The sequence below is a fragment of the Aythya marila genome (assembly GCF_965140915.1).
Source record: "Aythya marila genome assembly, chromosome: 1".
Classification (NCBI taxonomy): domain Eukaryota; kingdom Metazoa; phylum Chordata; class Aves; order Anseriformes; family Anatidae; genus Aythya; species Aythya marila.
The window spans coordinates 163,842,336-163,953,099 of NC_139042.1; the positions used below are offsets into that span (position 1 = coordinate 163,842,336).

General features: G+C 38.6%; 1 protein-coding gene across 10 annotated transcripts; it reads left to right on the forward strand.

Annotated features, from left to right (window-relative positions):
• Positions 1-1,762: 1,762 nt before the first annotated feature.
• On the forward strand, positions 1,763-104,523 carry ATF7IP (activating transcription factor 7 interacting protein). 10 transcript variants are annotated; one of them, XM_082761758.1, is made up of 15 exons: positions 19,214-19,552; positions 55,045-56,093; positions 66,745-66,831; positions 68,900-69,048; positions 70,269-70,406; positions 70,815-70,880; positions 71,542-71,615; positions 72,150-72,238; positions 73,786-74,421; positions 76,043-76,110; positions 94,352-94,430; positions 97,082-97,240; positions 98,372-98,557; positions 101,609-101,721; positions 102,642-104,523. In XM_082761758.1, the coding sequence occupies exons 2-15, from the start codon at positions 55,052-55,054 to the stop codon at positions 103,056-103,058; spliced, it is 3,303 nt and encodes a 1,100-aa protein (XP_082617884.1). In that variant the 5' UTR covers positions 19,214-19,552; positions 55,045-55,051; the 3' UTR covers positions 103,059-104,523. The 10 variants fall into 10 exon arrangements, with proteins under 10 accessions (XP_082617878.1, XP_082617883.1, XP_082617882.1 ...); XM_082761759.1 differs by having other exon boundaries at positions 19,215-19,552; positions 97,085-97,240; XM_082761752.1 differs by lacking the exons at positions 19,214-19,552; positions 94,352-94,430; positions 97,082-97,240; ... (1 more) ...; positions 101,609-101,721; positions 102,642-104,523 and adding exons at positions 1,763-1,884; positions 77,468-89,096.
• The last annotated feature ends 6,241 nt before the right edge of the window (positions 104,524-110,764 follow it).

Sequence of the window (110,764 nt, forward strand, 5' to 3'; positions counted from 1 at the left end):
ATCCAAAGAGATTATTATATTAATACCTAGTCTTCTGAAGACATGCATCTTTTAGCCAAAAAGCTTTCACTCCTGATTGACTCTCAAAGGATGTATATGCATGGACCTGCTAAAGTGCTCACCAGCAGCAACATTTCAAGTTGAACAATAGGCAGGGTTAGTAACTACCCACTTCTGGATAGTTCTAGCCTTTTCTTTCTGAAGTGCATGCCTCTGTCTGCATGTAAAAGCACAGAAGATTCAACATTTTTCAAAGACTAGCTGTGACAGTTTAAGAAATTACTGTTTCAGGTGTCTGCCACACTTTTTGTTAGAAATTGCTGTGTCTGTACCAGAGATGGCAGACTAAGATGTACATTCACACTTCTGTGGTTCAAGTTCCAGGGTTAGTATACCTGAATAAAGCACTGCTGCAGATGTGTTTACACAAATTTATGGGCACGTGGATACATTTCTTTCTGCCATCTTGGCACTGTCAGTGGAAGCACTTAGCAGGGAGGTTAGGCAAACCACCAGGAATGACAGCATCTTAAAATACTATCACTTAAACTGTCAAGCACAGCTGACGAACATTTATAATGGCTGTGCCATAGATACTGTTTCACAACATAGAGGAACGCGGAACTGTGTTGGTCAGCCTTTTTTGTATATTACTGACAAAAATGTACCTCATATTTAGCATTCTCTTGAAACAGATGAAGTGAGATGCCATTTTCCACTGTTTTGTGCCTTCAGTAGGAAGAATGGGAGCTTTAGTGACATTAACAGAGAGGGAATGGGACTCTCCATTACAGGGTTGGTAGATGACTGGTACTTGAGCCTCCACACTACCACTCAGGCAGTACGTAAACACTTTTTCTGAAAACACTACAAGTTTTTCTACACCCTTGTACTAACCTAGGGATATAGCCACCATTCTCTCCGCTAGAACTGACTAGTGACATGGAGTACAGACTAGCTCTTCACAAGTCACTTCTGCCTTTGGTTGAGAACAAAGCGTTGTAAGTCATGGCTGAAACTAAAGCATGTACTGAGCTCTGCCATCCTCTCCTGAGGTAGAAATGGAGGGCAGGTGGGAAATGGCTGCTTATGGCTTTGGCCTGCAGGTCACCTGGGATAATCCACGTGCCTTAGATGGAGAGCAGCGCTTCTTGGTTGCTCAACACTCTCGATACTCAAAGCTAGCTATTAAAAACCAACCAACCAACCCTCTATGTTTTGGCCAGGCACTGCCTGTAGTAGACAAAACTTGAAGTTACATCCCAGAGAACCAAGGAACTGGACCACGGCCCCCATAAGGATGCTCCAGTACAGATGCTGCCACTAGCGCCACACCAAGTGGGTAACGCCAGTTACTTTCAGGGTAGCCCAGCGGACCTCGGCCTGGCTTTGGGAGGTGCTGGCAACCCACGGCCGCTGTGGGGGGAAGCCAAGGGAGAGAGGGCCAAGTGTGGGGTGTGCGGGTGGGCTGCCTCTGGGCCCCACAAGAGCGCCCCCTGGCAGCGGCGGTTGCAGGGCGCCCCCAGGCCCCTGCGCGTTACCGCCGATAACCACACGCCAAGGGGCGGAGCCACGCGCTCATTTAAATACTGCCGGGACTCATTTGCATGCCGCCAAGATGGCCGGCCCGGCGATTGGCCGGCTCCGAGGCAGCCCTCGCGGCCGGCCCCCGTGCCCGCGGAGGGGGCGGGGCCTGAAGGGAGAGGGGAGGGGACACGGGCCTTATTTGCATAACGGCCCGGCGCGTGCGACGGGGGGAGGCGGTGTTGGTGCCCGGAGCGGGTTCCGATTTTGAATCTACGGCGGCAGCAGCGGAGGAGGCGGGCGCGGCGTTAGCGGCCGGGCGCAGCGGCAGGGGGACTTCCGCAGAACGCGGCGGCACAGGTACTGCGCGGCCCCGGCGGGCGGCGGGGCGCGTTCCCGCGGCGGCCGGGCAGCGGCAGCACTTGGCGCGGAACGCTGCCCCGCGCTGTGGCGGCGGCGGCGGCAGGAGTGCGCATGCTCCGGGGCTGCAGGTCTGCACAGGCGCCGCGCGGCGCAGCCGCTCGCCAGCGCAGCGCAGCTCCGCGCAGACTGCATGGGAGCACGTGACGCGGCTCCAGTGCAGGCGGCGGCGCGCATGCGCGTTGCTGTTTTCGCCCCGAGGTGGCAGCAGGTGGGGAGCGTGGCGCGGGGGCGCGCCTGCCGCCCTGCCCTGCGCGTCGGGGGCTCCCGCGGCGGCCGCTGCGGCTCGCAGGTAGGTCTGGCGTGGGGCAGGGCGAGCGTGGGGCGCTGTGCTCGGTCGTGAGGTGCGGAGGAGAGCTGGGTGACACCCGGCAGGAGCCCGAGCGCTGTCTGGGACGCGCCTTGGCGAGGCGTGGTGAGGTGAGGTAGGGGTGCTGCGGTCCGCCCGCAGCAGGTAGGTGTTGGGGTGGGACGGCAGCACGCCCTGCGCCTCGAAAGCACCTCCTGGCTCGCTGTGGGAATGGGGAGTGGCCGCCTGCACATGCCAAATGGCCTCGAAAGACATTGGCATCGATGCTGAGCGCTGCAGCGGAAGCGCTGCTGTGGAAGCAGCGAGGAGGAAAACACATCTGGTGTTACTGTGCGCGGTGTGCGCGGGTGAGGTTTCAGTTTGAAGTTCCTGCAGCAAATGGCCTTGCTCGTTTTCTGGAAATGCGCATGTTTCAGTGAGGAAACTTAAAAAACAGGCCCAGTTGTGTATTAGTTATTTCTGTTGTATTCTCAGTGAACTTGGCCAGAGTTACCGCTTAAGGCTGCCATGTGGAAAATAGTGGAAGCGTAAATTGTATACTGATGTAAAGAACGCACGCTTGAACTTCTAACTTTCTTTGAACTTAAACACTTAGAATATTGAAACTATTGATAGTCACTGTTGTGGTATTGGTGCCTGTTTGAGGTATGGCATTCTTGATTGCTTAACCTTGAGAAATATCCAATGGAAATGCTTCCATTAGAATATTTTGTTGCATAGTAGTAATGGTGAAACGACTACAAAATAATGATCACGCTGACGTTAAAATATCGCAGATAGGCTTGTTGGACAGAAAAATTAGATGGAATTGCTGATGGGGAAAAATATTCTCTTAAAATGAAGAGGTGAGATGCACATTGCACAGCTCAAATGTTTTACACAAAAAAATTTGAGCTTAAAACAGCAGTTTTAATCAATCGTAGAAAAATAACACTTGCACATTTGGATGTCTTATTTAACGTTAGTCCAAATTGCAGAAATAAGAGTATGTTAGTAGATATTATACTTGGTCAATATCCTTGATTGTACAAATAAATGCAGTATTATTATGAATAAATCTATTGGAATTTGCATCTGCAAGATCACAGCCAAACAGTGGGCTTCTACAATATTTTCCCTTAAAAGTTTGAATGTATTTGGGGATATTCGTTGTTATACCAGTTTCTTCTATTTAAAATTATTCCAATTATAAATATTTTGTATATATATAAAAATACAGAAAACGTACTTAATGTCCATTTAAATCTGAAATTTAGAAGTTAAATATGAACTTGATACAGAGGTAAACTTAAAAGAATGTAAGAAATATGTAAGATTTTATGATTGGGTATTGTTTTGTGCAGTCCCAGGGGAAGGTATGAAAGAGGATATTGCCTTGAACATTAAGAATTTTTTCGAGGAGGAAAAATAAGCAGAGAACTGCTATTTGATATGTGATCATGGATAGGCAATTTCTCACTTTTCAAATCAGTGAAATGGGGCTAATGGTGATTGTCAGGACCATCATAAAATAAAATCACTACTGCTTTCACGTGGACTTGTGCTATTCATGAATCATGGCAATTAAACCCACTATTTATTACTCAAGATTGGCGGTTATGTTACTATTTTATATGCTTCAGAAGCATCAAATTAAATTCTTACATATATGTAATACAGAAAAGAATGGTATTGCTTATTTTGGATAGCAGTAAATTTTTAGATAAACAACAAATATTTAAACTACTGAAAATTTTGTTCCTGTTTATAAGTAACTGCTCATTCTGTGTTCTTTTTTCAAAGAATATCAAAAGGTCTTTATGTTCTCTTAATTGTATTTTTATTTTAGCAGACTTATTATCTTGCTTAGAATAAAAGTATTTTCATCAGTTGCAACCTTGCCATCAAGTGTAGCAGTGCTGAACTGATGCTTCTGATAACGTAGCACAGTTCTGTGTTTTGCTGTATGAATTCATTTGACAGGACTATCTTGGATGTTGTATAGGCTTGAAACTGGTTGTGCTTAACAACTGTTTCATAGTAGGATGCACTACTTATATAGATCAATTAAAACAGACATTTTTATGCTGTTACTGAGGGACCTCTTACATCTCATTTCCCATCCGTTAAGTCTGTTTCCAGTAAGATACTAATCCCAATAGACATTCATACATGCCATGTTTTGTTGAAACCTCCTGCTTTAGCTTGCATTGTTATGCCCATTTCACATATGTAGAAGCTCAGCACAGCATCAATTATAGTATGTTATTTTTCTTGTAAAGGGTCTGTTGGTAATGCTTCCAGAACTTGGGATGCAAGGACAGGAAACATAGCCTCCTATAGACGAATGCATTCCCTCCCCCCACCAGGGAAGGTGATTTTGCTAGCCAAGAGCCTGAACAACCTAGGAATAAAAATAATTTAATTCTAAATACTGATTTTTGCAGAATCTCTATAAAACAAACAGCTTAAAATGTTAAATGACTTTTAAAATCCTATTTTAGTAAGCAATTTTAATTGGTAACTAAATCATAATTTTCAGTGTGCTTCATTCTGATTTTTGGAAGAATACTTTTTTTTGGTAGCAAATAGAAGATACTTCCAAGATGAAAAATGGTTAATTAAGCCTGATGATATATTTTCCTTCCAAAACAAGAAAACATAAATTTCCCCGAATCTAAAATTTTTATAATAGCTAAAATATTAATGAGGTTCATCTGTACTTACTGTTGGGAATCTTATTTATGCCAAAAATCTCTTAGTTATGAAAAGTAGACAGTAAGACCAAAAGATATTTGATTAGTATGTTGGTGTTAGCTTGCAACAATGTATTTTTTCCTATTTGCTCTCCACTTTGTGTTTTTGTATATTGTGTGCTAGTCATGTTTATATCATGAGGTCACTTCCACAATGAATTCAGTGATACAGATGTGAATCACAATTTTTCTGAGAGATATTAGCTGAGGAAAATGAGTTGTGAGTTTTACAACCATTAAGGTTTGAATTTTTTTTTTTTCTTTTTCCCAATATATTTTTATATGTTTCTCTTAAATGCAGTGAAATCTAAGATTGTTAATGTTTCTCAGCTACAACTGTGCCTGGACTATTTTATTACTCCTACTCAGTATGTGACATTACTGTGAGAGACTTATCTACACATACACAGTAACTGATAACTGCCCAACACAAATGATGCGTTCAGAATGTGTGTTTTTAAGTCAGGAATTTTAGTTATACTTGGTGCACCATATCCATATGAAAAAAATGCTCATTTGTTTCTATCATACCTCAGGAAACAATGTTTATCAAGCTTCAGTGACTTACCTTACTGTTCAGCTGATATTTGGATAAGGTGATGGTGGTTTTTTTTTTTTATGTATAATTTTGATTTACTCATTTTTTGACAGCTCAGTAAGAAGCAGAGAGAGAGGTTCTTCTCTAAAGCAATCTCTGTATACAAGTAGTTCTTGTTAAATTGGACAGTTATGGAGTGTCTTAATCTCTGCATAAAGTTCAGAAGAGAATTGTGTAATACTTCATATTTAAAATTCCTGCAGCTCAGTCCTTGCTTTGGATGTTAAAGCCTGGTGGGTGATTGCAAAGAAAGTAATTGTATAGTATTTTAGCTTTAAGTTTTTCAGTCAGGAGCATATATTTTTGTCACTCTTTGAGTTCTGAGTATCTTTTCAAAATACAAATTTTCTGTAATATTCTGGAATCTTAATTCTCATTCTTAGAGGTTTTATTTAGTGATTATAGTGTGTTCAGGTGTCTTACCTTTCTTGTTATGTGTTTTTTTTTTCTTTTTTTTCTTTTTTTTTTTCCTTTCTTTGCCTTCCTTTGCCACAGCAGCAAAGGGAATTAGGAAATCCTTGACTTTGTATAGGATGTTTTAGGTTTCTGGAAACATCTTATTATTCAAGCTCATTTTTAATCTACAGATCAGATAATAAAATGGAGTGTCATGAATTTTAGAGATCCAGTTTCTGTATTGGTACTTGTATCTACAGAATACGTTAATAATTTATCTTAGAATGATAAGGACTGAGCTAAACCAATTATTTATTTTTTTTTTTTACTTGACAGGGTATAAACAATTGAATTGTGATTCGGAAATGTGAGTCTAGTTTTGTGTTTACTTCTGTTGCATATTCTGGCTGTAGTTAATATTGTAGTTTTTATTTCTGATTGCTACTAATGGTCTATTTTGACTATTCGTGTACATACAGTAAAACTATAAAATCCAAAAATAGACAGTAAAATTGCAGTTACACTTGAGTTTTACGTGGCTTTATTTATGTTTTCATCTAAGGCTACGTTAGCCACTAAAACCAGAATGTTGTTAGTGAAAAATGAATGCTTGCATGAAATTTTTGTAAGTGCATAAAGGCTATTAAATGGTACTTGTGCCGTGCCACTAATAAAATACGTATTTAACAAATATATGTTTCTTAACCAAAAAATTGCAAAAAGCACATGACAAAAAATATTTTAATTGTCACAGTCCACAGGTTTTAGTTGAAACCTGCTCACTTCTAGTATGTTAGCCCAACTTCATGTGATTGTTGTCTGTCAATTGATCTATCCTCAAAAATTCTTGAAAGACTTGACTGCTGTCAATAAATCTGACAGTAGTAGGTCTCCAAGGTAATTAATTCCACCGAGTTTGTGAAAATAAGCAGCTGAGGTTAGGAGAGACTATCCCCAGTGATGTAAAAGGCATGAAGAACCTCACAGGAACACATTGTTTTGGGGTGATAAGTAGTTGGTCAGCCGGAACATAGGTACTGTCTGTGAAAGCAGTATGGAGGCTGTTGCATTAACATACAACTTCAGGCTGTATGGTACAGATGGTTGCCTGGTGTGGTAAGGCACCAATAATAACCTGGGGTTACTCTGATAAAAAGTAACAAGATAGTGTTTACAAATTTGCAGGAAATGTGGTTTTGTTTTTTTTTTCTGTTGCGTGCTCATTATCTTGTTTAGTATTACCAATATGTACTTTAAAAAATTGCCCGTGTTTGCAACAGCAGGTCGTCCCCCCTCATCTCTCCCCCTCCCCTTTTTTTAGTAATGATTCCTTGGTGTTGTAGCTAAAGGCATCATAGTAACTGTGGTATTAAATAAATGCGTGATCCTCAGTTGTTTGAAAGCTTTCATCATGTCATTGTGGAGCAATTCAGAATACAGTATATACATATGTGTTCATATAAATGCCCTTGATGTTCCTTTGTGATTTATGAGCAACTTCAACAACAACATTTAAAATAAATAAATAAACACCCACTAGCTTTGCCCTTTACAATGTTTGATTTTGAGATGTTATAAATGACTGAAAACTGTACTGATGAGTATCAGCTCTTATTTCTTCCAGGAACAAACATCAAATCACAGGAGATCTTAAGTAAATTAGGTGGCTGTGTGCAGGGTAATTCTTAATAACTTATTTATTAAGATACTTAGGTGTACCAGTACAGTTTACTTCTTGTGTTTAACCTTATGTTTTTAATACAGAAAAAAGTTTTTCTCTTCTAGATCCAGTTTCTGAAGATAATTTTAAGTGAACTCACACAGTTAATGCAGAGGTATATGAATGACATGAACAGAAGTATTTCATCTAGCTGTTAAAATAACCAGTGTATTTGCAGTGCATTTTGTGCCATAGAGAAACAATATGTTTAATAATAACAAAAAAAAGACACTTGCCATGACAGGAAGTTCCTTCCACAGTTGACTCCAACCTATTAAGAAGCAGTGTGGCCAGCAGGTCTAGGGAAGTGATTGTCCCCCTGTACTCGGCTCTGGTGAGGCCGCACCTCGAGTACTGTGTTCAGTTTTGGGCCCCTCGCTACAAGAAGGACATCGAGGTGCTTGAGCAAGCCTAAAGAAGGGCAATGAAGCTGGTGAGGGGTCTGAAGAACAAGCCTTACAAGGAGTGGCTGAGGGAGCTGGGATTGTTCAGCCTGGAGAAGAGGAGGCTCAGGGGAGACCTTATTGCTCTCTATAGGTACATTAAAGGAGACTGTAGCGAGGTCGGGGTTGGTCTATTCTCCCACGTGCCTGGTGACAGGATGAGGGGGAATGGGCTAAAGTTGCAACAGGCATGTTTTAGGTTGGATATTAGGAAGAACTTCTTTACTGAGAGGGTTGTGAGGCATTGGAACAGGCTGCCCAGGGAAGTGGTTGAGTCACCATCCCTGGAGGTCTTTAAAAGACATTTAGATGTAGAGCTTAGTGATACAGTTTAGTGGAGGACTTGTTAGTATTGGGTCAGAGGTTGGACTAGGTGATCTTAGAGGTCTCTTCCAACCTAGATGATTCTGTGATTTTATTGCAGTTTCCACGAGGCACTTTTACATAAATGTTGCGCACTGATTTTTTATTTTTTTTTGAAGAGCATTTCAAAGTGTTTTTAGAAAACTAGCACATTGGCATACACACTTGCTGACTACATTAACAGTTTCCTTCATCGGTCCTACCATCAAGTGGTTTGGACTTGCAGGAAGAACATGGGTGTCATGCAAACTTTGACTTTTCCTGACTCTAGTGTTCCTTGTCTTATGGTTGTCATGGATTTTGCCCCTCTCCCCCAGGCAAACAGTAGTTAAAGTAAGTTTAATCTACCAAGTTCTTTCAGTTATGTGTGTTTTTTTTCTTGTGTTAGTCTTCTTGAGTGTGTAAATACAGGCATAAGGGAGGGTTTCAGTAGATGGTCCACTGAAACGTTAAATCAGATGCATACTTCATTAAGTGGAGGAATTGTTTTGTTCACTTAATAAAGATACTACTCAAAAGAAGAAGGTAAATAATATGGATTAGGTGTGTTTTGTGCCCAGAGAAGTGTGGATTATATGTAGTAGACTGATCTTTAGATCTACGACGTCAGCAAAACAAATGTTTTTGTGCTTTGGCTTTTTTTTTTTTGCTGACATTATAATGTGAAAACTTAAAACCGTGTCTGAAAATCTGTAATTTTCTGCCTTGTCTATTGATTCTTTAGGGTCGGAGCCATAGTATAAAATCTGACCCTACATAATGGCATTTGGGGGAGGGACGTGTCTGCTTGTATTACTTCCGTGTAAGGAAGGAAACAGGGAAATGACAGGCTACAGTTCTGAGTTTCCTGTTTGATGTTCATGAGAAGGTTGGAAAAGAGAAGCTCCATTTTAGAAATTAACCTGTGACTAGAATAATTGAACTTGCTGGAATAGTACTTTAGTGGGTTGGCTTGTCATTAAAAGAGGGCAGAGTTAAGGGTGTTAGGAGTTTTTATTGTGTGTGTAAGAGAAATGTAAACGTATGAGGTAACTTAAGTTAAAATTCCATTTTGAATCCATTTTTAAAAATGCCTGATTTCCACATTTATTTCTGAGTATTGGAGAACCTGTATAAATGCTACCCTAAGTAGCAATAAGAAGTGGCAATCTCACACTTACATAGCAGTTCTGCATTACTATAGGTTCACTTCATGGTTCCTCAACCAAAATATTCACAAATGAGTTATTCAGATCTCAATTTGACATTTAATTAAATATCTGGTTTTACTTTACTATTCAATTTGGCTAGTATTTTTAAATAAATAGCACACCTGTGCAGTTAAGTATGCTGAAATGAAGTCTGAGTATATGCTTATGGTTCCTTAGTATTTGGTTAGATTTCTTGAGACTGGGTGTCTGTATTAACTTGTCAGCACCTCTGTGTTCATGAAGTTTTCTGATGAGGTGATTGACTGCATGCAGCATGTGATGTGAGCTCTGTTTTCTATGGGTCAGAGGAAGTGTTCTCTCACTCCTTATTTTTATCTTTTTCAAATAGGCCAAAGGAGTTTTGCCTATACAAACCTATTTAAGTTACTGAGTTTCCATATAGAGAGCTCCAGGACCAAATGTCAGAGTACTGTACAAGTGTAGCTCTTGGGTTCCAGTGGAGACCCCCGTTAGGTTTACGTTGAACTTGTAGGAGTGGAGATCAGAACTCAAATTTTGATCTAGGAGTGTTATGGATGTGCTCATTGTAGAATTCTATTTAAAACACTTGTTACTGTGGAAATCAAAATGAATGTATTTGTCATAAATGAAATACTAAGTTTGAGTTTCGAAATGTTAGAACTTACTGCAAATCATTGTAAGGTAAAGACATTTTATGTATAAAGTTCAGAGTAAACAACTTGGGGTTATAACTGGTTATTCAAAAATATTTGTTTTTCGAATTTGTTGTGAAGTTCATTTTGATGTTGTAATGAATCTTGACTAAAAAAAGCTTCAGTGTAGTAGGCAATTTTCAAGTGTCTGGTGTGTAATGGAATTGTACCCCAGTCCTCAAAATTTTGCTTAAGAGACTTGTCTTTTGGGCACTTGAACTTAAAGCATACTTTAATTTAATCCTTTGAATATAATAATTAATTTATCTTGCTATAGTTATTAGATGTTCTCTCCCTTGTGTTGCAAACCATGCTTTTTCTTTTGTCCTTGTATTAGCCAGGTGGTGCATTCAAACATATTAAGTTTGAAATACTAGTGCAGATGAGCACATCAGACAACTACTGCTGGCATGATTAATCAGTCCTGAAATAACCAGCTACAACTGGCAACAGATACATGCACACTTACATAAGTTTAGATATTTTAATAGAATGGATGGAGGGCATGTTCTATTTTTCTTAACCTTTACAAAAAAAAATAATAATCAACATTCATTTCCTTCAAGATAGCCCCGTCTGCTCTTGCAGTTGTTTTAAAATAGCTGTATTTGCATTTTCTAGAGGACAGGTTACATGATGCAGCAAGGCAGATACGGCAGTGCTCCCTCCAGATCTGATGCACTGTTGTTGCCTGTATGACAGCAGATGATTGGCATTAATGAACAAAACCTAAAGGGGAACCTTATTAGCTTAACTTCAGCTTGCATTCAAATTGTGTTTTCATCTGGCATTCCACTTCCCACTCCTATGCCCACCCCCCACCAGGTTCCCAAATCAGTTCTTTAAGGACAAACTTCTTAGCATTTAAAAAACAGAAACGTTAAAAAATATAGTAAAAATTGCTGAAGGGATTCTAGATCTTTGGGGAGGGTGAACTTGTATACTGTATGACTTAAAAAAATTAGATATGTGGTTTCTGTGGTGACTGAAGTTCCTGAGTGTTCTTGAGTTACGGGGTTTTCTAGCTTCCTTATTTCTAAAGCAAACTGCCTTTAATTGGGAAAAACAAAAACAAACAACAAAAAAAAACTTTTATTGGACAACTAATATTTCAAATTTAATACTTTCCCTTTTGAAACAGAGGTACGGATATGGTTTAGTATTTGTTGTTGCTTTTGTTTTATTTAAAGGATTGAAATGAGGCTGCTCTTGAGAAGTATGCCATAGTGTTTGTCAGTTCTAGGCATGAAGTGGCTCTATCTATGGCTGTTAATATGTGAAGTGGAATCCAAGCTGCCTGGAGTTAGGGAGGATTTGAAGTATGTGATACAAATCCTAACTGCAGGCCTAGCAAGGCTGCCTCTCTTAATATCTAGTGGGTTTTGGTTTATTTTCTGTTCTCTTTGCCAGTGGTGCTCTGAGTAGCTGCAATGTTGCATCCATGCGTTAACCATTTTCTGCCTAAAAACCCATTTCTCTGGCCCTCCTCTCCCTATGCTGTTTGTGTGGCAAAGAGGGAGGTGCTCTGCTGTATAAATGTTTTATCCACTGCTGAGTTGTCACTGAATGGCTGGTCTTGAGTGCACAGTGCAGCCATCTTAATCATGTTTTCAGTGCAGCTGAGACAGTGCAGTTTCAAAATGGCTGCCGAGGTGTTCTTCATTGCAGCAGTTTAGCTTGACTGTATGCAAATGAGCAGAGCTGTTGGCACCACACGCTTCAGAACTTGGAGGTAAGCACTAGCTCTGCTTTGCTGAGAAACAATTACAAATTTTAAACAATTACAAATTTTGTTCAATCAAAATGCTAGAATTCTAACCTGTATAAAATACCTTAAAGTATTGGTGTGTTTGTTTTTTTTTTTTTGTTTTTTTGTTTTTTTTGGCAGCAGGAGGGTGTGGTTTCCCCCCCCATCCCCCCCTCCCTTCCCTGAATTAATTCACAGACCTCTATCCTTTCTCAGTTACAGGGTAGATTGGGTGGGACAGGAGGGGTCAGAGGTCATACCCCCATGTCTTGTTAAACAAATGATTTAATTTTGGCTCCCTTCCTTACCAGGCCAGCTCTTACTTCATGCTGCCGTTTCTCAAAAACTTGCCTCGTGGTTTAACTAACACCTAAAATAAATTCTTTATGAACTTAATTACACTCTTGTAATTGAGTGGCTAAATTTACGTTTGATATCATATTTTCAACATGTTATTTTTTTCCCCCAATGTTAAATGAGAACTACAAAACCTGAGTAAATACATTTGAATAGTGATGATAATGTAAATGTTAACCATTTTGCAGGTACCAGTTATTTGCTATTCAACAATTATAGTACCATAAATCCTGTAGAAGTACTGCAAAAGATAAAGTGAAATTGTTCTTTTATTTCTTAGGTGAAATCTGAGTTTCAAAATGCTGGTGGCTTCATGTGACTTAGGCATTTCCTGTGCATGTTACTGGTTAAAGGCAGCCTAGCTATTTGTCATGCTTGATGCCCATTAAAAGGTTGTTGGTAGGTGGTGTTGTCCAGGGGCATGAAGTTGGGAGAAAAGCAGTGCTCAGATTTTTTTCCATTGGGGAAGGGGAGAACAATACAGGAGGAAGAGGTTAAGACATTTTTCCTCATGACTTATCTTCTTTTTTGGAGTTTGTCTTAAATACCTAACTAAGATCTCAATGGGGTCTTAAGCTAGACGCATGTTAATTCTACAGTAATTATATAAGGAGTTATTTGAAGTTCTCCACAAACATATTAGGAGCAGCAGAAGAGCTGGGTAACTCATCAGTATATAGTTAATAATATTTTCCTGTCTGAAGTTGAACTTAGTGCAAAGGTTGTGGAAGTCTATATTAAATGCCTGAAAGTTTACTTCTTCCTCAGTATTTTTGCACATTGACCTGGTGTTTTTAGCATATTCTGTAACAAAACACTTGGTGGTTAAATTAGTCTTTAAATATTTGCTTGTATAAATCTTCTAGTGGTAATGGCAGTACGCTCTTCTGAAGAAACAAAGTATTTTGAGCAGATAGTGCACATCAAGTTCTCAGGAGATGATGTTGCATGTTTACCTGTGTATTTGGTGTAAGAAATAATAAAGAACTCAGTGAAAATCAGTAATTTAAGGCTAGGTAGATTGTTGACTTCAGCTAACTGTAAATCTGGAAGTGGTCACAGGCTCTCCATGCATTAGGGTAACAAGTCAGTGATAGAAATAATGGAGATGTACAATCACAGGTGATGCTGAAATGCAGTTAGGTGGGTAGTCTATTACTTATTTATTGCTAGTGGAATTTTGTTCAGTGGTCTTAACTTAAGGCAGGTTTTACTTCATAGTCTTTTTCTTGGTTAAGAAGGTAGGTAGGTAAGATACTGCAATCAGTTAGGCACTTCCAAATGTCTGAAAAGTTGGACAACAAATTCTACTTATTTTGCTAAAGTGTGCCTCATTTAATAAATGTATACTCATAATGTAAGGAGATATTCTGCTTCCCATCCCCCAAACAATCTTTCTGATTTCTTACAAGATACTGAGTCAAGTCATCCTGACCCCTGTCTTAAAAATGATTACAGAGGTTTGTTTATATGGTTTTAGTCAGTTATTGTTGCTGATTAATTCCAGATGTTAATAAACCATTGTTTGAAGCAAGAAAAAATAATTCATTCTGTATCATAAGACAGCTGAAGTCCTACTTGGTAGTCACTGAAGGGAATGAAATTTTGTCTAAAACATATGTTAGCATACATACACATGAAAACTGTCAAACATTATTGATTCTGCTGATTTTTGTTAACCCCTCTTTCATGGGAACATGAAAAGGGAAAGTGGCATATTTTTTGACATTCACTGTAAGGAGTAGTTCTTCAGATGTATTAGATTTGAGTACAGTAACTTACATGTATGCTGTGTCTTTCTTTTACACAATTCTTTTTGTACCTTTTTTGGTACCAAAAAAAAAAAAAAAACCAACAACCTTTCTATGAGCTAAGTAAGCTTATTCCCATTTTAGAGAAAGCATGATGCCCAGAGAGATTGGCAGGGTTCAGAGGAAAGCTCCCCTTGGCTCTACAGTGTTTGCCTTTTTCCTTTGTTCTTTGGTTTACTTTATAACAGGCCATTTTGAAAAACATCATTCTTGGAAGTCCTGTAGGATATGAGTGGGAGGCATAGAGTGTTTCTGTTGTAGTGAGATGTGTGGAGGTGTGATGCGATTGGGGTTTTTTGTTTGGATGATTTTCTTTTTTTTCCCTTCCCTAAAGTGGGCATTGGAATGCATAAAGTATGGTGGGTTTTGAAACCTGTGTTAACGTGGAACACATTCGTGTTCCAGAAGTCCAAGTATACAGTAATGGTTGGTGTGCAGAATACACTAGTAGCTGTCACTATGACTTTCCCTCTCTCCAATGTTGTTAATAGTTGCCTTTTTGACTACTGAAGAACAAACAAAAAACATTTGATTTACTTGCATGTGAATGCTGCACTCTAAAGAATACAAAGATGCACATTTATTAAATATATGAATTATATGTGCATGACCTAAATTAGAAACAGTTGTGTGTAATGAATTATCAACTTAACTAAATTGATTGCTGTGCATTTTAAATGTGAGATGCGTCATCAGATTCTCCACTTCGGAGACCTGCTGCATTCTAGAATAATTAGTTTTGCAGTGCTGATACCTGAAGGGTAGGCTTTCAGAAATAAACTCCAAATAGGGTAGCAGTGTCAAATACACGTGAATTTCCAAGAGAAATGTGCAACACTGAAGGAGTTTAATTTTTTTTTCCTAGTGGTATATTCAAGAAAACTATTCTACTTTTCCATTTGTGTTTCATATAGCAAATAAACATACGATTGCTTCCTAAATTGTAGCAGTTTGGAACCATGTTAACATGGCTTGATTATTTTCTGTGTTCTTAAAACTCAAAATTGTCTGAATTTGCACAGCTGCGTCTTCTATTTGAGAAGATATTCTGGGGGAAAACAATCTCAGGCAGGATTCAAACCAAACTGGAATGGATTGCTGAATTAATGCAATACTCTTTAATCTATGCAAATCACTTTCAAACAGCAGACTTGATTGGTTCTTTTAGTAGTAGAACTAAATGGTTGTGGAGCACTAAAAACTGTTTTGAATCTTAAATACTTAATCACATCATGATTATTCTGCAACAGTTAAAATTCAAGTTTATTTTTAGCTGTAAAATTTACTATGGTTTTCTCCAGATTTTAGTGTCTTTAAAGGATTTATGAGTTAAACAAGTATGTATTTTCTTTTTTCCTGCATCATCTTGCACACTTAGGCCTTTAGGTTTTTCAGTATTCAGTAAATAAATAAATAAATAATTCATGTAAATTTGAGTAAAATTGACTTTTTTTCTTCTCTGTGGTTGCTAAGGAGTCAACCAGTATTTTACTTTTCTGAAGCAAAGGGAGCACATCTTACTGTGGTGCAGCCTGGATGTTTCTTGTTTTAAGTGTTTTCTAACCCCTTTTATATAGTAGAAAAACAGATACAACTAGTGTTAGTCCTGCCTTTCCTGCTCCTTCTATTGCTACAGGTTTCTGCTGTAAAATATCTTGAAGTAAAACCATGCTGGCTAAGATAAGCATGTGATTTGACAGACTGTTCTGTATTACAGCAATGAGTATGATTTGCTGTGCTGTCCAAAGACTAACTCAAGAAAGGCTAGGGAACTACCAAGTTTCTGGCTGTTACAGGAATGACTTGTTCAGTTTCATACTTCGGGGGAAAAAAGGCAAAGTCAGAGAGAAAAGCGATGTTTTGGGCTGTATATATACTGCCTAAAGAGTTTTCCCTTGTTCTGTGACTTTTCCCACTTACTTTTCTTTTGAGCTACTAAAGACAGGTTTCATCATTATATTTTTTTTTTTTTACTATTTTTAAGACAAATTTTGCTTATGAAATGCTTGCACAAATCATTTTGTAGCAGATTTTTTTCTGTACCTTTCTATTCTGAGATTTATCAACTATGACATTTAAAACGAGGATATTATCTACCTATCTATCTATCTATAAAATGGATATTGTCTACCATATTTACCAACTGAAAGCATACAGCTAATAATAATTACTTTGAAGACAATTGGCCTTAATACTTTTGCCTGTAACATCTGCTCTTTGAGAACACAAAGTAGTGGAAACTTTTTAATATACTGTATTGAATGTAGGAAAAAGTCTTTTATTAGTTATTTATTTTGTAATGGCAATCCATGGAGAATGGAAGGGACTATGATAATGCTTTTTCTCCAGTGTTACTCTGACACTCGAAACCAGCAGCACCACCAAAGCCACCCTCTGTCTTTGGAAGGCCCTAAGATGGCGGCCGTGCAGCCTCTGTGGCCCATGAGGCACAGCAGGGCCCTGCAAGCCCTATGCCCTGTCAGTGGGCCCGTGACAAGCAGGCCGCCTGCCCTGCTCCTGGCAGACTGCCTGCGCACTTCTGGACGATGACCCCGCTGTGTGGAAACGCGCTGCGTCTGAAAATTGCCTCTGCCCTAGCTGGCCGCGCAACAAGGCGCAGGGAAGAGGCAGAGCAGCGGGAGTGGGTGTGACGTCACTCGGAAGGTTCTGGAAGCGGGGTGGTGCCGCCTCCAGGCAGCAGCTGGAGAACCCGGCCGCGGGGCTGCCTGTAAGCTCCGGCCCGGATTTCCCTGAGTGGATTGGAGTGGAGACAAACGCTCTGAGTCAAGGATCTGGCTTTATACTGTCTCTTTCGGTGTTGAGGATGGTAGTGTTGTGCTGGAATATGTGCATAAGGCAGTAGAGCTGGTATGTGTGTGTAACGGCATGTAGGCAACGCGAGGCTCGGGTTTTGCCTGTGTGTTTTTTAAGGCAGCATTGGTGCCTTTTATTTCCAAGTACTGAGCCTGTTCAGCTGATGACTCATTCTGCAAATAACAAAAGCATCACTGAAAGATGTATTCTGCACAATGCTTAAATGTGCTAATGGACACAAATCTGTCTGAAAGTAATATAAATCAAAAGATGCATGTGAAATAATAGATGAGAAACACCAGATCACTTACATGGTTAATGGTTGTTACTGTAATGTGACAGTAATTGTGGGAAAATAAAAGTTGTTCCTTTGCACATCTCTTCAGGTTTTTGGATACAACATCTAAGCCTGAACTGTAACAACCAAAGAATAATAATTTGCATTACTAAATACTTTGACATGAAGTTGGAGTGTTTGTGATGTTATGATAAGCAAACTGCATTATGCTGAAATAACCTAGAACCAGCCATACAGCAAATTGTAATTCCACAGTGGAAAAGGGACATCCAAAGTAATTGGATTATGTATATATCCCTGGCACTGTTAGCATCCTGAAGAGAAGCAATGTGGGCAACAAAAGAGGCCAGGAGCACAAAGAAGGCTTTCCTGGTCCTGAGGTGGCTCTGCCTTTGTCCTACTCAAATTGTCAGGCATTTGTCTCCATCGTTTCCCTCTTCCCTGTATATGCCACTGAATGGTGCAATGCTGCAAGTACAGCAGTGTTGCTAGATGCTAGCCCAACATTATTGTGGTTTAACATAATTTTTTTTTCAGGGTTTGCAAATTCATATTTATAAGCAATATAATAAATGGTATATTTATTTGCCTTGAGTTGTGTTACATGCTAGGAGTTTCTCATAAGGCTACACATGTGGAGGGGAAGGTATCGGAGAATGATTCGTCTTTTTACATAAACACATTTAATAGTAAGGAAAGCCTGGTTAATTTTTTATTTTTTTTTTCCCAGTAAGTAAGGTGAGTTTTAGAGTAGGCATTTGTAAAATATAACTTATTTGTTAAAGTAAAAGGGTTTATGACTGGAAGTGAAAAAGGCAATAATTAAGAAATTAACTATTTGAAGTTGGAGCAACGCTGAAATCCAAGCTGCTCTCTCTACCTGTCACTATACCCTCTTAGGTAGTTGGAGAGAGAGCCCACAGCTCCACCTGCCTGGGGAAGGGGGGTGGGCCGGGGGTGAGTGAAGTATTAACAGTAAATTAAATGAAATGGCCAGGCACGTTACCTGTTGTCAGTAGGTTAAAACCGAATTGCTCTACTTTGGAGGCTACAGTTCCTTGTTATTGGTAGGCTGTGAATTATTGGAAATACCAGTTACAGAGAAGCTGATTGCATATGCATAGCCATTTATTCAGCGTTATGCAAATCACTATAAAACACTTACCAAAACCTTCCTGACCAGTGCAGCATTTTGCAGTTCTGCTAGGAACCTGTTTTCAAGGGGGCATTTCTTTTGCAGAGACCACAGACAGTTTTTATAAACACTGAGATTACCACTTGACTTTTGGTGTGGCTCTGGACTGTTAGTAAGCAGATAGGGTAGCCTCCATATTCTAGAACTCGTGGCTGTCTCTGGGGGCCCTGGGGGGAGCGGGGGAGGGGGGGGGCGAGCCTTGCCTGGCAGCATCTTGCTGCAGCTCCCTCTTGAACTGGGGCCCCCTTTATGTAAATTTTCACTGGCGCCAGCTAGCTGTAACTGCAGTCTGTCTCTGCCTCGGCAGCAAGGAACATGTGTCCTGGAGTTTCCTTTGCAGGGATTGCAGGAGCAGTCTGGTTTCTGGGCAAAGCAAGCCACACCGATGAATTTGGAAAGGCATACAAGGGAATCTCGGTGTGGTTAGATTGCTAGTGTGTCAAAACACGGCGGAGATTTTCAGCTTGCTTCTTGGTTTTAGTGTGCTGTCTTATGCTGAGCTGTAATAAATTTATGCTTGTTGGTACTACCGTGTGGTATGTGGGAGGTACCTCGCTGCACATAGTTGCTGCAGTGCTAAATAGTTGGCAGCACAGAAGGCAGCACAAAGAGTTCCGATTGTGGACACTTGCAGTTGCAATGTTCCCTTGGAGGCTGTGGCATGCTCAGTGAGCTGCAGTGACACTCCTGACACCTTCATTCACTTGTGTGTGGGAGTGGGAGTTCCTGTGTGCTGCAACAAGCTGCTGTAGGCTACTGGCTGGGAGGTACAACAGCATAGCTCAGGCTGGATGGAAAATAGTACTTATGCTGCTGTGTAAACAAAACAAGATCTGAGTATCAAGATGGCCGACCTGGAAGCCTACTTGTAGCTCATGCTACTTATGCAAATGAGCTGCATGTCAGTGGCTTTCCCACAGGAGGAAGTTCATTTGGCACGTGTCAAGTTCTCGTCAGGTAAGAGAAGCAACTCATTTTCTGCATTAATGTTTCCAAGGCCTTTGAAGTTATTTTTTTCCACTTAGGTGCCCAGCCCCCACCTTGGCAATGTACCAGTTGTATTACATTCAAATTGAAGAGGCATTTTTTGGGAAGCCTGGAAGTCACTTCTTGATGTAATTATTTGGGGTCACTGTCATTGGAGGGAATGTTAACTAACAACTATTGTAAAATGTTTGCATAGGTTAAACTGAAGACTTTAAAAATACTAGTGTTCTAGTATTAGTGTTCTTTTTGCTGTTGTTGATATTTTTTTATTATTATTTTGATTGTAACCCCCCACTCTTCTGCTACTGTGTTTTTGTGTCTCTGTAGCAACACCAGTTGATGCAAATGGGGGCATAGCACTACTGTGAGCCCACCCCTAAAAGGGTACAAAATTAAGGTATACCAGTGGTGTGGGTTTCTTTTGGTTTGTGTGGGTTTGGATTTTTTTTTTTTGGCTTCACAGTATTGTAAAGGAACTTAATTATCCTGGTTGTGGTTTAAACAATCATTTTTTTGAGGTGGTAAAGCTGTTCAAAATACTGGATGGTGAACTGTTAACCATGTATCTTTTAGTATAAATGCGCATTCACAAGTGCTTTTATATGAATTTTTAAAAGGTGTTATTTGTAAATAGGAAGCAAATGAGAATATATCTATCTGATCTGACCCCTCAGATAAATCTCAGAAGATACTAAGCTTGTTAAAATAGCAAATTTTAACAAAATGACAGTATTGCTAATTTCATAACATACTGTGCTGTAGTTATGCATGCAGTAACATGAAAGGAATGTGTTGAGCAGATGTGCTGGTTCTGCACTAGTGTATTTGCATTGTTGCCATTTTATAGCCCCAAAAATTTGGGACAGAGTGGGAGACAGGAAAGTGGAGACAGTAAAAGAAAATGACTGGATTGGGGATGTCTCTAAGCTAAACAAAATAAAGACTTGGAGATGCATGAACAGGCCAAGCAATACATGGAAAGAGTGATCTCCTGTAAAGGTAAATGGCAGCTAAAGATAGGGATATACAAGTGGCAGTAGACAGGAGGTGGGTCAAGATGGAAAACTGAGATTAATCAAAGTGAAACTAAAAAGGTAGGGGGTCAAAGTCGGCAGGTAGACTACTTGAACTTAAAATGAGGAACTGATAGAGACTATAAATACGAAAGCTGCTCTGAAATGGCCTTTGAATTAAGGCCAAGAGAAAAGGTATAAATATGCTAGGAAAGAGCTACAGCTGGTTGATATTGAGGAGAGGGAAAGTCAATGATAATAGACAAAGGTATTGATACAACAGCGTAAAACACTGCATGCCAACAACTTGGGCCAAAATTTTTCCTTGTATCTAATTACACATTTCCTTTGAAATGTGTAATAACTGTTTTCTTTAGTGGTAACTTAAGATTTGATATGGGATGCAGTTTTGCTTGTTTGCATGCATATCCAGACTAAAACAAAAATGCAATAAAATGGTGTGTCTATGTGCACGCAGACATATGTATCAGAAAGTACATAAATAGGTATGTGGTGGATTTCTCCGAGTAAATTACACTAGCAATCACGGTTAACTGTTTTAGAGGTTGTACATAAAAGGCAATTTCTGTTAAAAATATCTTTTCCTTTTATTGCGGTCTGACAGAAGCAATTCAGGACCCTTCCCTCATTTTCTGTATAGAGCACAAGTGTGAGGATGGTAGAGGGGAAAAATGGCATTGTGGGCCATGAAGAATCTAGAAAACTGATTATCGAAGAAGAAAATCTTGACTAATATGGCAAATGATAACAAAGGTGAGGTTGCTAGGATTCTTTCTTCACTTCTATTAGTTATGTTGGTGACAATAGTACCATGGTTTTTAGTGAAGTGGAAAGGACAGGATATTACAGTGACTACTTTTGTTTGTTCTTTAGGTAGAAGTGGGGTGGGTGAGTATCTTGCAGGTGACTAAGGTACTTAATCTAGAAGTTACAACAGAAGAGTCCATGACAGACATTTCTAAGCAGAAGCTATTAACAGGTCTTTGTAACTTGCACCCAGGAGGTCTATTAAATAATTAAAAAATGGCTGAAAATATTTTTTCATCTGAGGTGTGTTGTCCCACACCAAGAACTCTTAAAATACAAAAGAAATTCCTGAAGTCCTGGAAGACTGCTTGCTTAAAAAAGCTCAGGAAGGATGACCTAAATAAAAAATTCAGGAAATGAAGAGGAAAAAAAAATGCCAAAAAAAGCTTAATGGAAATATATATTTTTAAAAGAAAAATACTAAATATGGAAGTAAAATTATATCTAGAATAATACTACATTTGTTTTAGAACACAGTTGTTTGGCATAAGCACTCAGTGTGTAATGCAGTTATGCCTTCTTAGGGAAAACAAAAAAGCACCTGTACCATGTAAATTGAATACCTTCTTAAAAGCTTGAAGGGGTGGAAGACTGACAAAGGTGTTACTGAAGGAAGCATGTTCCAAGTCAAGCTTCTTTATGAAGGGTACTGCAAAGAAGTTCTTTTAATTTGTATATGGCAAAAAAAGAATGGAATCACCTGGGTCACTTGTTCAGTGGGACATGTTCAGTCTACAGTTGCACAGCAAAATCTGAAATTGTACTTCAGTGGACAGTTTCTAAATGTACATACCTGCTTAAGAAGAAGCTGGACCCTGGGATCATAGAGCCAAAAAGTTGAACCAAAGTCCCAAGGGTAGAGTAAATGTAAAGGGACTGAAATTCTGATGAATATAGAGCAAGATTAAGGAAGTCACTTACTTTACTTAATTAAACTCCTCCAGTTGTACTGATGATATGAAATCTGTATCACTACAGGTTATGGTCTTGTCCGTAGGTTTTAACAATGTCAACAAATTAGGAAGGGTCCTGGGGAAAAGCAAAAAAGTGACTCTGGCTGAAGAACGTAGAATCGCAGAATAATTTAATCTAATCTGACATCTTCAAAGGAGTGTTGCTTCAAATTTATTCTAGGTTACTCCAGGGTTCCTCCATGTGAGGCCTGAAAGTCTGAAAGGGTGGAGGTTCCACAGCCTCTCCAGATAAGCTGTTTCAGTGTTTAATCACACTTAGAGCAAGAATTGTTCTCTACATCTATCTGGAATTTCCACTGTAGCAAGGTGTTCCTTGTCAGTATATTGTGCATTTCTGGAAAGAGTTTCTCTTTGCCTTCTCAATAAATGCCAATTAGGTCATTGAAGACAGCAATTAGTTCCCACTTAGCAATCTATTCTTTATACTACACAAATTCAGCTTACTAGTTTAACCTCACCTGCCACATTCTCCATCCTTAACCATCTCGGTGGTTCTTCAGTGGACTATCTCCTGTTTATCAGTATTTCCGTTGCATTAGGGGTGGCAAAAGTGGATGTGCTGTAATTCAGATGTAGTTTCACAGGTGCCAAACAGAGTGGCATAATAACTTCCTTTGTCTTGTAGAATGTTTCTGCTTATGCAGTCTAATCTTGTGTCTGTAAGACAGAATGGATCTCTTTTAGCTTATTAAAGAGATAATCGGGATAAAGCAGTAATTCCAGTGTATAAGTTGTTTCAGAAAGCAAAAATATCTACTTAAATAGGATGTCCAGTCTAGAGACAAAAGAGAAGTAATGGGAGACTGGAAGAAGACCAACTAATGTTTAAAAGTGGTGATTCTTTTCTTTAATTATATTGTAAGTGAATAAAAATGTAGCAAGTCTTTGTGTTTTGTCATCCTCCAGAAAGACATCCAGTCTTCATGTGGAGACAGGCTTTACTTGGAAGGATGGCCAACCTATGACACTAAGATGGTGTATGGCTTTGGAACAGCTAATGTATGACTTAACAACTGTGGCAACTCTGCAGCTGGGTTACATGGGATAGCGTTGGCATGAAGTCTTCCATATAATCTAAATCTTTGATTATTTGATAAAGTTCTCTGGTTGGAACCATTACAATTAGTATCACTAGTTTGACTCAGACCTGGCTACATATTTAGCCAAACCTTCCCCTGCTAATGTGGTGCCTTTCACTTACTACAGTGGTGAGACCTCACAAAAGGTGTCAAAATCATCAGCCCAATAATAATTTTCGAACTGTTCCATGCTGTGACTCTTAGCCAAATAATATACTTGCATGAAAAGGTCAAGAAAATTGTCCAAGTGTGCAGTAGCCATGTGCCTTTTTGGTTTCAGGAAATGGATGGCTAAGGGCATTTAATGGTCAAGGCTTAATCTCCATGCTGCAAAACTATTGCATCTATTGGATGAAATCATGAAAGGTCAACAGAACTAAAATTCTTAATAATATTCAGTCATTGTAGTGGCATGTAGTCAGTTACCTTTTTAAATTTTAATTTATCTTTTGTTCTGGACCTTTTTCATAACTTAAAGTGAAATTTTAGGGCAGATCTCACCATAAGTGATGTTTTTCTTCTGCATTTGAGTGTTTGTTTTTAAATCAAAGACAATAATAAAGCTGTGAATAGTGTGACTTTTATACTGCCTTGATTTAGAACTTAAATGGTATTTTCATCTTGTCTATGAGCAGTCACAAGCATAGCTATCAGTTGCAGTATAGGCCTGCACTGTATGTGGGAGTGAAGCTGGAGGGACAGGATGATGCCTTGTTTAGCTACTCTGAGTAGATCTGAACTCTGCTTAGGAAATATCAGCTGATCTATGCTGCAGACAATGCATGTATTACATTTACTGAAGATAGTTACGCTCATGCAGTTCTTCAACTTTCAGTCAGAGCATCATCTTCTACTGTGTGCAGTTATTTCTTTTTATGGGACAAGGAAGGGGAAATTATGAAGCTCTGCTGTGCCTTCTGGATTTGTTATCACACAATGTGATGGAAAGAGAGTTCCAAATGTGCTGTAGCCAGAGATTTCCTATTAACTGTCTTAATCCATTTATTACAAGGTTGACAGCAGCACGGAGAATTAAACCAATGTCTCATAAGCTAATTGCAAAGGAAGAAAGTTGTAGTATTACAGCTGCTTTCTTTTGTTGGATAGGATAAGTCAAGTATGATATGCACCAGCACAATAGCTGCCTGTGTATTCCAGGAAACCTTGCTGATGGTAATATGGCAAATTTTGTAGATAACTCATTCTCCAACCTAGGAGTGAGCTCCATAATGGAGGAGGCATTACAGAACCACATCTAAGGCTGTTCATTTGTCATAGAAAATCCAGCTATCATAGGAATTGTCAGAGTTAAAAGGTTAAAACTTAACTCTAGTGCCACTTAAAGCAGATGATGCAGGTTCTCAGTTGGTTTGGACATTCCATGATTATTTCTAATTTAGTAAGGGAGATGAGCTTCCTCTAGGGTGAGGCTTTGCTTCCACCTTCTAAAGAAAAATGATCGTCTCTAACACAGCTAGCATTCATTTAACAAGGTGTTAGAAAAACAGATTGCAGAATAAAGAAAGTGCTTTAATGTGTACAAACCTGATAAAATACTGGCTGATACTTGAGCAGTCAAAAGCTAAGATTATTTTTCTTAGTAGGTACAGTGCTGTTTGCTTATATGCAGAGTTGGAGAGGTTTTTGATCTTTAAGCACAATGATTTATTTACTTCTGAATATTAGGTCTGCTAATGAACAGTGTGCATCTGTGACATTAACCCATGTTTGCTGTTGACGTTCCCTAGAGGGAGGTAGAACTTCAGTGATCACTACTCTAGTTATGGTAAAATGGAAGAATTTTTTTCTTCCTAAATAGCTGTAGTAGTTAATTATAAGGCAGTGCATGTAGTAATTTGAGAATTGTTGGTAGGATTTTATTTCTACTGACTGAAGGCCTTCTGTGGTAGTGTTGTAACCCCTGTATCACTCAGGGAAGGCCCCAATACTGTTAGCTGCAGCCTTGTTCTCAAGGTGAAAAATTCTCAAGAAGAAGATGGAAATTCTCTGGATTTGTTGACTATTTAAAAAAAAAAAAAGTTAGGACTTATGCTTAAACTTGAAGCTTCAGCTGGTTCTGAATAACAAAGTCATCTTACAATTATTTGAGTTTTGAGAAGAAACCATTTGGGTGTCCCCTGCATGTGTCGTGATGGTAAAGAAGGCTGATCCAGACAAGATGTCTGCACAAGCACTGAGGTCAGAGTATTGTGAAGCTGAATCAATACTATGAACCTGAACCCACAATACTAGGATGGTAAGATGTGGAGCAGTACTTTGAAATTTTTGCATAACGACAAGGTCCACAAAAAAAAAAAAATAAAAAAAAAAATTACAAGAACACAAAAACACAAAAGACCATATATATACATATACAAAATGACAGCATCTGCTTCCCTGACCTCTTTTACACTCTGCTGTGCCATATGAATAGTCAATTATATGCAAATGTGCTGTGGTCTTGATAGAATGCAAAGAGATTTCATTAAAATTCTGCAACTGGATATCAGTTGTGGTTAGTGAGAAGGTTCCTGTGGACACCAAACTGAGATGCTTTCTAAGCTTATAGTTTGATTGTAGAATTGCATTTTGATTTGCAGTGCAGTTTAGAGATTATTTTTTTTAATATAAAGTAATTTCAAGTTGACATTAACTTATAGCTGGATTTTAGTTCCCTTCTTGCATTCATTAACAGATTGTCATGTTATGACAAATAATGATAATGTTATGTATTTTGTAAAAGGTGAAAAGGAGAAGCTTGTTTTCTGACATCTATCATGCAGATGTTTTATTTTGTGAATCATCTTTGTTATTGTGCATAAAATCACTTCTTTAGGAGATCAATCACCAGGTGAAAAGCGTTAGGTAATTAGAGTTAGAAGTACGGTGTTGTAGATGAGTGGTTTCTGTTATGTTGGTTTTTTTTTCTTCTGTTTTGGAAAGGTAGGGGATACTGACACTGACACCTTCAAAAACTTTTAATACAAAGTCGTTTTCTAAGCTCTTGATGCCTATCATTGTGGAAGTTAAATGGAAAAATGTAATGTAAGTTACATTAAAAAAGTTAAATGTAATGGTGATTGATGTTTCCCATCTACATAATCTGAGCTTTTCATACGAGATTCAGTCCCAATTTTGCAAGAAGACTCTAATGAACATGGACTTCTTATTTGAGTCAAAATTGAGAAGTGGTATTGATTTGGTTTAGAGCTCTTCTTTACCTGTCCTTTTTAGAGGTTTAAGAAACCTTCCTTTATATACAACATGAAATATTCATTAATTTGCTACTGTTATTGAGCTAGTACGGCCCATGTTAATGATGTCCTTTTGTTGAAGGCCAAGGATCATTTTGAATTGGACTTTGGTTTTGATGTGTAAAAACATGAATAAAATGATGTTTCAGGGCCTTGGGTCCTTCAAAATATGCTGCAAAATACTGGCTTTTATTAGTCCCTGAGAGGCTTTTCCCTACAGTAGTTGAATGGTGTGTTGGTAGCTTCAATAAAGAAACGAAGTATTTACTGCGTGCTTCCCACACTTCTGGAACTGAGCAGCAATGACTGTCTGTCTATAATTCATTGTTCAGTTTAGTTTCCAAGGATGGGTTTGGCTTAACAGGTAGTCTTCTAGACCCATTTTAGATGCTTTTGGATGTGACTCCTGGATCTGAACCATGATCCCGGAAGGGCCCTGGTATCTTCTAGGTGATGTTACATCTGCCAGCTTCATACAGAGCCTAGAGCATCAAAAATGGCACTAGTTGCCTATTTTGATTAGTTGCTTACTGAATCTTGTTTTTTGTGATCATAAGTTCCTTTCTGAGCTTCTGCATTTACCACAGTTTGCCATAGTCTCTGTATTCTGTTGTCCTTAGAGGTGGAAGGTTCAAGCATTTCAGAATTCTTCAAGAGAAACATGGCTTTATACTTAAACTACGTTGTGTGTTAAGATAATGAAAGACAAGTTGTCTTTCTCTGTGAAGATACACTACTGACTATGTTCTGTGCTCTCGCAAATTTGGATGATTTGATATAACAACTGGAATTCAGAAGTGCTGTGTAAAATTTTTGGTGATTGGTGTTTTTCTATAAACTGTTTTCTAGGAAAAGCATTCCAATCCCTAGAAAAAAGGATGAAACGCTGAAATTAACCTCTTGGGTTTGATTATTTGTGTTTTGTTTTCTTAGTATTTTTCAATAGCCTTGTGGAAAAAAGATTGCACAGTGGCATTTGGAACGGACTCTTAGCTTGTTGAATTTTCTTTCTTTGAAGCAATGAATTTATTAATAACAACTTTCACTCTTCAAAATGATTTCAGTTTGTGTAACGTTCTTAAATTATGAAGAAGCCCCATATTTACTTAAATATATATATACACACTGCACAGTGTTAAAATGGTTCTGAGATCCAGAATTAAGCCCAAGATATTAAGAATCAACATCAGGCTTCAAAGAACATTCCAGATCATAGGCAATCATAATTTTACAGTCATCTAACCTTTCCTTTCCCCTCAAATAATACCATGTAATCTTACAAGAAAAAGATTTTGGATGGTTTTTGTTCCAGAGTTGCATAATATGTGTTTCAGATATATTAGAAACCTTTTTCTCATTCGTGTTTATTTGCAAAGCAGTGGCTTGTTTTGATGTGAGGTGTGGATTTTAAGACTATGAAGTAAATTCCATAACAGTTTTGAATTCGATGTGTGTTATTTTCTTGAAGAGCTTAAACTACATAAAAGCTGTCTTCTCAATATAAATGTTTTGTTTGCTTTTGTATTTACTTACATGCTGTTTTATCTGTCAGCTGTATCTTCTGACTAGCTGGAGGGGTTTTGTTTTGTTTTTCCCTAAGAAAACGCAAAAGGTAAGGCTCAGTTCACTTTCTCTGTCACAATCTCTGACTATTTCGCAGTCATTTACAGAAAAAAAAATAAATATCTGTATCTCATTTAGCAATCAAGAAAAAACGAGGCTGGTGATACAGTAATTTGACAAGCCTAAATTTTTGATAACTTTTTGGAGTTGAAATGGAAAGTAACTGATCTCTAGCACCAGTCTGGTACCTTATTTAGTGTCTTGTGACAGAGGCGATGACAAATGAAGAAGGAAGATGTCATCGTACATGCACACAAACACACTCTGTGAGTAGGATTAGAGCAATTCCAAGGTTTGTGGGGAACAGCTATCTGATGTGTTGTGCCCCACCCGCCCCATTCATCCCACCTCTTCCATTTGGCCAAAGCCATCTGTATTCATACAGATAACATCCTGCTGGAAAATAGGCAGACCTTGCCATGAAACTTCAGTTGTCTGGCATACTGTAGGGAATTTGTTGCTACTATGTTTTTGTCCTGAAGTCTTCTGTTTTGTTTACTCCTTTTTCATGTTCAGTGTGTTTCTGCTTTTACAGATAGTGTGTCTTTGCTAATGACGCTCTGCTTTTGGTGTGTGGAAACTCTGGAATCTCAAGGCCTTCACCTGGATCTGGTTTAAATAGTCATGTATCCCCTCAGACTGACAGATATTCTCTGTTCAGAACTGAATCCAATATACATATTCCCTGTCTCCTTCATCTCACCTTCAATCCACTGCCTGGATGACCAGAAAGATTATGTGCTTGGCAGCATTGAGTCTTTGTGAGAAATTAAAGCCCTTCCAGTGGAACCTCAGATGTCTCCATATGAAGAATTCTACAACAGAGAAGCTGAAAAAGCCACACCTTGAAAACTAGGCAGCAGTTTCCAGTACGTGATGAACCACAGATTCTGCAAGATTCTGATCATGTTGACTTTTTTGTGAGCCTGCCTCTGTGCCTAATGTGGTTATTGATTCTCTCTGGGAATTGAAACTTAGAAGAAAACCTGAAGAACAAAACACTATTCCAAAACACACTTTTGTACTATGTGTGTGTTTAAGGATTCCATTCTTGATAAGAGAAACTATTAGTTCCTCTAGTGCCTCTGTGCAGCATTCTAACTATCCATGTGGCTTTGAGGTAGAGAAATAGATCACGCCTACGTAGTCTCTTGATAATGTTTTAAGATGTTGTATGAGTCAGCGCAGGCAGCGGCAACAACCACAGACCCACAGCTAAAATGAAGAGTAGATTTATTCTTGTTACTTTGCCAACTGGGGGATCCCTTAAGCAGCACCTGGCAGAGGCACGCAAGCAGGGACACAGGCACTGCTAAGCTAAGCTCTGTCCCTGCTCGAAGACCGGCCTGCTGTTCACACTCGTTTATCAAAGGCTTGTGCAGGCACAGTCTTTAGCACCATGCTGCGATTCTCACTGTGCTTCTCTGATCTTCCCTGTACCAAGGCTGGGAGCTCAAGCGTTTCTGATTGGGTGACTCTGAGTCTAGCAAACACGTACGTTATCTATACACAGATGCACTACTTGCCAAACACACAGAGCTTAAACAGCAGTAGGTACAGTTTATGTGCTTTTCTACATTGCTGCTCCCAGACTTCACGCATTCCCAGCTGCAAGGTCACTTGAGTGTATTTACAATCCTCCTTGCCAGTCTTCTGTTCTGACCCCATCCTTCTTGCCAGTCTTCCACTTTTAACCCATTCCTCCCAACAGACATGTTTCAGATCTTCAAGGTTACATTCCAGGATAATCTTCTGCATGTCCTTAGTCTGGCCATCCTAGTACTCCCTAGCAAGTGGTATGGAAATAAGATACAGCTTCAGATGCTAAGAAACTGGTTTGGTTCCCACACGAGAGAGACTCCCCTTTGGCCTGTCTTATCCTGTTTCATAATTGTCCGTGGCACCTTGTATGTCCGTGGCACCATGTGTTATGAAGACATATGTATTTCTATGGGAAACCTACAGACAGCTCTTTACCTCAGAATAATTCTGATATGTATGTGGATATTTTTCCTGCTATTGTCCAGGTACCACCAACATTTTCTGCATCTCTGTATCTGGCTTCTCCTACCCCAAGAAAATTAAAAATAGGTTTTGCATGGCACAAGCAGTGCATTTCTTGAAAAAGAACTGGCAAGCTGTTCTGTTTGCAGCATGCTGCTGTGATAGAACTCATCCTTCATGATTTCTATTTTTCTCAACTCACTTGCTAATCCAAAGCAAGTTGACTTACCCATATTGTTTTTAAAGCAAACAAACTATAGCTGCTGTGTTATTTCCCTGCCTGTGGAAGATCAGTTCTTTTCTACATGATGAATTGCTTTTGTATATTTAACCAATCTGTTTCCTCTGCTCTAGTTGTGATGGCTTAGTAAGATGTAAAGATAGTCTTTGCCCTAATAGCTTAACAGTTTGCAGCCAAACCTTTAGATGCCTTTCTCTGTGTGTGTGTGTCTGTTTGAGGGGAGAGGGAGTCAAGACAGCACTGGTGTAGTTATTACTGTTTTCACTGAGGAAGACTGCTGAGGAATTCTTGTAAGCTTTCCTCTTTGTTGGTCACAGTACTTCATCTTATTTAGGTTTCTCTTAATTTTTCTACAACCATTAGAGTTCTGAAGCATCTGTACATAAATCTGGTATGATATGAGTCTTGATTTTTATCTGTGTGGAATCAAGTCCTTCTGGAAGTTCTCTTAGCTGTTGGTTTCCATTTTTAAAAAAAAAAAAAAAAAAACAAAACACTCAGCTTGTTACATCTTTCCAACAACTCTTTAGCTGAATGATGAACTGTGCCAAAGCTCGCAGAGGTGAATTGGTTAAGAATGATGAGAATTTCTCTGTTCAGTGAAAGCTGAATCCATTCCAAGAATGTCTCATTAAACATTTTTCAGGACAGCCCCTTGGAAATAGGTAAAAATATTACATGCATAAAGAAAATGCCGTAGTGGGTTGAACATTAAACTTGTTTCAGTGCCTGCTCACATCAGGTTCTAAAAGTGGAGTCTGCTGGTGCAGTAAGCTGATCATGGACTTCGGACAAAAATTTGCAAGCATTCAGAAGAAGTTGAAAATTCTTGCAGTGTATATTCTCACCAATTCTAGCTTCTTTTTTTTTTTTTTTTTGACTTCCCAGCAGCTCTAAAAGAAGACCAAGGTCATAGATAGAGCTTGGATGGCTTAGTTTGGAATGGCTGGTATATTTACTGTTGTTCAGCTGAAACACAGCTTTTTTTTTTTTTTTTTTTACTTGCTTTACAGTTCTTTTTTGTTTGTTTTTGTTTTTTTCCTGATTTATAGAGTATCATTTTAAATTTGCTAATTTTGCTTTATCATTAAATACCTCAGTCTTGAACAGTTCAGACGTCTTTGTGCCAGTAAGATTGCCCTGATGAGCCAAAAACTTGTGCTTTTTACTCATTTACTGTTGAGCCCTGGGAAAAGGGGATGCCCAGCTGTGCTGTGTGAGTACAGGGGTGCAGAAACTGAGTTGAGAGGTTTGTATATGTAGGTACATATTTACGTACACATATGTAGTATACACATACAGGGATCCTTCACTTTCAGTGTCAATGGTCCTGTATATATGTGTAGCAATTGTAAAACAATTTTTAATGGTTTGGGAGTAAAGGCCATAATAAAAAAAAAAGGATATGGGAAAATGAAAAAAGTAATTGTTTCACAAAACATAATGGTTTTGCTTAGTTTTATTTTTGGCTGGGGAGAGGGTTGGATTCAAATAATGTTTTCTACTGTTTGGGACACCATTTTTTCTCTTCTTAACTTTACAGAAAGACATGTCCATATAATGTAACAGTGAGATTTGTAATGTAAAAATGTTGTGGTGTAACGTGAGGTGGTTCCTTCTTACAACATCATTTAGTCTGACTTACCAAACACCTTTCTATTTTTTCAAGTCCTACTTCCGTTGAAGTGCTTCCTGTCCTAGGTCTGTCTTCCTTTTTGTTTCTTCAGTATACTCAAATAAAATGCAGAACAGAAAAAAGCCACTGGAAAAGAAGCAAACTGAATTTTGTCTTCTCTTAAATTTGAACGTGTAGATTATTCTTTTTTTATTTTTCCCTTGGTGAAGTCTCAGTTCCTCTAAATAGTTCATGCTGGAGCAGGATTTTCAGCCTTTTTAAAGATCGTTCAAGAAACGCTGGCAGCCCCCTTTGTTAGAAAATCTTCTTCTACTTCAAAAGAAGCAATTCTTCCTTGCGTGGATAGATATGGAAAGATGGAAGAACTTGAACTGACTGAAACAGTTGCTCAGCTCTTCTCCTGAAGCCACTATGACAGTGAGGCACTGCCTACAGAATTCCAAGTAAGAGGATCTAGTAAGAGCTCATTGCTCTTTCTTCCCCATCAACGTAATCATCTTTGTGTAGTTTCAAAGTGAACTAGAGCTGTGTCATGCCAGCAATGCCAGTCCAGTTGAGAAGGAAATCTTGTGGCTGGTGTTGGATTTTGTGGTTTAGAGCTTGGTTGAATACATTCAGACTGTGACAAGGACCTCCAAGACACCAAACAAAAGCATCCAGGAAGCCCCTTGTGAAGTATCAGTATTTCAAACATGCATAAGAACTCAAGTTAAAAACCTGCTTGAAAGAATAAATCCAAAGTACTGATATCCAGGGATTTCTATCTCAAATTCTGATCTACATGATAAGGGGAATCAGGAAAGATTAAATATGGATCTTGTGTGAGTAACATTAATACAAAAAAAGCACCCCTAGCAAAAAGGAAACACACTGAATTGTTCCCATCTTGAACTGCGCTGAGATGGAGAATAAGAAAATCCATCAAGGTTCTGGTTGAAATGCCCTGAACAAAAGAAAACTGCTTCCTCTCTTTTTTGTCATTATTATGTAAGGATTTTGCTGAAACATGCTAAGCAGAATCTGTTTTTCTTGATTAACATTTTGGAGCTTGCAGGTTAACATCGTCGTGGTATTCTTTTTCATGACTTCCTTTTCAAAGTCTTTTTTTGTTGGAATCAGAACATTGCAGCTTGAAAGTAGAGTTTTTGTATCCGTTTTCTCATAAAGAGGGAAGGAAGTTTTAACACTGTCTTGGTACATTGAGTCTTGTGTACTCACAGAAGATTGCAGAAATTTGCCTTATTTTAATTTGGAAAATAAAATTTGTAGTATTTGTATTCTCAAAACAAATACTTAACGGTTCCTTCAAGCCTCAGTAGGTTTTTATGCAGAAAGTCTTCACTGGGGCTGCACACAACTTTAAAGAAGCTAGTAATAACTAGCAAACAAAATTCAGATTGGAAAGGTTCTTAGGAAGTTGTCTAGCTCAATCATTTTTTCAAGCCTTTGTTTAGACAAGCCTTTTTTAGCATTCTATTATTTAGAGAAATTCTTCCCCAAGAAGGTCCAGTGGTGATGACAAATGAGTATGATCCAGCTAATGCTTACCTTTTAGGTACATAAATAAGATAGTTTTATAATTACAGATGCAAACTTGGAAAGAGACTGATACACATACAAAACCCTCGGGAGAGCCTGTTAGCTACTGCCTGCAAAATTATCAGGAAGCAGCTCAACTACCTTATGGGCATGGCAGAAAGGAAAAAAAGAAACTGAAAACTGACATCTGCAGTCATTCTAAGTGAAATTTACTCTATACTTTGGGATAATGTGAACCTGCTGTTTGCTTACAGGGAACAAACAAGCATTGTGGCTCACTGGATCTGCAGGTAAATCTCAGGCTGTGGAGGAGCTATATACAGAGTACTCCTTCAGATATTAAAACTGAGTAGAAACTTTCTGGAAGGCTTTCATTACAGCTAGGTGTAAGTCTTTAGAATATGAGAGGGCTTTCTTTTTGAGGTTTTTGTACCAGTTGTTTATAGAGGCATTCTTGAGCATCATTAATACTGTCTGCTTCTGGCAGTTTGGTTTTAGGGTGATATTTGGGAAGCTTCCTTGATTCTTTCAACCTGAGTGACCATGTATGGATGCATTTTTCTCCATATAATTTTCTGTGGAGCTTAGAGAGACAAGGAGTCTAAAATAATATTTATAGTACATATTTATATGTTACATATATATATATAACATACGTGAAGAATTATTTATAATACTTCTCACGTGTACTTTATCATGTCTGTGGTGATGGTGCTTCTGGTTTGTTGCTTCATCAGCAGCTGCCTTTCTCCCTTGCACAGTGGTAATATTAAGGACAGTTTTTGTAGAGGTATTCTGAGCTCTTTAGACAGCAACTTGGGGAAGTCATTTAGAGACCAAGTATTAACCACTACTGAAAGCGTTGGTGGTATTGCTACAGCCATTTTTTTTGTTGTTGTTGTTTCAGACTCCAAACCATTTTTATTGACCTTTCTAACAAAACCAGTGCTGCATATTAAACCTACACCTGGCAGCTCTTTTTTTTTTTTGTTTTGTTTTGTTTTGTTTTGGTATTATATACCACTGTGAAATGCTAGCTTGATGTCTTATGCGGACTATCAGTACTTCGTGAATTTTTAAAAATAAAAACAGAATTGCAGTAGCAAGCAAAACAATGGAAGAAATGCATTTTGCTTTTGTTTACTTTCATCCTTTTCACTTACGAATGCAACACTGGCAATGAAAGTGACTTTAGACACGTTTTTTTCTGAGCACAAGAGGCATGAGTTCTATCTCTAGATATCTTTATCTAGTCCACCAAGCTAGTATGTATGATCTTACTAGTCATTCCTACTAAAGATTCTGGGGCATCTGTTCATTTGCCTGCAAGCCACTGTTCTTTGCTGTCTACAACTGGGGGAGTACTGATAACTGTTTTTGCCTTTTAAGGCAGATTCCAGAATGTATGAAGGTTTAGAATACTTTTGTGGAAGAGGAAGCAGTGTAGAATACTCAACAGTTAAATGCCTTCATGCAGGTTCACTATTTGTTACCCCAAAATTGCTCAAGCCTGAAAGTCTACTTTGTTTGTGGACTGCAAAATCAACTGATACATATATGTATGTATTATTATACGTATATATATATTATAACATATATATATAGATAGATAGATATTTGTATGTGAGACCATATTCCTTTGCAATATTAACAATAAGCCTGTACTTCACAGAAAACATGTCAGATTCCTTGTACTGGTGTTTTACTACAGGTACAGGTGTTGATATTTGGTTATCGCACAACACAGAAGATAAATACAATGTACTTAGCAACTAGTGCTCATTAACTTTGCAATCATCAGTCTCTGTGACTAATTCAAGTGGCATCACCCTTGTTAAGTGACCAACTTTTTTGAGTAATTTTAATGCTCTTTATTGTTTACTGGTTACAGAAATCCAGTTTTCAACGAAAGCTATGCCAGTAAGAGTTTACTAGTAAAGTAACTATCTGAAATGAAGCTTTTAACTAAAGAGATATTACCAAAAGTATACTTCTGATTGCTTGGACTAATTCAATAGCCGGATGAATATGCCAGGTTTCAGAAGTCCTCTGCATACATACCTACGTGCAAGAATTTCTGTAGTAGTTTATATCTAGTCCAGAGACGGTGTTAGAATAAGTTAGTTATGAACATCCTGTCAGACCCTGTCATCAAATGAGTGGAAAAAATGATGCATGTAACATACTATCCATTATTTGCCCTTACCAAGGTGTTTGGGAAGCATACTTCCAGCTGGACTTCCATTATCTTTTAAAATGATTTTTTTTTTCCCTTTAAAATGCTTAGAAGTGTTCTGGGAGATAAGGCAGTCAAGTTGATCTGCTAGGTATTTCTACCTAAAAGAATCAATGTTGTCACTGAGACAAAAGATAGCTTATAATACAGTAGGTCATGCAGTTTCAGCACACAAACTCAGGTCATTCTTGATTTCTTGCTTGCTGATACAGTCTGGCAGCGTATACCCTTGAAGGTTCTACTGTAAATCAGAAAACTCTCAGCTGGATTGATTTATACGAAAAAATAAAAATGTAAGATTTTTCTCTTTGGCAATCTGATACTGCTCTGAAATCTTCCAGGCATTTCATTTCTGATTGCGATATAAAACTTTCTAGTTGTCTTCTTTTGCAAGATGAGAAAGTGCAATAGCTGAATTACCTTTATATAAAAATAATTTTACTCTGCATCCTTGAGACATCTGTGCAATATTAGTCAGGTTTGTTGTCTCCCCTTTCAAAATTATTAACCTAAGCACTTGCTTTTTGTCCCTGATTAAGGCTATTATTTGAAGAGCTATTGCCTGAAGTGCACGCCTCATTTCATTTATTTAGTATTTCATCAATGTATAGCCATTCATCATTCTCTTCCCAAGAGCCTATACCTAGTTAGTACAAGTTCATCCTCTCTTCTCTTTCTTCCTCAGTACTTATCCAACCCAAAGGGACATGATGCAGCATATAGTTCATGTAACAGAGCTCATGTTACAAGTCAGTTGGGAATACTTCTTAATGCTTACGTGCATTAAACGGGAGAAAGCTTAAACGGAGTTCATATAGAGACGCATTCTGATGAACTATTGAAGATGGTGCTACCCAGTAGCCATGGTGTTGATTCTACTAGAGCTCTAGAAACCTCATTGCTGCCTCTCTTGAAGACTGGAACTGCATTCAAGTATTGCCAAGTAACCGGGTACAGGCTATTCTCCTACAGGGCGCTTTTTTTGCTGTAAACCCATCCGGGTTAGATGATGATCGATCTGGGCAGTCTGTCAAGGTTACAGTTGTGTCATAGCGTTCTTACTTGCAGGTGTATGTACTCTGCATGGATTTTTGCCATTTCCTTTCTTCCCTGCCTCTATGGAATCTCCTGCTGGATGGCTGAGCATTGGTGAAGTCATTCACAGCTGCTTAGGGTCAGTCCGTGTTTGGTAAGATAGAAAAACACGTGTATGCTTGTGTATAGCATTCCTTGATCCTTCTTAATCTCACGCGTTGAGTGTGTGTCTTCCAAGACTAGAATAAATCTAGATAGTGAACTAGTAAGAGGAACTATCTTACTAGTAAGCAAGCTGTCAGTAAGTAAGCTTACTAGAAGTAAGCTGTCATCTGGTTTGCATTTATTACTACCTTTATTCTGAAACTCTCTTCTGTTCTTGCTACGTTACATGGAGAAGCTAGAAATGGGAAAGGGCAAGAGAGATGCTGAAATTTTGAGTGGGATTCCTGTAGCACCGTCTGTTTCTTGTCGTATGCAAATATCTCAATATGTTTTATCTGTTGAAAAAAAATAATCAGAACAATATAGGAGAGAAGGAGGTTTCTGCCTTTTTTTTTTTTTTTTTTTTTTTAGTGGTTTGCTGTCTGTGATTTTTTTGATGGACTTAGTGTGTAAAGGAAAAAAAATACTTATAGGAGAAGGCCATCAAAACAGAATTGTATAAGCAAATTCCTAACTGTAAAGAAAGAGCATTCACTGCTCCCTGAAAATTCTACTTGATTGTACTTTGTAAAAACAGCTGTGAAAAGCCTGCATTTTCATTTGATTCCTGATGGTATGCAGTCAGTATTACAGATCTTTGGAAAAAGGAAGAGGAATGAGATCAGGTTGTTTAAAGAGCATTAGGTTCCAGTGAGTGCTCCCAAATGGCAAATGTCAAAGCTGAGATGGAACTGAGAGGCGTTGGTTAGCAGTTGTGGTGGTCTCTTGGCTGCAGATGAATACAATGAGCAAATACAGCAGCAGCACTGCTGGAACACAAGTCTAGCTGGGGAAGGACCTATATAAAAGCTAGTTTTACTCATAACAATTAAATAATTATTTCTTCCCCATCTAGAAGGTGGTGAACCTTCAAGCTGTCAGGGGTGGGAAACAAAGTGGCAACAAAACTGATTTTGTAAATTTACGTGTTCCTAATGGTAAATTAGGACTTGTTGAGTTGTCTTCAGTATTTTGAGGCAGGATTACATTGGATTAGTTGTGTGTCGGCTACAACAGCAGACCGGGGGAAAAAGATTCTATGTCCAAGAATAACTTGCTTTCAATATTTCTTTTCACTGCATTAGCCCTAATACATTGTGATTTTTACAGTGTTCCCTGCTGTACACCCCTTGCACTGTGTTGTGCGTTCTTAGAAAAGCTCTACAAACCCTACTGGCAGCAGCCTCATTTCTTCTTTCCCTCGGTTAATGACTTCCTTCTGCAAGTGTATTTTGAATTCCCATTTCTTTTTGATACAGCTTTTAAACTGTTTTAACATTCTTCTGAAATTAAAATTTTCAGACTGGAAAAGAAAGATGAGTAAATGAAATGTAACAAACATATATGAAAGTACGGTACAGATTTGTTGAAGTCTTAACTGTTCTTTATTTTAATCAGGTTTTATTGGTGTGCGGATCTTAAAGAATGTGCTATGCTGCACTTTCTCAAGTTCTTCCTTGCTTCATTTGAATTCCTTGAATTGAAACAAAAAAAGGGTTATGTTTCTTGATAGGCATTCTAAAGCTTCTTAGAGTTGTTCAGTGTCTCCTAGTTTGGACTACTTAAAATTACCTTCTCATTCTAGAATTGGATCTTCTAAGCCTTCTATGTACCTAGCCCTTAAAACAAAGAACTTCTAAGTAATGTTTGTTTGGCATCCTATTGGTCTAGATCATGTAGGATGTTCCTAAGTAAAAACAGATTGTGAAGCATAAGCTGTCTCTTCCTTACTTCTGCTTCACCCTTAGACTTCAAAGGTGCTACATTTATCTATTTGCATTTAAAGTATGTCAGGCAACTTGAAGAATTTTGTAAGATCCCCTTAAATCTAGCATTCCTTGCAGTGTCTTCAAGTATATTTATCTGTATATTTATTTTACCTGCAGCATTCACTGAATGAATCGTTTATCTCACCGTGTCAGAATGGTAAACAGTCAAAAGAAATACGATGATGATGCAAAGTGAAGCTTTCATCTTATTTGTTGATTAAAGAAGTGGAAGTCAGACATTTGGAATTCATATCTCAGATCTAATAGAAGTCTGTGTGTCTTATATGAATTAAAAATTATATTTCAGAAGCAGTGTCTTCAGCTGTATGATTTTTTTGCATATCTGACTAGAGATACCAAACTTCCTTTTCCCAAAGGGATTGTGGCTAAAGATAAGTTTGCTTTTTTGTCTGTCTTATCTTCTACCATGTGCATGTTTTTCAGCTTCCATAGAGAATCACTTTTAAAATTCTATGCAAATAACTTATTCCATACGCTCAGTATTTAATTATAATCAGAAAAGATAGAGAATTGATCACACTTTCTACAACCATGTATAAATACAAAATACACAAAGTTTACAAACACGTATGCACACATTTTCTAAAAAGTATTTTTACATAAATGTATATATAAAAGTGTATAGCATATTTGGAGGATAATTGCTTGAAAAGTACCTTCTCAACTCTGCAATTACTAATTCTTTGCTGAAGATGTCACACTCCTTCAGAAGACAGGGAGGGGCATCAGTTCATCTTTAAAGGCCCCTTTTTAGAGGGCAATTTTTAGTATCTGGCAGCTAATGCTAATATTTTGGTAATAAAAACAATCTTAATGCTCTTTTAAATTTTTCATAACTCTGGCTAAAATCAATTGGTGGGTAAACTTGAAAAAGTTATACCTTAAACCTTGGAATTAGTACCTACAAGTCTTACAAGAATTGCTCATTATGTAGAAGGAAAATTTGAACTAGAAAAATCTCTTATTTCGAAGTCTTTGTTACTTCCTTGCTACTTCTTTCACGTGAAAACGTATAGATATGACTGATTTTATGTGTACGCATGGCTTGTCTGTCTGCTTATTGTTTTTTCTTACTCCCAGACACTTCTTAAAACCAGCCTGCAATTATATCAACAGAAATAAAGCTTTTTTGGTTTTGCCTTTTTGTTGTGGCTGGTACCAGAGAATACAAGTGCATCTTCCGTTGCATCTTACAGTCACCATGGTCATCTTCATACTGCTCCTCCTTGGGACTGCTTCTTACTGACCTCTTCTAGAGAGCACACTGCCCAACTGTGTAGATTAAATGTGTTCGTTGGTGGCATGTGCACAGATTACTTTGATTGTATTTCAGCTGTGCTAAATTTAAATGTAGTTTGATGGATAAAAGACTTTGTTCAGTTATCTGGGTATATAATGGAAAAATGGAGATCAGTTCTTCACGTTCTTTCTACTACAGGCTTCACATCCTTAGAAACATCTTTGGAAGGGTACTGATGATCACATTCTTGATCTTTTTCTATTTCACACAACCACAGAACTGTAGGGGTTAGAAGGGACCTCGAAAGATCATCAGGTCCACCCCCCCCCCCCCCCCCCCCGCCAAAGCAGGTTCCTCAGAGCACGCTGCCCTGGTAGGCGTCCAGACAGGCCTTGAATATCTCCAGAGAAGGAGACTCTACAACCTTCCTAGGCAGCCTGTTCCAATGCTCTGTCACCCTCACAGTGAAGAAGTTCTTTCGCATGTTAGTGCAGAACTTCCTGGGCCCTAACTTGCAGCCATTGCACCTTGTCCTATCCCCACAAACAACTGAGAGGTTGGCTACATCCTTCTGTCCCCCACCCCTCAGATATTTATATACACTGAGGAGATCCCCTCTCAGTCTTCTCTTCTCCAGGCTGGACAGACCCAGGTCTCTCGGCCTTTCTTCATAGGGAAGATGCTCCAGGCCCTGTATCATCTTTGTGGCCCTCTGCTGGACTCTTTTCAGGAGATCCCTGTTTTTCTTGTACCAGGGAGCCCAGAACTGGACACAGTACTCCAGGTGAGGCCTGACCAGGACAGAGTAGAGGGGGAGGATTACCTCCCTTGACCTGCTGGCCACGCTCCTTTTAATGCATGTCAGGATCCCATTAGCCCTCTTGGCCACAAGGGCACACTGCTGGCTCATGGTCGACCTGTCGTCTACCAGGATCCCCAGGTCCTCCTCAGAGCTCCTCTCCAGCAGGTTGTCCCCCAGCCTGTACTGATACTTTGGGTTGTTCCTTCCCAGGTGCAGGACTCTACACTTGCTCTTATTAAATCTCATTTGGTTTCTTCCTGCCCATCTCTCCAGCCTGTCCGGGTCTCACTGAATGGCAGCACAGCCTTCTGGCGTGTCAGCCACTCCTCCCAGCTTTGTGTCATCAGTGTACTTGCTGACGGCAGACACTATTCCCTCATCAAGGTCATCGATGAAGATGTTTAACAAGTACAGACCCAGCACCAACCCCTGGGGATCACCGCTAGTCACAGGCCTCCAGCCAGACTCTGCTCTGCTGATCACCACCCTCTGAGCTCAGCCAGTCAGCCAGTTCTCAAACCACCTTGCCATCCACTCATCTATCCCACACTTTCTCAGCTTTGCTAGTAGGATGTCATGGGAGACAGTATCGAAAGCCTTGCTAAAGTCAAGGTAGATGACATCCACCGCTCCCCCCCATCTACCCAGCTGGTGATGCCATCATAGAAGGCAACGAGGTTGGTCGTGCATGACTTCCCCTTGGTGAATCCATGCTGACTCATAACCTTCTTCTCTTCCAATTGCTTGGAGATGGCATCCAGAACAAGCTGCTCCAATGCCTTAACAGGGACAGAGGTGAGACTGACTGGCCTGTAGTTTCCCGGATCCTCCTTCCTGCCCTTCTTGAAGACTGGAGTGACATTGACTATCCTTCAGTCTTCAAGCACCTCACCCGTTCTCCAGACCTTTAAGATAATAGAGAGTGGTTCGGCGATCACATCTGCCAGCTCCCTTAGCACATGCAGATGCATCCCACCGGGACCCATGGATTTGTGTGCGTTGAGCTCACTCAGATGCTCCCAAACCACCCTCACGTCCACCGGGGGGGAGCCCTCCATTTCCCAGACCCTTTGTCCTGTTGCCAGGAGCGAGGAGTCCTGGGGGAGTGTCCTTGAAGCAAACTCTGAAGCAAAGAAAGCACTCAGTATCTCTGCCTTCTCAGCGTCTCCCATGACCAGGACACCCCCCTCATTCAGCAAGAGACCCACATTATCCCTAGATAATTTATGCATGTAGTGTAGTTCGGACGGGGTTAGTTTTCCTTTCCATAGCAGGTTATCAGCTTGATCTTTTTGAAAGAGTTGCTAATATAAGAAAAGGGATGCGATTTGTTAATGTTGCCAGTTGTCACGTAGAATAACTATGAAACTTTGATCACTGTATGGTAGCCTAGGATCTAGGCTCAAAAAAGCCTAAACTGTAGGATTTCCACTCCTACCTCCTGCAAAAATTACAATACTCTAGAAAGATTTTATTCATTTCTGGGCTTCTGTTATATGCAGTTACAACCTAACAAATGTTTACAAAGCAAAAAATGGCCTAAGGCTGTTGGCAAATGCCTCTTGCTAGTGCGCTTTGGTTAGCTTCCTTGCTTTTCTGTGTGCTTTCAAAGTTGCTGGAAGTTTATAAACCCTAGCAGTAATCTTAATCCCCAAATCAAGATATGACACGATGATTAGCTACACAGGAAGATAAATTTATGATTTGTATTTACTGTGAAGTTGTATTGTACTGCATAATTAAAAACTAAAGTGATTGCTTGCAAGCTTTTTGTAATACTTAGTGAAGAGGCTTAGATGTGCAAAAACTCCCAATTGTTTGGTATATTCCAAACAGAGCTAGTGTTTGGATTTTTTTTTTTTTATCTTCTCCAAATATGGCTTCTCAAATTATTAGTTTCTTTTATCTTCAGGAAAGAATAGAGCCAGAAACATCAGTTATCTGGCTTCGTAGCAAAAACAATTGGGGGAACACTTTAATACTGTCAACCTTCCTTAAAGATTAGAAATTTTATCTCAAGTTTTGGGATAAAGTGACTCCTTAAGGGAGTTGCTTCTCCCTGTTGGTCCTTGTTACAAATGACTCTGTCTGCACTGGATAATCAAAGAAAATGTGATTCTTGCAAATCATGTTTATGTAACATATAATTAATTTTTGGCTAAGCCTTTTCAAGCTTCATGTTACGTTTTCTTAAGTATACTCTGGCACACTAGACGTGGATTTCTCTTAGCAGTCTGACCTTCTTTGTTGATGCAGTGCTCAACTTTGTGGTGATAACACTTAGTGTTTATTTGGGATAAGTGAATATTAAGTAGAGCCATCCAAACCAACTGTGGGCTATAAATATATCTTTCCTTAATTAATTTTTCCTGGTGTGTTTAAAATAGATACCAAATCATTAAATTAATGGATGATCCAAGCAGATGTGTGAGTAGAGAATTTCCACAGAAAATTTCTACAGTTTGTGCACGTGTAACTGTTTTCATGTGACCAGGAAGACTTGAGAATGTTACAGAATAAAGCTTGCCACCCCCATCGAAAGCACCAAATTAATGTTTAGCAATAACACACTTGATGACCACCAGGTCAGCTGGCAAAGAGCTTAGCACGCATGTATATTTATATGGACTAACAAAAATAATCTTTTTAAAGTAGAGAATAAAATATTTGTACATGCTGCAGGATATTTACTGAAATTGTTTTAAAGGGATGGACTGATCTTATAATACTGAGTATAATCAACATTTGATGTCTCTATCTGAATACATAGATCTGGAAATATTTTAAGGTAAATTTCACATTCAGAGCTTGATGTTACGTATTGGGAAGAGGCAAACTTTTTTTTCCCTTTTTAATAATCTGTCTGAAAGCTGCTGTGTGTTTCAGGGTCCTTCCATCACTGTAAAATTTGGTACAGTCTAAAACCAGAAGTGAAATTAGATCTTTAATCTGTTTATTTACAACAGTTTGTTCTTGAAGCATTCAAGAAATAACTACATATTACATATGAAATGAGTATTGTTGCACATACTGCTTTCATGTCAGAGGACTAGTTGTAAGCATTTAAAAACAATTAAAATGACATCTACTTGAATGTACCAAATATATTTCTACGTGGGAACAGCTTCCTTGCCATATCCCTAAATTCCCAAATAACCAGATGGAGCTGACTTCATATGGGACATGTCAGCCTCCAGAAGATCTGCCCATTACAGTAATCCTCAAGTCGTACATCAACACCCAGCAAACCCAAGGTTCTCCCATTGCATATTCCAGTGTAGCAGCCCTGGTTTTCATCAGATTTTGTTAGCCAGCTCAAGGAGCCAAGTTCAACAAAGCACTATCCTACTAACCAAGTAACTGATCTAGCTCGGTGCTATACATGTACAGGTAATGTAAGTTGCATTTGAAGGCTTGTGGGCAACAAGGTCAGCTTGAAGCAGTTCTCTGTTCCCCTTCCTGCCCGCTGTTTTTTGCTGGCTTAAGTGCTAAGAGCAGCTGCATGGTTAATAGCATCAGACAATTGATCTGGGCTAAGGTTTTTTTTGCTTGCTGGGTTGCTTTGAATCCATTGGGCTAAACTCACATCAAAAAGGTTAGCACTAATGTGCCTGAAATCTGAGTTCACATGCAACCGCACAAATGCTTGCATCATATTCTTGCATAATTTCATTTGTTGTACACAAACAATTGCATAGTGTCATGCAGTATCAACAAAGCTTATGCAGAGTGGATGCAATTTTGTTCAGTCAAAACCATTGATAAGACGAATAAGTGCATACAATTGTGCCTCTTGCAGCCAGTGTTACTTCAAAATTCTTATGTACTTGCATTGAATTTCAGCTGTCTCAAGAAGATAGTAGTGTGAGAATAGAGTTTCTTTTATACAGTAAGGATTAAAAATAAGATGCTGTTTGGTCTTGAAAGAACTCTGGAAGATTGTGTATAGTGAGATTGTGAAGGTACTGACTGTGCAGCCAGCAAGTGTGGTGAGACAAGGGGCAGCATGGTTGAGGGCTCTAGAAAGGGAGGATACAGCTACCCATTCCAGGGTAGTTCTTGTCATTAAAAACCCTTTCAAAAGCAGTTGTATTGTTCTTGACCTTTGTTTCTGTGACTGGAACTACATAAACCATCCTGTGTTTGTCCACTCTGTGCTTCCTGTTCCTTGGTCAGTTTAGCAAAACATTTATTTCAGTCTGGCGATCTGTTTGTGTCTGCAGAGCTTGTTTTGAGTTAAGTTGAAGAATCATCTGTGTTATGACTGCTTACATATTTGAATGTTATAAAACATTTAAAGTGTAGCTTGGGTGGTATCTTGGGTAATTTTTCTTTTAAGCCCTTACAGTTGCAGACATTTGAAAAATCTTTGCCTAGCAGCGAATACCGAAAAATAATTGTCTGCCCATTGACCCAATAAAATGTAATCTGTTGCTGTACACTTGTAGTAGGGTAAATAAATCTTATTCTATGGTATGCTTAGTATAATAAGAAATCGACTGCTATAGAAACTTATTAAAGAGAGAGACTGTTTATTACTGTAAAAACATGCACTACCTGTATTACTTAGGACTCTTAGCCTATTAATACTCTGGGTTACCAGCACTGAAAACATATTTGTTTTCTTGAATCTAGTAATGAATAGAATAGTAGGTTCATAAGTTTATTTTTTCAATTGCTGTCTCTCCCCAACATTAGCTTCTCTTAGAAAACATATAGCTTCTGTTGGTTAATGAAAAAAATGTCTTGTGGGTAGGGAGGAATGGTTGCTGAGCTAAAGAGTATTAGCAGAGACCAGCTAACATTCATGGGGTGAGCTGCCTTTCCTTACAGAAGGATGCTTGTAACTAACAATTTTAAGACTATATATGGATACTAGAAGTTCTATAAATTGTAGCTTTTGCAAACAAAAAAAATATTTCCTCCCCCACCTTTTTTTCTGATGTTACTTTGAAGATTTATTTTCCTCTTGTGGCTTTTCATTAGTTTTGTGATTCTATTTTGTTGAGTCATTCAAAAGCTATCAGCTGTTGTCAGTGGTCACTGTGACTGTGTTAGCCACCTTTCTTCATTTTCTCCTCATTTAATTACTGTGACCCTGTAGAGAATACAGATATCTTTATGTACTAGACGTGGTCAGATGGTGCTTTTCAGGCTGCAGAAGACCTGGATGAGCACCCTGTGCATGTATTGGGTGCTGTTCTAATTCGTTGTGCTCTGTTGGCTTTGACCTGCCTGCAACCAGTTCCATGAAACCGAAACCTGTGGGCAGATGTGGGTAGGAAAGTTTGGAGACCTCTTCTGGCTTCTGCTGCAGTCAGAAGAGTCTACGCCTACGACTCAGTGGTACTAAAAGTTAAGCTTGTGTTTTGTAGGTTGAAAATGATAAAACTTAAGTCATGAATTAATTTACTTGTAACAGGATGTCTATTTAGAGAAGTATTTTTAAGTTGTATGCTTTTTTTAGCCAGTTCTTGATGAGAAAAATCAAATACAGATGACTTAACCACTTTAGTTTCATTCCTTGGTTTGGCCAGCTCAGCCTTCCACACCTAGTATTGTCTGTAGTCAGCAAGCACAAATTCTGACAGTGTCATGATGTTGGGTGTACTAAGAATTAAAATAGGAAGAAGCCCAAACCAGTCCATAATGCCAGGTCTCAGCGTGTGTGATTAGTGAAGATTCAGGTACGTCTGCTGCAGTGAGTGGATGCCTCTGCTTCCATTCACGTCACCAAGGTAACTTGGTATGTAAACTAGACTGAGTGATGCCTTCTGTGTACGCTTACTTAAAAATTAAGGACTGAAGAAAACGTGCAGGTTTTAATGGTTTAATTGGGAAACATTGACCCCACCGCCCTTCTAAAACAACCATTTCAATTCAAAACCCAAATCCGAGCCACGACAGCCTGAGCCACAAAGAGGACCGTGCCCTCCCCTCCCGTGCCTCTGTCCCTTTGCCAGTGCGAGCGTCGCTGTTACCCACAGGGCACGAGGAGCCCGCGCACAACGCCACAAACGCAGCGGCGCCGTCACGCCCGTTCTGGGTGCGGCGCCGGCTCTATTTTTAGCCGGTTGCCGGGCAGACTCGGCACAGGCGAATCCCGGCGGCGGCTCCGCCTCGCGGTTGCGGCTCTTCCTCAGCCAATCCGCAGCCAGTATGCAAATTGCCCGCCGCCATCTGCCGGCCGGCCGCGGGGGGCTCCCTGCTGCGCGCTGCGGTCCCGCGGGAGGGCTTAAGAGGGCCCCGTGGGGTGGCTGCGGCCTCCCGGGCCCTACCCTGGAGACCGGGCTTCAGTGAGCGGAATTTGTGAGACACACGCTTCCTTCCTGTGCCAGGGGCTTCCTGCCCGCAGTCAAGAAACGATGGCTTTGGGAGTTCTGTAGTGATTCTTGTGTGTTTCTATGCACAACAAGCGTTTAGTAACATAAAATCAGCATCACTTTTCTGTTTCTAGTTTTCTTTCAGTTTCTGTTTCTTCTAGCATTTTATAAATGACCTTAAGGGCCCGTGGTTAAGTGATATCATACTTCAGAGGTGTGAGCTGTCTGATGCCAAGCTGCAAATGTTTGAGAACTGGTTGCATAATGATAGTTGCGTATGTAATGAGCTAATTTAGAAAAGGCACTGCATAATGGGTAAACTTAGTAGAATCGTGTCATTTCATCTAGCAAGGCTTCTAAAGAGGTCTACCTTAAAAGGATGTAATTCTGCATCCATTAATAATATCTTCTTCCTGCCTTAGTCTATCAAATTATCACTTGAAATTTCACCTATGGAAGAATGAAGTATTGTACTTTGTAATGCATAGAAAAAACTAACCATGAAGGGAACGTTTTGCATTACTTTTATTAATGCTGTTTTTTGGGTTTTTTTTTAACCTGCAAGTATATGAATCATTAACCAGGTTATTCAGCCTTTAGTTTTGGAATATGAGAAGTTGGCTAAGTTTCAAGTTGTGAATGTCTTATTGCAATTAGTGCCCACTTGCGTGGAATTACTAGCTCTGCTTTGTATTTAGGATAATATAACTGTTAGTCTAGTGCCAAAGACATAGCTTTAGTATAACATTTAAACTATGTGAGAAAATATTCCACACATGTATATTAAAAGGCACAAAATATATAAAATTAGAATTTTTACAGAGAGAAGCATACTTAATGCTTTTAGCTTATGCTAAAAATGAGTTCTAAGAATGTTGAATTTTTGTGTTACAGGAATTTGAAACAGCAGTATTTGTTTAGCATTTAGGATCTCACAGCTGAATTGAAAGCTGATGTTTTCAGTTGTTGATAAAAGTTGAAATGCCTAACACTTTGTGGTAAGAAGACAGGCAGTATCTACCACTTGCTCTGGCTGAGTTCCACTCCAAACAATTTTACTCTCATAAGGATTGAAATGCCTGTTAAAATTTGCTAACAGAAGTCAACAAAGCTCTCTCTTTCTTCTTGGAGAACAAGGTTCGGAGCTTAGACTCCATGTGTTTTAAAGGCTGGTGATTCTAAGGCAGTTATATTTGAATAAGGTTAGCTGGAATATGTAATTAAATGCTGTATAGAAAAGATGCACTCATTTTCCTCTTTTTCATTATGTATGTATCTATCTGTATTTATATATGTACTTAACGTGTAATAGCTACTGAAGCATGAACTGCTGAACCATGGAAGGGCAATTCTGGAAAACCACCAGCAAGTTGAAAGATTCAATTGTATAAATAGACCTAACAGGGTGTAGCTGTCATTCCTCAAGAGAGAAGAATCTAAAATTGCTATATTAGGATGAGAAATTGATTCATGAGCCAAAGTCAGAGGTAGTATCATTCTCTTAGAGGTACAGATGACATGGGACAATTGCTTAATTCATTATGGCACCAGAGCGATGAGAATACAATTCAATGTGAAGCTATTGATGAAATATACAATATACAAGACCAACACCACTCAACTTGTCTGAAACTATACTATGGACATACTCTAGTTTACCAAGCACGTAACCGTATTTTGGTGTGTTTCCTAGTAGGCATAGATCCATGTAGATTTGGTGTTACACAACCGCTTCCTCAAAAGTCAGAGCTCAAGGGTGGGGGAGAAGTGGATCTCCCCATCACGGTCACGTCCCACTGCAGTCATGGGGAAGAACTGGATTTTGATGCTTCTGTAGAAGGGCACAGCTGCCGCCTGGTAACAGAGGAAAGAATAAAAACAGCTGTGCTTGGACCCAGCTTGGCTTTCTGTGTTTTTTTGTCTCAGCATTTAATATAACACAAACTCGCTAGTCTTAAACCAGCATGACAGAGTTAAAGAGGGAATGTGCACGCAGGCTATGCGCTTCCTGTTCGCTGCACTTGTGAGCTAACGCTGTTCTGAAGTCCTGGGTCTGAGCCCTGTAACATTTTACTTCAGGTCGTTCCTAGCACTGCACTCCGCTCTCCTGCGCCATTCCCTGCCCACATTCTGCCTCAGGGCCTCGTGGCTCTCTGTTGCTGGGTAGACTTTCAGGAGCCGCTGCCTGATTGGCCGCCGTGCCGATCGCGTCTAGCCAATCAGAGAGGGGCCTGTGGCCTGTCGCTGTGAGGCGGTGGCCGGGCGGGAGCGCGGCCGGGGCGGGCACCCCCTAGCGTGCGGCCGGGAAACTGCAGGGCTCTGAGGCGGGAGATGCCGCCCGGTTCGCAACCAGCCAGCCGCCCTGCCACCTCCCTCAGCCCTGAACAACGCAGCGAAAAAATAGGCCGGAGGTTCCGTCAGAGTGAACCTCGTCTTGCTGTAGGTACAGGAGGTGAAGCTGAACGGGTTGGCGATGTGATTTTTCTCTCAGAAAATGGCGTGTTCTGCTGCCGCGCTCAGCCAGCGCACACAAAATGTTAGCCTGGAAGGGACCAAAACCGATTGCTTGTGGTGTACTAGAAGAAATGCTGTTTTCACTTACTGTATCTCCTCAGCTTTGTTTCTTACATTTACTTTAAAATACTAAGACATAGTAGTATATGGATGTTCGTCTACTGGTGGTGTGTATCTTGCGTTCAGTCCGTTAGGGGCATGAAAACACGCTCCTGTGCGTATTTCAGCACATGTTCTAGAAGAACAGATCACAAACTTCCTTGTTTTTCTTTGAAAATAGTTTTTAAATTTCTGACGACGTGTATCAAAATTGCTATAGATGGTTTCATTTGAAAACTGCTTATGAACCGCCACTTAAGAGGTAGGTTTTGTACATCACATGCATTCTCTGGGACTCTCCATCTAGAACATTGTGATCCTGACTGTTAGCAGTCTCCATTCCCTTGATTCAGCTGTGCTACATTTTAAGTAGACTTGCATATTTGAGCACTGGTTTTCCTGATCAAAGGCTTTTACTTCCTCTGTGTAGTTCTTGTGCTTTTGCAAGTGTTTTATGGTTGTGGTGCTTTTGGCTAGCGCTATATACATTCCAGGAAGCCTGTGCAAACGCTGTTCTAGACCGATTATATTATGCAAAACCCATTGTGCACTGTTGCAGAGATTCCAATTTTTTTTTTTTCCCCCAGTGTGTTTCCATGACCTTCTCTTTGTCTACAGCCTGTTACCAGGCAGGATTCAAGCAGCCGCTTGCTGATTGGCTCACTTTTTGAGCAGCTCGTGGGCTGTGCTCATACGAGCTCACGATTATAGGCTAATCCATAGCAGCTAAACTAATACCTTCCTTTGTTGCTTCAGAGCTGCAATCTCTTTGCATGGTAATAATAAATATATGTATGTATAAGGGGAAGAGGTGGGAAAATTTTCTAATTGGCTGCAAGAGAAGTCCTTCGTGTATTCTTAGCTACATTGGTAAATTTTGGTTTTGCCATCCATCACATATTTGGTAATGAGAAATATTTGCAGATTTGTAATTGGAGGGAGGTGCATGATGGTGTGTTTGTCTGTCATGCTGAAGTATGTATGACTTTAAAGCTTAAAATGAAGAATTTTGATAAATGATACCTAAACAAATACATACAGTATTCATGTGTTGATGTTTCAAAATTGATTATTGTTTTGTTGGACTTTACTAAAAAAAAAAAAAAAAAAAAAAAAAAACGTTATTTGCAGAATTTAACCCTTACATACTTAGCTCTACATGCAGGAGTCATTTCGTACTGCTTTGTACAAATGCCTTTCCTTGAAATAATAGGTGCCACTTCACTGGCTTGGCGCCTGAGCTGCTCATGACCATGTCACAACAAAGAAATGTGATGATGAAAAACTGAAACTACTTAAGCATCATATTATGGAAGTGTATAGCAAATGTAGCTAAACTCTGTGTTAATTGTTGAGTATAAAAGGAGACTATCTAAATACATTCCTTTTTAAAACACTAAGAGTTTATAAAGTGTTAAGACCGAATTCACATAACCTGCTCTCCTCTCTGAAAGGCAGCCTCTACCCCTTTGGCGGACTGGAAGGCAGATATTTATAAGATCATTGCTCATTGGCTTGCACCCATACAACCAAACCTGTCTGAACTGGTTACTGATTAATTTGTTTCTTATTTTACACAGCTCTCACATGAGATCTGTTACTTGGCTGCAGTGTGCTCCCTTGTGGGTATGGCTGGAAATGCTTTAAGTGTGGTCTGCTGTGATATGTGATACTTAACCAGCATTTAGTTTTCATCCTTAAATCTCATCTGTGTTTATAGTTTTGTAGCTTTTACTTGTTGTTGTTTGGTCGCGAAAGATTGTGGGATTGAGCTGAAAATGTGCATCAATTAACTCAAATAGCCATCTAACAATGGAATTTTGTGAGGCTCCTTTGTATCGGTTTCACTGTAGAACTGTATTAGGGCTTTGTCTTTTAGCTATATTTTCGATAATATTGTTAGATATAAACTAAACACCTTTTTTGAAATACATTAGTAACTCAAGCTTATTCCTTCAGTATTTTTATAAGAAAAAAACTAAAGATGCGCATTAATATAAAAAAGGTATTCTGATGTTTGATTTTTAAGGTTGTTATTCTTGGTAAACTGAAAAAGGAAGTGTCTTTCATTTTAGTTTTTATTTACCATATTTCATGCTATGTTAAAAATATGAATGAAAGGCCGTTTAGATATTTAAGGAAACTAGAGCATACAAATACTACTTTGCTTTAAATTGCATTTCATGATTATACAAGTGATGCATTTACAAACCTGATTTTAAATTGTGTGAAATTTTGTAACTGATAATTAAAATATCATTTGGTTACAGTAAGATCAGATATTACAAAATTCACAAACTTTTAAAGACTTTCAAATTCAGCGTAATGTTTATAAAATAAAGCATTGTAGTCAGGGAAATCAAGCTACATGTACTCATTTAATTTTGATACAAAGGCCAAATATCCTTCTACTAGATGAACAGAAGGCTTTAGCTGCTGCCTATCATGAGCCTTAAGAATTGTTCAAGGTTAGCCAAGCCTGACGCCTGACTTTTTTTTCCTTTCAAAATTGACTCTGCAAGACATACTTCTGAAACAACATGCATGTTGTAGGGGATTACGCTCATGGAACCGTGAGTATGACGATGATCAGTGCTCTATGTGACAGCCTGATACAACCTTTTATAATGACATTAAAAAAGCTTTCTGCTGAAGCTTTTGGGAAGAAGGAGTGTGTATGCTTTCAGAGACTGCACACGTGCTTCTAAAATGTTTAGAGGTTTTTCTATGCTTCTCATAATTTCAGGACTGTGTTAAATTACTGTCTCGTGTATTCTCTTTTAGAGGAATATAAAGATACTGTATTTACTATGTAGACTGGTTAGGAAGGATTATTAACAACTCATCTTGAGTTTGTGTTTCATCTGACTAGAAATGGTTATGGGATGAGAATGTTTTCTTACTTACAGGTAAACTGATTTTCCAAATCAGTGTTTCTGTAGGTGTGTTGCATTTTGCTTCCACTAGTGGCAGCACAGTAGTAGACAATTATGTTCAGAAACTTGTTCAGACTCTCTTAATGGTATTATGGTGAGTCTGTAAATCGAGCTGATAAAATCTTTTTTGAAGGTCTTTTTCATCTGTTTGCAAGGTGTGGACACATCTGTTACTTAAGCTCCATCAGTTACTAAATTATGAAGATTCTACATTGTCAAGCAGAAAAGAATCGAAACAAAGTATAAAGGAATTCAGTATTAATAAGAAATGGAAAAGGACAAAAAAAAATCTTTATCACATCTCTTTCCATTTTACCTGTATCTTTGATAAATTATGGTACCTAAGGATGGTAGAAGCCTTATGTTTACATAATACAGTATGTCATGGTTGTAAGGTCTTGAGTTTATCTGAGTTTAATTTATATTGTACCACAGAATATATATTCCTTTTGCATCTTCAAATATTCTAGTTGGGAAATGCAGAAATGCTAGATTTCCTTCATAAACAAGCTGTTCACAGTAAACTAGGAAGGATCCAGTAGAGGACTACCAAAATGATAAGAGCCTAAAGCACCTACAAAGAGACTGAAGGAGCTCAATGACTTTAATCTGCTGAAGAGAAGGCTATAAAGGGCGGTCTTCCAGCTATTTAGTACTTGTAGGCAGGCTTGATTATAAAGAGGGTGGAGCCAACTGTAGTGGTATGGCATGGTACAATGGCCATGAGTTGGAGTGTAGGAGTTTCAGGCTGGAAAAAATTCCCCAAGAGGTATTAGTGCATCAAAGGAACAGGTTAGTTAAAGGTTGAGGAATCTCTGTTGTGTGAATTTTATGACTTTTTATTTACACACAAAACCATGGCAATAGTCCTGTTCTGAGTGGGATGTTGAGTTAGATGATCTCCACAAGTCTCTTTGGGCCACCATTTCTATGATTCTTTGATTCCTTTAAGTAACTGTGTGGCTATATAGGACAATCATATCCTGCAGTTTTCTTTTCTCAGTCATACTGAGAAGTTGCTCAGAATTCTAGGGGAGACTGTGTATCGGTGTCCACTTCCCCAGATACACCTCTCTGTCAGGTCTGCTTTGAAATACAAGAACTTATTTTCTTAAATCCTTTAGGACATGGTCAGTAAACTTGTTGCTACCACCATCTTTAGGAAGAACAGGTTGAGTTGGTATCAATGATAATGAGGGCTGTGGCTTCTAAAAATGCATTTGACATCAGCTCTCACGTAGATGTGGTAGATGTGCCGTCATTGCTACAGAGCATGGCTCAGACGTCAAGGAACTTCTATGCCAAAGGTTTACTGTGTGGGCAAAATACTTGAAATGTTGATGAACTTTTGGTAGTAGATTTAAGGTGATGCTTCTAGGTCAGCTGCCATGTTGAGCCAGTACTGTGCCACCAGGCCGCTCCCCTAAGTTACTGCCCAAAGTTAGGAATGGCTTTAAAGTAGCTTAATCATGTAATGCTTAAGCGTTATATGTACAATATGTTAGCCTGAACTGGAATGGTTGTTGATACCTATCTCAGCTGACAAAGCTTAACCTGCTTCAAACCCATAAGCCTTTGATTCTCATAGCTCATTGAAGATAAGTATATTTAAAATGAATCAGGTATTGGAGCAATAACCTAATTATATAACTAATAACTCTTGCTTGCCGGTTAATGAATGCAGTGATTTGATGATTCTGTGTTTCAATTTATGACTGATACTTTTGGTGTGAGTGTCTGAAACTTCCTTGTCCTGTAAAGGTGTATAAGGGTATATGTGGCTCTGCTGTAATAATACTGTGAGTTGATTGGTTTAAAATACATAGTAATGGTATTACTGCATAATGTTATTAAGTAATAGTGTGGTCTCAGTGATCTTTACATACACATATTTGTGCAACACGCATGGAAGCTTTCATTCACTTCTTACGAGGGCAAACAAAATGTGTTTTTGTTTCTATAGATACAGTTAAACCAATCTGCTAAACAATGTGCTAAATGCAACTTGCAGCTACAGTATTTCTTTGAAATACCTGTAATATGAAGATAATAAATTACCATCACCATTCTTACTGATCTTTTGTTTTTTAAGGGTCAAGATGGATGGCACAGATGAACCTCAAAAAAAGGTCTTCAAAGCACGAAAAACAATGAGAGTAAGCGATCGACAACAACTTGAGGCTGTCTATAAGGCTAAAGAGGACTTGCTGAAGACAGCTGAAGTTAAACTGTTAAATGGAAAGCATGAGAATGGAGATTCTGATTTAAATTCCTCTCTAAGCAATACAGACTGTTTGGAGGACAAGAAGGAAGTTAATGGCCTAGTGGATTTTTGTCTTAACTCTGAAGAAGGAAGAACAACTTCCAATGAAATTAGGGAAGTCAAAAGTCCTGAAAGTAGTGCAGAGAGTGTAGTGAGTGGCCTAGAACCTAAACCACGAACACTGTCTCCAGCAAATGTTACGCCTGAGCAGAAAACTGATACTGCACTAGCTCGTGAGGCTGAAAATGGAGTGCTTGGTAGCAATAAATTCCATGAAGAAAATAGTATAAAAGATCGTTTGGACCAAAGAGAGAGTAACACTCCATCAGAAGGTGAAAACAAACCAAGCTGTGATAATAGTGACTCTTCAGAAGAGACAGGACAGATAAATGACATAATTGTTAATTCTCATTCATCTGTTGAAGAGGAAAAGAGGGATGAAGAAGTAAGTATTGAAGATGCTGTTGGAGAAGAAGCCATCTCTAGCAGTATGGAAGCTGACCAAGAACCAAAGGATGATAGAGACAGCACTGGAAGTCTTTCAGAAACCACAGCTAAGAAGGCAATAGATCAATCAAGTGGAGGTATCCTGGAGAATACTGACTCTATGGAAACAGATGAAATTATTCCAATTTTGGAAAAATTAGCCCCTGCTGAAGATGAGCTGAGCTGTTTTTCTAAAAGTTCTCTGCTTCCAGTAGATGACACCGCCCCAGATTTAGACGAGAAAATGGACAACTGTTTGGGTTCACCATCAAAGCAAGAAAGCAATGAAAATCTGCCAAAGGAGGCTTTCTTAGTACTGTCTGATGAAGAGGATCCTTGTGATGAGAAGGAGTGTGCTGAAGTGATACTATCAAACAAGTCAAGTCTTCCAGGTAAGAGTTTTCTAAGCTGGTAGTTTTGATTCAAGTCTCGGGTTTTGATCGTTTATTAAAATAGTGCACTTGTGACATGTTTCTAAATTAATAACTAAGAATTCCAGTCTTTCAGTTATGTAGGGGGGATTATGTGGACATTTCCTCCAAAGAACTCCTTCGAAGTAATTAATTTTAGGCACATGAAATTCAGATCAGTATCTTTGTAAATGATGGTGGTAAGCCATATTTAATGAAGTAATACACTTTTTAATTCTTCCCAGTATTCTTTAACATTGCTGGTGTAAGCATTTGTCCTTGAATTAGCACTATGAGCAGCAAATATGAAACAATATTGAAGGCATTTAAATTATATTTTATTATATATAAACTCTAAAAAGCAGCAAAGCTTTTTTTAAAAAAAAGGCAAAAAAAAAAAAAGGCAAGCCAACAGGTGTTGGTAACACCTCACACTGACATAGTATTTCTTAGCACCTCTTTTTACTTCTTACTAAGAATGACAAGAGGTAAGATTACCTGTGTCCGACAGCACACAACTTCTCAATGAATCAAACTGTATTCCAGATGATAGCCTTCATTCCCTTTTGTTTTTTGCATAACTAATTTTATATAAGGATTCAATTCTGGCAGTGTATATTCCTGTATGACTTTAAGTCGGGCATATTCTGTATTAGGAAAATTTCCAAAGTTTGTATCCAAATTCACATATTCAGAGGTCCAACAAAAGGCCTCTTGTGAGTCTTACAAATTTTATGTAGTCTTATGAAATAATAGGTGGAATTTGAGGCCTAGGAAGACTGAAAATAATACCGAAAATTGTCATCCTAGAGACCTTCTCTCACAGTCGTGTCTCCCCTCTTTTTACAAAATGAGTCAAGGGGGGAAGGGAGAGGGATAGAAAAGGTGGATAGCTGATGGACACGGTACAGAAAGATTAGTAGAAAAATGTGTTAATTTTGTTCTTGAGTAGAATAAGAGAGAACAGCTTTCTTTAACGTGCATGTAAATAGAAAGAATGAAAGCATACTGGTAATCCAGGCATGTCACAACTCCCATTTGTTTCAAATTTCTTTCACCAAATGACAGTATTAGAAAGGCTTCATGAAAAAACGCAGTTCATGTGCATGATTTGATGCATGATGGTTTTTTTTAAATCTGATTTTGGTGCTAATGGCAACTGCCTGGCATTTGAAAGCATTAGGTATATGAAACTGGTCCTATAGTCTTTCTGTGTAGCTAGCAGAAGCAACAGGTAGGTTCTTGATGTTAAACATATGTTATCTATACTCTGGTACTGTCGTACAGTTTAGAAGGATCTGATGTATCTTCTGGACATGGGGCACTCTATCATGCTATCTGACTTGTGAAAAATAAAACATGAATAATTTACAGATATATCGATGCTGCCCTTTATTTGTGGTTAAAGAAGGCTGTTGTTTCAATGCTGCTATTTTGTTGATAGAAATGAAATGAAAATAATACTAAGCCAAATGTGTTTATTCCTACTTGACTAAGTAGGAGTTCCGTAGACGAAACAAGATCCAGGTGTCTTTCTGTCTCTGGGAAATTAGCACCCATAATTTCTTAAGTCTTTCACCAGTAATGAAATTGTCTTTCACTAACTTGTAAAAACATTCTTGGTCTTGAGTGTCTACATAACTAGAGACAGGGAGATAAGAATATGTCTCTTCAGCCATGTTTCAGACTCTTCCTTCTTTTCTGGTGTTTACCTTTAAATTTATGCCAGTTAAACACAGAAAAGGTAGATTCCATAGTTCCTTCAGAGGATTTTATTGAGGTAATAAAAATCACGTTCCATTGAAATTGCAAAAGTGTACACTGTTGTGGGGTGGGGGGATGGCAGTAGGAAAAGAACACTCTGTGTGCTTGGGTAGAAATTATAGTGTATTATGAGTCCCTTCTGTAAAATGTGTTCCAAATAAATCGTTGATACTTGTTCTTACCACATTTTAAGGCTTCTTTTATTGGATGGGAATGAAATTAAGATATCAGAGTGGCTCTTCTCATCCTAGCCAGTCAGGAAGAAACATGCTGTGACCACAGTGTAGTTTTAGCTCTGAAGCAAAAGACTGTAAGTGAATACTGAATGTTGAACTACAGTTCGCAGAAGCCTTCAAATGATCGTATCCAGCAATATTATTTTTTTTCAGTTTTAGTGGCACAATAAATTCTTGACTAGTAGTTTGTTTATTGGCTATAACAGTTTGTGACTTTTACAGTTGTATGGATGTAACTGTGACTGTTTGCGAAAAGAAAATTGGCCACTGAAGTGTGTTCTTAACTAGTGGACACATGTTAATTTCTGCATTCTATTCTAAGCTGCATAAAGCTTGCCCGTTAAGTTGCAGAGGAGGGAGTTTAAGTTTTTCCAAATAGTATGTTCTGCATGAAATATTTCAAACAAAGCTTTTGGGGATCCATTTTGTATTAAATGTAACATGATTTTAATACTACAATTCCGAAATATTTACATCTGTGAAAGGATTGCAATGACAAGTATCAGAAGGTTGAAGGGACAGGAAACGCTATTGTATGAGAAACCAAGTAGAATAAATAAAATATCTTGGAACAAAAGGGCTAACATTTGGAAAGAGTCTTGTTAGAATCAAATCTGTGGAGATGGTGTGGACATTATTTAAGGACACTATCTTGGACACAGGTGCAAACTGCTCAATTAAAATGTACAGCTTTAAAAAAAAAAACAAGAAAAAAGCATGGCTGAACGACAATATAAAGAATAGTACTAGAAGGCTTTCCTTAACTTGAGAGATTAATACAATTTGATTTCAAATAAAATTTGTGTGTGTGTGTGTGTACATGTGTGTGTGTGTATGTGTATATATATGTATATATATATATATGTATATATATAAAATAGCTATGCTGTGACACTTAAGATATCTGTAATGGGAGGTTATACCTTAGAAACCCATGGAGCTCCTTGAGTAAGCAAGTACATGACAAAGATGATCTGATTGAAATATTTGAATTACTTCAGATATCCAAACACAAATAGGTTCTTACCAAAAACTTAATGGAAACAGAACCATTTGGGGATAAGATGGAAAGTCCTCATGCAGGCAATAATCTTTTGAAGAATAAAAGGTAAACCCACAAGGATGTGTTCCAGGGACTGTTCTGTGAAACAGAGCTCATGATATATTGAAAATGAAGAGTGACTACTGAGATGACAGTTTAATGATGACATGAGTAACTGATATATAAAAATGGCAGATGAAACTCACTGTGGCTAACTACAAAGTGATAGATAAGTACAAAAATGTTCATAACTTGATAAAAAGAGCTTACTATTCTAGCACAATTTTCCAGGATTATAGTAGTTTTGTGAAAATATCAATTCAGTGGAAGTTGAAGAAAGCAAAGAATGCTGGAAATAAATACAGAAATTGAGGAAAATGTCAATGTGGGACATCAAGCTTTGATATGTTTTGAACTGAGCAATGTCCCTATGTTTTTGTTTATTTCTATGCAATTCCTTTTACGTTGGAGCTCTGTCAGAAGGTCCATGTTCAGTCATGCTGGCTTTCCTCCACCCTGGTTCTACACTGTATGTATTGAAGCGGACTGTTTCCACGTTTCAAGGTGGCTCTCAAAGAAGAATTGGCACTCCTGGGTCCCTTTTCTCTCCAGGGCAGTCTCCCTCTGGATGCTGCTGTGTACAGCCTGAACAAGGTGAAAACTGCTCTCTGGAAAGCATGGGCTGTAATGCGCTTCCTTCTGCTGAGTTCTGGCATGATTTTAAGTTCAGCAGTCTTGTGGTTCCTGCAGTTGAATCTACTGTTGGCCTATGTGCACCGGACCAGTTCTTCCTTGTTTGTGAATGACAAACCCAGCAGAGTATCTCCCCTAGTTGTCTCAGCAATCACCTATGTCAAGAAATTGTCTTCAGCACACTCCAGAAACCACCTGGATTGTGGGGTCCCAGTTTATTTCCTCTTTACCTCTTCCACACAGTTGACTCATATCTTTCTACAGCTTCTTCGCTTTCTGACTAATGGCAGGTCAGAGAGGCAACTTCTAGAAAAGAACAAAGTATATAATAGAGAAGTATTTATCAGCCTGAAAGAAGAGATGGAGGAGGTCTGTGACGAAGATCTGTAAAATCATTAGTACGGAGAGTATTTACTGCCTTTTCCTCCAGAAGAACACAAATGGAAGAAAGGATGAAAACTGAGAGGAAGGATCAAAGCATGGAAGAAAGAATTCTCCATGTGGAGAACTATGGAGCTTCTTGCTAACAGCAAGTACTGTGACTGCTAAAAGTTTACCTACTTTCTCTGTGAAAGAGTAATTTTTTGATGGCTATCAAACAAAAGAAGCCTAAATCTTTGGAGGTCTTCCAGCTGCAGCTTCTCAGAAGGCTGAAGGAGTTTTCTGGGCTAGTGCAACAGTGTTCTTTAATCCTTCATGCATTCTTTCCTACTTGGTCATCTTCTGTTGTCAGGAAAGCATTGGATGTAGGATTCTAGACTAGGTGAACTGTTAGTTTTACCTAGTGGAGCTGCTGACACGTTCTTACCTTATCTCTAGCCTCTCATGTTTGACCAGGTGAGGATGACTGCTAAGGAAAACCTGAAGTCTTTCTCAGAATCACTATCCTACATTCTAGACACCTTGACTTGAGGCTTCTCTGCAGCAGTGCTGTTTTGTGCCCTTCAGGGCTATTTTGAAAGAGAGCTCACTTATTACTGGTCTTTGGTAAGAGTCTGAAATCAAGCAGCACACCCAAGTACAACCTGCTAAGAATAAACGGTGCAGTTGGCATTACAAAGAATACGGCTCATCTTCTAGAAAGTAGCGTTTAAGAGAACTTCATAGCATGTGAGTGGCAGATAAACAAGTAAACATGAACTTTTGTTCCTGTAGTATAACACAGATAGCTCTCAAAATTCTTGAATGTAAAAAGAAAATAAGCTATACTTGGATGGCACTAATGAAACCACTTTTTTTTTTTTCAATATTTCCAGTTCTGGTTTTAATTCTAAAAGGGATTAATGTGAGGCTTTCAGAGATCTGGTGCAATGATGTTTCAGCATTTAGGAAATATACTTCATATTGGAAAGCTTAAGAGGACGAGATTTGTTCATCCAATAAAAGATTTAGGAGGTCTGTAGTACCTGCAACTGTGAGATGAATATATGGTACAATAGTTTTATTTAATGTGACAGACAAAGACACAACTGCTGCACCTTTGATCCATGGGATTTTGCACACCAGAAATGGGGCATACCCCTGTCTGATGGACTTCGGAGGACTGGGTCAGGGATGTTGGATTTATCAGTTGGGATCTTGAAGTCCTTTACAGATTTTTTTCCAACTACAAATATGGCAATTAAAAAATAAGAGAATATTGTGGTTTGTGTTGGAATCGCTTGATAGATTGTTTGTGTACTTTGTGATGGGCAGGAGGAGGAGGAGTGACCAAATAAGAGCATAGTTTACGTTGGGAAGGACCTCAATAGGTATTTAGTTAATTCTCCTGCTTAAAGTAGGGTCAGTTGTGAGATTAGATCAGGCTGTTCAGGACTTGGTCCAGGTAGGTCTTAAAAGTTACTATTGGTGAACACTGGATGACCTCTCCAAGCAACCTGTTCCAGTGTCAGTCTACTAATTGGAAAAGTTTTATCTTCTATCACTTGGAATATCTTTGTGCTTGCATGTCTCCGGCGGAGAGCAATGTAGCAAGTGCCAAGTAGAGGACAGTAGCTACTTTCTATGATGTCCTGGCTATTTTTCCTATAAATACAGCTTGGGATGCTGTTAGTCTCCTTTGCTGCCAGGGCACGCTGCCAGCTCACGTGTGGCTTGCTGCTTGTGCAAGTCCTCAGTGCAGAGCTGTTCTCCAGACACATGGCAGTCACCCCTCGTGTCCTTGCAAAGATTCTCCCTTCCCAGGTGCTGAACTTTGTATTTGTACTTGCTGGATATCATAAAGCATTTGGTGGTCCATTTCTCCAGCCTGTCTAGATCATGATGGTTTCTTTGAAAATACATTAATCTGCTACTTTCCAGATCAACAATTGTCCTTGTACTCATCGTTCATATTAATTAAAATAACACTGAGAGGACTCCCAAAACATGTAAAACATTTTAAAATGTCTGAAAACATTGAGACTGTATAAAAGGAACTGGAAGAGGCTGTTGACAGTATCTTCGCTTGGACTTGAACCTGAAGGATGTGTCACAGTGATGTGGATTTTGTGGATACTGAAACTTCCAGTAACTTGGAAACCTACTCAGGTGCATAATCCCTCCTTTAGTGTTGTATATACAGCTCTACTTCTGTTTAGAAAAAGCACTGCACAAATTCTAAGCATTGGGCAGTATTTATTATATATATATATTGGACAGACCTTGTAAATTAAAGTGCAAATGCTTTATAAGGAGCTTGATATTCTTCCTAGCTCAAGATTGAAGTCTGACTAATGTATTACTCTGGAAGACTTCTGTGTACATGCAGAGTGATGCTATGCTTGGTTTTGGGTGCTAGAAAAATACAGAATAGAAAACATCAAGATCAATATAAATATTTTAAATATCTGTAATCAAGCATCAATTAATGTTCACTTAACACCACATTTTGAGAAACAAATACCTGTAAAATACACTGAATGCATTTAAGATAACATCAGTCTCCTAGCAGTAGCAATATGAGCTAGGCATCCTTAGCAGATCTAGAGCTGTTAGACACAGAAATCTCAGTTTCTACAGTGGATATAAGAGTGACAAAAAAACTTCTGACGTGGTTCCTGCAGAAAAGCTGTTGTGTTGACACAGCACTATACGTGATACCAAATAGATAAAGTCAGCAGACTTCTGCCTAATTATCCCCCATGTTAACAGTCCTTTTAAATCAGGGTTCTCTGCTACTGCCTCTTGAGTAGCATGTTTCCACAAATTCACAGGTGTTAGACTAGGTAACCTACAAACTTCATATGCCTATCAGATCTTTCCTTTGCATTGTAGAAGAAAACATTCATAGTTAATTTCCCAGTTTCAAGGCTGCATGAGAGAAACTCTTCATGGAATGATAGAATGGCCCAGGTTGGAAGGGACCTCAAAAGATCAGCAACCTTCTGTGGGAGAAGGGAGCCCAGGTGCCCCTATATAACGCTGTCCAATTGCATCCTGAAAACCTCCAGGGATGGGGATTCCACCACATCCCTGGTGAGGTTGTTCCAGTGAGGGATTGTTCTTACTGTAAAAAAAGATAAATATTTTCTTACACCAAGGCAAAATCTCTCCCTGTACAACTTGTACCCATTGTCCTTTGCCTGCTCCACGTGGCTCTATGTGAAGAGAGAGACACTGCTCTCTCTGAGTACTTGAATATCATGATGAGATCCATCTGAGTTTTCTCCAGGGTGAAAAGACATAACATGTTGAGTCTTTCCTCACGAGGCAGCTTTTCCAGCCCTTTGGATCCTCTCTGGTCTGACTGCATCACTTTGAATTGTGGGGCTAGAACAGGGTACAGCACTCCATATGCAGCCTGACAAGCACTGAGTAGAATAGGATGATCACATTTCCATCTGTGCCAGTAATACCCCTGCAGAGTCAGCCCAGAATCCAACTTGCCTTTCGTTGCTGCAGCAGTGCACTGCTGGCTCATGTTCAGCTTGCTCACTGGGCCCCCCAGGCCCTTTTCAGTGAGGCTGCTCCCCAGGATTCCCTTACAGGTCATAGCCCCTACCTAGACTCTTTGGTTATGGCTCTTGTGTGCCACTGATTGTATTTTGTTGGCCAACTACAAGTAAAATCACTTGCTAGTTAGGTATGTTGCTAGCTTTCAGGTTGATTGTCAGTTCGAACGAGATAGAGGTGGTATGACAGCAAGCTCTTGGAAGAGACCTTTTTATTTCAAACAGCAAAATGGAACATAATTCCATGGGACACCATTCTGTAGAGCATCTTCTCTAGAATAAACAATCATTTGAGCAACTAGTACTGAGTAGTCTGTTGCCTTGTTATTTTTTTTAAGGTCTGATCTCTGGCAGTTGTCAGAAATGAATATTGTGTTAAGCTCTGCAGTGTACTGAAGGTACATAGATAAGTCATCTTCTCAGCACTGCGTGAATGTGAAGTACATCCCACAGTTGAAAGACTGCTGGTGGTGCCCTATTGCATCCCCCCTGAGTTGATGAGCTTCCATGGGGACTTATCCACAAACCTGTTACATCCCCAGCAGTACAGTTATGACCTCTCTGGAGTTCATAAATAAAAAGTTAAAAATCTGAAAGGTGGCATAGAGAAGTGTTAAATTCAATAAATATGTACTTCAGACATACAATTTAGACATGTTGGTTATAAAATAATAATAATAATAATTAATAACAACAACAACAACAATAAAGTTATGTCCAGGTAACTTTTCAGATCCTGTTCAAAAACTGTATGTGTTCTGGTAATTCACAAGTAACTTCATATAGAGAAAGTATCCATTGAAAGCAAGAGACGGGCTATTTGTGGAAATGTGGGAGTAATGGGTATTTATCTTGTCCTAGAGAATACGCGAATTGCTGTTTTGTAAGACAAATACATAAGAAACTAAAATGTAATTATTTGTAAAGCCATTAGAAATACTCTGATACCAAAACAGAGGACTTCAAATCTCTTTCTAGTGCGATCCTTTTGAATGAAATCTACTGAGAAAAAAATAGTCTGACGAAGGGACTAAACTTAGACCAGGGAGCAAAAAAGTAATGTGATGCACAAGGTGTCCAAATGAATAGCAGCAAAATTGATTTTAGACATGAGCATGATAAATACTGTTTCACAAAAATGTATCACATTGGTAGAAGTCTGTAGCATTTAATAGATAGAATATCATTTAAAACAGCATTTCTGTTGTGTAAAAACTTTTGTGTAGGGTTTGATTGAGCATTATGAGGGCTAGGTTTTGTGCTTTCTTGTGGCTATTGTCTGAGTACATGAGCTGCAGCCAGTCTATAAGGAGAATGTTATGGTTACAGGATGATGGCATAATGGGAGTATTACTGTGCAGTGCAGAATATTTGCAGATACTTCGTATTTCCCTAAGCTTAAGCTTATTCATTATTTTTATTTCCATTTATGTATATTGGCAGAGCTGACATCCAAATATGCATTCAGTCAGTTACTAAGCAGATTTGAATGGTTGCAGCTGTAAAAGCTACTAAAAGGTATTTTCAGCCATTCATCAACAGGAAAATATAGGGATAAAAAAGAAGAAGAAAAAAAAAACATTTTTGTTCGCATCTACAGCAAATAATGTGGCTAACTAGGAAGACTCTGAGAAATAAAATGATAACAATATTTCCAAATTACTTGGTTTTCTGTAATAGCACTGGTCTCCATGCAGAAGTGAAAAACAAAACACCACAGCTTTGAAGCTTGTAACATGTTATGTTAAAGACACCCTACGTATGTGTATCTTTCTGTGAAGTGTTTACATCTTTCAGTTGCATATTAAAATCTGCAACTTCTGGAAAAAGAACTCTTGAACTTCAGGAGCCTCCTTTAGAACCATGAAGCTTATCTTGTAGGTCTTTTAAAATTGGCATTTGGCACTATGATGTTTCGTTACATTAAAAAAAAAAAAAAAAAAAAAAAGTCAAGTTGATTTTGAGGAATTTGTGTGATTTCAATCTCCATGATTTCTTGCATAGGTTAATTAAATTAAAAAAACATTTTTGTAATTTCAGTTTGCTTTTTTGACTCCTTTTGCTGATTTATTTTGTAATTTTATTTTAAATCACTGAAATAGTCTTCATAGTAGAAATAACATTTAGTGTTAAGAGAGCATCAGTATATCTGTGCAACTGCAACTTCCTCTAAAAAATCATGTTTAGACTCTTCTTCAATTTCTATTTTATTTTTTTTATTACAGCAATGTAGAGATTGAGTGTTACATACTAGTGTTGACTTATTCTGTTATATTCTGAATAAATTTTAGCATATATTTTATTTTCCTATCTAGCAAGCACAGGAAGCAGCAATACTGTCTCTGTGAAACACAGTAAAATTTCATGGAATGTGCATAAAAGTTGATGGAAATTTGTCACTTTGTGCAGCTTTCAGGAGGTGTTAGTGTTTCCTTTTAAGCTGTGTGGATATGAGGCATGGTTGTTTTTGTTTAAAGAACTTCCTCAATTGTAGGTTTTAAATGACTAGATTTAAACTGTGATGCTTTTTACTAGGAAAGAAGTAAATGAAAATTAATACTTGCTAAGAAAAAAGAATTTTGGCCTTTTCTACTATAAAGATTACAGACAAATTTTCCAAATGCAAATAAACATCTTAGTGTTTTCTTACTGCATTTTTACACTTTCTTCCTAAATGTAACTTTCAGAGGTAACTTTGAGGCACTGTATTGATTTTGAAGCTTAGCAAATCCAGACGTGGATCTGTGTTGTACAGTAGTTCAAAATTTTGCTCTGAAGTTATCGTTACTCTTTTTTTTTTTTTTTTTTAATCTCTAAACGCTTCCCTGTGCCTTACCTCTCTCTCCCCTGGATTGTTGTGTTTAAAAAAAAATAAATGTTCTAAGCTCACTAGTCAAGATAGGACTCTATATGCAACTTTCGATGGGTCAACATAAATAATGTGTGTTTTTCTCCTGTGTTTATAGAAGAGGTGGAGGAGGAAAGAAAGAGTAAGGAAGAGGACAAAGACAGTGAAGACGCCCACAAAGATGATGACAAACACACAGAGAGAAGTATGTAATGTTAAAACTATTATGCTTCACTGATGGCACGTATTAGGAAACACAGAATCATTGAGGTTGGAAGGGATGCCTGTGCATGCGGACTACCAGGACATTTTCTGCAAAGCTGCTTCCTAGCCAGTTAGTTCCCAGCCTAGACTGGTACCCAGGCCTACTCATATTCAACTGTAGGGCTTTGTGTTTTCTTTTGTGACCTTCATGAAGTTCCTGTTTACCTATTTCTCCAGCTTGTCAAAATCAGTCTGACAGCATAACTATATAGTGTAGCAACCACTCCTTCCAGATTTGTATCTTCTGCAAATTTCTGAGGGTGCCCTCTATACTGTCACATCAGTCATGAATGAAGATGCAAGTGCTGGTCCCAGTATTTACCCCCAAGTTACATTACTAGTGACTGGCATCAAATGGGACTTTGTGCTGCCAATCACAACTTTTGGAGCCCAGCAGCTGAACCAGTTTCTTGCTGTCCATTTTTCCAGGTCATACTCAGTCGGTTTCTCTTAGGATGTTTTGGGTACCAAAACCAATACTAAAAACCAAGATAAACAGCATCCCCTCACCCACCAAACCAGTCGTCTCATCATAGAAGGTTGCCAGGCTGATGAAGCCAATTTTGTTGCCCTTTATGTCTCTCACCAAATTCAGCTCAAGGTGGCCTTTGCCTTTCTTAACTCCATCCGTGCATGCTTCATTTTTTGCTTAGGCAATTGAGGTGTTCCCCTGGGCACAGCTTCCAGCCATCTGCCACGACAGTGGTGAACCAATCCTGTTGTTCTATGCACCTGCAGGCAGAGTGGGAGCCAGTGTGCTGGTGCTTCCAGCCTTCGTCATCATGGGAGTCTCTATTTCACAACTAAATAAGCTCACGTTCTGCCCATACATCCTTTGATATAGCTGGTGGTTCTAGTTCTTGAAGCTGCAAGATCTTACAGTTTATCTAGTCTATCTCTTCCAAATTATCTCTGATGTTCCATTCCCTGACATACTGACATAGCTACTTTGGCTTGGTGACATAACTGTCCCACTGTTTGCACCACCCATAGGCAAGAAATTCATCTTCATCTGCCACTGCTTCTGTAAAGTTAGAAATATAACTCACATAGCATACATAATAAAAGTAAAGAAAAAATAAGAATGAAAAGCAGCTGTTTCTTGTGCTTTTTCAGTTTCAGTGAATCTTCTTTATCTACTACTAATTCTGTCTTTCTGAATTGCCCTCAGGTTTGAGGTGAAGGGTTTGGGGGTTTGGAGGTTATGGTGTTTGGATGCTGGGCACATACCCACAGTATGCTCTATAGCTTCCCTTACTGATAATTTACCTAGGCATGTCATTTTTATGCATGTCACTAAGAGGATACTGTGCCAGGAGCTGGAAGAGAAAATCTCTCTTTGGTTCTTCTATATACTTCATCACTGCAATGAAAATAACATCTATAATGTTAAATTTAAACTTAATATTTTTGGGGCCCCTTCTTTCATCAGATTTTTACTTTCCATCTTGTTCAAATAGTAAAAATAATAATAATAATAATAAAATGTTTACAAAGTTTTGACTATTTTCTCAGTCGGGTTGGTGGTGCAGGTTAAAAATTAATGAAGGGTAGGAAAGAGCTCTGTGCTGATACAGGCAGAACGAAGCAGAAGTTTTACTTGGCGAAGAGGTTACTGAAAAAAGGATAACTTTTTTAGAAGATGGTTGTGTTTTGCTTTTCAGAAGCCATGTTGCATTATAGGATGGTGCTGGTAGGAGCAGGAAGAAGTGGAGGCAAGTGAGAAGGGAATGGTGGTGGTGTAGAGTGATCTTCGATTTGAGGGTGTGGTTTGGTGAATCACAAAGCAGAACTCAGCAGCAGTGTATGGAGATCAAAGGGACTGTTGTTCTGTTTCAATGTCATCAAATACATTGTTTTCCTGAAGGCATTGTTACTGATTTAGAATGAAAAATGCTTACACTAGGAAAAAATGAAACTTCATAATAACCATGGTATTCTGCAGATACCTATTTCTTTGTTTTGTGTTTTTAAGGTTCCTCACCAGCAGTTTTATCTAATTGTTTCAGGTGAAGTGTCCAGGAGAAAGCGTTCAAAATCTGAGGATATGGACAGTGTACATTCTAAACGTCGTCGGTATGTGGGAGAAGAAGATTATGAAGCAGAACTCCAAGTAAAAATTACAGCAAGAAGAGATGTTGACCAAAAATTACAAAAGGTACAGTGGAGGTGCAGAGCGAAGATGGCCATACCATATCTGTCTCTAGTCTTAGCATTTTAGAAATAACTGTCTTTTCCCACACAGTCCTTGCTCTCCCTCACCACACACTTTCTCTTTTTTTTTTTGTTTAAAATTGTACATAATTCAAATAACAATGGTGGTTTAATTTATAAAATTCTGCATAACTCTGCTTTTAAGAAGAAACCAAATATCATTTGGAAACTGTGCTGCAGAAGTTATACATTTATTTGGAATGTGTTAAGCATTTAAACTCTTTAAGCTTCGTGTGACTGTAGATGGAGACCAAAATAACCTCAGTGAAGGAGACATTTTAGTGTGATGCAGGTTTATATGTTGTGCTTTTTGTACCCAACTTTAAGGAAGGTCTCTCTCCAAATAAAAGTGTAATCAACATAATGTTTTGCAGACTTCTGTAGAGCTATTACTTGTCTATTTGACTGCACCATTGGTGTGTGAAGAAACCTATGTTCTTGAAGAAAAATATTGTGCACTTACTCCATTAGTTAACTAGCTAATACTATTGTAGCTTTGCTAATGTAGAATCCAGGCTATGCTAATGTGTATTGTAGCTTTGCTGATGTAGGATCCAGAAAACTTAACCACTTTCATTGCTTGTTTATTTCTTTTTCCTAAGGAAGATTTTTACGCTGCAATAGTCATGATTTAGGAGTGGGAGAGAAATAATAAAAGTAATAAGTAAACTTTGTAGAAATCAGTCTCTTCCATATTTAGCTTCTGCAACAAAAGCTATATAGGCCATTTCTGCTTAGGGGAAAGTGCATATCAAAAAGAAAAGTTTTGCTGAACATCTTTAGTTTCCATTCTTTGAATGCCATTGTCCCTTTAAAGAGTAGAAAAGAAAGAGGAAAAACTAACCTATGTAAACACAACACTATGATAATATTTTCTGTTAGTGTTCTTTTTATCAGCAATAAAACCATATATATTTAAATTAAATTAATTAATTTCTTGATTTAATGGCAGAGAAAGGGCATGTTTATTTGCCAAAATAGATGTAGAAACCTTGCTTAGCTGTGCTTACTGGTGACTATAATAACTTTGATTGATAAAGTGCAGCCATTGTCATTGTTCTTTTTGTGGCAAGATTCTTTTTGAGTCAAGGATATTTTTGTAGACGTCCTTCTGAATTTTGAGATTATATTAATACATATATTTTTTAATTAATAATTTGGCAGGTTATCCAGAGACTGTTAGAAGAAAAACTTGCTGCTTTACAGTGTGCTGTATTTGACAAGACTCTGGCAGACTTGAAAATGAGAATAGAGAAAATAGAATGTAACAAGAGGCATAAAACTGTGCTTACTGAACTACAGGTGAGTGGTTGTGTATTGAATTGGATTCTAGAGTCAAATTTAAAAAGTAAGATCTTCAGCATTTAGTATTAAGTTTCCTGTAGTTGTTGTTATGGAAGCCATTTTGACTCACAGAGAGAAGTGGGGACGAGAGAAAAAAACAAAAGCAAATAGATGGGTTATGTTTGTGCAGTTGTGAATAGCAATGAAAATTCTTGTCTAAGGTGTGATTGTGATACACACGTGTCTATCTGCTGATTTGAAATCATGTGGTAGCTCTGTATTTCTTGGACAGAAAAATTTCCCCTGATGCAACAGTATTTTTGTATTGATTTCTTAGATGTATATCTTTGGTTTGTGTAATTTCTTTACAGGTTCTTGGGGAGGATGTTTATGGATTTCCTTGTTTTTCTTCTTCTTCCCATTTAGGCTAAGGTTGCTAGATTGACAAAGCGGTTTGGTGCAGCCAAGGAGGACTTGAAGAAAAGACAGGAAGTAAGAACTGCATTCGTTGTATTTGCTTTTCTGAGCTAGCCTAAGCTTTGTATAGAATAATAAAGGAATTTTATACATAGAAAGATGTGACTGGGTTCAGTGGTGTTCAGAAATAAGTTTATCTTACTTGGGTAAAACAAAGTGGTGTGAAAGAAAAGGGTCTTTAACACCTGTTATGTAATTCTCACTTGCACAGAATGTCCCTTATACACTGTTAGTGTGGAAGTTCTTTAAATTACGTGTAAGTAAATGTAATTTACTTCAATATGAAGAGTACAGAGTGAATCCCAGGTATTGGGGACAGAGGAGAAGAGAGGAATGAATACAAACAGAAGTATTTATCTGTGCCTAGAATAAATATTTTGGGTTATTTATCATGAAGAAATGGAAGCTAAAAGTCCATAAAAATCCAGAAAGAAATTTTGGTTCTTGTGCTATAAAAACCTGAAGACGAGAGACTTACAAAGAGGGAGGATGTAGAAAAGGAGATGGGTAGGTCCAAATAGGCTTTGGGCGACTTGTAAATCCTGTCAAGTTCCTGCCCAATTTTGGCTCCAGCAAATTTGTACCTCATACAGAAAGGAATTAATATGAAACAATTAAACCATGAGTTTGCAAGCTTATTCAGTTGTATGTTTTTGTTTTGTTTTGGTTTTGGTAGAACCCACCAAACCCACCTCTGTCTCCAGTGAAAGCAGCAAGTGACACTGTGAGCACAACCAATACAACATACCGGTAAGCAAAGCAAGTCGCTGTGACCATGGTAAAATGTAGAATAGGACACTTGTAATACCTCATGTAAAGGAAGATCGTTCATGTTTTGTTTTGTTTTTAATTAAAGTGTTCTCCCTTTTCCTTCATTTTGCTGTTCAACTGGAAAATTCCACTTTCTTTCACAGAATTCACAAATGGACAGAATTGAATCCATTCCTAGGTAAACTGGGGGTTGTTTTAGCAGTTAGAAATAATAGATTAAAATGGAAGTCTAACTTCAAGGAAACAAAAATTCTGTTGGCAGAAGGCAGACTCAGTGAAGCATTTGAAAATTTGAAATTAAATATTCTGTGGGGCTTTGTTTTTGAGAGGATTTTTGTTTTTTATTCGGGGACTATCCAAAGTTAATTGCATAGGGGGCAGAAAATAAATAGGTTTAGAAAATATTAATGAAAAGAGCAGTTGTAAAATATTTTTCCCCCCATCATTGTACTGTGTATCATTATATCTGATGGTGGTGGATTGAGAAATGCTAACTGAAGCTTCTTTCTATAGAAATGCTGGCACAGTGAGGCAGATGTTGGAGTCGAAGAGGAGTGTAGGAGTGAGCACAACAACGACGTTTCAAGCCTCTCTAAGTACAGGTGAGAAACTGCCTACAGACTTTATAAATACGCTTCTTAAAAGTTTTATTGCTTCCTGTTAATTAACTGAACAGTGTAAAACTGTTTCCTATGACTTTTTTTTTTCCCTGGCATCAAAAAGCACTACTCTAAGTTCCATAACACATTCCCAATTTTAGAATAGAATAGAATAGAATGGTTCAGTTTGAAGGGACTAGGTCTTCCACGTTAGTGAGGGCATTTTCCGAGTGGCTCTTGAACACTGGCATGGAGCATCAATCACCTTTCTAGGAAGCCTGTTGTAGCATTTGACCACCCTCACAGTAAAGAAATCTTTCCATCTATCTAGTCTAAACCTCTCCTGGTGCACATTTATGGCATTCCTGCGCATCCTGTCATCTATTACCAGGGAGAAGAGACCAACACTTCCCTCTCCACTTCTCCTCAGGAAGTTGTAAAGAACAATGAGGTCACCTCTTAGCTTTCTCATCTCCAGACAAGACCACCCAGGTGTCTTCATGCCTCATAAGGCATGCCTTTCAGTTCTTCTAACATCTTTGTTGCCCTCCTTTGGAGGGCATTTATTTTGTGCTTACATCTGTATAGTGTGATTACCAGGCAAGGCAAAAAATGCATTTGCTTGGCCAACCAGAACGTATGAGTAAATGAGAAGCTTCAACAGAATGCATGCCTGGCTAAGACAGGAAGATGTGCAGCCTCTCCACTGCTGAGAAGTAATATACATGGCTCCCAGGCCATTTTTTTACTCGCTGATTATCATCCCCTCTGACTGTTGGTTACAAAAGTTGAGTGGGGAACTAAGGGAAGTCACAAGCCTGAGTTCTTAAGGGAATCATCTTGACAAATGGAATTCCTGTATTAGAATTTTGTAGGGAACGTAGAATCAAAATCACCATTAATTACCATCATGTAGACACTGTATCTTCAGTTTTGAAAACTGCTTAATATTGAATATTGATTTTTTTTCCAACAGAACCATCTCATAGTGGGACTATAATGGCTATGTGTAGTGTGTAATGCTCCCAATCTTCAGATTTAATCCTGAGATTCTGTTGCATAAAAACAAACATCCTTTTTGGCACATTAATCCGTGATTTCAGTAGAACATTTTGGTTATCATGTCCTATCTGTACAAAGCAAGTTAGTCAACTGATTTAGCTTTTTCTTTTCTCATGTTTTCTGAAGGACCAGTTGTTCTACCATTTCTGTAACACGTTTGAAGTGCCATGGTTCATATGTGTTTATCATTTAAATCTCAGAGCTTTTCTCAGCCTTTATGTCATAGTTGTTTGTATTTTTTGTCATTTGTATATGGTTTTTCAAACTGAAATACAGTATTGACTAACTAGGCCATTTAATATCACAATTCAACAGTACAACAGAAAAGGAGTTTATATATACCCTTTCTTTGCAAAAAGTTAATCATATTCCAAACCTTTGCATCTGTTATGTTGGAGTGAAACTTCCCACTTGGTTCAAATACTTAATTATTTTTTTTCTTTTTTTTTCTTTTTTTTTTTTTTTTTTTGGTGCGTGTGTATGTGTAGTACCAGCTTCCACTTTCGTTGCTCCTCAAATACCTGGCAGTGGACATCCTAAGCCTCAGACTCCAGTGACCTCCAGCCCTTTGACAACAACAGTTCTTTCCACAGCTAACACAGCTGCAGTTGTGGGCACAAGCCAAGTGCCCAGTGGCAGCACTCAGCAAATGTCTGTCTCATTGCAGTCTTTGCCCGTAATCTTGCATGTACCTGTTGCAGTGTCATCCCAGCCTCAGCTTCTTCAAGGCCACACAGGAACTTTGGTCAATAACCAGCAGTCAGGCAGCGTTGAATTTATATCTGTACAAAGCGCATCTACAGTTGGTGGCCTTACCAAAACTACAGTGTCTTTGGCATCAACTAACTCAACTAAACCAAATAACAGCCCATCTGTGCCCAGTCCCAGTGTTCAGAGGACCTCTCCAGCCAGTGCTGGATCTATAGGGACAACTTTGGCAGTACAGGCTGTTCCAACTGCACATCCTGGTGCACAGACCACAAGAACTTCTTTGCCCACAGTGGGTACTTCAGGACTTTATAATTCTACCAGCAGTCGAACTCCCTTACAGATGAAGATTCCCCTCTCTGCATTTAGTAATACAGCTCCTGTTGAACCTCCCACCATTACAGCGCCCAGAGCTGGTAAGTTATGCTTGACTATTGGCACTGGGAAAGGAAAATGGTTGTCAAAGGGAAACAAAAACATCTAGTCCTTTGGAAATTTTGTTAGTGTATTTCACTGAGATGTGTCTTCTGAGTGGTCTTTCTGTTGAAATTGTCAAGATCAAAATCATCTGTCACAAATGTTGCAGCCATTGTTGAAAATCATCTCTTGTTAGGGGTAAACAGTGTGGCTCTGTAAACTTGGTTTTATTTAGAACTTGTTTTACAGTATTTCTAGCATGAAATCAGAAATTCCCATTCTATTATTAACAGCTTGATATTCATGTTTTTTAATACAGTCTCACAAAATAATCTGTTTGCCTTTCCTAAGCAAAGACATACAGAAAAGAAAGTATATTAATTGACGTAATTTTTACAACACTTAAAAGTAAACACAGTGGGGAAAAGACACAACTGAATATTAATCTAATTCCGAAGAAGTACATTTATTGTCTATAAAACAAAGTCTCTGAGCACAATGAAAGTCCAAAGATGGTATTTAGATGAGCTATTTTAAATGCTTTCCCTTCCATCTTTTGCCATGCCATCGTGATTCTCTGTACTTCTGATTTTACATACCTTGACATCTTTTTCTAAGTGGTCCTCAAGATTTTCTAAGTGGTCCTGAGTGAGTTGGAATCATAGCCAAGAGTTTCTAATTGGCACAGTATGATGTTAGGATTAACTCAAGCAGAGCTTGACATCAGAAATAATTTAATTTTTCCATCTCTAAAATACCTGTGTCAAAATCTGTCTTCCATCAACATGACAGCTATACGCTTTGTATTTAGTTTTTATCTGTAAAACTAGTATAATGATATATAATACAACCTAAAAAGGGTTGCATGGCACAGATCAGGGACAGTGACCGACAGAAGGCTCTATGTGCCCAGAAATTTGTCTTGTTTTCTGCAGTTTGCAGAGCCTTGGTGGATCCCCCAGTGGTTTTCTCACCAGAACTGAAACACTGCTTTGGGCCAACACTGTTACTGCTAAGCTCTGGTTAAAATGAAAGGGAGCGAGAAGGGAGAATTTGGATTTAAATGGTTACTTCAAATATTCAAGCAATTTCTGCTTAAGTTGCTCGTATAGATGTGTGTTTGGTTGAGCTAGGAAGAACGCTCTCTCCCTGCACAGCTTACCTCAGTTACATATTTTGCAATCTAACCATCCATTGTTTAGTCAGTTTTCACATAAAAATGTTGAGTAACTTTTTTTTTTGTTCTCAGCTTAATATCTTGTCTGTTTACATACAGAGGCAAGAGAGGCTGGAACTATGTTTTGTCCTCAGATAACCAAGGGAATTGTTCACTAAATATTTGGAATACGGTGTCAGACTTTCAAGGAAGGGAATGAATATTACTTCTATGCTGAAAAGTGCCATTTTGCTTTTTTGTAACTTCTATTCCCTCTGAAAATAATAGTAGTAATTAAGCTTGAATACTTGCAGTTGACACTCAGGGCTGAAAAATATTAAATGTACCACATAGTGAATGTTTAGTATCAAACAACTTCAAATGTTGCCTCCCAATTTGTATAGTGGATAGCAGTATTCAGTACTGATTAGATACTGCAAATGAACAATTTCTTGACCCCTCAGAAAACCAGACAAGCAGGCCACCAACAGATACTTCGGCAAACAAGCGAACTGCTGAGGGAACAACCCAGGTAGGTTGTCGATTATGTTTCTATATAAACTTCTAAAGTTACAATCCACAGGAGATAAGCTCTTTACCTTTACTGCTCATAATGAAACTATTTTAGTTTTCTTTTTGTGCCATCCTTTCTAGTTTCTGTCCATTTGTATTTTTCTTCTTCTTCTGATCCAGAGTATTACTGGGAGCATGAGCTTCTGGTAATCCTTTCAGAAGTTTTCCAATGTGTTTGTGTAAGTAGATGACTTAGTAATTCCAGAGAACAGTAAAACCGTGTCTGGTACCACAGAGCTAACATGAAAGAAAACCCTGCTTAGTTTTTGTCTTAAGGCCTTGAACTTAAAGATACAAGTATTTTGTAAATTATTGCAGCTCTTTCATTTTCACACTAATCCAGAAGTTATTAAGAAATGGAGTTATATTTCATTTCCATGTCATTAAAAAAAAAAAGAGAAAAGAAAAGAAAGAAAAAAATTTCTTCAGGAATAACTACTTCATGATAAAGGGGAACTTCTGGATTCTTCATCTAAAATTTGTTGACCTTGCTTTGAAATTTTAAGATTGAATTTAAGCTACTTAAAATAACTTGTAATTAAGTGTTTTTTTTTGCATACAGATATTTCACAAAGCACCTCGTACTTAACGTTGTTGTTGATTGGAATACATTTAACTGTGGGGAATAAAATGAATTACTTCTAGCCAAAATTTCCACATTTAATGGTGTTTCAAGGTGCAGATAAATCTGAATTGTATTTCAAAGCAAGAAGAAAATATTCTGTTTTTCACTTGTTGCAGAAATAGTCTGACAGAGATGACCAGTATTATAGATCATAAGTCATGCCTTACTGAACCTTTTAATTAAATTGTTTAATAAAGAATGGTTGTCATTTTTAAAAGATACCTGTGGATTATAGCTATAAAAAATTGTCAGTGTTTGATATGTAGGAAATTAAGTATCAGAATGGTTGACAGATTAATGGCTTTAAGATCTAATTTTCAGTATAAGATGCATATTTTGAAATTTTTCTTCTTTGGTAGAGCCTGAAACCCGGAAAAGATTTTGGAAAAAAAAGATTGTGTGTGATAGTGGTATTTAGCAATGGAAGGTGAGCAAGGAGGAGGGAACTGATAGACACAGGATGCTTTCTGGTTTTCAGCTTTTTGTTATAGTGTATGTTTGTAGGTTTGCTTTCGATCAAACCAGTTAAAGCATGTGTAATGCCATGGTTAATAAAGAAGGACCAGATGCATTTTAATTGGCTAGTGAGGTATGAAACTGACGTGCCATGTCATTTGAAAAATCCAGTTAATGCCACCTGCTTTTTGTTATGTAAGATCCAAAATATTATGTATTACTCCGCACTTCACAGCTCTCAGAACAAAAAGTAGTTCGCTGTGTGCCGTATACCTGTGGCATATTTGATGGTACAACTTTGATCAATTGTTTCGAAAAGCAGTTGAAACATGAAGAGACCTCATCAGAAAATAAAGAAGCGATAGAAGCAGCACAGAGGAATTTTAACTTCCCCGAGGATGTCCTCTTTGGCTTGGAGGAAGAGGAAGAAGATGCTAAGAGCATCAAAAACACCCACAAGCAGACTGGCTGGGCAGCTAACCTATTAAAACAGTGGCTGGCCAAAAATGGCAAGGATCCTAGCTTTGAATTGGTCCCAGTAAGTGAACTCAATGATATTCTAAGAGAGTTCTATTACACGATAAGGAATCATGATGGAAATACCTACAGTGTGGCAAGCTACAAGTCAATGCGTGCTGGCTTAAACCGGCATCTCAAAATGCCACCGTATAATCGTCAGATTTGCTTAATGAAGGACAAAGAGTTTGCTAGTGCAAACATGGTATTTGTGAGTGTGCTGAAGATGCTGCGCATGCAGGGAAAGGATGAGACTCACCACCATCCTCCTATAGCTGCTGAGGACTTGCGTAAAATTAAACAGTCTGGTGTGCTGGGATTGCACAGTCCCCTGGCACTCGTCAACAAGGTGTGGTTTGATTTGCAGTTGCATTTTGCCAAACGAGGGAGGGAAATTTTAAGAGATCTGGCTCCAGATGCTTTTGTTGTTGAGAAAGACAAGAATGGGCGTCGGTATGCCATGTTTAGGTATCCTGGCAAAGGAAAAAATGGAGAAGATCCTCATAAAATGGGTAAAATGTATGATATGCCAGGGGACCCAAACTGTCCTGTTTTATCCTTGGAGCTTTATTTGTCTAAGTTGCCTCCGGAGCCCCCTGCCTTTTACCTGCATCCTTTAAAGCTAACATCAGAGCAAATGCAAGAACAACCGGTATGGTACAAAAGAGAACCAATGGGTGTGAACTACTTAGGTACGATGATGCCCAGGATAAGTGTGGCAGCCAGGCTCTCCCAGCGATATACCAATCATTCGCTCCGAACTACCACCATCCAGCTACTGTGTGAAGCAGGACTGGGGCCTAGAGAAATAATGGCAGTGACGGGCCATCGCTCGGAGTCTGCTATTAGACACTACTGGGGAGCTGCAGAAGTTCGCTACAGGGCTTGGTCAGATATAATGGAGAATAACGCCCCCAGTTACCTATATAGCAAGATCCCAAATGAAGTCATAAAAGAATCACTGTCTGGTGCCTCCACCTCTTCTATAAAGCATGTTGTTGTAGAACGAGGCAAAATTTTATTTCCTAAGAAATCTGGGGTGCTACCTGGCAATAGTTCTGTGACTTTAGTCCCTAAGGGACATACAACTCACAAATGTAAAAGCCCCATCCTGTTGAACCACAGTTCTTCCAAGGTGTTTCTCCCAACGAACATAGACAGTGTGAACCTAACTGACAGTCCCCTTCAAGGCTGTTGTAATGATCCTGTCTTCATAAAGCGTGTGATAAAACAAGAACCGATGACTTGATGCTTCTGTAATGGAACTGATTTTGAATGAGTTACTAAAATGGAAAAATTATCAAATTTGTTTTTTCACTTGGTCTACTAGGGAAATTTCTTGTGGTCTAGTTTAGCAAGAAGTATCCTGTTCACACTCCTGAAGGGAGCTATGGAACAGAAACTTAAAACAGAGCAGGGCTTGGAGTTTGTATGACTTTCTGTGGCAGCTGGGACTTTTAAGTGGCTGAGCGGAGATATTTAAAAAAAAAAAAAAAAAAAGGAAAGGGGGATATTGATTTCCACTGAGCTGAAGAGCTATGCTTTCTACACTAAAGTGCATGGCTTTTATATTTTGTGAAGAGTGTATTTATTACACCAGTCTGTGCCTGCTGGCACTACTGTAGCATCTTACAAATCAAATACTTGATTACTGGAAATCAAAGAGAAATGTACAAGCTGAATGAAACAGACAGAGATACGCTACAAATAGATACACGTGCATGAAAACACCTGGAATTGCTTGACCACTGTCACTCTCTTTGTTCAAGTTGTTGCCAGAGGACTGTGCTGTTTTTTGTTGTTGTTGTTTTAAACGTTTAAAATTTATTTCACCTGTGAGCTACAGATTTCTGTTGCAGAGCCTTTGTTTTCATCTTTCAGATTTCTGGCTAAGATTTCAGTTGTTCTGAGCTCCAAAAGCACTATTTGATACAAATTATACTAAAATTGATATCTCTTCAGTTGTGCATGAAATGAGGAAAACGTTCTCAAAAGAGTTGAGAATAAGTTTATTGCTTAAATGGCCAGTAATTAGAATTGAAGTGTTGTCTCTGTGTGTGCTTATCTTATGAGAGGTGTATTTTGTATTTCCCTCTCACCTTCCACTTTATTCCATTACCTTTCACACTGCCTTTGCGGTATAGTCTTTGACAGTCCATCAGAACTCTCTCTCAAGAAGCATGTCCTGGTTTTCCCCACCAAACGCTATCAAAACACTCCATTTAGTTTTAACTTTAGATTAGCTCATTAGTCACTCTATTAAACTGATCCTATCATTACATTTTGCATAGGAGGGTTTTGACAGGTCAGAAATCCTCACAGGAAAGTGGATATGAATTACGTCTGAGAAATGAAATTGTATTTTAAGAAGGTTCTTTAATGAAAAAAATTACAAACCAGGAAGGCTAGTCATAGTTCGTTTTTAATGAGCCATAGTACAGAACCTGACTTGACTCATGGTTTGTCTTTCCTTTTCTATGCCATAATTTTTCATTACAGATTCTGACAAATAGAGAAATACTACTATAAAAATGAAAATTTGGCCATCAAATCATGGTCTAGGTTGGAAGAAGAAACAGCATAGCATTTAAAACTGCTTTCCGTTATATTAGCTGAATAAAATAAGAATGGCTTCATCCTTTTGAAATGCATGCATACATACTTTTGTGTATGTGTGTGAACATAGCTTATCACATTAAGGACTCAACTGGAAGTGTTTATGTTGCTCAGTAGTAGAACAAACTAGAGAAATATTCCAGCTGAAATAATACATTTGCCATGAAAAATTCTTAATTCTTTGCAGAATTTCCTTGCTGAAAAAGACTTTCAAATACAGAATGTGATTTAGCATTTTGTCATAATCTGAACAAACATCAAGCCGATGCCTGGCCTTTGCAATCTTAATCTTGGCTGATGATGATGATCTTTGTGGCCTCGGGTAGATCAGTTATACTTACTTGATCAGTTTTCTGCAGCATAAGAGCAGTGTGGAGTGTTCAACTTTCTGCGTGATCTCATTAAAGATTAAGAGGTTTTGAGATTGCTACATACATCTTATGTGTTTATTTTATGTTTACAGGCAGTTTTATTTGCTGCTGTTATAAATGAACAAGCAAGTTGATTAGGTATAATTCTAATATAAAAATTATTTCTGCCACACAGTCCTACGCTTGCTTAGTTGCAGCATCAGTTTGTGACATCATTGACTACAGAAAGGTAATCACACATCCAGAATTATTTTATCAAGCATATAATAAATCAAACAGAAATGGCAAAGCAATCCTTTTCTAGTGACTAGAAATAAAAATTGACAAAAACAAAGGGCAAACTGTGCTCACAGTAAAGGAGAACTGTGCAGTACCTTATTCTAAGATTTTCTAGAATAATGTAGGTTTCCAAATTCTAGGGCTTCGTAGAATTCATAATTCAACTTGACTGGAAAATTTCATTTTTTGTTTGAAAAGGTTTGCTCCAAACTTTCACCGAGATGGAAACGTATTATTTTCTCTGGCATAGAAATATCCTGTTGTCTAGAGATAGTTCCTTGTTCTGGCATAACAGAGTTGAACATTTATCCTGCAGAAACAATAAAAGTATGTTGCCAGGAGATCATTTTGTTTTTGTTCCCTTTTGCTGCATACTATTATGGTCATACTGACCACATGCCCTGCTCTGGTCCTAACTGCATCTGTGTAATTAACTATAACAGCATATTGCTAATAGTTTAATTCCTTAACACAAATCTAGTGGGTAATTCAAATCGGAGAAAAAATAAAAATAATAAAAAGAAAGGACTATTGTGGCAAATCTGGGCATGTCTCTGATTGTTCTAAAATACCATTTGGCTTCTAATTTGACTTCCATTCTATTGAATGATAATTAAGTATTTTTAGCTTCTAATTTGTTAAATTGTAATTTTACTGACACCAACTGTATACAAAGTCTTCTTACTACCTTCAGCTTGAACCTGATACTTCAAAGCTACTGACTGCAGTACTACTATGTTTTTATTTTCATATGAGAGTAAAATTTTTTGAAACTGAGAAAAAGCATTCCTGGTTTGGGCTGGAAGTAGGATTGCTTTGAAAGGGCTGGAGTTGTTAAATATTGGTGGAAAGCTTAATAGAATGAATTTTAATTAGTAGAATATATTTCTAGCCTTCTGCAAGTGAAAAATCTTCCCTATGCCTCCTCCCACTTCCATTCCAGATCCATTAAATGGATCTTCCCTACATATATTTCCTCTCTAGAAAAGCTGAAGTAGGCAAACAGAGCAGGTGTTTGGCTGCTTCTGTAAAGTCAGCTTTGCCTGCGTGTGCAGTAATATGGGGGAAGTGGTCTCCCCCCACATCACCCCTCTCCTTTTGCCCTGTTATTCTTTTCTGAGAAAATTTTAAGTCAGTCCTGTTTATTACAGTACAGGTTATATGCTGTGTTCATGAAATCTATCACGGTTGCCATGAATTGAACTCCTCGGTGGCAGTCTCAGCAGAGAGTCTCAAACAGCATGATAACTAATTTTGTTATTTTTTGTTTCCTTTTCCATTATATTTCCATTACATGGTAGAGCATGTTAGTGAACCAACAGGTTAAGTACAGTTTGTTGTGATTTTTAAGGCACCATTGGTTCAAATCTTAGTATAGAATTGTTAGTCATAATTTAAAATTCCCTTTAAAAAATGAATATAGCAAATAACACATTGAAATAAATTTATCATGTGTCACTCTTGAATTTTTCTAATTAGATTGTCTTGTAAAATTCATTTTCCATTTCAGTTGCAAAAAAAAAAAAAAAAAAAAAAAAAAGCATTTAGCCTTTACCAAGTCAACTGAATTTGTTTTGTTTTGTTTTCCTGCCATGCCAGTGATTAAATTCCATTTTCCATGTTGGAGCTGATTCTGAAAACAGGGAAATGACAGTGACCTTTAATAATAAATGTTATTAGTTGATCATCTCATTTTCATAATGAAGCTTCAGTGTGTGTGTGTGAACTTCTGTTTTCTGTGTTGTTTTTGTTGTAAATTTGGAAATCTCTGCTGTTGGTTGCTTCAAGGAGTACCCTAATTTTTATTTTTAGTAAGTGAGTGTAGTATCTGACAGTATAAGTTTTTTTTCTTATTTCTATGTAAGTAATTCATCCCCACTGTAAGGTACTGTGATCTACAGTGTGGGAGATGAAAAAGGTAAATGTTCTTCACTGTACGCACTTTTCCTGTGCCCACAGAAGAACTCAGTTGTGCAGAATGTCAAATATCTGAAGGCATTGGAACAATGCTTTGAAGCGGAAAGCTTTCTTAGCTTTGTGGTTTTAGTCTGGTACATCTCTGGTTATCCTCTAGAACCATGCAGCTTTTCAGTAGTTGAACACTGTCTAGGTTGGTATAGTCAAAGTTATCAGTAAGCAGCTTGGATGTAAGGTTTTGCTCTACTTCTACTTCTCCTTTTTCAGCCCTCCACTGCTACTTGCTCCAAAAGGGATGGTCCCAGGGATGTAGGAGGGGGCATCTTACTGTGTTTGTCGTAGTCTCTGAACTTCAATTTTTTCCTGTTTGCACAGAAATTTAAAGCATGCTATTCAGTCACAGTCATTTTGCCAATGGCCATTCCAATGCCTCAGGTCCCAGAACTGCATTTTTAAACACATGATGAGCACTTTTAATGTATTACAGTACACACTATTGTTACAGAAATTTAGTTATATAACAAGTCTTTATAATGGTTTTAAAGTATTTTATTATGAATCCCAGTTAAAGATACAGGAATTATATATATATATATATAATATAATATATAAATATATACATGGCATACTGAGGGAATCTATGAAAGTGATTTATTACATTGTGACGTAAAATAACAGTGAGCAAACTTGAATGGGGTTGGATATGTTAAAACTGGCTGACATAAAATCAGCCTATTCAAGAATGAGTATGTTATATTTGTTGTACCACTAAGTCAGGCAAATAGTCTTTTCTTCCTTGTTCCTCACTCTGGGTGCACCTTATCCTCTTACGGAGCAAAACGGTCTAAATTTCATCTGTGCATTTCACCTTTTCAGCTAATGTTAGGTTGTAAAAAAAAAAAAACACCAGTGTCCAATCCATTTCCCATTGTTTATGACATGCCTTGATTTGTTTGGTTGTCTACAGTTTAATTTAAGCCATTTTGCTGACTATTGGAAGTTTATCTGGTAAAATGTTAATAAAGTACATTTATAACTTTTTTCCCTTCATTTGCAATGTGTAACGAACTTTGTGAGTGTCTGTTGGGGAAACAATGTGAACAAAGTGGACATATCACCTTAAAACGTATATGCAGCGATTAATTCTATATTGTTGAAGCATTATTGATGAAAATGTTTCCTGGCATTTCATGGCTTTGTCACTGAAAATAAACGTGCATAATTATATATGTAAAATGGGATACTTGATTTTTGTCTCTGACCCCGGGGTTATGTTTGTGCTGTTTAAAAAATGCACCTAGCTCTCATCTGTAAGGTGAAACCTTTACCTGAGACTAATTTGAATTCTACATTGTAAAGGTGTTAGCAAAGGTCATTCAAGAATGGGTTCACTTGATTTTTTTTCCTTACAACAGCTACCCAATTTCAGCTATGTGATGTCCTGTTGAGAATTCTTTGGATGATTTTTAAACTCATTTTTTTACAGTGGGTTGTCTTTCCCTGAGACTGTCTCTGTTACTTAAACCAGCCCCCAGCTACTAAGAACAGCTTTAATAAGTACATGTGCTTGTGTTTTATAGGCTCCAATTTGTCAGTTTGGACCAAAAAAATCTAGAGGTTTTTTTATAAATATTCATTACAACAGACACAAGTAATAGGCTTCATTAATCTGAATTAATAGCTTTATTATTATATAATGGCTTAATTAATGGCTTCGTTAATCCTTTTACTGATTAGTAGTATATTTCAGTGGGATTTGGAGAAAGAAGGTAGATGTTTCACCTTACTAGAGTAAGAGCCAGTAAAGAGGTGTGTGTGTGTGTGTGTGTGTGTGCATGTATGCATGTATGTGTTTATTATATACCCTTTTAACTGTTTGATTAAAGAAAAAATCATCGCAGTACAGAAATCCTTCTAAGCATTGTGTCAAGTGTTCCTTCATAGATTTAGTTGGAATTACATTTGCTAGTGCCTAAAAACAGGCTTTCTAGCAATCAACTTTTTATATATGTTTCTTGATTTATGTTTCTTACTGATGGGGGTAGCAGAGCTAATGTCTATTCTTTGCAACAAATAAGTGAGAGGGTATATAATACAAAGGGGTTACTAAGACTGGCTACTCATTTTTTGAATGCTTGCATTGTTCTGTAGAAAGTGTTGCACGGTACTGAATAAGGGTAAGGGGGAATGGTCTGGTAAATGGAATACATAAAATGCTGAGATAGGTATTACACACTATCAAAACAATATTGCAGCCCTGTGAAATTTTGTTTGTGCAAAATGCAAACTAGGTAAACTACTAGCTTTATTGCATTATTATTTATGTTTTCATTGTGGTAAGAGATGATGAATGCATTTGGTGCCTGATAAAATAAATTTTCATGACAGCTTTGCAAGGCTGGAATAATTATTTCAATTGTGTGGGAGTTAACTGCATTGGAATTGATAACTGTTAGGGAGTGATAAGTTTGAAGCAGTCTGTGATGGAAGTATACTTAAATATGTACTAAAAAAATGATTTTCGCATGTTCTTGCTTGTGCTTGAAATCTGTAGTTTTGTATATGGATGACAAAAAACAAAATATGGGCTTTGTACTTTCCCATGCGGACACAGGATCATCCCCACGCACATGCCAATCCCAGAACATACTTTTAACATCATTCCCCATAATTTCAGATTGATTTTGCTATTATATAACGCCTTGGTGCGTCATGTATGACTGGTGGTGTGATGCTTCATGGAATGTCTCTTTACAACCCCTTTTTTTTTTTTTTCCCTGTTTTGATAATGTAGAAGCTATTAATAATAAAATTGTCTGCACTGTGTCATTGTGCCACAAATAATCTTCAGAGTTTTGATCATTACTACCCTGGAATTAATTTTGATTTTTCACTGTTTTTTGGTGTGTTTTTGGGGTTTTTTTGGTTGTTTTGGTTTGATATTTTTTCTCCATTTTTTCCACTTTTACTTACTTAAATGTTCTGTTATGAAAAGCAGGTGGCATTACAATTAATAGTGTGGTTACTTCAATGTGATGAACTGAACCGTGGCGTTATATAATACCAAAATTTATTTTTTTTGAATCACGAATATCATACTTAAACAGAGAAGAGCGTATTCAAAACTTTCTTCAAAATACTAACGGTTACCTTTTGGTATTTCATGTGGTAAAATATATGTGCATGCTTGTGTGTGTATGAGTGTCGTTATATAAAATGATGTAACAGATAACATTTTCTGTTTGCTTTATATTCTAGAGATTTCTTTCACAGTTTTCTTCAGTAGTTTATCATTGACATATATGCTATAATGTTCTAACCACTTTTTTTTTTTTTTTTGGTCAAATTTCACAATTGTAGTTATGATGAAAAAATACTCTGTTCTTTTCTCAACATCATCTACCATATGTTCTTTGGTCTTTAAATTCAGTCTCCTTCCTTGTATTTGCTTTCTTCATGGAATTGGAGTAACTTTTTTTTTCTTCTTTTTTTTCCTTTCAAAATTGTAAATTAATCAACCTAATTTGCAGCAGTGCTGTCTGAAAAAGTTGATATTCTTTCTCCCACTATAACATATTTTATGATAGTAGAAATTGGTCTCAGCACGTGGAAAAACTGAGCATGGTACATAAGACGTACCGAGTCAATGTCGTTAGTTATGACCCTTAGAGTACATAAGATGCCTGAGTCAACGTCCCTAGTTTTCCAGAGGCAGATTCTGCTTCAGAATCCCTTAAACACCAGAAACAGACGGTCATTTCATTGTGAGACTGATTCCTTTCTGATTTTCATTTATTCATTTTCTATAAACTCAAGTATTTCCTGATATTACTGTCAATGATATACGGGGGTGTAATGAAAGTCTTCAAGACAAACAGAAAAAGGTTTTGATTACTTAGAATTTACATTGGTTTTACAGTAAAAATGGTGACTTCATAGCCACTCACAAATTGGCAAATCTTGTGAAAGTTTCAAATTCAGGTGACCCTGTTCTCTGTTTGTGTCTTCAGAAAGTTCCATGGTTTTGATTTCCTCTAAGACCTCTTTTCTTGTATACCTCTGTTTAAATTTGTGTAGTATTCACACGGCATTGATTCTTGAAAGCCACTGTCTAGAATGTATAGTTCTTTTCTTTCTCAAGGAAAGTTGTATTATATTTTTTCTCTAGCACTTCTTCCCATAATTGTGTGTTATTTATCAGTACATCTATTTCTCAGTACTTTCTTTAATTGTTAAAAAGATTTTTGTAGTTGGAATTTGGAAGAAGCGAGATGGTTTGTTGCAATAGTATATGCAGTGGAAAATGCATGAAATTCTGAGTATAAGTCACTTTTACCAATTTTTTGTAGATAACCATAAATTGTAGTGTAAGTACTGTATATAATTTTTATGCAAAAATTAAAATGTCTCCTGTTTGTTTTCATATTAAAAAGACAAAGTCTTGCTCTGAAAAATTAGTGCAATCGATCACTTTTCATCATAAGTTTTGTAGCTACTAGAACATTTAGAAATGCCTATTTCTATTGTAAACGTAAGAAAGAAAAATGTACAAATCTGAAAATTGTATTCATTTTATACATGCTTTTCATTATTTTATCTTCCATAGGCACCATAAAGCAGTTTTAAGCCTAACTGACTAAGTAGTATTGAGAGAAGCCTACAACTTAGTCTCTGGTTCAGGACTTAGGAGGTTTCACTCACATATTTGAAGGGGATGAAAATTTACTCTTGAGAAGAGGGGCAAAACCAAAAGTCTTTAAGTTGTTCTTTTCACAAGTTATGTGGAAGAGCGGCTTGGTACTAAAATACTTTTCCTCCACACCACCCAAATTAGATGATTGCCTGGGGCATTTGCCATGCAGTCAAAGTCCAGGGTAGTTATATGTATTGTTAAATGCTGCAGGTGTAGAGGTAACAACCTTGTGAACTAAAGAAGCTAGGGCAGGGATGTTGAATTTGACAAGATTTTCTTTAAATAATACACTTTTCAAAAGACCTTGAGACTGTAAATGTATGATTCCTTCTTCTTGGCTGGCTTTTTGAGGGAAAAATGCACAACACTGAATGAGTGAAGTCACAGTACAGAACACTCGCATAGTCCTTCTGACTTGGACTAGTGCATGCTCAGCTGCTCCTTGGCTTGTAATTATCTTTTCCTGTATTTTTTCTTCCTTTTGCTTCTTTTTTTTCACCTTTGTTTCTGCTTTTCATCATACCTTGCAGTCTTCTTCACACATTTCACCTTACGTGAGCTTAATTTCCTTTTATGACAAGGTTACTCATCTGTTTGACCAAGGGAAGCCAGTTGATGTAATCTCTTTGGATTTCAGCAAAGCATTTTAAACAGTTTCTCACAGTATCCTTCTGGATGAAATGTCCAGCATACAGTTAGATAAATGATGCATAATGCAGTGGGTGAATGGTTGGGCTCAAAGGGTTATGGTAGATGGGGTTGCATCAGGTTGGCCCAAGGGCTCCATTTTAGGGCTGGTTCACTTTGATGTTCTTATAAATGACTTGTATGAAGGACTTGAAGGTATACTAAGTAAGTTTGTGTGTTATGCCAAATCAGGAGGAGCTGTTGACTCCATTGAGGGTAGAGAGGACTTGCAGAGAGGTCTTGACAAATGAGAGAGCTGGACAATCACCAACCACTTGAAGTTTAATTAGAGCAAGTGCTAGATGCTGCTCTTGGAATGGGGCAACTGTGGCTGTACGTACAGACTGCTGGGGCAGGAGAGGCTGAGGAGTGGTCCCACAGAAAGAGATTGGGGTGTTCTGGTGGATAACAAGTTGGATACAAGTCAGCAGTGTCCTTTGGCAGCCAACAGGGCCAATTGTATCCTGGGGTGCATCAGGCACAGCACTGCCAATCTGGTCAAGGGAAGGGATTGTCCTGCTCTGCGCTGGTGTGGCCTCACCTTGAGTACCGTGTGCAGTTTGGGGTGCCACAATATAAGGATATAAAAGTATTAGAATGTGTCTAAAGGAGAGCAGCAAAGATGGTGAAGGGTGTAGAGGGCAAGATGTGTGAGGATTGGCTGAGGCCCCTTGGTTTGCTCAGCCCCGAGCAGAGCAGGCTGAGGGGAGGCCTCATGGCGGCCTGCAGCTCCCTCATGAGGGGAGCAGAGGGGCAGGCGCTGAGCTCTGCTCTCTGGGGACAGTGACAGGACCCGAGGGAACGGCACGGAGCTGGGACAGGGGAGGGTCAGGCTGGGGGTTAGGGAAAAGTTATTCACTGAGAAGGTGATTAGGCACTGGGACAGGCTGTCCAGGGCATTAGTCATGGCACCAAGCATGATAGAGTTCAAGTGTTTGTACAATGCTCTTGGACATGTGGTCTGGTTTTTGGGTGGTCCTGTGCAGAACCAGGAGTTGGATTCAATCCTCATGGGTCCCTTTCAACTCAGGACATGCTATGTTTCTGTGTGTTTTGCTTTTCAACTCCAATTTGCATGAATCTGCTTGGGCTCGTATACATTAGACTGAAGCATGAAACATTCAGTTACAGGACACGTTGTTTTTATGCAAAGTATCTTATTGCAAAATGGAAGTTCACTAACCAGGTGAAGAATAAAGATGTGACTATATTAGAATTAGGAAGCTGGGAAGAGATGAAGTCTTGTATTTCTCTTGCTATCTTCTAAAATTTTTGTCACATTTATCTTTAAAATGTGACATTTCCCAAAGGAGATGATTTTCTCAATCCACCCCCCCCCCCCCCAAATAATAATTTAGAAACTGTTAGAGGAATATGTTTTAAACAAAGATTATATTTATTTTTTGTTAATGTTTTTCAGAATGTGTGCTTTCTTTTACTCACTGCAAAAAAAAAAAACAAAAAAAAACACTGCAGAAATAAACATACGTATAAGAAGTAATTCAAACCTAAGCAGATGAAACTGTGCAATAGATTTGTGCAGATCATACAAAATCAGATCTTAAATAGACATAAATGCTAGTAATTGTTAATTTCTATTTCCATTTCAAAAGTATGAAAACCATGTTTGTGCCTTTGGGACAGATGAGGCCCAAGACATCTCTGTGATTAATTGCTCTTTCAGTTTTGTTTTGTGTTTTGTTTTGTTTTGTTTACGTGATGCCTGCATACATGTATACCCACTTATTTGTATCAGCAACTCTTCTGCATTTTGTTAAATGTTTGTTCTTGTTCCCTTATAACTGGAAGCTCAGATGGGAATGTGGTCAGCATTGGTCTCACACTCTTTGGTATCCTGACAGCAGGCACAGAGAATTTGCACTCTTATTTTCATGATGTGTATGTGATTGTGTTTGTCATGTTGCTTTATGTAAAATTGTTGCACTTCTGGCTGGCATGTGAAAGCAGAAAAAGATTCAAACTGAGGTAGTCAGGGACAGTTGTGGTTGACTGGATGGTTTAGGTCCCTGTATTGCTACTCCCTGGTTGCACAAAGTTATGACGTCAGCTCTGGGTAAACCGGTGCAAAACGTAAGTGTGCATGACAGCATTTTGGATGTGAGGGCATATACATTAACATACGTAAGCTGTTAAAATGGATGGAAGGCAGTCTTTACATTTATTTTAAATCCCAATGTAAAATTTTAAGCTTTCTGTTGATTATTAGAAACTACCCAGTGGCTGTTGTAAACAGTTTTCTTGTGCCACTTCTGGTCAGTTTGGAGACTGCTTCATTTCTGAAAAATGAGAAAAGGGGGCTTTGGAGGTTACGGTTTTGTTGGTTGTGGTTTTGTTTGCTTTTTACAAAAATTTAGTTTGTTTTATAAATATGTTCCTGAAATAAATACAAATCACTTAATATTACTTTGGTTGTTTTGTTCCAGTTACTGTTTATTTGATACTCTAGGCCACTGACTTGCTATTCAGACTTGCTAGGCATGTGAAATAAGGCACAAGACATGTTTTGGGTTCTCATGAAATGGTTTTTACTGTTCCACTAGTGTGATGAAAACGTGTCATGGTTGCATCATCATGCTCTTCTGCTGAGATCAGCTGAAGGTGGTTTGGGTGTTCCTGACTTGTCTATGTTTGGAGAAAGCTGAAAACTCACAGTAGACCAGAATAACAATACATTTCTGTGTTACCACTTTCTACCAAGAAGCCTTCTGAAGTCTAATAGTAGGAGCTGAAAAACGTATTCTCTTATTTCAGTTTTTGACATAAATGTGAAGGTTGTTCATGCATGTCTGGAAGTCCAGTGTCATGCTTTTTTTTCCCTTCACTGGAGCTTCAAGCCTTCTTAAGGTGGTTTGTTTTGCTCTGAGCAGCATGTCGGACTCTCCTCTTCTGTTCTGCAACAGGGCAGTCCCTTCCCCTGAATCCCATCCCCTTCTTCATTTTACAGAAGCAATAGCAGTTGTTTCTCTCTAGCCTTTCCTCAAACAGTTCTATTATAAACTAGAGTTTTGGCAAGTCCTTGTAGCAACAAAAATTTCCTGGAGATAATTCATGCATAATATAATCATGATACCCAAAAGGGCTGTTTGTATTTTCTTAAATGGTTGGGCACAGAACATTCGGAAAAGCATTTATTACTTGCTTTTGGCAGGGATGGTTCCAAATGCTTCCATTTGTAGGTCTTAACCATTCAGGTGGTAAGCCACGACACTTCAGAAACACCTGGTATTGGGTGATACAGCATCTCTCTCAGATCATGGAAATTCTTAACTTTCCTGTAGGAATGTAGTATAGACCAGTCTTCCAATCTCTGATTCCCATTTCTTTCTGAATCTCTTCTCTTTTCTGGACTTGAGAGATCTACAAGAATTTGAAAACCCTGCCAGTGCTACAGAGTATAGAAAGGGACCCTGCTTCTCCTTGTAAATGTTAACTGATGTTCTGAACAGTCAAAATTCTGACCTTTGTGGCAGGCATAATTAGCAGTCTATTCTGTGAGGGAATACCCTGACAGCACCATACTTCCCTACATGCTTTTGGTAAGAGACGCAATATGTAGCATTTTCAGTGTTTCAAGTTTCCTTAAAATTTTCCTGTACCCCTAAATTTCATTCGAAGGTGATGTATTGCAGGTGAACTAGGAGAAACTAGCTGGGGAGTGCTGTATGTGGAGTACGGCTTCCTCTTGGAATAGCTGAACTCCGTGCCGTGGAAGTGGGACTGTGGGTTGTACCACAGAGCACCACTCAAAACTGCCCTGCAGATCCACAGTGTCTTGTGGAAAGAACCAAACCACTTACGGATATTTCCTGTGAGGAGATTGCTGCCAGGGTTGTTCAGTACAAAACCTTGAATGAAGTGACTAACTCAAAGAAGGTCTTTCCTTCTGAAAAGGGCATGCTTGAGACATAACCGGCTGATTGGATTATTTGTTTAGTATTGCCTGTTTAGGTAACTAGAGATTCTGGCCTTCTGGAGACACCAAAATCAAAACTGCATGCAGTAACACATGCAGACTTGGAAATTCAAAGAATTCTCAACTGGCATGGTTAAGTAGGACTTCCAAACAGTTTTATAAAGAATATTTGTTTCTAGGGATTTAGATTTCCGTGTAGAAGAAGAATTGAAGGAAATTACTTCAGACTAACAGATTTTATAGTGGGGAAAAATAAATAGCTTCGTGTTAGTTTTTTCTTTCTCCAGTTCTTCATAAATCTCCCTACTCCATTTTTCAGTCTGCTTTCTCCTGGCAAGGAGAGCCATAATTCAAAATATACATCATTGACTGGGAAGATAATCAAGTTGGGATGAAATTCCTCTTGGCTTTGTGTTAATCAAATACTCATTGATTATTTGAATGTGTTTTTTATCTTAAGCTTCAAGTGGTTAAATGAGCTCATCATACTAAGAAAACTGAAGCTGGAAGGTTTCTGAAATAGAAATCACTCAACAGAAGAATTCCATGATTAATACATGTGAAAGATGTTTATGAATAGCAAGGATAGAGTCCATATAGAGGTCTCTTCTGCCACCTTGGAACATAAGTACCTAGCTATTTTTTCCTTTTTTTTTTTAATCATATAGGTTATGGAACCTATATGATTCAGCAGAATTTCATCGGTGGCAGAAATAGAGCTTAAGCAGAAATCACCTTATAATCTAACTGTGTAATGAAGAGATCATTCATGTCAGGCTGTCCAAATCCAGTGACCAATAATTCAGAGACAGCTTTCATTTGTATTTTTTATGATGCTTTTTTTCTCTCTCCTCAAGGTTTTGTCTGTGTGAGAACTGTTTTTAAGACCTTCTTAAAGGCTTTGCTTTACCCTATTTAAAGTTAAAAGAGTAGATAATCTCAGTGCTTGGACTTTTTGCATCTGTCCCCATCAGGCCACACAGCACTAACTCTAATCTTCCTAGTTTTTATCATGCTGGCGACATGTGGCTGATAACTCTTACGATTTTTTTACATGTTAATGTTAATTATTCAGTGATGTTGATAATTATGTTGCTTTCCTAACCCCTTGTCTGACCCAAGGAACCTGGCTTACTGTAATCCACAAGTCAGTAGCAGTTCAGCCCAACAATAAATGATCATCTTTTCTGCAAAACCAAAGAAACACAAATTTTTGCATCAAATTTAAGAAAGATGACATTGACTTCATTCAAGATCTGTTCTAGAAAGCAGATTTAAAAACCCAGAAATATATAGGGCCTTCCCCAATGTTCACTTCACCAGCTAAAGGAAGAAGCTGGTGGTCCAGCTCTAGTCTGAACAGCTAAGGGAAAGTCATTGATCCAGAAGATAAATTTTGTTTGATGGCCCTCTAGGTTTTTGTAACTTTAAGCCTTCGCAATAACATAAAAGATGTCTTTATCCTCTCCAAAGAGATGGTTAAAAATGGTTTCATATCTAGAATAACAAATGATGAGTTTTGTGATAGGGGATAAAATACAATAATGAAGTTACTCTTCAAAGCTGGAAACCATTGGAGTTTTCTGATGGCTTTTGATGATGTATTTTATCAGCACAGAGGTTTTGTGAGAGGTTTCCTTACTGTGAAGTCAATTTCACCATATGCAGGTAGGCCCAGACTATCTCAAGATGAGTTGTCCCGGTGACTATTTTGTCAAAAGGTTATGCTGGAAAGCACAGGTTACAATTGGGTTAAAATATTAAAAGGGTCATAATTAACTTATATTTATATTCAAAGATTATAATACTGTTTTGTTAATTTATTTACCTGTAAAATAACAACATACTACTGGTCATCAAGGTTTTTTCCTACTTCTTAGAAAGTTAAAAGGTGCTTCAAAATTTGATATTGCAGTCTAGTCACTTCGTCATTGCCTGTTTTTCCAAGTCTGAGGAAATTTGTCTGAAATCTCCTCCTCCTCCTCATTTCATCCTTTCTAATAAGCGCTTCAGTTCTCTCTCTTACACAATGTTCAATTCATATCCCTTTTTCAATCTGTGTTCCCTGGATTTGCTTTTGCAAAATGAAGGAGTTTTGTCTTTCAGAGCGGGAAGGTCGCAGGAAGCAATTCAGGAGGTGTCATTGACCTTACACTGGATGATGAGGATGATGGCTCTTCTCAAGGTAAGAGAAATAGATTTTGCTAGCAGCAGGGGCAGTTGAGCTGCAAGTATTATTTCATCCCCTTGAATGATAGACAGGAATAAACATTTGTTTCAGTTCAGTGTATTTTATTCCTTGTTGTTTCTGTTATGCAAGACTGTTACTGAAGTATTCTGATAGGCCTTAAATAAAAGGAATCCTACACAGTGTAAAATACTGTCTTTAAGGTTTTTACCTTTCCCTTAATTTAAGCACTGTTGTTGTCTGTGCTCAAATCTGTTAAACTCGTGAAACAATCTAAGAAGTTCAAATTATTTATTACATTGTTGAAACTTCCTCTACGTGAATTTCATCTTTGTTTACCAATTAATTAAGGACCTTTCTACAGTTGATAATCAGACATTAGATTGTTACAGCTTCCAGTCTTTTTTCCCCTGAATAAAAAACTTTGTGTACAAGAGTTTAAATACCAAATGCAGATCTGTTCTTGGCTTGGGGTCTGTGTGCCAAGATTAGGGTAAATATAGTTGTGCTTTTATGTCCTTTGGCAGTGTGGATGCATTTCATTGCTGTGACTGCAATGTTGCAAGCCCATTTTCTGGCATGGAAATTAAGCCCCTCTTCTTTTCCATTTTGTGATTTAGATTTGTAATTTTACTTATGCCTCCAGTAGTAATGATTTCCATTTTATACTTGTTTCCATAAATCAGATTGTCCTGTCTTCTCCAGTTCCAGAGTTTTAGTGAAGATGATACTGTTTATTCATCATTGGAACAGTTCCTTTATTACTTCTAATTACTTCTTTATTAATCCTGAGCTTACTACGTACCTAGTTTTCATTTTTTTTCCTTGCTGAATTTTTATTTACATAGCTAAAGAATCTTTTGCTACTTCTTTCTGTTTACTTAGTGGCATCTAAGTTGGTTATCTTTCATCATTTCCTGCAGCTGGAATCTCAGCAGGACTCTTGATTTGTCGGGAACAAATCAACTTGCTTCCATGTGAAATCAAAAACAAAACGGGAAAAATAATAGCCCAGACTATCCTTGTTGCTTGATTGACTTTTTTATAGCTCTAGTGTGTCTGGGTTCTTGGTAGTTGGATCATGAGCACATCTTCTCTAGGTCATGACTAAGAATGTACTCATTCAAATTATGTATTATTAAAATTATACAATGGCAGTTGAAATGTGTAGAAATCTGTACGTATTCAAAGTGACCACATGTACGCATCTCTATAGAAATATCTTCAAAGAATTTGCTGGACACTGGGAAACCTCTCATACCCCTGTGAAATATAAAAAAGTTTGAACTAACCACAAAGGCCTGTTATTTGGTGAAAGAGCAGGAAATATCTCAATTTGTGTTTTCAAAATGATCATCCCTTTGCTGCTGCTTCTATAGTCTTTGTTCATCAAAAGAAAACTTTTCATCAAATGGCTTCAGAGAAGTAGCTCAGCTACTCATTTACAGGCAGAAAGACAATGCAGAAAGACTGCAATTTCTATTATATTATTTTTGAGATCTTGTGTTAGGTTTATCATATAGCAGTTTATGAAGGGCCCTGCTACTTCAAGCTATTAATAGCTGGTGTTAAAGACAGTTGAGTGAGACCATCAAAGTAGTCTCCAATTGCTAATAAATAAACAAAATCATGTTGAGCCACACCGCTATTAACCCTGTTCTTAATGCTTTGTAATGTAAATGTCATACTTAATGGATAATTTCTAAACATGTTCTTCAGTGTATTGCTGATACATTTTCTTGAGTATTTTTTTATTTCTACATTGTGTGTTCTTTAACTGAGTTAGTGGTTGCTGCATGTGCTTTTTTATTTAGGGCAAACCTTATTTGAATGGATGCTCTTAAAACTTACTCTCTTGCCTTGTGTTTTCTGGGTTTTGGTGGTACCTTCTCTGCCTACTGCTGCTCGAGTCTAGTTTAAAACTCCAGCTTCTCAATTCGCCTTGTGGATAGAAGGTCTGTTTACAGACCTATACAGGCTTGGTCTCAAATGTATATTTTATGATGTTACAGATAAACTATAAAGCAGGAAAAAAATATTGCTGTAGCAAATTACAGATACAGACGCTGTATTTCTCACTTCTCCAAGTCATTAATGAGTCATGTTCAAGAGAGTGACAATGTAAGAAAATAAAACTTAACAAATTTTTTTTGATTAATAAAGCAATTCCCCTTTATCAAGAAAATAGCATGAAAATTCAAAACAGCAACAGAAGGGCTGACTAATAAAGATTGAACAAAGGAAAGTATCAGCAAATAAAAGAATGTAAGCATCAAAGGTAGACAAGAATTAACACTTTTTAAAAAACAAGTTGAGTACAGTAGTATTTAGGCCTTTTAGGTTTTAGGCCATTCCTTTTTTTTAATAGAAAAATGCAGGTTTCCAAATTCTGCTGAAATACATAAGCTTCATGATGATAAAATGAAACATTATGGAGTATAGGGAGGCAAAAGATTGGGAGGATGAAAATATGGGGAACTGAAAGAAATTCCTGCAGTTTGGTTTGCAGTATGAAAAGATTAAAGAAATGTCATACTAAGAATTGTTCTTCACTAATCTGAATGATGGGGGGAAAAAAAGAGGTTAAATAGCTCTGTGGTGTTCTAATTTCTGTTTGCTATTCTCTGTAACTTTGTTTTGTTTTAAAGCAGAGTCCAAGAAGCAGAATCAGACACCTGCTTCAGGATTGAGTATATCCAGCCAGCCCTTGTCCCGCCCCATGCCGTCTTTGCAACCAACCAGTCAGCAGCAAACGGGTGTGCCAACAAGTGGACCTTCCCAGACCACCATACATGTAGTACCTACAGGTAACTTCATTTCTTCATTCACTTCGTTTAATGTGCTGACTGCTTTTTCTTAAGCTAGACTCTTGTGTTCTCTCGTATTGTTGTAAACTTGTCAGGTGAATATTGAAAATGTTTGAGTGGCTTAAGAATCTTCCATTCTAGTCAATATCCCTTTTTTTCTTTTTTTTTTCTTTTTTCTTCGTGGATGAAGTGGAGGGGAAAGATAGTTAAGTCCAGCTGGTTTGGAAAGAAACAATTCAGGATTGAACAAATTCCACGGAGAGGAGAAAATTCTGCTAAGGAGATGGTCCAGAGCAAAAAGGAGACCAGTAAATAGGATAGCCATGGAAATTCTTAACAAAACTTGTTTGCATAAGTAGAAAAAATCTGTAGCAATTACATAATTTGAGTAATAGAAGAAAAAGCATTAGCAACATCACTCCTTTCTTTGTCTACCTGCACTTCACAATTAATTCTTTTGGCAGAGTGAATGACAAGGCTGACAATAAAGTTCCACACCTAGTTGGAAGTATGTGGAACATATGCTTTGTATGCAGTGATTTTTTTTCCCTAATGTGAAAAAGAAACATAGATCCTCTTTAATTCTTTTTCTGTAGATAATTGTTGAAGATTAGATGGCATTAGAATTGTCTAATGACCAGTTTTACAGACTCTTAGTAGTTCATGTTCAGTGTTGGCTTTTATCTTCTCTACAGCTATCCTTATATTCAGGATTTCTTTTATTTATATACAGATCAGACTTAGTAATAGTAAAAAAATCAATTTTTTTAACTTTATTTTTATTTATTTATTAAAGCAAGGGGGTGTTTGGTTTGATTTTAATTATTGTATTTGGACTTGATATAGGTTTTTTTAGTCATCAATCTGACTATTTTGGATATTATGTTTATCTTTTCTGTTCTTACTTGGATAGATGTTGGCATTATTATTTCGGGTGAAAATTAACATTTGCTTAGGTTGTTTTCTCCTTTTTTGCGTTATCAAAAGCAGACAGGAATTTGTGGGGACAGCTTTTATTTCGCATGACTCAGTTGATTCGGTTTCCAAGGGAGGTATGCACTCTGAGATAGAGATATCACTTTCATGTTGTGGAATTCCATTCTAGGTTATTGTCTGTTTTTCTTTCTCCAGCTCCGACAACAGTGAATGTAACCCATCGACCAGTGACTCAAAGTGCTGCAAGACTTCCTATACCACGGGCCCCTGCTAACCATCAGGTGGTCTATACCACTATTCCTGCACCACCACCTCAGAATCCTGTAAGAGGAGCTGTCATGCCAAGCCCAAATTTAAGGCCAGTCAATCCACAGACTGGAGGTAGGGGATTCTTTATTCCATACACATTCCACTGTAGCACAGCAAAACTTGATACATTCTGCCTGATGGATATGGATTTTTTTTTTTTTTTTTTAACAATGCTAGTCCAAATTATAGAGATGGTTCTTACTATTATTTTTTTTTTCAATTAATGGGCTTGAGAAGATCTCAGATCATTAAGAAATCATTCCCCCTGTAGATGTGTAGATGAGGAAAAAATGGCATGAAGTTGCCTCAGGCACTGTCTGCCAACTGTGCATCTCTGGATGACATGTCCAATGCTTCACAAGGTAGCAGAAAGTAATGTGATGAGTACAGCTGTTCGGTAGAAGGATAGTTAGAGACCATTTTGTTATTATGCAGTAAGATTAAAATCTATTCACATGTACTAAATTATATGTGATTTCCTGTCTAAAAGTTCAGTTTATATCAGGCATCCTAATGTGATTCCATAACAATGTCTGATGTCCTGTGCCCAGCAATTTTTCCTCTTTTCTCCAGGCTTAGACAGATGAAATTTCTCGCCAAATGCATCCATTTCTAATACATGATTGAGTTTGACTAGGGATGCCAGCAAGTTTCTCTTGACTTTGCAAATGTAACCAGTGTCTTCCCATAGCAGTAAAAAAAATGTCTTAAATGAATAGAGTATGTTCACAATAAAAAGTCTTTAAGTTAAATTATAGTTTATATTTTGCTAGTAAGTGGTGGATTTTAATTGCCTTTTTTAGCTCCCCACAACATCACTACTATGTTTAATTCAACATGGTTAAACATGTTTCCCTGTTATGTTGCATTGAGGCTACATTTATGTGACCTCCAGGTAATGAATTTTTTAGACACCATCTGTTTAAGCCAGACTTGGAACACTGTGTGTTTGAACAATGTAAGACTGTGCCTGCATAAAATAATTGATTCATTGTTCTGTAACACTTTTTTTTGGAAAAGAGAATATCTATGTATGTTTGTAGTGATTTAAATCTAAGCATCCCTTATGACTACGTTCAGCTGCATTGCCTTAGGCTGTGAAAAATCAGCTGTGCTAGTGAGGCAGAACTCAGTCTGACAGTTCTTGAGCTATGTCTGTGAAGTGTTGGGGTGAGGAAATGAGTGTTCCTCTCAGACTACTTGTCCATATTCCTTGAACTTCGGATACTGTGATGCCATGCAGACTGGAGTTCAGGATCTTTTGACTGACAGTATCTTCTGAGGTGTATGTCTATATCTTGTGTTCCTGCTGGTGAAAGGCCTTAAAATGCAAGGGTAACCTGTACCCACACTTTGTTTTCATCATTGTTGCCCTTAGCTACAAGTCAAACCTGTGTGATCTACCTGTTGTTTTGGAAGGAGTTTTGAGTATGTAATGGTTCATTTACTTAATTATTTTTAACAACATTTTCTCCTGCTGAGGCTAACCATCTGGTGTTCTTGTCCTGAGGAACAAGTGATAGTTAGCTTCAGCAGGTTGAAGACCAGATTATGTGGAATGCAGGTTTCTTCAAGGCTTTACAATTGCACATCAGATGCAGATGTTTCACTCAGTGATAGCAAAAAAAAAAACTTTGTTATACAGAAATGCTGATGATGATCTGTTGGTTTATATTATCATCGAAATTATTTAGTGTCAGTAGCAGGTGTTTAAGTAGTAAGATCTCTATGCTGTGTATATGGAAGATGAATTCTGAGAATTCATACAATGTGTTTTGCATACTTGTAGTTTGTTCTTCTGCCTCATCTAAGTGGTATGTCTACCTGATATTCACAAAGATGCACTCAGAAATAATACTAAATTTGTACATTATATGTTCCTAAGGTATCTCTCCATCTCTCTTCAGATTATTGTAATTTCATATAATTTATGTAATTTAATGTAATGTAATTTAGTATCACAGCTGTGCTAAAGCAGCACATATTCATACACAAGGATTTTCATACATAAGGAATAGCCAGTTTTGATGCTTGTTCATCCTATAGAAGTTTGCATAGTTTAATTAGCTTCTTAGACAGATGTGCTAATAGGAAAAAAATGTGAAGCAGCTAACTAGAGTTCAGCACTTTACCTACTAAAATTTAGCACTCTGTTTCAGCTATCTCAGAGTCATGATTTACTTAGACTTCAGATACTCATCACCCATGGTCATTACTTGATGACTATTCGTAGACAGAAATTATCAAAGAATAGCTTTGGTTTCCTGAAATTTCTCACTGTGAGCTACTCATTCTTTCTATTCAGAAGTTTTAGAATGCTTGGATCTCATACAAATGTGGATTTAGGGAGTAGTGGAGGTTGCTGCAGATTTTGTATTTCTAGACAGAAATAGAAGAACATGCTGGGCAACTGGTAAGAATGAGGAAAAAAAATTGAGCTCACAGAATATGCATGTCCCACAATTAAATGGACAAAATAATACTTAAGAGAGAGAGACGTAGTATAAAATGAATGACTACTTGGTCATTTGCAGAAGTTCTGGATATTATGTCCAAAGCTATAAAATTACCTAGTTTATTCCTGCCAGCCAGGTCAGTTTGCTGTGGGATTTAATGAATAGTAATTCCTGTGTGTACATATCGATAGTGGTGGCCATTCTGTGAGGGAAAACAAGCTTCTTGGACAATGACTTAATCTTTTCTAATTCTGTGCCACACACAGCACAGTCTTCTAGCATTTGAATACTGATATCATCCTGCTGTTGCAGTATTTGTCTTTTCCTGTCTGAATCCCAAAGTGATCAGATTCTCATCTTCATACTTAAGCTCCCTGAATCTCCCCAACCTCCCCTCCTCACCCATTTCTTTCATGCTACAAAGGGTAAAAACATTATTCTATCTCCTCTACAGACACGAGTACTTAGTCTCTTTCACAGCTTCAGGGAAGAGGAGGTGGCTTTGTTTTAGTACAGTAATCAGTAGGTCTGGTGGCAGTTTGAGGAGGGTGTGTCAATTTGAAATTTGGTGTCATCCAGCTGAACCAAGGAGCTTGGCTTCCCGTGTTCTGTTTGGCTGATTTTAAGTATTGAATACCCAGGAGTGTATTCATTGTGCTTCTTACAGGCATGACAGTACGAATGCCTCAAACAACTGCATACGTTGTGAACAACGGACTAAGTCTTGGATCTGGAGCACCTCAGCTTACAGTGCATCATCGACCACCACAAGTGCATGCGGTGAGTACGCTAATTTCGAAATGAGTTAAGACAATTTACAGGCTTGTCTCTGAATTAGCATGTCTCAGATTGCTTCTTAGTGTGAACTGCAGAAAAATGAAATGTCTTGTAGACACTTTCCAGACAGTTTACATGTATAACACCACTGTATCACCTACAGAAAGTTCTGCCAAGAACAGTGAGAGATGTGTGATCTTGTTAGCTTACACCACAGTTCTCCAGATCACCGGTACTGCGTATTGAAAAATGATGCATTAATTGTCTGCAGGTGACTTGTGTAGTCAGGGGTACAAAAGAACTGCCACAACAAGTTTTATCATGGTTTGAAAAAATGTAATTCATGTGTTTAACTGGTTGTCATGAGTTGGATGACAGCACTTCTTTACTGTGTAGGTGATGGAGCAATGGCACTGAGGCTGAAATTTGGTGATCAATTTAAGGTGATAATATCCACGTTGTACCATTACCTGTTCTTCCTCTTGTGGCTGAAAACCTACCTGTTGGAAAGATGATGATAAACTGCCAGTTCAATCCACTGTCTGGGGTGTTTTGGGTAATGTGGGAACAGCAGCTCAGATATAAAATAGCTCAAACAGGTTGTGAACCTGACTGCTCAGTCTTGGTAAATGGCTCAGTGTTCACAGTCCATCCCCTCATGGGTGGGAAGCAAAGAGGGAAGTATCTGTGGTGATGATCTTCTATACAGGCAGTGATTTATATGTGAATAATGACTTCTGACATCCTTGGTCCCACCCCTTCTCACCCTTCGCTGTTGCTCTTGTGCCTGTGTGATCTTTGCACAGTCATGATGGTTGGTAATTGCAGGCTGACTTGTTTGTTTGCTTTGGGGATGATGAATTATAACCTCCTTCCACTGCTGTAGACTCTTATCTTTCCCTTATTGTTCTTATCTTGCTTAGGAGCCACCACGCCCTATACATCCTGCCCCACTCCCGGAGGCACCACAGCCACCACGCCTGCCCCCTGAAGCTGCCAACACTTCTCTGCCTCAAAAGCCACAGCTGAAGCTGGCACGGGTACAGAGCCAGAATGGTATTGTGCTGTCATGGAGTGTCTTGGAAGTGGACCGGAGTTGTGCCAGTGTGGACAGTTACCATCTCTATGCTTACCACGAGGACCCGAGTGCCACTATGCCTTCCCAGTGGAAGAAGATAGGGGAAGTGAAGGCCCTTCCCCTACCTATGGCATGCACTCTTACTCAGTTTGTGTCTGGCAGCAAATACTACTTTGCTGTCCGGGCTAAGGACATCTATGGACGTTTTGGACCCTTCTGTGACCCCCAGTCCACAGATGTGATCTCTTCCCAGAGCAGTTAAACTAGAGATCTTTGGAGCCTTTAAACCTGTTCTACTACCAAGAGTTTACCCCCCGTTTTGGGAAGGTTGATCCCATGCATGAAATTCATTTTTAAATCCACTCTCTGCAGGATTATTTTAGATGGCTGTGTGATACACTACATGCATTGAGAACCAAAAGAAAAATAAAGTCTCACCTGCAGTAAGAGAACCTGTTTTACTGGATAGCTCAAGTCATGGGTCATTAGAAAATTTTATTTTCCCTCCCATGACAGCTGTTCCACCTACCTGTTATTCAAGGGCACCTTGGATGCCTGGGATTCTGCTTCAGAGTGGGAACAAAATAATTAATTGCAGTTTGTCTGAAGCAAAGCATACACATCTGTAGTATCTATCAAGGCACTAACATGAGGGCAAGAACAGATTTGCATCTTGCACCCCACCGCTCTGTGAGCAGGCTGTGATGTGAAAGGTGATTCAAGGTCTCACTTTCATACTGGAAGATTGAGTGGTCCGTTCTCATTTTACAAACTGTAATCAGCTGTCTGAGGGGAGGAAAGGGAACTTTAGTCTGGCCAGGGACCCAACATGTGTGAATTTGGAGGTGTTGGAAAGCAAAGTTGTCCCACTACCTCCTACCTCTCCTAAATAAGAGCTCTCCTCTACTATCACCATCTATCCTCACTCACTCTGGGAGCATTCCTAGGTCAGATCTGAAACTGGATTGTAGAGACTGCATTCATATCTCTCTAGCTCAGATAATTTCTCTGCCCCTCTCCTCATACACACAGCCCTATTTTTTAGATTTATTTTGTGCCTTAAAGAGTAATTTCAGAAATAAATGTAGCCAGATACCTTGTGGTGTTCTTTTATTTGCTTGGAGTTACTTCTCCTTTTACCCCTTTAGCCTTTCATTACTGCTTCTCATCTTTGTGACCCACAGTGATTGTTTTTTTCTTTCTGTAAAGACTGGGAAGTATGACATCTGCTGACGCTGGATTCATTTTTATCTCCAGTACCACTCAACCCTTTCCTCACTGTAATTATTGAGTAGTTGTTTTTGTCCTGTGAAGAACATTAGAATATACAGACAGTGTTTTCCACCAGTCTTTCCCTGTTCTTTTGGGAAAGCCGTATGCTGCAGTTCAGCCAAAGAAACCTCTGTGCTGTTGCACCATGAAAGCTTCTACTTGTTTCTAAAGCTTCTACTCAGTTTGGATGTTCAGTTAGTACAAAAATATATGAAGTTGGCTTCCCAGTCCTCTTCTCTGCTCCCATCTGCCTCTGCAAATAGCTAAAACACCCAAAGTATTTCAGACACTGGCCCAAAACTTGTGAGCAACTGCCAATGTTACTAGAAGCTTTCATGATGCTTCTGAGCTGAGAAAACAAAGCGGTACATCTGCCCCACTATCCTGTCAGCATCTTAAACTTGCCTTTTGTGTAACCAAATTTTAACACACCTGGATGAGAAAGGACATGTAAGGTTTACATCTAGTCACTTATAAGAACAAAGACAGCAGTCTTGTTCCTTTCCTACAGAACTCAGCAGTGAATTTAGAAAGGAAAGGTGGTTTGGTTTTGTTTTTTAAAATACTTCATCATCTGGCAAAACCATAGAGAACATATAACTCCAATGCTGGCCGTCTTAAAAACAAGAAGCTTTTAAATATAAAGCAAGGTTGAACAGGGGCAGGAGAAATTAAATCCCCAAATATGGCTGGTGAAATAAACTATGAGATAATGGGTTCTTCAGTGGTATTCCCTTCAAGAACCTTATCGGTGAAAGGCACTCCATTGTAGACTTTTGTCTATACTGTTTTACTGTAATCCTTCACGTAGCTGGGATTGTCACTTCTGTCAGGTGAGTAACAAATATTCTCTGTATGGAAACTTGCATTTAAATATGGCAGTTTTATTGATCTGGGAGAGCAAAAATTCTGTCGAAACGCAAGTATCATGAGAGAAGGTTCACACTCAATCTCATGTATGAAAAATGTGTTACCCTTCCTTTGAATAACAGTTGTCCCTGTATTACTGGTGCCAATAATTAATAATGCCTTGAATTTTTCTATGTTTAATTAAATGTTTTGTCTGCCTATTTCAAAGAATAATTAATAATGCATTTAGTCTACTTATGGAAAGTTGAGTCCTTATAAAGCCAGTTCTGTAGTAGAGGCTTAGAGCAATTTCTTCCAGTTGATGGCTGTTAAGTCCTCCTTGGGCAATTACTTTAATGTCTTTGAGGTGGTACCAAAGGGCCGTTGGCCATATCAGTACAATGAGGTTTTATAGTTTGAAAGTTAAAAATAAATATTAGAATACAACCTGGAACTTATGCTGCTTATTTAATTTTGATTCCAGCCCAATCTGTAAATCAACTTTTTTGTAGTTTGTGCTTGCTCTTAGGTCATGGTTGTTAATAGCTTTGTCTTGCTTGAGTTAGGCAGGGGGTTAAAGTCCTGTATTAGAATTTCTCTCTTTCCTCCAATGGAGGTATTATTAGGGATGGTCTGGTACTGTGTTTGGAGGTTATGTGGACTGCATCTTTAGAGAGAGGACTCATCATCTTTAGAGAGAGGACTCATCTTTATTTACTAAAGAAAGATGCAGTTCTCAACTGAGCAGAGTAAAAGCGGGCTTCTTGCTTAATAGATCTGTTTCTGCTATGTATGGCAAAGTGCAGCTGATTTTTGTGACTAGAGCAAGCCAGCTAGTTACTATTTGCTGACTGAAGCCATCAGTGTTGTAGGGTAAAAGCAGACTCTTCTTTCATCGCCACAGAGATGTTAAGATGATGTTTCAGGATCTTATGCAAGTGGTGGTGGTAAAGTACGTGATGGAGCCTAGCTTGACTTCCAGATGTCTAGCACAGTTTGGAGACATTGCGGGGTAGCTGGTTAACACAGACATGCCAAGAGGACTATGCCACGCCTGTAAAATTATTTTCACGGTGGACCAGATCTCTGCAGTATTTACCCCTTATGTTAACAAACAGGAGTATTGCTTAGTTCCTTAACTCAAATGGCACTTTTCTCAGTGTTGTGGGGTGGCTGTTTTTTATTTATCCTTTAATCTCCCAGGAAAAATAAAAATACTGGGAAAATGAATTTCTGCCAATAACACGTTCAAAAAGAATTGGCTTCATTTCACAGACTTTATTTAAAAATATTACCACAATATCCAGGAATGTTCAGTTCAGGTCTGTTAACACAGTGCTTTTAGACTGGGTTCATCATTAAAATGTTAGTTGCTGAAGTTTTCCAGTAATTCATTTTTAAATCTGCTAAAAATCTCGACATGACTTTCAGGTGGTAGAATATAATAGTTCAGTTGGAAGGGACCTACAGCGATCAAATCCAACTGCCTGACTGCTTTCAGGACTAACCAAAAGGGGCATTATCAAAATGCCTTCTCTACATGTTTTTCCATCTTATTTTCAGTACCTTGGTATAAATTTGTTCCTGGTTTATGATTTGTGTTGTTGCCACTGGGTATGTGACCTTTTAGCAGCACTACCTTGGATCTAGTTCTCTACATTTTGGAAAACACTGCACTGATTCTACACTTGTGTTTTCCATCCTCACTTTCTGTTTTGTTTTAGGTTTGGTTTGGTTTCTTTGTATAATGCATGGGCATGTGGATGTTCACACTGAAAGTAATTTGAGTTAGTTCAGTCTCCAATTGGAAGGGAAGCCCTACTGTGGCGTACTGGTGGCAAAATGCCCTTCTCTTCCTCTGAGTTTCTCTTAGCTACAGCTTCACTGACCTCCTTTATTTCAGTACAAGTCTAAAAAAAGCTTTATTGGATTCAAATAACTAAACCCTTAGGAAGGGTGCAGACTGTAGGTATAGCATCTGTTACTGCAGCTGCATGGCAACTTGAGAAAAGGGGAGGGTGCAGGGGCCGGTTCCTCTCAGGCTGTGTAATTCTGGGCTCCAATGCAGCTTCCCTGGGAGTAGCAGCTGGCCCAGGTCTTTTCTCCTTTAATTGTTTGTGCTGCCCTTTGCCATGGTAGACCACTGAGCACAAGCACTGAGACACTTGCCCACCCCTATGTTTTTAGCACAAGGCTGGAAATGCCCACAGTGTCTTCCCTGTAAAAATAAGGGGTCTTATACTGACTGCTTCCTTCGAAAGCAATGGCAAAACCCCTCGTGCCTTCAGTGGGAGCATGACTGGGCCCAATAGTAGGATCTGAGCACTGTTCTGTACTGTAACAAAAATATCCCTTCACCCTTTCCTTTACACTGTTTGTCTTAAGTGTCCAATATATCAGAATCCGTATTATGTGTAGGACCAGGTCAAATCTGTTCTTGCTCCCCAAACAGCCATTCCCCAGTTCTAGACTATTATATACACTGTACAGTCAACCTGTGATTCTGCCTTCTTATAAACTCTTCAGTATTTTCATTTAGTAAAAAATACCCAGATTTTTTAAAATAGAAGCTTGAGATATTAAATATATATATATATATATATATTTAGTTTGGGTAGGGGTTGGTGTTGTGTGCAAACACTGGAGGGAGGAGTTCAATTGACATGCACAGAGCCAGCCCTGCCACCACCTGTGTTCCCTTCTGAGGGGAGAGTAAAAAAAATGACAGCTACGAAAAAGCAAATGAATGGATTTTTCCTTTTCATACCTTCTACATACCCATTAAAATGCCTCTTTATTTCTCATTGTCAGTGTGCAGGCTGAGCTTTTTTTTATTTAATATATTATACATATATATATTTGAAGCGCTGTCTTAATTTAATGCGGTATAGCTGTAAATAAGGTAACTGGGTAGTAGCTGTTTGGGGAGGCCTGTTCAGCTGTAGTAAGTTATTGACTTATTGAGTCAAACATGCAAAAGTCTTTGCAAGCAACTCAATCTGATTTCTTGTTTTGTTTTACAGCGGGACTTGTAAATACAAAAAATGTAGGACTGCTTTAATGTCCAATTTAAACTGGGCAGTTGCCAAGCACTCCCCCTTTTTGTATGTAATGTAGAGTTGTGTGTGTGTGTGTATGTGTGCGCGTGGGTGTGTGGTACCTGTAGTGGGGTTTTGTCTGACAAGCCTGAAATTTATACTTTGAAATAAACTACTGGGTTTTTAACGTTTTGAGTCATCTGTGCTTAGTTCCAGACCTCTCAGGAGACTGAAGTGCCACGTGTGCTCATCCTCTTCAGCCATGCTGCCACCTGGAGGAGGGGGCAGTGCAGGCACATCAGCGTTGCAAGCTTGTTGCTACCTTGATCAAGGAACATGGAGTAGCTCCAGCTCCTTCCCAGAAAGTCAGGTGCGTGATGCTGCTCTCCCAGCCATCTCAAAGGAGCAAAAATTAAAGCAGTGCTGTGAGGTCCAGGAAGTCACCTTCTAGACCCTCACAAAGCAGAGAGGCTGAGTGTCCTGAGCAATCCAGTAACCTACCCCCAGTAGTTACCCAGGGCTGCTGGTGGTGCTCCCCTCTCCCTCCAAAGGGCTGGTTTTCACCTCTGACAAAAGGGGAGCAAGAGGCGGGGAGAGGGCATGGGTAGAAGCCAGGATAGCATCAAACCCTGGGTCATATGCCTTAGAACCAACACCCTGCTTTAGCCACAGGCACTATGATAAAAGCTGGCTCTTGGGCCCAACACAGCACCGCTGCTGAATGGCAGAGAACTCAGACAGAGTACCTGGGAGACAGACAGACATGCCTGCCTTGAGTTAGTGCTGAGCCCACACTTCAAGGGTCACATAATCAATGGGGTGATGGTAATAAGTAGTTTTCCAGCACTTATTAAAACTTGTTTCAAGTCACTGACCAAAAGAGTATGGACTCATGTAAGTGATGGCTGAATACAATCACACTTGAAAGTGCAGAGAGTTTCTCAAATGGCCTGTTTAGAGTAAGAGTCTACATCTTGCACATAGTTTTGACCATTGCATTTATCATAAAAATGTAGCATAACCACTCCGCTCCAGCACTGCTGTAATTGCAGTTTGTGCGGGCAGAAGAGGAAGTAAGTGTGAACATCAAGGGCCCTTGTTTAGCTGCAGAGCAGCTTGCCATGCACTCAGTGGTACATCTGGAAGGGGGTGCTACACCTGCAGAGCAGGACAAACTGCACAGACCACAGGTGATGCTGTTGTGTAACAGCATGGAAACTGTAAAATAGCGAGGGGCCAAGAAATCATCAGAGCCAGCAGCACAGCACCAGGTCACTGGCACAGAAACACACTCTTACTACCCAGGGAGCTCCATGCAATGCTGCCTGGACACCCACACATGGGCTAACTGGTGGCCATCTCCAGCTTCAAGCAGAGCGCTCTGCTGACAGATCTTGTCACCCTGTGGGAGCTGAGGCCATTAAGGGCTACTGGGCTATATGGGTTGGGGTGAGGCTGTTGCTGGATTTCAGGAAAGGGGGATGGCAAAGGAAGCAAGAGCTCACATTTGATACAACACTCCTGAAGACGGTGCTGGGAGGAGACAAGGTCTCTGGAGATGGTCTCTATTACCTCAACAGCAAGTTGCTTTCTTTACATTAGTGCAAGGGATGAATTTGTCACCACCGCCTTTCCATGCCCTCCCCAAATCAGACAAAAAAAGAACTCTGCCTGCCTCCCCACAAGCCCGAAAACCTTAAATTTAAAAGGCAAAAAACACAGGACATATAAGAAAAAAATGCACGTGGAGGGTGTGAAAAAACAGGACAGTTTTTGCAACAAACCTTTTGCTTAGGCACATACCTTTTGTTTTTTTTCCCCTTGGACAATAAGCTCTGCAGAGGGAGATGAGATGATGAGTGAGACCTCTTCACTGTTCAGTTGCCTGAGAATTAAGCTGTCAGCGCTGTCACACCCTGCCCTATAGCTGTACTCACAGCCTTCTCTGCTCCTTAATGATGCTGTGCTGGCAGCAGAAGCTGGACCCCAGCTGCTGTGGTCACAGCTGGCCTGCTGCCAAAGGAAGCACACGGGGCAGTAAAAAGAACGCAGTGACCTGTTCATATTTGGTGTTTATCCCAAAAGCATCAAGCCTGCTGCCCTGTAAGGCCAGAACCTGCAACAAGCATCACAGTGAGGGTTCACAAAGCTGACAAAGCTGGCAGAGGGCAAGTTACTCTTGAACAAAGGCCACCAGTAACTGTCCACAAGCTCCAAGCATTTAAAAGGTAAGTAACATCCCCTCACTTGAGCTGTGCCTGGCAAGGTCTCCTCCTAACCACCTCCAGGGGCAGGCACTGACACAGCACTACCATCTCTTATGGCATCAAAGGAATGCCACGTTCACTCCTCCAGCAGGGGAACAGCTGAAAGTGGAATGTGCACCAATGTATATGCTTATGGTGTAGCTGTATGTGCCCAGAAAAATTACTAAGTCATGGTAGGTGCTTTACCCAACTACACGCTGTGCTGCAGTGCAACTAGCAGCTCTATTCATTGTACGTTCTCTGTACGTTGGCAGTGACAGTTTTCACAGTGTTCTCTGCCCCTCCACCCCACCTACCCCAGCACACAACAGGGATGTTCTCTGCAGCCTCACTTACCTCTTCCTGCTCCAGCAAATAAATCACTACACTCCCTGCTCCAATTATGAGCCTCAGCAAAACTTTGGAGCTTTGAATTTCAGACAAAAACTTTTGGTCAACCCTTGCCACTTGGCAGAAGTCAGCCCTACAGTGACAGCCAAATATTTAGGGTAGTGTGTCACCATGCTGCAGTAACCTACTCCCTTTCCCATCACATGAGACAC

Excerpts from the sequence above, each read along its gene's own strand:
- ATF7IP (XM_082761752.1), top strand. The coding sequence starts at position 55,052 with ATGGATGGCACAGATGAACCTCAAAAAAAGGTCTTCAAAGCACGAAAA. Across the intron at positions 70,881-71,541 it reads ACTTGAAGAAAAGACAGGAA|AACCCACCAAACCCACCTCT; the intron begins GTAAGAACTGCA and ends TGGTTTTGGTAG. Across the intron at positions 74,422-76,042 it reads CATTACAGCGCCCAGAGCTG|AAAACCAGACAAGCAGGCCA; the intron begins GTAAGTTATGCT and ends TTGACCCCTCAG.